The sequence below is a fragment of the Lotus japonicus genome, chromosome 2 (genome assembly GCF_012489685.1).
Source record: "Lotus japonicus ecotype B-129 chromosome 2, LjGifu_v1.2".
Classification (NCBI taxonomy): domain Eukaryota; kingdom Viridiplantae; phylum Streptophyta; class Magnoliopsida; order Fabales; family Fabaceae; genus Lotus; species Lotus japonicus.
This window is the reverse complement of record NC_080042.1, coordinates 42,258,392-42,402,570: the sequence shown is the minus strand read 5'-3', so window position 1 is coordinate 42,402,570 and position 144,179 is coordinate 42,258,392. Positions and strand designations below refer to the sequence as shown.

Below are 144,179 nucleotides of genomic sequence, written 5' to 3'. Positions count from 1 at the left end.
CTCTTACGCGGAAATCCGGGTCTTATGACCATTTGGGAATCCACCGAGGTCCGAAGTCCGTCTCGTGCTAATACCTCATTAATGGTGCATGAATGCAAAGTGATTAGTCAAACAACGTCTCCGACCTCACTCGACACGTCGCCACGTGTTCTAGCTAAATTAATGTCTCTAAAAGCTTACCCTAAGGTAACAGTCGATTCTGCGACAAAAGACAACACTTCACAACAACACATTATCTCATGATGATCTCCAAATCATCTGACTCATCTCCATCCGATGGTCGAAACTGCTCAACGAGCAAAGAGTATCAACATACTCGGAAACTACCTGTTTCCTGGCTTATCCCTCGGATAGCCCAACAACACAACTTGCTCCACGAGCAAAGGAGTATCAACATACTCAAATTATTAACTTTCTCAACACTTGGATCCGACGACACTTCTCGTTTTCCCAAAACTAGGATTTGAATCCTAAGCTTCCTTTCAAGTTTGTTATCATTATTTGAAGATTTAGAGGTTGTTTAATGTCTTATGAGTTTTCTTTACAAAATAATATCCTTTTAGTCTTATCGCAATTCTTATGAGTTTTCAACATCCCACAATCCCAATAAACTCCCCGAGAATGTCTCGATCCATCATAACCATAACAAGGCCCGAATCTCATTCGTCCTATCAAACTTTCCCCAAAATCTCAAAATAAAAACGGCATGACCTGCCCGCTATCCTCACTACTCAGAATCACAGATATCATTGAAAAGACATAAGTAAATCAGCACAGTCAACAAACATGTCATATATCAACACATTCTAGAATAATCACGTAGCACTTAGCATATAAAGCATGCATCACACATCCTAGATTACCCACTTAGCACGTACCATGTAATTCAATCTCAAAAGCAATTAGTAGATGAATCATCTACATTGTCAGCCGAAGCCTCAGAAAACATTTTTTCCAGTCAACCACACACAAGTGCATAAACAGTAAATCAATGTCGAAAGCATCGACCCTAAGCATTAACTAAGGATTCAGTGAGTAGCCCTCACCTGAAGATTCTCCAGGGTTCCCGTCTAGCGTTCCTTCACAATCAATGCCTTGCTCTTCAGGAAATTCCTCAAAAGCACCTTTAGAGCAAAACCACAGAAATCAATCACAATGAATCAGAAACTCAGCAAACAGTACTCACTAAGGTTACACGAAGTAGTATATACTCCGAGGTACGATAATCTAGCGCGAAAGGACAAGTTTTTGAAAAAGGAATTTTCCTCCCTCCCCCCTAGGGTGCTCGGCCACTATTGGTAATTAGGTGGGTCGATTTTTCTTCGATCAAACTTGGTTCCTAGGTTATTATTAGTCGTAACTAAGGGTATTCTAAACTCGGAAAAATTATCGGATCGAAAACTGTCGTAGGGGTATTTTGGTCAATATTTTAGCTCAGAATTTCAAAACTGAAATTTCGAAAAGCAAATTGGATGGGGACGTCACCAACGACGTTTATGACAACTAATCCTACTAGCACTAAGCTAAGGCGATAGTTTTCAGCCCAAAGGACGAAGCTTTGCCCCAAAATGGGTATTTTAAGCAGAATTGAAACTCGACGGTAGTTTTTCGAGAATCGGCGCAGTATTATTAGCTAAACATGCTCTTGGGCACGTAGGGAAGATGTTTAGAATCAAAAATGAAGTTATCAGGATAGTTTTGCAAAAACCTCAAAACTATGAGCACAGAAAGACATAGAGAAAAGTTACGGAAAAGACGATCAAAGGTAAGGATTAGCGACTATACCTCGATACCTTCAAGCAGCAACTGTTGAATCAACGACCAAGCAAGAAATGAAGAAAATCTCTTCTCCTCCTCCTCTTGTGAAGCTCGCGGGTTTAAGAGAGAAAATGGGTAAGATTTTTGTGTTTTTTTCTCATTTCTTGGCTATATATAGAGGTTGGAAAAACGCGGGAAAATGAAAGTTTCGCGATTCCGATTTTTCCGGCTTCATTCTCCGTGAATTCTAAGATAGGTTTTGGCGATATAAATCCAAAACTCAAAAGAGGTTTCCTTGTATTTTAGGTGACTAATGCAAAGTCGGTGTAAAACTATTTTACCCGATAAGTTACTTTTTGCATCGAATGCCGGAATAGAAAGCTTCCTTCTGAAGAAAGATTGAAATCATCAAGAGAAATGGATGTGCGCGTGTAGAATCTTCATTTGAAGCTCCGAATAGAAAAAGTCTTCATCGTCGGTTGATTCTAGGGTTTTGAACTATCAGGGTTTTAGTTTCGGCAAACTTCCGAGGATTGGAATCGGACGTTCGTAGATTCTAGGGTTTCGCCTTGAAACGATTGTCGTATAAGGAATAAGAGAAGTTCTAACATTTCTCTGAAGATTTTTGGAATTAATTTCCATCGTGACTTTAAGTGAAAACTAGCTATTTACTAGGGTTTCTGACCTAGGTTTAAGTGTATATCGATCGTGCTATACCTTTTACCGATTTTGATACAATCCTTAGACTTTTCCTGAACTTTCTCCTTCATAAATTTATTTCATTTGGTAAACTCTTATTCAGGTTTCCCTTCACGATACATCAACCCTAATCGCGAATAAGAGTTTTATTCACTTGGCATAAGTTTAAAAACTTGGGTCTTACAATTTCGGGCGGGCATAGGCATGTGAGGAGCCCGCCCGGTCCATAAGGCTTGACAGAAACAACACTGAGAAAATTGCTCAGGGCCGTGTCAGCAGGGGTTATACGATTCCCAGATGGTGAAGCACAAATGTAGAACGTCAAAATCTTCCTATGCCTCTTCTGCTTTTTTACCTTTATCTGCAAAAACTCCAAGAGTGCTATCAATGCATATGAAATTACATAAAATTTGCATATTTCCATGTTCAATTACATAAAGGAAGCATCCTATTTCTTCCATAAACTGGAAATTCGAAAACTAACATGTGATTCTTGTAATTTGCTTAATTTTTCCATCGATGTCATTTAATTGCATGCAGAAGGTCGGGAGTTGCGCCTCATAATGACAGAAGGGAATGATTTCCTTTGGAAAACAAACGACGCAACCTTGGAAGGCGTTGGAAGCGTGGGGTTGGTTCAAATTATACTCTCCATGACGCGAAGTGACGCTTCGAAGGTGGCAGTTGGAATTTCAAAGATACGCTGACCTTTTCACTTCGCTGACGTGTCGGCACACTAAGGAAACCAAATTCACCACGACTGCCCCTCAAGCACAGCGACCAAATGCTCCGCGATCGCCGCTCATCCGCTCACGTGCTCGTGGACTTGTGAAATTTTATTGTTTTTAACGCCATGTCGGCGATCTAAATATTTTTGCACACATAGCGCTTTAAGTTAATTATTTTGATCTTTAAAGACACACTTAGCCCTCATGCTTCGTGCTCGGTGTCTTGTGGACTGGGCGAGCCCCTAGGGGGCCTACGCCTAGGGGTTACCCGCCATGTGGCGGTCGCCCAGCCCAACAGAGGCAGTTACGTGCATTAGGCCCAGCTCCCCTACTATAAATAGGGAGCGGTTACAATTTGTAAGGGACTTTTGGCTCATTTGATCAATACACACTTGAGATTCAGTTATTTTCTCTCTCTAAGCAGTTACACACTCTCTCTAGATACTTTCTCTCTTAGTGCAATCTCTCTACTATAGGTAGTACACCCTATCTCAATGTTCATGGCAGGAACATATTTTTCACCTTACCTGTGATAGAAAGCCAAACCAAACCTAAGTCTCAAGAAATTAGAAAGCGCGCTAGTGAGCTTGAACATGTTCTTAACCAAGTTCCCTTCTTCACACGGTTTTCACCGATCGTGCAATGATCGTACAACGAGCTTTGCGGACTTACATTAACGAACTTGTCAAACACATATAACAATCACTTCTGAGTGGCTAAAAATATCTAGTACTTTTCAACAACAATTATCTTTTTAATTTAGAACTCATGAGGTCTGTCTAAAAATATCTAGTACTCTTCGCACTTTGACCTCTCTCTTTTGTGTTGTCAAAGATCTTTTCCATTTTGACATGATGTTTTCTTTCTCTGAACACAGCTTCTTCCTGGTTGGTCAGCTTGAGTTGGACGAATGATTCTCCTTTGCAAGTTGTCCTCAGTTTCTTCTACAGATGATCATTCTTTCTCCATAAGTCAATCTTGCTTTTCTGCTCGAAGGTCTTCTGATCTTCTGCTGACAACGCTTCTTTCAACAGGTTTCTGATGTCTTCTGTCTTGTCTTCTTTTCTGCTTTGCTCAAAATCATCTCGTTGAAGAATCGTATCTCTTTGTTGTAGCTGTTTTCTTCTCTTGATACGATCTTCTGCTTTCTTCTTGATTTTCCTTGTCATCATAGAGTCAGACGATGGAGTGTGCTTTGTTGAACTTCGTATTTCCCTTGTGTAGACGGTCCTTGCAGAGACGACTTTTCCTCTTTGTAATTGGATCGTCTAACTATAGAAGAACACTAATTACTTAGACTATCATCGTTTGTCCCGAATTCCAATTCATATGAAATCCTAGATGAAACAAGTAGATCGTAAGTTCTTAGTCCTTTGACTATGCTTGTTTATCCTGAAATTCAATACATATGAAATTCCAAGATGTAACAAGTAAGTTACATTTAAGTAGCTCATGAAAAGTAAACAACAAGGGTTCTTTAGATACCATCGATAGACTCTTCAAAATTTTTATCATTCAAAACAAGATAGACGATGAAGGCATTTGAACTTAGCAAAGATGTCCATTGAACATGTAGGGATGGATTCTAAAGTAGAAGATCTACTAAGAAAAGGATTATCATTCTTGGTCTTTCATAAGTATACTACTCTTACAGATGTTATTATGTTTGAGATATCTCAGTTCAGTGGGAGTATGTATTGTGTTCAATATATGAAACTTGTGTATAAGGTATTTTTCTGATCAGAAATAAAGTTATTGAGCATTAGGTTTTTTGTGGTTCACTCTGATTCAGAATACTAAAGTAACAATCTCACAAAGGTAAAGTAGGACTAGTTGGAAATAGGCATGTATAGATCACATCACATGTAATTTCAATGCTACACATCCATACTTGGTCTATGCCGTTAGTTATATTGATGTATGTGACCATTGATGTCTAGTTATGATAAATGTAATGAAGATTTCTTTGATCCTATGCTGATATGACTGATGGACTAGATTGTTAGAGATGTTATTTAGAAAAGATAACAATTTTGAGCTCATAAGGTTATTTTATAATACATGATAATATAATGAGTAATGACATATGTGGCCCAAGTGAGAGATTGTTGTATGTTTTTCTAATATGTGGGTCTACATCTATAATTAATCATGTATTATAAGTTATCTTAAGACTGATTTACTGTAGATTGATTTTGGGGTTTATAGCATCTTGTAATATCCTGACTTGGCGACTGACCCCACTGTAACAACACGAGTCTTTTCAGCGCTCCCGGGGCCGACGAGGGCGGGGAGTGATCGCCGGTGCAGTGAGGCACGGACAAGGAGTGGCTCCTGGCAGGCTTTTAGGTGGAGGGGCACATGAATGAACCGATCTCGCACCCGAAAAAGAGGTATTCCGAGACTATATAAGTATGACAGTATACTGTTGAGGAGGGCATAAATGATTTGATTGGTACTACTCATAATAACAAGATGCATCTTCTTTTCGGGAGCCCAACTCATAAGAACTCCATGGTTAAGTGTGTTAGCCTTGGAGTAATATTGGGATGGGTGACCTCCTAGGAAGTTTTCTCGGGAAGTGCGCAAGTGAGGACAAAGCGTGCTGAAAAGACTCGTGTTGTTACAGTGGGGTCAGTCGCCAAGTCAGGATGTTACACATCTCACCTAGTATGGACTTTATAATGTGTAGATACCATAATTGTTATTCCTATTTTGATGATATGCTAAAATAGAAATAACAAACATTAGGAGTACCAGGGAGATTGATCAGTAGGTAGGAAACAAAGAAGATTACCATCATAGGAACCCAAGCATATTTCCAGAACAAGGTAGCAAAACCTTAAGAGCCTTCGGGGACCTTGCTCTATAACTTGTCAGATTTGGCAAATTCCTTTCCAGGTTGAGGAATCTTGGGCCTTAAAGGAGGGGGCTGATCTCAGGTATGAACTAAGTTTTTATTTGGAGATAACTTTATCAATGAATGATACTGGGATTTTGATTAAGGAAAAAAGTTAATTCTCTCTTAACATGTAAATTTACAAGGTTTTTTTTATATTCTTGAAATGAATCTAAATTATATATGTGAGTGTCCCCGAATGATAACTCAAGTGGTAAGACTTATAAGTAGCGTTTGGTGACGGAACGGAACATGACAGAACAAAACGGAACAGGGCCGAACATGAAGGAACATGAACAGGACAATAATGTCCTGTGTGTTGTGTTTGGTAATTCCAAGTCAATAAAACAGAACCATGATTTTAATTACATATATAACCCTGTATGTTTAATATTTATTTTTAATTACACATGGATTAATAAACGAAAATTAAATATTTCCTAATATTTTACAAGAAACCAAGATCTTTCGTCCATGAAAATCCAAAAAGGTGTCTCCTTTTGCTGAGAACCCAAAAGGATCTGACCAGCTTCTTCACTTGCAGCAATAACCAGTGAAGCTTAAAGCTTGAAATCTGGTTTCATATCTGATTGTGGGAGAAACGAACAGGAATCAGAGATGCATTCTCTCATCTCTCTCACGTTCTCGTTCTGATCTGAAGGTTGTTCAATTGTTCTTGGAGTTTTGGGTCTGTGGTGGTTGCCAGATCTGGAATGTTACAGGTATTGGTGAGATGCAAAAACTCCTTCTCCGCGAGAACCGCATCCCAAAAATCTGCGAACATTTAGGTTTCTGGGTTAGTAGATCTCGTCCGACTCTTTGATTTGATGGGTTGTGGTGGTGGTGGTGGTTAATATTGAAGTTTAGGAGGTGGTGGTGGTGGTTTATGTATGTAGGATAGGAAAGAAAAGAGGATTTGAAGGTGGAACAAGTTTCTTCTCAGATCTTCCATTTTTTTTCTCAATTTCTTTCTCACCTTCTTCCCCTGGAACAGAGTTCCTGGTTGCGTTTTGGGTTGAAACCTGTTCGTGTGATGTAATTTCCATGGAACACTCATTGAGCTTATTAATCCACCAGTTTTGGGTTGTGGCTTGGGCGGTGGGGTGTGGGCAGTAGTGGTTGGGTGGATGATGAGAGAGTGCGATTGTGAAAGGTTGGGGATGATGATCTACTTAGATGATCAGCATTCTCTCATTGCGTGAATTAGGGAGGATGAATATTGGGTTATGAAGTTGGTTGGTATAGTGGTGTGGGTTTGGGTAAGAAAAGAGGAAAGTGGGTGTTGATTTTTGTATTAGTGAGAGAGAGTGAAGGTAGCAGGTCATGAGGGGAAAATGGTTTAGTGGAGTAAAAATTATAAAATGATGGAATGTTTGTCAGGTTTTTGTCCCAGAAAATAATTAGAGACGAAGAAGATGGAGAGGGTGAAGGTGAATGTGTGTTGTGTTTTGTGGCTTTGAAGTTAAGGATTGATTTTTTATTTTTTGGATTTTTCTTGATTTTATGTTGAAGATGATAATGAAGATGTTTGAAGATGATGAAGATGTTTGAAGATGATGAAGAATGTTCTGGATTTTTTATTTTTGGATTTTAATTTTTGAGTATTTAATAAGTTGTGGAATTAAAAAAATGACTAGGATATATAAAAAGCCACGTGGACATGATGACTGCAAAAATAGAGCCACATAGGCTGGTAACACGGGTAGGGATTTATTTCGATTAAAAACAATTCCAGGGATCCAAAATAAGAAATTTCTTTTTCAGGGACTTATTTTTGTACAGGGTATAATTCCAGGGACCTCCAGAGTATTTAAGCCTAAAAAATATTGATTTTTGACTATAATTTTTTTTGTTTAGAGATTTTGAGAAAAACATAAGTTGATTCGTGTTTGACTACTCTAATTAAAATCACTTTTTTTTCATCTCCTCTCAAAATTGTGCTGTTACTGGTTACTCTTTCAATACTCAAGATATGTTTCTGACTTCAAATTTTAATTGGCAGCCATGGAACCCACGTCTTATTCATCCACAGAATCGTGTAGGGATGTGTTTGGCTTCCCCAATAGCTTATCAAAAATCTTTTTTCATTAATCAGGGGATGCCTTGCTTGGATAAACCTATTTTTGCAATTAAGGAGTTTGGAAACACAGAAACAACTTCACGCCAACAACAACAGGTGTTTGTTCGTACTTCTCCTCACCAAATAATTAGGCATGAGACGCATACGGCAAGCTTTTCCTCCACTGCGTGTGCTGTGAAGAGAGAAACGACTGTTCAGCAACAAGGTGCGTCTCATGATTACGACGAAACAGTTACTCCTATGTTGCCAGTACTGATTTCTACCCCAGATACAAATTCTTCACGAAAAAGCAGCTCTCAACGGGGTCGCCCAAAAGGTAGTAAGAACAAGCCTCAGCCGATGCCAGTTGATTTCTTGGAACCAGTTCCGGGAGAAGACGGCGTCATGACACGTGCACAACGAACGTGGTTGATTGGAAAACAGCTGGGTTTGAAGCCAAGAGGTTCGGAAGCTTTGATGCTTAGAGGTTTAGAAGCTCAGATACGACAAAACCATCCTCATCTCCGTTGAGATGCCAGGGCTGTGAATTACTTGGAACGTCTGTGGTTTATGAGGTTTGACAAAGAGGGAGGCTGTAAAGAAGGCTATCTTGCATTGAGAAAAAAAACCAAGTTTGTGCAGTTTTGATTTTTTGGTTTTTATGCAGGTATGTGGGGGATTAACGTTCGTGGTGCTGCTAAATGTTCTGTTTATTTGTAAGGGGGGCAAAACTGGCTATCCTAGGGTTGTGGTACTCTTTTTCTTTGCTAGGTTTTTTCCCACTGGGTTTTTCTTAGCAAAGTTTTAACGAGGCTCACACTTAGGATTATGTTCTTAGCCGTTTTGTGGGAAATTGCCAGAGGATGGTTTAATAGCTTCGTATGCTAGTAAGGTTTTATTGAGGCTAATGCTTAGGATTCTGTTCTTAGCCGTTTTGCGGGGAAGCTGCCAGGGGAGGGCTTAATAGCTTCGTTTGTTTAGCTATCCATGTCCTGAGTAGCAGTGTGCTTGTATTTTGTCTCAGCCTTGAGGATCTTTACTCATGGTTGCCTTATTATTAATAATATCATTTCCATTTTCAAAAAAAAGTTAAAGTAACTGTTTCAAATAATCTGTTTTCAGCTTCAGCTGAAACAAACACACAAAGTGAGTTTTTGATTTTAAAAGTGATTTTTTGATTAAAAAGTGATTTTTCCAAAATAAGTTGAATCAAACACACTCTAATTGGCTCGTTTATCATTGCTTACAAAAACTGATTTTACTTTTGAAAAAATAATTGATTTTATTTTAATTAAGTTGATTCGTGTTTGACTACTCTAATTAAAAAAAATCACTTTTTTTTTATCTCCTCTCATCTATCATCATAGACTTTAAGGATAAACTAAAGTAGTTGTTTCAAATAATCTATTTTCAGCTTCAGCTGAAACAAACACAAAAAGTGATATTTTAATTAAAAAAGTGATTTTTTGATTTTAAAAGTGATTTTTTTGATTAAAAAGTGATTTTTTTCCAAAATAAGTTGAATCAAACGCACTCTAATTGACTTGTTTATCATTGTTTACAAAAACTGATTTTACTTTTGAAAAAATAATTGATTTTATTTTAACTAAGTTGATTCATGTTTGACTACTCTAATTAAAATCATTTTTTTTTATCTCCTCTCATCTATCATCATAGATTTTTATGATAAGTTAAAGTAACTGTTTCAAATAATCTGTTTTCAGCTTCAGCTGAAATAAACACTAAAAGTGATATTTTGATTAAAAAAGTGATTTTTTTATTTTAAAAGTGATTTTTTCCAAAATAAGTTGAATCAAACGCACTCTAATTGGCTCGTTTATCATTGCTTACAAAAAGTGATTTTACTTTTGAAAAAATAATTAATTTTATTTTAAGTGATTTTTTGAAAAATATATTTTCATTTATCTTTTTCTACAAATATAATAAGTGCTTTCAATTTTAGAAGTGATTTTAAACTGTTTAGATACATAAAATTTCAAATATAAATTAGGGGTATTTTTTGAACTTGCAAAAGTTTTAAGAGAGTGTTCTGTTCCGTTCCCTTCCGTTCCACCTTTTTCCAGGGAAACAAAGTGTCCAATTCCTGAAACCTTTTGTCATGTTTCGTTCTATCTTAAAAACATGACAAACACAGAACGAAATCCATGTATCCCGTTCCGTTCCCTTCCCACCTGTCTAACAAACGCTACCATAGGTTGGGTGGGAGAGGTCCAGACATCAAATCATGGAGGGTGTAATTTATCTCTTCGATGTATGAAAAAAAAAATGAGTTTTGAGTTTAGGTTTCTAAACTCATATAGTCTTATGGTATAAAAAGTGCACCAAACTAAAATTGACGGTAAAGCACTCTTAAGTAGGAAGAATCACTTACAACCCAATTTTACAGAATCAAACAATTTCCGAAGGCGCTGAGCCCTTCCACAACCAATCTTAGGTAAATACTCTGCTAGGATGTTGAATTTTCTATAGCTATGCACTTCCCCTACACAATCAACCTCTACCATGCAAACATCAATCAAGTTCAAGTCGTTTAACAATTTTCACCCCACCCGCCCAACTGCTAAAGATGAGTCACTCTCGATCATAATGTGCTTTAACGAGAATTGTTTACAGAAACGTAATTTGTTCAATATAGCCAATGCTTCCACTTCCTATAGCCAACGCTTCCACTTGGATCTCACAACAGACCCTCACATATATGTGTTTATTTTATTTGTAAGGGTTAATCATCATATTAGTCCCTGTCTTTGTGTTGCCGTCTGAACTAGGTCTCTCGCCGGAAAAATTATTGAAAAAGCTCATCTTCTTTGTAAATCGTTTGAAGCAGGTCCTCACCGGAGTCTGGAGCTCCGGTGAATGATGAAATGACACGCTGACTAGATTAAGTGTGTTGACATAGATTTAAAAAAAAATTAAAAATTAAAATAAATAACATGTCATATTAATTAACCTATGAACCAAAATAAAATCTATTAACATATCTAACCCCAATCTAATTAACAAAATCAATTCCCCAAAATTAACTTCAATTCCCCCCAAATTAACCTAAATCCTAAATTACCATCAAACACTTCAAAAGAAAGAAAGAAATCATCATCTTCGTTCTTCTTCTTCAGAAAAAGAAACAAATCATCACCTTTTCACTAAACCTCGTCATTAAGCTTCCACACACTTTTTTGTCTCACGAAACAAAACTCTGAAACAAATCCACCACCTACCATTGCAGTTGCAGCTACCAACTCACTTTCAATCCAATCAACCCCACAAGTTCAAAGCTTTCATCGATTTCTTGACACCCATTACCCCACAACCTCCAAAAACCATGTCAGTCTCATGTGGGGTGGAGTGCGTGTTCGTGCTCGGCTGCGCGCGGTGGCTCTGGAAGCGCTGCGCCTACATCGGCTCCTACGACAGCACCACCTGGCCCTCGGCTACCGCCGTTGAATTCGACCCGGTGTCGCGCGGCTGTTGTTTGGCCCTTCTTCTTTCCCTTTTTTTTTTTCTTTTTTGTTTCTGCTGTTTGTTTTACTGGTAGTCTGGGATGTCTTCCCCACTATCCTATTGAGGTTCCAGATCTAATTGCAGGTGGGGGTGGGGTTGGGGTTCACAAATCTTGTTGCAGGTGGGGGTTCGATCTGGACGAAGGTAAACCCTAGAAATTTCCCTAATTGTTCTTTCCTTTTGTTTTGCCTCTTTTTCTTCTTTCTCTGTCAATCTCTCTTTCTCCCCTTTTTCATTCTAGCTCGAATTGCAAGTTTGTTCATGGTGGTTTGACATCTAACATTGTGTTCATGGTGACAGAAACTTAGTGGATTTGATGCTGTTGTGGTGGTTGGTATAAAGGGAAGAAAATGGTTGCTGGGTTGTTGTGCTTGTTGGAGGTGGGGGTGGGTTTCTGGGTGGTGGTTGTTGGGTGGCTGGGTTTGTTGAAGGTGAAGATGAAAGACTGATTAATTTGGTTTGAGTTTTAAATGGATGATGAAGATGAATATTTTAATTAAGTTTTCATTAATTAAACTTTTTTTTTGTTAATTTTAATTGGAAAAAAATAAAAATCTAAATCAGCTTCATTAATTAATTTATTTTCCTATTGTGTAATTTTTTATTTTCCACATAAGCAAATTTAATCTACTCAGCGATCCAAATCAGCGCTCGCCGGAGCTCCGGGCTCTGGCGAGGATCCGCTTCAAATAATTTTTAAAGATGAGGACCATTTACAATAATTTTTCCGGTGAGAGACCTAGATCAGACGGCGACACAAAGACAGAGACCAATATGATGCTTAATCCTATTTGTAATTCAATTTTGGTTGTATGCTCAACAGTTTCATATGGGTTAAGTGAAAATATATTATTTTAATCATATGTGTGAAAATGTTATTTTAAACCTTATTTCGATGCTATTTGAAGTGTCTCCTAAACTTCCTTGAATGAATAATACAATAGGGCCTTATTGGTTAGTGATAACAAACTAGTGAGATAGCCTTAAACATGTTCTTAAAGTAAAATTGAGTATTAAAAGGGAGTGATATAGTTTTGTAATAATTTTGAATGTCATATAAAGTGGAAAAAGTCAGCTGCAACTGCATCTGAGGCTCTCTGAGAGTCAGTCTTCAGTGCTTCTTCTTACCCAAGGAATTCAACTATGGCAGACACTACAGCACAGAAGAAACACTTTCGGATAGCCAAGCTGAAACTTCCAACCTTGGCCGCAGAGAATATCAAAAGCCAGTTGCAGCAGCTAACCCATGGAGATAGTAGGCCAATTCATTTTGATCTAGGTATCTTCTCTTTAGATCATGACTTTGTTCTTGACTGCACAATTATTGTTGATTTCATATTAAACTTGTTCATGTCTTACTAAAGTACATAACAATTATTGGAGAATATTCTTTCTTCTATGTATTAATGTTTGAAGTATTGGATTAAAAGATGTTCATATCAAGGGTGATAAACTTCTGAGAATCAACATATATATAGTATTTTGAAATTGAAAGTTTTGACATCACACTTTCCAAATTTTTCTTGGGCTTATGGAAGCTTTAGTGCATGTTTGAAAAAGAATGGTGAGAACAAAATAATGGTGGACAGTGCCAAAAGTAGTTGTTTCTATCCACTTTGATTTTGGTCTTCACTGTGGTTTTTCAACGGGTGTAGAATTAGAGAGGTTAATATGATAAAATTAAGGGTGCTTTGAATATTAGTTATACTTTATTTTAATCGTTTGAGGTATTTTCTTGTAGGATTTGAAATACGCAAGGCTCCAACATTGCGGGCGGCTTTGCTTTCAAATGAATTTTTCAGAAACCTTGGATCTTCTGGTACTCAACAGTTTAGCATGCAACTTAAGAGACTTGGTTTCATACCAGACAACCCTCTTAACATGTTCACTGAAGTGTTTTCTGAAATTAAACAAGGTATTGTCAAAATCAGTTACCATATATAGTCAAATGTATTTTATGGCATGGTCTAATTTAGGAACAACTTCAAAACTCAAACTTTAAAATCAGTTTATAATTTTATTAACATTTAAATTCACCCTTCTTATATGAAGATATTGAATACTTCATAGATCAGAATCAATCGATCTTAACTTCATAATATTGGAGCTCAATCCTACATGACCAAATTTGGCAAGAGTATGCCATATAGCAATGAGCAAGTACCTGCTTCAGTATGTTATGTAACAGAATTGTTAGAATATATCTTAATGTTCAACAAAATTTTATTGACAGCATTATGCAAAATTATTCCTCAATTTCTCTCTTTTGTTCTCAAGAGCCTCTTATGTTATAAATTGAGGTTATGGTTACAATAATTTGTGATTTTAAGTACAGAGAAGTGAATAAAGGTAGAAATGAATGTAGTATCTAGTTGGAAAGACCCTATGGCAGATACAACTATTGGAAGGTTGGGTCGAAGAAGTTTCAAATTTGGGAATGGAAGCATGTGGTATCTATGTTTACTAAATGGACTTCAAATCCAGATACTAATTGTAAATGAGTTAAGGTGGACTCTTGGAAGTTGAATCTGATGTCACTTGATGACTTGAGTTCTGCTGTGAATTTCTTGCTTTATTGTGCCTAGTATGGCTACCTTGCAGCTTGCAAGACTTATCCCTGCTGTGGCCAATAATGCACCGATGGGCGTATATTTGCTTGTTGACTTGATTTGTAATTTCCAGCAGTTTGAACAACATATTCTATAGAGCTCTTAGTAGAATAGGGCTTGCTACCTATTTCTCATTGCTTCTCTTCTTAGGCCACAAAGGAAAAGACATGATTAATGGGTTGGATGTGATAAATCAAGAGGATTTCTCCTCTCATTTTGGAATATGACTCATCGATTCCCATGAGACAAATAATAATACAGTTCATTTCAAAATGATGAAATTTGGGCTGAATACCTCCCCAATTGCAATTGTGAATGAGCATGTACTCTCCAAGATTGTTACGATATATTAGGGGTGCCTATATAAATAGGCTTAGGCCTTGTAGAATAGTTATGTTGTTGATAGTTGTGATAATGAAACACTTCTCTATCCCCCTATTCTCTCTGATATTCTTCCTCTTTCTCCCTCTCTGATTCTTGGTCGTAACATTGGTATCAGAGCACCGATCCGGTGCACCTGAACCAGAAAATCAAAAAAGAAAAAATGGATGCAGATTGGTGGAAAGCCCTCGACAGGCTTGATGAATCCCTGAAGCGTTCCCATGAAGCAGCTCGCCGACGTGAAGAAGTTCGCCTGCGAGAAGAAGCGGCAGCGGCGTATGAGCGGCACATGGTCGAATACGAGCAGTACATGGCGGCGTACGAGCGGTACGAAGCCAAAGCGGCAGCGGCGGCGGAGCGACTCGCGGCGGAGGCAGAACGTGACGCAGAGGCGCTCTCAGAGGCGGAATGTGTGATGATGGTGAAGGAGGAGGACGAGCCGGCGATGGTTATCGACGGCGAACTTCCCGAAATCATTCCGGCGACGGTTCTTGACGGCAGTCTTTCCCCAACTGACACCGTTCTTCCTCAAATTGACGATGTTCTGCTTCAAACTCGTGAATCAAGATTCTTTCTTCCCCAAATTCACAAGTTCGTGCATTCCCAAATTGGAAAATTAGGGTTCGCAATTGAGTCACAGATTGGGAATTCAGAGCTTCACAGCGGCGTTCTGGGCAATTACGACGGCGATTCCATGTCCTTCGGCATCGTTTGGTCTCGTGTTGAGGATTCTGAATCCGACGGTGTGAGAAGACCGCCGCGGAAACCACCAGATTCGCTCCTTGCTACGGTGATCCTTGTTCCATGCGTCTTGACCGGAGACATTCCGCCAGTCTTGGCCACACGGCCACCAGCGAAGCCGCCAAACGTGTTCGTCCACGGTGGAGTTCCAAGCTTCTTGACCGGCGGCTCTTGCAAGATGGTGATGGCGAGGAGGCCACCGGCGAAGCCACCAGATGTGGCGGTGGGTCTGATTCCGTGGTGGGGGCAACTTGATATTGCGGCATGGTGCAAGTCGTGCAAGCGTTGGAAGAGGACTTCGCATAGGGACATGGAACAAGTGAGAGGGAAAACGTTGGACAACCTTTTTCCCATTGGAATGGGCCAAGCCCAAACTGCTCAAAGGAGTTGGGCCTTGCTGCTGCTGGTGGCTCTTGCAGGAAACACAAAAACAAAGGCCTAGAGATGCATGTCTTTATGGGTTTAGATTTAGAAGGCTATTAGGCTACAAGGGAAATTGTTGCTACTTTTGCTTTCTCTTCCTTGTTTTGGAGCCCGTGTCAATTTTTTTTTTTAGTCTTGTATCATTTAGTTTAGTTGTTCATTTTGTTGATTGGATTTTTCGAGTTTCCTTGAGGACAAGGAAAATTTTAAGGGGAGGGATATGTTACGATATATTAGGGGTGCCTATATAAATAGGCTTAGGCCTTGTAGAATAGTTATGTTGTTGATAGTTGTGATAATGAAACACTTCTCTATCCCCCTATTCTCTCTGATATTCTTCCTCTTTCTCCCTCTCTGATTCTTGGTCGTAACAAAGATCTTCCGGTAAAGTCGGAAGAGACTTTTTATAAAGGTTTAACTACATGTTTGTTGTATCCAACATCTACAGGGCCTGATATTTTGCAGGCTGTTAGTGTTCTTTCCATATTATTGCCTTGTTCTAGTGAAGAACATCTTGGGGCAGCAAAAGAGTGCTAAGATATGGGGGATTGTTAACTATAGAATCATGTTTCAGAAAGACCAGGATTTTAATTTCCATGGTTTTTAAGATAGAGTTGGGTTGGATCTGTTGAAGACATGAAAAGCACCTCAGGGTATTGTTTTCACTTCGTTCCAGAGTATTTTGCTGGAACTAAAAAAGCAAGAAATTATAGCTCAAACTACTGCAGAAGCGGAGTTCATTGCAGCAACTGAAGTATTTAATAAAGCCATATGGATTAGGAAGTTATATCTGATTTACAGCTTGAACAGAAGGAAAGCATGAAGGTTTATGTGGATAACCAAGCCGCAATCTCAATTTCTTGCAATCTAGTTTTCCAAGGAAAGACTAAGCACATCAATGTAAATTTTTATTTTCTCTGCGAAGTCCAACAAAAGGGAGAAGTCTTGCTGTAGTATTGTAGGATGGAAAACCAATTGGCAAACCTTCTCACAAAGCGATTGCCTAAGACAGATTTGAAATCTTAAGAGAGAAACTTGGAGTTTGTTGCTACTAATGCAAAGAGGAGTGCTGAGAATATGCATTATTTGCTACTAGTTAGAGTTTATCAGTCACAGTTGTTTCTTTTCTCAAGTACAAGTAAAATAAAGTAGGAAGTAATGAGTTGTTATTACTTCTGATTAGTTTTTATTTAGAGAATTTTTATCATTTTTCTTTTTTCAGTGTTATTGCATTTAAAGAAAGTTCGTATCAATGAAATGATGTGATTCAGTGTTATTGCATTAAGTTCTTCTTTATAGAACAGAAGTTTAATTGTGTTTTCCTTGCATGTTTATCCAAATTCATCCTTAAAGTATATGTTTGGTCCTTGGTCGTGTATGAAAAAGCTTTATTGGGAGTGATAAAACCTATTTCAATGATCTTTAGGTGTCAATTACGATTTCCTACAATAAAAAATCTATGCATGAAGTCACTCTGGTAGTCATTTGAAGCAGTTGGTTGAAGATTAGACAACTTGAAATCCGAGTCATTTGATTTTCATCCAACAACTCGAAACGATGGACTACAATGACGACAAGTGCGAGTTAGCCGGAGATATCCTTAGAGCGTGCGCAAAAAAATATTCTTAAATTCAAAATTACAGCAACACATCCTTTAGTTTAGCGCAATTTGGCAAATTTTGTCCATGCATGACCTGTTACTCATTAGTTACTAACTTTCAGGACCCAATAATATTAAATTCAAAGCTGCATGTGAAATACCATCTCTTCCGGACATATATTCAACTAAAGAATCCAAAGCTGCCTGTGATATGCCATTGCTTCCAAACAACAATGTGAAGATGCTCACGGATGCTGCCTCCTACAAAAATGGCCCTACAAGTGGGTTCAACAGCCTGTTCAATAATATCAAGAGGTATAGTTTAATTTGTCTATGCGGGAACAAAATTGTTCAATTTCTTATAATTTTAAGGTGAAACCATGACTAGATCAATATTTTGCAGGAAATAAGCAAGGAAGTGTCAATACCGGATCCTGAAGTTATCAATTATGCTTGAAAATGGGTGACTCCATGGTCTTTAATTGTTATTTGTGCCATGATGAGACAGATCTTCTCAATTGCAAGAAAACTTGATGTCAACTTGGATCCTCTCATGTGTAAAAAAACTTGAGAGTGTCAAGTTTCATCATCTCACCATTAATTTTATTTTATTTTATTTTTCATTTATTATCTACACAACACAAAAGTTAATGGTGAGATGGTAAAACTTGACACTCTCAAGTTTTTTTACACTTGAGAGGATCCCGGCTCCAAGTTTCATCATCTCACTATTTAGTTTTGTGTGTTTAATAATTAAATAAATAAAAGATAATTAAATCAATAGTTAGATGGTGAAAATGGCATGATCAAGTCTTTTAACAATTGAGGGAATCCTCATTATTAATTTCTCTTATTTCATAAAGGAAATAGTCAGTTAAGGATAATTCTAAGGGATTCCTCTGGAAAAAATAGAGATGTCTCCTACGTTACCCGTACTAAGTGGAAGTAGCGACGTAATTTCATAGAGTCATTCGGTCTGAATGCTACATGAAGAACATAAGCCGGATGAAGTAACAGAAAGACCTAGGGTGTAGAACATCATAACATGATTGATTCAACAGATTTGGATTCATATATATGTCCGCCCATGCTTGAGGTGTTAATATTACTAGTGTTGGCTAAATCAAATATATATCATAATATATTTTATATACGTCTCTTTTGTACAAAACTGGTTGCTCCAATATAAATTGTACCTTTTTAGAATTTTGCACTTTTCCCCATATTATATTCTTAAACGAAAATTAGGGTTGTAGCCTTGTAGGCTTGTAGCTAGGCTCATAGTCTCTTTGGGTCCTTAAATGAATCACAACCAACCAAGAATCCCACAATCTGAATTTGTAACTGGAATAGACTCTGCACAGTGTATGAAGAGGAACAAGAAGACCCAATTATATTGCACAGATAGAAGAAAAAACAATGGGAAGCACAAGTGCTGCGTAATTATAAGGAAGCACTAGAATAGTCTGATTGGTTTGAAGAATCAAGAAACAATGTCAATTAGAACCCCACAAGAGCAAATCAGTGCAGCCAATTAACTAAGTTTCAAATTGATAAAGGAACAAGAAGACAAAAGAAAAGAGCTAATGACTGATACCAAGCCTCTATAATTTTTAATATCCAAAGAGAATTGATATGGCTGGAAATGTGAACTTCAAGAACCAGTCCTTTTTTTTCTTCGATCACCACAATTTTATCTATTGATTCAGATGTGGTTTTTATGATCAGCACAACAATTGACATAAATTATCATATTTCAGTCCAAACACATCAAAGTACGAACAGGTTAAGATCACCACATAAATATATGATACTATTAGGATAGGAAAAAATAAAAAATAAACCAGCTCACTTGAAAGTGCAACAAGGAAAGATTACGCACCGATTCATGAAGGAAACAGAAAGTGTCACAGAATTTTACCAGAATTTGCGCACACAATCACCCAAAAGGTTGAGATAAAATCTTCCAATTCCAACACTAGAACAAAGCTCTGAATACCACCTGATGAGGTTCTGAAATAAGCCTCTTTGAATTTTCAGATCGTATTAGGATTCGATGTAACTCGAGCCAGAGAACTCGGAATTGCGTGATTTCAAAAAGAGGCTAAAGAGGACTTTCCAAACTTCGATTTAGACCCAAGAATCACCTGAAAAAAGATATCTATAACTCGAGATATGAGAAAAAGAAAACAGACTCAAAGACTGGACAGAATTCAAAATCAAAAGATGGTGGCAGACCACATAGTATCAAGGGTCTTCCATTGGAATGATGCAATGAACCATTTTAGGCTTCATGTCCTCCAAACTAGGAGCACCTTCAAGAATTGTTGCTACAACTTGCTGCAAGGCCTCCTTAACTTTCTTTGCTCTTGCTCTAGTCATTGGTCCGACTAGAAAGTAGGAGAAATTGTATTATTATTTCTTGATCAGAATACAAAGGGTAATTACATTATATAGAAGAAAACTAATCCTAAATAAGGAAATAACTAATTATGTACACAATCTCCTAATAAGAGAATAAATCTCCTAATACTGAATATAATCTTCTAATAAATAATTCTTATATTAATTCCTTATTTACAACCCCCTTAAGCTGGTGAATGGATATCTATCATTCCCAGCTTGCAAGTAAGCTCTCGAAACTGCTCCAAGGGAAGTCCTTTGGTGAGCACATCAGCCAACTGAAGTCCTGAGGGGACGTACTGTGTAGATATAAGACCACTATCCAATTTCTCTTTGATGAAGTGTCGGTCTATCTCTATGTGCTTTGTTATGTCGTGTTGGACTGGATTGTGAGCAATACTAATGGAAGATTTATTATCACAGAAGAGTCTCATGAGAGCTTCATACTTTATTTTCAAATCATCCAGTATGATCTTCATCCACAAAAGTTCACAAACTCCTTGAGCCATGGCTCTGAACTCTGCCTCTGCGCTTGATCTGGCAACTAGATTCTGCTTCTTGCTCCTCCATGTAACTAAATTTACACCCAAGAACATACAATATCCTGTAGTGGATCTCTTGTCAACAATTGATCCTGCATAATCTGCATCAGTATAAACCTCCATAGATAACTGCTCACTCTTCTTTAATAGAACACCTCTCCCTAAACTTGCCTTCAGATACTGCAAGATTCTATCCACAGCCTGTAAGTGTTTCTCCTGTGGGTCATGCATGAATTGGTTGACAACACTAATAGGATAAGCTATGTCAGGCCTAGTGTGAGATAGATAAATGAGCTTCCCCACAAGTCTCTGATATTGAGCCTTACCAACCCTAAGGTCCTCCTCACTACTTCCAATCTTGTGGTTTTCCTCTATAGGCACTCCAATGGGCTTACAACCCAATTTGTCAGTCTCTTTGAGAAGATCAAGGACATACTTTCTTTGAGATATGAAAATCCCTTGCTTCGAGTATGCCACCTTCATACCTAGGAAATATTTCAACTTTCCAAGGTCCTTCATTTCAAATTGGGCTGCCAACTCTTTCCTTAGATTCTGCTTCTCAAGTTCATCATTACCTACAATGATCATATCGTCTACATAGACTAACAGAAGTGTGAGTTTACCATTTCGAGTATGTTTGATAAAGAGGGTATGATCATCTTGGTTTTGTTTACAACCCAGGGACACCATAACATTAGTGAATCTCCCAAACCAAGCTCGGGGTGACTGTTTGAGCCCATATAGGGCCTTCTTCAGTTTTCACACCCTATTTCTTCCTGAAGTAGGGTCATACCCCGGTGGAATCTCCATATACACCTCTTCCTCCAAATCTCCATGCAAGAAAGCATTTTTAACATCAAAATATTGCTACTCCCAGTCAAAGTGAGCTGCTAAGGAAAGAATGATCATTACGGTGTTCATTTTTGCTACTGGAGAAAATGTCTCTTCATAATCAATTCCATAAGTCTGGGTGTATCCCTTTAGAACTAGCCTTGCCTTATACCTGTCAAGTGTGAAATCAGATCGATACTTCACGGTATATATCCACCTGTAACCTACTGTCCTTTTGTCATTTGACTTCTCAACAATCTCCCAAGTGCCATTTTTGTCCAGTGCATGCATCTCTTTATTCATGGCTTGAATCCAGTTCTTATCTTTTAATGCTTCTTGTACTGATGTAGGGACTCTAATAGAATCAATAGCTGAAATAAAACTCTGATGCTGCACAGAAAGATTGCGAGTAGACACAAACTGGGATATAGGGTACTTGGCACAAGAACGTTTTCCTTTTCGTAAGACAATAGGTAAGTCATCAAGGTTATGCTCATAGGAATTACTAGGCTCAGGGTTCGGAACACTTACCTCAGGATCAGACAATTGGACTTGTTGTTGGATCAGGACGGGTTTTACTTTCCGTTGGTACTTTATCCTGAACCTGTCAACATTATTCTGATCTGGTACTACTTCGGGACCATTGTCATCATTCTGATCTGGTACTAGTTCAGGACCATTTTCGTCATCATCACTGTCCTCAGTGATAGGAATGGAGGAAGGCATCAAGGGATCCCGTAGAAGAGGAATAACAGACAATTCTGGAGACTCATCTTCCTGAGTATTCCCTCCTGAAGCTGAGGATTGAGATAAAAAGACTCTGATTCTAGAAAAGTAACATCCATGGATATATAGACATGACGACTAGGAGGATGATAACACTTGTATCCTTTTTTATCTGAGGCATATCCTATAAAGATACACTTAATAGCCCGAGAATCTAACTTACCCCGATGATGACCATGAACATGGACAAAGGCGAAACAACCAAATACACGACTCTGAAGACCTAACTTAATGGGCACAGACGGAAAGAAGCTAGTCATAGCATGCACAGGACTAACACTAGATAAAATTCTAGAAGGTAACCTATTAATTCAATAAGCAGCAGTCAAGACAACTTCCCCCCATTAAAACTTAGGAACATTCATTTGAAAGAGTAAAGCTCGAGTGACTTCAAGAAGATGACGATTGTTCCTTTCAGAAATCCTATTTTGTTGTGGGGTGTCAACACAAGTCAACTCATGAACAACACCATTTTTTTTGTAAGAAATTCAGAAAAATTCTTGTTAACATACTCTTTCTCATTTTCTGACCTTAACCTCTTAATAGGTTTCTCAAACTGTGTTCTAATCATGTGAAAAAAGTTAACAAATAATTGAAACACCTCAGACTTATCTTTCATAAGAAAAACCCATGTAATCCGTGTACAATCATCAATAAAAGTAACAAACCATTTTGCCCCAGAAACATTAGAAATGGACGAAGGTCCTCACATATCAGAGTGAATAAGATCAAAAGGTTGAGCACATTTATTATTACTAGGAAGAAAAGTTGAACGATGATGCTTAGAAAACTGACAAACATCATAATGAAAAGATTCGACTAACACTTTTGAAAATAAATGGGGAAACATGGTCCTAAGAATACAAAAAGGAGGATGCCCAAGATGCTTGTGCCGCAACCATATTTGACAAGTATTCTAGGACTCTGAACTCGTCTGATGATACTTGCTTTCCTTGTGCTGCAGACAGTATAACCCGTCCTGTTCCTTAGCAATCCCAATTATCTGTCCCATGGCAAGATCCTGAAAAACACCATGAGAGTGGAAAAAGGTTACATTACAGTTCAAGTCTCGAGTGAGTTTATGGATGGACAAAATATTGTTAGAAATCTTTGGGACATGAAGCACACGCTTTAAGGGAATAGATGGACTAAGGTGAATGTTACCACATCTCGTAATCTGGTTTTGGGACCATTAGCAACAGTGATATAATGTTTTTCAGGATAAGTGGAATAAGAAGATAAATGTGAGGGGTGAGGTGTCATATGATCTGTAGCACCAAAGTCAATAATTAATCTAGTCATTTTCAGGACTCAAAGCATTAAGAGATAAGAAGGTAGAACTCTTACCAGTCATTGTGAGAGAACAAGAACCAGAGAGCTTACTCAATGAGTCCATAAAAGCTCTTAAACGCTCCAATTATGCTTTGCTAAGGCTAGGGACATCTTCTGCTGGTAGTACAGGTGGGACTTCACCATCATTCTCCATGTCAAAAGTTGTGTGATTTGCGCGTTGTGCGGAGCACCTTTGGACCTGCTCATACGTCTAAGGACGTTTTCCCTTCTATAAAGTTTGAAACAGTACTCTTTGGTGTGACCAGACCTCTTACAGTAAGTGAAACGATCATCACGGTTGAAGCGATCATCACAGTTGGGGCGATCATCACGGTTAGGGCGTCCGGAAGACGTGGATCCTTTTATGGGACCCTTTCCAGAGGCTAAGGATGAACCATCAACTAATTTGTCTTCCACCATCACTGTCCTCCGAGTTACTTCACCATGAACTATAAAGAACACCTCTGAGAGAGAAGGGAGTTGCTCTTTACCCAAAATTTGGACCCGAATCGGATCAAATTCGGAGTTAAGCCTAGAGAGAAACTTAAAGATTCGCATCTTTTCAGTAAATTTATTCAATGTTGTGGAGTCAGCATCACACTTCATCTTCAGATTTTGATACTGATCTAATTCAATCTAGAGACCATTCAAGGTCCCATAGTAATCTGTCACGGAGAGAGTTCCTTGCTTAGAATTGAAAACTTTATTTTCCAAAGCTGAGAGATCTTGTTTCTTAGAATATGCTTGTGGCAGATTATTCCAAATCTCCTTAGCAGTATGGAAAAACATATTGTAAGACCCAAGTTTTTAAGCTTATGTTAAGCGAATAAACTTCTTATTCACGATTAGGGTCGATGTAATGTGAAGGGAAACCTGAACGAAAGTTATTAAATGAAATATATTTATGAAGGAGAAAGTTCAGGAAAAGTTCAAGGATTTCATTATGATCGATAAAAGTTATAGCACGAACGTTTTACGCTTAAACCTAGGTCAGAAACCCTAGTATATAGCTAATTTTCACTTTTAGGCACGATGGCAGTTAATTCCAAAAATCTTCAGAGAAATGTTAGAATTTCTCTTCTTCCATATATAACAATCGTTTCGAGGCGAAACTCTAGGATCTACGAACGTCCGATTCCAATCATCGGAAGTTTGCCGAAACCGAATCCCTGGTATTTCAAAACCCTAGAATTTCCCGACTTTGAGGACTTTATCTATTCAGAGCTTCAAATGAATATTCCACACGCGTACACCCATTTCTCTTGATGATTTCAATCTTTCTTCAGAAGGAAGTTTTCCATTCCGACATTCGAGGCAAAAAGCAACTTATCGGGTAAAATAGTTTTACACCGACTTTGCACCGACTTTGCATTAGTTGCCAAAAATACAAGGAGACATCTTCTTAGCTTGGGAATTCCTTTGCCAAAACCTATCTTAGAATTCATGGTGAATGACGCCGGAAAAAATCGGATTCGCGGAACTTTCATTTTCCCGCGAATTTCCACCTTCTATATATAGCAAACAAAGGAAGAAAAAACACAATTTTCCTCCATTTTCTCTCCTCTAAACCGCGGCCAAGAACAAGGAAGAAGGAAGAAGAGTTTTTCTTCATCGTTTGCTTGATCGTCGATCAATCAGTTGCTACTTCAAGGTTTCGAGGTATAGTCGCTAATCCTTACCTCCGATCGCTTTTTCCATAGCCTTTCTGTAGAGTTTTCTGAGTGGATAGTTTATGGGTTTTTGCAAAACTATCCTGAATCTTTCATTTCTGATTCTAAACCTCTTCTATATGTGCCCAAGATCACTTCTGCCGGATTAGATTTTCCGTTATGTCGCCGGAATTCCGCCGGAATCAATTCTAGCCTAAAATACCCATTTATGTAGTTTTTGAGTAAAGTTCCAACCTTTAGGCTGTAAACTATCGCCTTAGCTTAGTGTTAGTAGGATTAGTTGTCATAAACGTCGTTAGTAACGTCCCTGCAAAATTTTATTTTTGGGATTTCAGTTTTGAAAATCCTAAGTTAAAAATCATGACCAAAATACCCCTGCGACAGTTTTTGATCCGATAATTTTTCCGAGTTCAGAATACCCTTAGTTACGGCTTATGAAAGCATAGGAACCAAGTTTGATCGAAGAAAAATCGAACCCTACAATTACCTATAGTGGCCGAGAGCTATAAGGGGGGAGGAGGAAATTTCCTTTTCCGAAAACTTGTCTTTTCGCGCTAGATTATCGTACCTTAGAGTATAGATTACTTCGGGTAACCTTAGTACGTATCGATAACTTAGTTTTCGATAGATTCTGATAGTATTTCTGTGATTTTGTTTTAAAGGAACTTTTGAGGAATTTCCCGAGGACCAACAATTTGAGTGCGAGGAAGCACTAGTTGATCATTCTGGAGAACTTTCAGGTGAGGGCTTCTCACTGAATCTCTAGTTAATGCTTAGGGTCGATATTTCGACATTGTTTACTGTTTATGCACTGAGATTGTGTGTGATTGAAAATGTTTTCTGAGGCTTCGGCTGACAATGTAGATGATTCATCTACTGAATGTTTTTGAAGATTGACTTACATGCTATGTGCTATGTGGGTAATCTAGGATGTGTGGTGCATGCTTTATATGCTAAGTGCTAAGTGTTAATGTTGAGATTTCTTGATATATGACATGTTGTTGATTGTGATGATTTAAAAATGCTTTACATTGGAAATCTGAGATTCTGAATGGTGAGAATAGCGGGCAGGTCATGCCGATTTTATTTTGAGAGTTTTGAGAAAGTTTGATAGGACGAACGAGGTTCGGGCCTTGATTTTGTTTAGTGGATCGAGACATCCTCTGGAAGCGACTTGGGATTGGTAGATCCTGCAAATGTATAAGACTTGCGATAAGACAAAATGGAATCTATTTTATAAAGAAAACTCATAAGACCTTAAATAACCTCTAAATCTTTAAGTAGTGATAACAACCTCGAAGGAAGGCATTGGAAGTGAAATCTTAATTTTGGGAAAACGAGGAGTGTCGTCGGATCCAAGTGTTGAGTATGTTGTCATTGTGCTGTTGGAGCAGCGTTTGATGTTGTGCTGTTGGAGCAGCGTTTATTGTTGTGCTGTTGGAGCAGCGTGTGTTATTGTGCTGTTGGAGCAGCGTGTGTTGTGGTGCTGTTGGAGCAGCTATGTGTCGTTATGAAGTGTGTCTTTTGGTCGCAGAATCGACTTTACCTTAGGGTAAGCTTTTAGAGACTTTAACTTCCCTAGAACACGTGGCGACGTGTCGAGTGAGGTCGGAGACGTTGTTTGACTAATCATTTTGCATACATGCAACATTAATGAGGTATTAACACAGGACGTACTCTGGACCTCGTCGGTTTCCAAAATGGTCATAAGACCCGGAATGCCGTGAAAGAGCGTTTGTAGACGTCTCTTGTAGCAGACCGAAATGGCAGACCTACGGGTTTACTGCTGATCTGACTACCCAGTGGGAGTAAGAGACATCACGGGCCGAAATGGCACCACCGTGGCTGGTGAAGGGCTGATCCGATGATGTCCATCCGTTTCCGGATTGCATATTGGTTGACTGGGTTAACCTGCATACATATCACGCAACATGCATACTGACTTAGTTGATGAGTGTGGTTGCTATTTGATAAACTTACTTGGAACATGCTAAATGTTATTATTGTCATTATGATTTGGTGGAACATGCAACCCTAGGAATGATATCTCTAGTTATAAGCCTAAGTGGCTATATATTATTTGTACCTATTGGGCTTATTATCTACATAGTTCTTTAGAGTTGACCCTCGCGTCTTCTGTGTGTGTTTTGGCGGACAACGCCTTTTGTCAGATGAGTATTGCGGACTGGTTCACCATGGTTTACCCTTCGGGGGAAACTAGGTTGGGATGCTGGAACAGGAGCGCGTCGCGGTAGCGAGAGGATGACGGATGGTGTACATAGACTAGGTCGTTCTGGATTTCGAATTCGGACGACGATCATGCTAGCATGTAGGTTTTGGTGCTGGTGTGAGCTCCTCAAGATGGGATTAGTGTAGGAGTAGAGTCTTAGCTCTGAACATCATTTGTTTCTTTTGGGACAGGGTAGCTTCCCACCTATAGCTTTTGTGTGGTTTGTTAACAGGAATCACAGAGAGTTGGTTGGACTTAGGAGGTCTTGCTTCAGGCCGATGGGCCAGCTGATTTTCAGTTTTGAGGGATGGTGTTGCGGACACTTCACCTTTATTTTCAGTCTGTACATATTGCCTTCGGGCGCTACACTTTTCTTTCCGTCACTGGAGGTTTACTCGTGACGAGGTTAGTACTACAGCGGGGGCTGTTTATGTATTATATATTAGTTCTGATTTTGTTATTGTTGGGTTTTATTTAATTCAGTCTCGTCTTAGTTATTATCAAAAAAAAATATTCACGTTTTTCCGCATTAAGTTTACTTTTGGTTACTAAAGTGACGCCACCGAAATCGGGGTGTTACATTGTGGTATCAGAGCACGGTCGAGTCTTTCGGGAGTTGTTGGGGAATAGGTCTTCTGTGCTAGGTTGTGTGACTCTGCAAAGAGTGAAAATTGATTGTCTGCAAGCGATTTTTCGCTTAAAAATTGATTGAAGTTATTGCTTAATCATATTGTATAGTTATACTAGATGCTATCTTATGATGAGTACTAACTGTTTGTTTAACTTAACAGAACATGGTGAATACTAATCAGCTAGCTGAGATGATGGCCACTATGGCCCAAGCGGTAACAGCGCAGGCCCAAGCGGTAACCGCACAGGCAAATGATAATGCCATGAGGCGTGCTACTGAAGAAGCACGTGAACAACATCAGCGCCAGAGGGAAATAACTCTGGACCAGAACAAAGGCCTCAATGACTTCAGGAGGCAAAACCCACCCAAGTTCTCTGGTGGTACTGATCCAGACAAAGCAGATCTCTGGATTCAGGAGGTTGAAAAGATATTCGGCGTCCTACAGACTGTTGAGGGTGCCAAGGTGGGCATGGCGACTTATCTGTTGCTCGGTGATGCCGAGTACTGGTGGAAGGGCCACAAGGGGATCATGGAAGCCAACCATGAAGAGGTTAACTGGAACTCTTTCCGGGACGCATTCTTGGAGAAATACTTTCCAACTAGTGCTCGGGATGAGCGGGAGTCACAGTTTCTAACCCTCCGTCAGGGAGGTATGTCTGTACCGGAATTTGCTTCGAAGCTGGAGTCTCTGGCCAAGCATTTCCAATTCTTCCACGACCATGTGAACGAGCGCTACATGTGCAAGCGTTTCGTGAATGGGTTGAGGCCCGATATTGAGGACTCAGTGAGGCCACTGGGAATCATGCGATTCCAATCATTGGTGGAGAAAGCCACGGAAGTGGAGCTGATGAAGAACCGGAGGTTGAACCGGGCTGGAACTGAGGGCCGATGAGATCAGGTTCTCAAAATTTTCAAGACAAGGGGAAGTTTCAGAGCAGGAAACCATATCAGCGTCCTGCTGGAGGAGGGATTACTTCAGGATCTTACAGACCCATGACGGGTACTGCTGGTGGTCCTGGAGATCGGACTTTGAACAGGGAGGTGACCTGTTTCAGATGTGAGAAGCCGGGGCACTATGCTAATGCTTGTCCCGACAAGAGGCCCAAATGCTTTAATTGTAACAGAATGGGGCATAATGCCGATCAGTGTAGAGCACCCAAGACGGAGCCAACCGTGAACACTGCTCGTGGAAAACGTTCTGCTGCTAAAGCAAGAGTTTACACCATGGACGGTGAGAGAGCTGAAGGATTTGTCAGAGGAGAGCGCAAGAACGATGGTAACCTTCTAACCAATCTTTCTTATTTCAGTATAATATTGTTCCATTTCTCTCGTAACGTGTGCAAACACACCTATCTTGCTTACATCGTTTAAGCTTTGACCTTACAGTTAGTACGCCTATTAATACCTTACTTGACCGTAGCTCGTATTTTAACTATAGAAGTACACGAGGTTTAGGATAACATGCTAAGCCTAGGAAGTAGTCTTCCACCGGTGCGTTTAAACGGAAGTATATTGCGGATCTGACACATGCTATCGAGCTGGATGACAGTAAGTTGAAGGATGAGATGACGAGATGACTAGCTAAATTCCTTGAAGTATAGTTATGATTGGATTCCTAGGGGATAAATCTCATTTTATGCGAAGTGTTAGGGATTTCAGTAAGTCTGAGTTGGTTTGAGCGAGGAGGGTTTTGAGGACGAAGACGATAATAATGAATTGTAGATATTAAGATGAAGGTTAGCTTATAAGTTATTGATAAGTTAATGTTAAAGGGGATGAGTCTTGTGATGCACAAGGTATTAAGACTCAAGTTGAGCATTCACTCCGGAGCATAGAGATGTACCGAGTTTCTAATCAACATTTTGGACGAACAAAAGCAAAGGAACGAGTGGTTAATGTTGTGCAATTGCACGAATGCCAACAAGTATTACTTCAAACGGAGACTCAACGCAAGTGGTCGAACCGGACAACATAGAGTTGGAAGATGATATGTCTTTTGAGACGCCGTCGAATCAACATTGGGACTAGAAGAGTGAAACAATCGAAGGGAAAGTAGAGTGCTTTAGTAAGAGTTATTTGGAACAAAGACACGGACGGTGCTATATGGGTATTAGAAGAAAAGATCAAGGAATAATATCCAGAACTTTTACGGACCCTTAAGTTTCGAGGACGAAACTTTCTTTTTGGAGGGTAGTAATGTAAGACCCAAGTTTTTAAGCTTATGTTAAGCGAATAAACTTCTTATTCACGATTAGGGTCGATGTAATGTGAAGGGAAACCTGAACGAAAGTTATTAAATGAAATATATTTATGAAGGAGAAAGTTCAGGAAAAGTTCAAGGATTTCATTATGATCGATAAAAGTTATAGCACGAACGTTTTACGCTTAAACCTAGGTCAGAAACCCTAGTATATAGCTAATTTTCACTTTTAGGCACGATGGCAGTTAATTCCAAAAATCTTCAGAGAAATGTTAGAATTTCTCTTCTTCCATATATAACAATCGTTTCGAGGCGAAACTCTAGGATCTACGAACGTCCGATTCCAATCATCGGAAGTTTGCCGAAACCGAATCCCTGGTATTTCAAAACCCTAGAATTTCCCGACTTTGAGGACTTTATCTATTCAGAGCTTCAAATGAATATTCCACACGCGTACACCCATTTCTCTTGATGATTTCAATCTTTCTTCAGAAGGAAGTTTTCCATTCCGACATTCGAGGCAAAAAGCAACTTATCGGGTAAAATAGTTTTACACCGACTTTGCACCGACTTTGCATTAGTTGCCAAAAATACAAGGAGACATCTTCTTAGCTTGGGAATTCCTTTGCCAAAACCTATCTTAGAATTCATGGTGAATGACGCCGGAAAAAATCGGATTCGCGGAACTTTCATTTTCCCGCGAATTTCCACCTTCTATATATAGCAAACAAAGGAAGAAAAAACACAATTTTCCTCCATTTTCTCTCCTCTAAACCGCGGCCAAGAACAAGGAAGAAGGAAGAAGAGTTTTTCTTCATCGTTTGCTTGATCGTCGATCAATCAGTTGCTACTTCAAGGTTTCGAGGTATAGTCGCTAATCCTTACCTCCGATCGCTTTTTCCATAGCCTTTCTGTAGAGTTTTCTGAGTGGATAGTTTATGGGTTTTTGCAAAACTATCCTGAATCTTTCATTTCTGATTCTAAACCTCTTCTATATGTGCCCAAGATCACTTCTGCCGGATTAGATTTTCCGTTATGTCGCCGGAATTCCGCCGGAATCAATTCTAGCCTAAAATACCCATTTATGTAGTTTTTGAGTAAAGTTCCAACCTTTAGGCTGTAAACTATCGCCTTAGCTTAGTGTTAGTAGGATTAGTTGTCATAAACGTCGTTAGTAACGTCCCTGCAAAATTTTATTTTTGGGATTTCAGTTTTGAAAATCCTAAGTTAAAAATCATGACCAAAATACCCCTGCGACAGTTTTTGATCCGATAATTTTTCCGAGTTCAGAATACCCTTAGTTACGGCTTATGAAAGCATAGGAACCAAGTTTGATCGAAGAAAAATCGAACCCTACAATTACCTATAGTGGCCGAGAGCTATAAGGGGGGAGGAGGAAATTTCCTTTTCCGAAAACTTGTCTTTTCGCGCTAGATTATCGTACCTTAGAGTATAGATTACTTCGGGTAACCTTAGTACGTATCGATAACTTAGTTTTCGATAGATTCTGATAGTATTTCTGTGATTTTGTTTTAAAGGAACTTTTGAGGAATTTCCCGAGGACCAACACTTTGAGTGCGAGGAAGCACTAGTTGATCATTCTGGAGAACTTTCAGGTGAGGGCTTCTCACTGAATCTCTAGTTAATGCTTAGGGTCGATATTTCGACATTGTTTACTGTTTATGCACTGAGATTGTGTGTGATTGAAAATGTTTTCTGAGGCTTCGGCTGACAATGTAGATGATTCATCTACTGAATGTTTTTGAAGATTGACTTACATGCTATGTGCTATGTGGGTAATCTAGGATGTGTGGTGCATGCTTTATATGCTAAGTGCTAAGTGTTAATGTTGAGATTTCTTGATATATGACATGTTGTTGATTGTGATGATTTAAAAATGCTTTACATTGGAAATCTGAGATTCTGAATGGTGAGAATAGCGGGCAGGTCATGCCGATTTTATTTTGAGAGTTTTGAGAAAGTTTGATAGGACGAACGAGGTTCGGGCCTTGATTTTGTTTAGTGGATCGAGACATCCTCTGGAAGCGACTTGGGATTGGTAGATCCTGCAAATGTATAAGACTTGCGATAAGACAAAATGGAATCTATTTTATAAAGAAAACTCATAAGACCTTAAATAACCTCTAAATCTTTAAGTAATGATAACAACCTCGAAGGAAGGCATTGGAAGTGAAATCTTAATTTTAGGAAAACGAGGAGTGTCGTCGGATCCAAGTGTTGAGTATGTTGTCATTGTGCTGTTGGAGCAGCGTTTGATGTTGTGCTGTTGGAGCAGCGTTTATTGTTGTGCTGTTGGAGCAGCGTGTGTTATTGTGCTGTTGGAGCAGCGTGTGTTGTGGTGCTGTTGGAGCAGCTATGTGTCGTTATGAAGTGTGTCTTTTGGTCGCAGAATCGACTTTACCTTAGGGTAAGCTTTTAGAGACTTTAACTTCCCTAGAACACGTGGCGACGTGTCGAGTGAGGTCGGAGACGTTGTTTGACTAATCATTTTGCATACATGCAACATTAATGAGGTATTAACACAGGACGTACTCTGGACCTCGTCGGTTTCCAAAATGGTCATAAGACCCGGAATGCCGTGAAAGAGCGTTTGTAGACGTCTCTTGTAGCAGACCGAAATGGCAGACCTACGGGTTTACTGCTGATCTGACTACCCAGTGGGAGTAAGAGACATCACGGGCCGAAATGGCACCACCGTGGCTGGTGAAGGGCTGATCCGATGATGTCCATCCGTTTCCGGATTGCATATTGGTTGACTGGGTTAACCTGCATACATATCACGCAACATGCATACTGACTTAGTTGATGAGTGTGGTTGCTATTTGATAAACTTACTTGGAACATGCTAAATGTTATTATTGTCATTATGATTTGGTGGAACATGCAACCCTAGGAATGATATCTCTAGTTATAAGCCTAAGTGGCTATATATTATTTGTACCTATTGGGCTTATTATCTACATAGTTCTTTAGAGTTGACCCTCGCGTCTTCTGTGTGTGTTTTGGCGGACAACGCCTTTTGTCAGATGAGTATTGCGGACTGGTTCACCATGGTTTACCCTTCGGGGGAAACTAGGTTGGGATGCTGGAACAGGAGCGCGTCGCGGTAGCGAGAGGATGACGGATGGTGTACATAGACTAGGTCGTTCTGGATTTCGAATTCGGACGACGATCATGCTAGCATGTAGGTTTTGGTGCTGGTGTGAGCTCCTCAAGATGGGATTAGTGTAGGAGTAGAGTCTTAGCTCTGAACATCATTTGTTTCTTTTGGGACAGGGTAGCTTCCCACCTATAGCTTTTGTGTGGTTTGTTAACAGGAATCACAGAGAGTTGGTTGGACTTAGGAGGTCTTGCTTCAGGCCGATGGGCCAGCTGATTTTCAGTTTTGAGGGATGGTGTTGCGGACACTTCACCTTTATTTTCAGTCTGTACATATTGCCTTCGGGCGCTACACTTTTCTTTCCGTCACTGGAGGTTTACTCGTGACGAGGTTAGTACTACAGCGGGGGCTGTTTATGTATTATATATTAGTTCTGATTTTGTTATTGTTGGGTTTTATTTAATTCAGTCTCGTCTTAGTTATTATCAAAAAAAAATATTCACGTTTTTCCGCATTAAGTTTACTTTTGGTTACTAAAGTGACGCCACCGAAATCGGGGTGTTACACATATAATTCCGACTAATTTCTAAAATCATGGACTACCAAACCAGGCCATAATAAGAGAATTCTCTTAACGCCATGTGTCATATTGTGGATCAGTTTCAGCAGGGGCTTTTTCTTCAATATAATTGATTTTCTTGCGACTTATGAGAGTGTCACGGACAAGCTCAGACCATTGGAGGTAGTTGTGCCCATCCAAGTGAAAGGAACCTTGTAATACCGGGAGATCTTTGTGGGTCAAAGGTGGAAGAGAGACCACTTTCACTCCAGAAGCAGGTTTCTCCTTAGGCGTGGGAATCTCGTCTTCAGACATACTGAGAGATGTTACTGTAAAAGGGAAACAAGAGGAAAAATAACAGAAACAGAGAACATTGCACTCTCCTTGAATGGAAGAACCAAAGACTTCTCAAGAAAAAAACACCAACAAAGTGAGGAAGTGACCCTTAGAACAGGACCAGAAGGCACGGGGAACCCTCTCTGTGCAATCGCAGTCACGAACAGAGGTTGGCAGGCCGGTGATGAAGAGCACATGCCTCCAAACGGTATAAGCCAACAGTGGCAAAACATGGAACGTTACCAGATAAAAGGGTCGTAATAAGATGGCTAGGGTTTTTTTCCGCATAAGCAGAACTCCCAAGATCGGGAGTTCTGATACCATATTAGAAATTGAGAGACCTATACTCAACCACAAAAGCTAGCTCAAGAGTTGAGGTTTGCACTACCCTTATAAAGGCTATCTATGCTCTATCTCTAGCCAATGTGGGACCTCTAACACACCCTCTCACGTCCAGGACTGAACAACCTGGAGCATGGGATCAAAAATAACGGGTAGCCCAAATATGGGAGGTCTTCACAACAACAACAAATGGATATAGGATAGACTCTGATATACCAACTAGAAAGTAGGAGAAATTGTATTATTATTTCTTGATCAGAATACAAATGGTAATTACATTATATAGAAGAAGACTAATCCTAAATAAGGAAATAACTAATTATGTACACAATCTCCTAATAAGAGAATAAATCTCCTAATACTGAATATAATCTTCTAATAATAATTCTTATATTAATTCCTTATTTACAACAGTCCGCTTAGTCCCTTAAGCTCTTGGTGCAATACGCCCTTTTCCATGTCCTCGTCGGATGACTAGAACCATGTTGATAAATCTCTTATAAGTCTCGATACATTTTATTACATTCTGGGTGTATTGTGTAAGACTAATCATGAGCATCGTTCAAGATTCTCCTCCACAAACAACCTACATTAGGCACACACAACCGACCTCCAAGTCACAAAACACCATCAGAGCCAACTACAAACCGTGAAACTTTGCCACCTGCAACGTCCTCCACAATCTTCACCACCACCGAATCTTGACTTTGAGCCTGCTTAACATCATCAATCAAAGTAGAATTAAGTTGCAAGTGAGCCAACAATGAATTGGAATTAGCAACCTCAAACTGTACGTCGCTGTCAATAAGCTCCTGGAACTCTTTAACTATGGGTCTTTTCACTTCAGTTAAGTGACAAAGGCTACCCATGGATTTTCTGCTTAAGGCATCAACAACCACATTCGCCTTGCCTGGATGATATAAGATTATATTCCTGGTTCACCTTCGCGAAGTAACTTCTGGGCTACACACGTAAAGTCCACCAACACACAACTCTTTACAAGACCATTGCAGAATTAAAAAATTGCAAAGAGGTATGTATAAATATGAATTTTTTTTAAGTTTCCAGCAATGTTTACATTATAGATTAATTTTTTTAATAATATATATATTATATTGTTGTCAAATTAATATATAGATTTCTATTTTATCACATTAGTTTCGTTTGTATTTTCGTTTAAGAGCAAAGCATCATTTTTTCCTTCACCCTATCAATGAGTTTAGAGATAACACATGATGAATTCAAGCGTTGATCCTATATCTCCATAACCAAGATTACTAACGATGGAAAAAATTTGAAGATAGTCCCAAACCTAAAACATTCTGACCAACCAGACTTAATCGACATGCTCATCATGGCTGCTAATGTTAATTTATGAAAAAATTCATATCGTATGTTTTTTAGTAGAATTTCTTCTTTTTCCTTACTTGCGCGAATTTTTTTTTTTTGTTACAGGGAGGTCCTAGTCCCTAAATAAATAAAATTCTAAAATTATGCAATTATGTTAATCAGCCAGCAATTACGATCATATTGCATTATACCTATATATTTAATATATTTAGTGAATTTCAAATTTAAAATGAATGTTTTAAATATAAGTAAATCTTTATAATTATCAATATATAAGGTTTGTTTCTTTCATATGTCAGAAACGTTTCTCCTTAATGCATATCTCTCTTTTTCTTCTTCTTTTTTACTTTTCCCTTTAATCATTCATTTCTCTATTTCTCTCACTCATTATCAGATTAAGGTTTCCTCTCATTTATTAGATGTTTTACCCTAAGACTACAAACTATTTTAAATCTTCTAGGTTTTTCTTTTTCTCGCGATGAATATGAATCTTCACCCTGCAAGGATGAAACGTTGACTCTTTTATTTTATTTTTTAAAATTATCTTTAATATTGATTTTCCAGTGTTGTGTAGACTTGCATCTCACGGTTTCTTCTTTTCTCTAGGTTCATATTATCATCTTGAAGGTAACTCTATAGTTAATTTTTTCTGTTGTGTGTAATGTAGTCCCTTTTGTCTCTGTCTTATTTGATATCTCAAATTTATTTTATTGGCCAGTTGAAAATATAAATAGGAAAACAAAAAAGAGACCTCTTTTATGCTAAAATTTAATTTGATGGTTTTATATTTCTTCAATCTCTTAATCATATAGTAAGATGAGATGCTATTTTTTAAGATGCAAATTCAGGTGTTCCAAATTGGGTTGATGTATTGGTGGTGCGTATTGTTCCTGGAGACATTGAAAAGCAATCATCAAGATTGTCGAAGCTACAGTATACAAAAGTGTAGAATGCTGTCGAAAAAAAAACAAAACTGTAGAAGCCTAAAACATGATATGGAAAATTAGTTAACTTGTTCACACCATCGTTTCTTCATTAGTAGCTTTTTGTTATTATATTTTTATTAAGTGGCTAGGCTACCTAAGACAAGGGCTTTGCAAAAAATATATCAAACCTTGATCATTAGAACCATGTTAATAATTGAAAGCAGAATTAAAAAATTTAACTATTTAAAAAAAACATATTACTTTTAAGAAAGCTAATGAAAAAAATAAAATATATTTCTCAAAAATACTAAAATTAAAAAATAATAATTTTTATTCTCTTTTAAGAATAAATCACTAATCAATTATTTACTTCATATTTTGTATATATTTGATACTCTTAACCTTATAACTATTAATACCCTTAAAAACTAATAATAACAAAATATCAATCCTGACTTTAAAAAAGATCTAAATTTTTTTCAAAAAGAAAAGTATAAAATAATGTTTTTTTAATATTAACTATTAACTTAAATCAAAATAAGGTTCAACAACTTCAAACCAAAAATAAGCAATACTTAATTTGGAAATTTAATGCAATACATAAAAAAGAGAATTATTCTTCCTATATCCCATGTCATGTGACACAATCATGTTGATTCAGTTTCCTTCCATTAAAAAAAGAGTTCATCTACTGATTTGTTTATACATAATAAAATTTGAATTACAATAATAATAATAATAATAATAATAATAATAATAATTATTATTATTATTATTATTATTATTATTATTATTATGTTTAAAATTCAAAATTATGTAACTTATAATTTGAATGACATATTCCATGGTGAAAGGTGGTTAGGGAGTTGGTTGTGCTCATGGCAGTGGCAGTATAATATAAGCGGTAGTGGCAGCAATGGCGTGACAGTGCTGAAGGGAAGTTATGGTGATAATGGCGGCGACGATGTCGAAGGGTGGTGGTTGTGGCAGTGGTGGTGGTGGTGGGTAGAATGGTGGAGGTAGGGTGGTGGTTGTGGTGGTAGTGGCGATGGTGGGGGTGGTGGAGGCATTTTAAGAGGACGATTAATTTGGTTGTGGTGGTGGAGGTGGCGATAATGGTGGCAGTGATGGTAGTGTTGTAGGGCGGTAGTTGCGGCAATGACGGTGCCAATGACGACAACAACGATGGTAGTTGCGAAGGGTGGTGGCAGCGACAGTGGTGGGTGGTGGTAGTGGTAATGATGATGGTAGTAGTGGATCGTGGAGGAGGTGGAGAGTGTGGTGGTGGACTTGGTTGTGGTGGTGGCGGTGGCAGTGTTGTAGGGTGGTGGTGATGGCAATGGATGGTGGTTATTATGGGAGTGGAGTTGGCGGTGGTTCATGTGGTGGTGGAGGTGGTGGAGAAACAGCGATGGCGATGACAATGACATCGATACCGGTTGTAGTGGCAATGGTGGAGAGTGGTGGTGATGGCAAGTAGGTTATATGTCACAATATTATCGTTCATCTATATGGTGGATTAAATAATTCATCATTTTAATGTATACGAGTAAATTGTTGGATAAGTCTATACAATGCAATATTAGCACCAAACAATGGATAAACTCATAATGTATTGCATAAGTTTATACCATCATACTTAATACGACATACTAAACGATTCTTTATCAACAAGAATTTAAATGTAAATATCTTATGTAAAATAATCATCCAAATGATTTTTCTCGATTCACATTAACATTTTATTTTAGAGGAAATATTAATATATAAAATCCATAAAAAATTAACTTCAAATATATATTTCTAACAAGTTGTTTGAATAAATAAATACTTTCGGTTTGGTTCGGATCGATTTGATTTTGAACATGGGAACTGAAAACCAACCCGATCCATTACAAAATATCGGTTTTTGCGATTTTCGATTTTTTTGGTTATCAATTTTTGGTTTTTTGATCGGTTTGAGCAGTTTTAATTGGTTTGGTTCAATTATGAACACCCTTATTTCATGATCATATTATTTACTCATTCTTCCATTTTCGATTCACCATTATATATCGTTTCACCCTTTTTTAAATGATGAAGGGGAAAGGCAAAAATCCTTCAATTTATCTACTTGGATTGATAAAATGGATTTTCCTCCGTCGTCCCTTGTAGGCGGTGGTTACCAAAAGTATGATCAAAGAGCCAAAGATTAAAAAAGGGAACGAGTTCAAACTTAAAAGTAATAGTCACGTGAGACTTTATTCAAAAATAAGAGAAGCATTTGGATCTAAATAATTCTCGTAAGTTATCTATTATTTTGGTTTATTTAATCCGGTGATTTTTTCCTATGATTTGATTTGAATTTTATTAGAAGTGAGGTTTCATTTTGTTGTTACATATTAATTTCTCTTCGAAATTGACATTTTTAATCAAAATATATATTATTACTAGTACTTTTTACCCGTGCGATGCACGGGGGATATTCATTTTTGAGTTTTGTGTATGTTTTTTTTTGTTAAATCTCAACCAGTTGAAAATAATGCGGTTACTAATTTTTAATGCAATTAATAGGTCTTCCTTTAAATTCTCAATCAGTTGAAAATAATGCGGTTACTAATTTTTTTTTGAAACTGATTACTAATTAAATGCTTTAAATCCAATTTTGAAATTTTAAAAATGGGCAACGTGTTTTTTTTATTGAAATAGCAGCGTGTTTGTTGCAGTCATGTTTTTGAATCTCTTTTTTTTTATATTTAATGTTTTCATATAAAATCATTATTAATGGAATATTTTATAATCTTTTTTTGAACTCAAAATCTTTTATAATCTAAATCATTATTTAATTGCATTCATATAAAATATTTTAGAATCTTAATCATTATTTCAGCTACCCAAACAAAAGTTGAATATGCAAATTAGTATTTACTAACTGGCTTTCAATTTTAATCTTACTGTTTCATTCTTAATTCAAATTTCAACCATTAGCAATATTTAGTTGCATTTAATATAAGCTTCATAATTTCACAATGATATTGTCTGTTTTCTCTTAATTCTTTTTTGGAAACGAAATAGTTTATTAATGAAAAAGCGTGAGACCGTCCTTCTCAAGTAAGAAATACCAACACTCTTTATGCTAAGAGCTACCAAGCTAAGGTAAGAGACTCCACAAAGGGTAAGTCCTACCACACCCCTCCTTTTCTAAGTGATCAGCTCAGTTAGATCATTAGCTTCTCTAAAAATATGAGAGACACCTAAGCACGAAACCTCTCTTAAAAACAGATCAATCATCCTTAGCTCAGCTAGAAGCTTAATAGGCCGATTAGATTAACAATTTACCCAACCCACCGCTAATGAGAAATCACTCTCAATGTTTTCTCTTTATTCTTCTGTAGTCTTTTCTCCTTCCTTCAAATAATTAGCAAATTGATGATAAAAACAATATCACATTCATATTCATCCTCACAATGTCAATGAATAAAACCCCTCAGTAACCACCTCGATCAAAGTGGGGACATGATTGAAAATTATTTTGCATTTTTGAAATTTAAGTTGAGATAAAGTCTAACTTATGTTTGTAACTACTCAATTTCTTTTTAAAACATAAAAGATGTTTTGTAACCACCTCAATTGAAGTGTGCACATAATTGTTTATTAAGTGGGTATATGATTGACATTTATTTTACTGTTTTACAAATTTAAGTTAATACTTAATAGATCTAATTTATCAATTTCCTCATGTTAATTTATCATTATAGTTTATAACAATTTCAAAATGTTTTGTAGTGTTTTATTAAAAAATTATTGGTTACATAATAATAGTTTTTAATTCATATCAGTTTGAGAATTTCATAAGGCATGATTTATTAGTTACAATTATTGAATATATTAATATTAATCTTTAAAATTAACGTTACAGGTTTTACCATTAAATTTTATATCAATGCCAAAAACAACTTTGCACTAACCCTTTCTTCTACAACTATTTACCTTACATGTGGTGTGTATATAAATTGCTCTTTAAAACTTTTGCACTTCCATTATTTAATTTGATTTTTTATCAAACAAATTAATATGAGATTAATATATATGAGCTAATAAAAGACATTAAATATAGTTTTCCGATTGAGAAAAAAAGACACTGAGTAAGTTTGCATATTTTTAATTTTTTTTCAAGTGAAACATTTACATTAAGAATAAACTTAAGAACTATTATTGTCATAATAATTAGTATAGTGGGTTAATTTTTTATAGTTTTAATTTAGAATTTTAAAAGGCACAAAAAGAATGTTTCTAACACTAACCGGATGAGACCTAGTCACTATCACATAAAGTTCAATGCGTCACCCTTAGAGCAAAAGCCAATGCTATCTCTCTCTCCTAAATTCAGCAACTGGCCGAATTATCAACCGCTCCCCAAGTATCATTCCATTGTTGTTCTCTTACAATTCATTATAACTTTTTCATCCTCAGTGTTCCTTTGCTATTTCCATTAGCAAAGGAACATCTTCAATGCCAATTTAAACAACACATTTAAGTAAAATCCCTAGAAAGATACTTCTCAAATAACATTCCCTTCTTTAAAGAGATGTTTATAGACGCAAGAAAATATAACATTTTAACATAGTGAATTCCATTGTTAGAAAATGCGTGCTAAAGCTAAACTACAAAGGTGAATCATAATCTTAGGCCAATATACAATTAGAAAGGAGCAAAAAACAAAGAAATCTAAATTAACTTTTGGAGCCTAGTCCTCATGAGTCATGACTTCGGTAGCCTAACAACACTCAATGGTGTAATTACATTATGATTCTCTACCTACTGTCTTAGCCATCATCTTTGATCCAAATTCTTTGGTATGTTTTCCAAAGCACCAATTCTTGAAGACTTGATCACAGCTCCCTCAGTGGCTGGCTCATGAGGGCTGCAAGAGAATTGCACTCCTAAATCAAGTGACTTAGGCCTTTGGATAACCTTAATGGGCAGTGCCATGCCTTGACAATTTTTCCATAACCCTTCTCCCTCCACATATACCATTCTAGCCATCAGATTTTAACCAAAACCTGTAGTGTTGAACTCAACAAAGCTTATGCGCTTCAATTATCCGTACTATCATCCTCTTGAGAATCAACAACAATAACCTGTACAGTTTCTAAATGAATTTCACTTGATACAATTGATCAGAGGTTGATTAGCATATGAATCTTTCTGTCCACTACTTTCTTGTCCTTCACTTTGACGCTGCCTCTGCTGGCTGAGAACTTTACTTTCTTGTTCTGGAAAGATTGACGTTCTTGCAATCTAAAATAACTCATTTTAGCATTTTTCTGTCCCAGCCTTCTCTCTCTGCTCACATAATCCTAATTCATATAATCAGTAAGTAGAAAGACCAACATCCTTATAAGCATTGTACTTGTGAATAGTCTTGGGAATGCATAGGATGAAAAATAAAACTTCAAAGAAGGCAAAAAAAAAAACATAACATGGAATGGGAGTGAAAGAGGAAAGAAATAACAAAGGTGAAAAAAGTAAAAAGACGGATGATTCATACCTTGGTGGGAGACAACAATGCAACAACTTGTACATTCAGTAAGAATTCTCATATACATTCTCATTTATCTTCTTCGTTACTCCTACTTTTTTCGTTCCTGAGAACATCTGCCTTTAGTTCGGATAAGATGATACACTTGAATCACACTGTTGAAAAATATAGCTGGTTGTGATATCAATTTAAGACTCCAAGATAAGATTCACCACCTTAATTTCCTACTCATTCTACCAAGCATGCAGAATTAGAGAATCCAAAACCTTGCAACAGTTAGCATTTAGATTTGAGACTTGATTCTTGGAATTGCGAAAATAAAAATAAACAGAAACATATTCAATCAAAACCAAGGAGCTACTATCATGTGCTTTTTTAATCTTTCATTCATTAGCTTTATCACTATGTTAAAATTTAGATGCATCATGCATATGCTTAATATGAATGTCAAAACCAAAATAAAAATCCAACAGCATGGCTATGTGATTCCTATTTTCTTCCCTCTAACTTGAAAATAAATAACCATTCTTGATAGTGATACAACTCATAAATTCAGGGTAGCATATTCCTCCATTCCACTCTCTACTAAGACCTTATTGTATGCTGTATAGTAACATTTTCTGAAAGCAAATTAACGAATTTAGGAATCATAGCAAAAAGCAAGTCAAGAGCATGTGCAAGCATAATGAGGAAAAAGGGGATAAAGTATAGGAGTTTCATTTACTCTAATTACATCACTGTTGAAAAATATGGTATGGATTGAAGACACCAAGATAAGATTCAAACCTTAATTGGCTACTTGATCATCCAAGCATGTAGAATCAAAGAGAATCCAAAACAATGCAACCGGGAACATCCAGGAGAAGCATTTATAGAATATTGAAGCAACAAAGGGATGAGATCAATTGCAGACATAATATCTGCAAAAAGAAAAGTTGTGGTTGCAGAAACAATATCTGCAAAGAAGAAAAGCTAGTGAGAAAAGAACAAACTTTATGATGCGATACCACAATCTCTGTCTGGGAGGGAAATTGACAATGTGGATCAAGTTCTATAATTAGTAAATGATGCTTCAAACTGAAATAAGATTATAAAAGATTTTAAAATAAAGTTAGCAGTAGGACTCTTTTACTCTGATTCTTAGCTCTCGGGTGTAGTTCCTCAATCGATGTGCCAATCAATCCAATGGCAGAAGTCAGAGCACACTCACATCTGCTTCAGGAAGCAAAGTTGTCTGATCATATACTTCATCTGTTTTAGGTTCAGCCTACACAACCAATAACATAGGTAATTAAACTGTGCACAGAAAATAGGTATTAGGCCGTGCATTAGTTTCGCTAACTTGAATGATTATAAACACTAAGATGCCAAAATACTGGTGTAGGTCACACAAAATTTTCTAATAAACACTAAGATGCCAAAATACCCACAAAGTAACAACTTAATAAATAAATAAAATGCCAAAATAGCAATAAAAATGTTGATGCAAATACCTATTAATGTAAGATACTTAAAAGGAATGCCACTTATTGGCAATTATTATAAAAAGTAATGTCGTTTGAAACCGCCTAAGCTATCAAAGGCTTCTTTGCTATATTAACTATCATAAAAACAATTCAATGAAAATAACTTGTAATTTGGCAAGATTGAAATCAGCCGTTATGGAAGAAATGAAACTGTAGAGTAATAATTCATGAAATAACAATTACTTAATTATATAGTGATTGTCATTTTATATAGACAATTTTCTTGAATAAGCATCAAAGTGAAGCATATAATGAGAATGAACTAAAATAATTCTACACCAATGAAACCAAGATGGAAATAAAAATCTTAAAAGACACAATAATGCAGATTGGGAGGTTACCTTATAGAAGAGAATAATTTCCCCACGCTCACTAAGCCCCTGCCCCTTCACCAGTTCTCTCGAATGAACATCAAGATGCAATGTAACACAACTTAGCCACAGACCCTAACTTTCTCATGTCCAAAATTATAAAAAAAAGAAAAAAACTAAAAACTCAAATAAAAAACTCAACTGTAAAAACACAAAATCATTCCAAGAGTGTTGGCCTGATTGCTAACCACATGACACAGGGGTATGCATATGTAAATAACACCTTGTTATCATTTATCAAATTTATATGGAACATTTACATGAAATTAATAATTCTGTTAGGAGTAGTGCTTACCTGGATCCCATACGCCCAGAATTCTGCAATAGCAAAGGGGGAACACACACATGTATATAGGAAATGCTCACATCTCTGCGCCTTGATTCTTTGGATGTTTCTTTGATATTTGAAGGCAGCATCCCCTGCAAAATTGAAATCTAAAGAGTGAGTCTTTCAGTTGAGATAATAATAATTCAAAGCAGCAAATTCAGCAACAAATAATTATAATTTAAAAACCATGATTCAATCTAAATTGAATGAAAGAAATGGAGAATAGAGGCATAAATAGACAGAGAGAAGAGAAAGGAGACGAAGAGGAAGAGAAACGGAATGAAACCTAGGAAACATGACCAAAATTCAGTGCCCATAATGAATCACACACAAACAAAGAAGAAAGAAGACGAAAAATTTATGTCTTCTTAAGAACATATCTTGTCTAGGTATAAACTAAAATCAGCGAAGAATGGTTAAGGATTGAGATGCTAACTTGGGCAATCAAGACAATCAGTAGAAATACTGAATTCATTCTAAGACAATCAATTAAGGCATAGTTTTTCATGAAATAAGAAACGATGTAAAATTTGGAAGCAGGAAATACTCAGGGAAGAAACGAATAACGATTAATGAAGATTAAAACCATTACCTTCTACTCAAAGCACGAACAAAATGGACCTGAAACAGTTTCATACCAAAGAAGATTAGAAACAATAAAAGAAAGAGGCACAGGGAGGAAGTATACAATGAATAGAAATTGGATGGACAGTAATGAAAGCCCTTTTCGTCAATCCCTTTATCTTTATGTTCTAATAAAGAAAAACGTGAATGAAGTCTTGATGAAAATTCCAGAACTTCGAAAGGAAGGCATAGAAGAAAATGGGCCGGAAGGAGAAGGTGGGGAAAAGAAAGTAGGGAGAAGAGAGGAGAAGAGTGTTCTTACTGGATTGAAGATTGAGGATCGCAGCCTGCGCCCTGCTGCAAATCTGACATCAAAAATGAAAACGTTAGGAATTCTGGAATACAAAAGTCCAAATTTGTAACAAAAACGTGAAAATTTCAGAAGGACGTGAGGAAGGCATAGAAGAAAATGGGTTGAAAGGAGAAGGGATGAGAAGATTGTTCTTACAGGATTGAAGATCAGAGCTCCCAGCCTCTGTGTGTTCCTCTCACCATACCCTGCAACCTCCGTGGTTTGAATCGCTTTGCAGAAGGATCCATCTCAGGTTGTGAAGGAGCTTGGCCTCAGGTCACCACGGGGCACCACCCCAGATCGTAGAGTTCAAATCTCTCTCATGTGAGCAACGGCGCTGCTAGGTTAAGGGGGAAGTAAAAGGTAGCGGAAGATATGAACGGACTGAGAAACCTGAAGCGTTGAAGAATGAGAAACCCATAAGAGCAAAATAGTGGAAGAAAAATGAGCAGCAAATCTGAAGCGTTGCAACAAAGATATGAACGGCCAAGATTCAATCGTAGGAGAATAATGTGCATCTTTACTAAAATACCCATGTTAAAAGTCAATTGGATGTGTAATAAATTGTTGAATGACTTTTTCGCCCCTAAGGCTGCAAAACTTTGCTTTTATATATATTATAGATTATAGATTATTGTTACTGTTATAATAAATAGAAAACATTGATATGAAAAATAATCAATCAAATATTAATAATTAAACATGTATTAAAAAATTAAAAATACTGATTTAATGTATATACAAAGATTTGAGTGAATTTAAGTCTTATAATTTAAAATATTTAATTTTTTTCATATTTAAATAATTAAAAAATTATAAGTAAAAAATTATGATAGATAAATACACAATTATCACTATTAAGAACATATAATTGAAAAAAAATTTAAAATATATTTACTAAAAAGATACAAAACCTAACATTAAACGACATTTAAATTGTAAATAACAAAAGTCACCCGTGCAGGGCACGGGTAATTCCGCTAGTTATAGATGAAATCTAGTGCTTTAGGCTTCTCTTCCACTCACTGCAACATATCTACAACTTACTTATAACATCAAGGTGATGCTACCATACAATCTTCCAAAACTTGACGTATATCTTCAAGGATCCATAACCTGCTACTTTGCCAAGGTATTCTTGATGATTTTCGTTGAACTATTTCTTTACCCATATTCTGCATCAATTCATGTAATGTTAGCTCACCACTTGAACTGATGTTTATGAGAGATTTACTAACCAATGCACTGATGTAATCTGTCACGCACTCTCTGTAATGAGCACGAAGTATATATTGAACCTCAACCAGTGGACACCCTTTGAAGCAACAAGCAATGTCAAGAAAAATGTATTTCTCCATAGCCACCAAACCATTTTTGCTTACTTCTAGTGCTGCTTGGATTGTTTCATCAGGAATCTCTTGCCAACTTCGTAAGTAATATTTCCATTCTAACACACTTAACTCACACAAGTGGGAACCTATCACTATCAAAGACAAGGGAAGGCCCGAAGCTAAAGTTACTGCATAATTTAGGCCCTCCTTACACTCTGAAGGAGCTATTTTGTTCTTGAAAACAGTCCAGGTCATTAAATCAAGTGCTTCTTCGTCATTTAACTCTCTCACTTCATCTATTTTTTCAATTCCTTGACTTACTAGAAAATGTTTGTTTCGACTGGTAGTGATAATTCTACTACCAGGACCGAACTAATTAGGAATTTCTGCCAAAGCCTGCAACTGCTCCAGTTCGTCAACATCCGAAAAATGTGTAAACCGAACACCTTCCTCATCTTCTCCAGGTATAAAATAAATAAATCTATCATGACGGTGGTGGCTTAATTTATGTTGGTTTAACTCCTTACTCACATTACGAAGAAAACACACAACTTCAAATTGGTCAGCTATCAAATTTTGAACTTCCCGAGCAAGTGTTGTTTTTCCTATTCCCACAATTCCATACCTACCATGTGGACTCCATCACCAGATTGATGATCTAAAAGCTTGATTACTTTCGGCACTCGGGACACCATTCCAACAAGGCTGTCCTGAACTCGTAAAGGGTTGACGTCGTATATAATCTTGGCCAAAACCTTTTCAACTATCTCGCCACAAGAAAACTCAGGATCTTCATCCCTGCACAGACCGAGAAGAGCATTAATTGTGTGAAGTCAAGTAATATCCGAGTAAGTTAAAATTTGGTAAACTAGTGTTTTTTTACCCGCGCGTTGCACAGGGAATATGTCTATTGTATTTGATACATCAATCAATCCGTTAATTATTAAAAATATATTAAACAACACATGAAATAAAAGAGTCTGAAATGCTAAACAAAGTGAACAAAAAGACTTCTCTTCTAAGTCTGATCGAGATCAACAATAACTCGTTCCACATTCTTCATGAACATGAAGACAATAACACAAACCATAGATATAATGAATCACCAATAAAGCAGACAATAAACACATATTAAGCATTGAAAAAATAGAATGTGATAGTAGCACAAATTAGGATTGTGAAAGACAAATCATAAAGTATGACATCATAAAGATAGGCCACCTAGAAATCATTTTGTATTAATAAATTATAAAGATAAAGAACTAAACCAACCACTCATATGTTCTCAATAACTTAACATTGTGTGTGGAGTTTGATACTGCCTCTTGATCATCTACAATAAGTACCTTCAGCCCTTTTCTAGATTTCACCCTTGAGAGAGCGACAGACAGTTGTCTATGAGTAAACACAGGCCTCAGAAGGTACAAACCCACATGAGAAAAAGATTGACCTTGTCTCTTGTTTATAGTCGTTGTGAAGCAAAAAGTTACCGGAAATTGCCTTTGAGAGAATTTGAAGGTAAGACCAGAGTCAGAAGGTGTTAAGCTTATTGGACTGGGCGAGCCCCTAGAGGGGCAACGCCCAGCGTGTAGCCCGCCCCGAGGCGGGGCCCTAGCCTTAAGATGGGCCTTGACCTCGGAGGCCCAATTGGCCCAATAGGTAGTACCCAAGCTCTATAAATAGGAGGTAGTTACCAATTGTAAGGGACTTTTGCTCATTTGATGAAATAACACATGAAATTCAGCATTCTCTCTCTCATTCTCATTCTCTCTCTAGCACAATTCTCCACTCTCTAGGTACTATCCCTATCTTCAATGTTCATTCCCAGAACATTTGGCGCCGTCTGTGGGGACTGTAAACTTTCTACTCCCATTCACGTGGATTGATTGTGCAGGAAGTTAACTCTGATTGCGATTAGGCAATTCTCTGGTTTTCTGATTTTGATTCTGTGACCGGTGTTCGTTTTCCGATCGGGTTTGCGTCATTCCTAGTTTGGATGGAGACTCGACGCAGGAGGCAGCATCATTCACCAGTGCGACAACGAATTTCGCCGCCTCGGCGGCCTCATCGAGTTGTCCTGGATTCTCCGATACGAACGGCGGGGGTACAACCGCTTTCTCCTCCTCCATCACCACCACCTCCTCTGTCGCCTTCACAGGTCGGATCTCTGGAGCGCTCACCAGAGAATTCACCTGCTCCGGAGCAACAACCGGCGGTGACACAGGAGCAATGGCGCCATATGATGCGCAACATTGGCAACATCCAGCAGCGGAATGAGCATCTACAAGCTCAGTTAGATTTCTATCGCCGCGGGCAACAGGATGATGGAAGCAGGGAGGCGGATTCTGTAGCCGAGTTCCGTCCATTCTCGGAGGACGTTGAGAGTGTGGCAATTCCGGATAATATGAAAACGTTAGTTCTGGATTCCTACAGTGGAGATTCTGATCCGAAGGATCATCTACTGTATTTCAACACTAAGATGGTGATAATTGCGGCATCGGATGCGGTGAAGTGCAGGATGTTTCCATCGACGTTCAAGTCAACGGCGATGGCATGGTTCACGACTTTGCCGCGCGGATCGATTTTGAATTTCAGAGACTTTTCATCCAAGTTTCTGGTACAATTCTCGGCGAATAAGAATCAGCCGGTAACAATCAATGACCTGTACAACATTCGCCAACAAGATGGAGAGTCACTGAAGGAATACATGGCACGGTACAGCGCTGCATCGGTTAAGGTAGAAGACGAAGAACCTCGAGCTTGTGCTCTAGCTTTCAAGAATGGTTTGTTACCGGGAGGGTTGAACAGCAAGTTGACGCGCAAGCCGGCACGTTCGATGGAAGAGATGCGTGCTCGAGCCAGCACTTATATCCTAGACGAAGAGGACGATGCTTTCAAAAGAAAGCGCGCGAAACTGGAAAAAGGCGACACGTCACCCAAGCGCGCGAAAAAAGATAAGAACGGCGAAGATAAGGGGGATGGCAAGCAGCAGAGACCAGATAAGGGGAAGGCGGTATTCAAACCGACCAAGGAACAGTTGTATCCACGGCGCGATGATTATGAACAACGCCGGCCTTGGCAATCTAAGTCTCATCGCCAGCGGGAGGAGACTGATATGGTGATGAACACAGATTTATCGGATATGCTCCGAGGGGTGAGGGACGCAAATCTAGTGGATGAGCCGGAGGCCCCAAAATATCAGCCATGGGACGCCAATCCCAAGAAGTGGTGTGAGTTCCATCGGTCCGCCGGGCACGATACGGACGACTGTTAGACTCTGCAGCGGGAGATTGATTAGTTGATTCGGGCGGGATATCAAGGAAATCGCCAAGGTCCGTGGCGCAACGATGGCGATCAAAACAAAGCGCATAAGCGAGAGGAGGAACGAACGGACAATAAGGGCAAGAAGAAGCAAGAATCAGCGGCTATCGCCACAAAAGGTGCCGATGACACGTTCGCTCAACTCTCAAGACCGCCTGTAGGGACCATAAACACCATCGCCGGAGGATTTGGCGGCGGTGGCGACACCCATGCGGCGCGAAAGCGTCATGTTCGTGCAGTTAATTCGGTTCATGAAGTGACTTTCGGATTCGTGCACCCTGACATCACAATCTCGATGGCAGACTTTGAGGGGATAAAACCCCACAAGGACGACCCGATAGTGGTGCAATTAAGGTTGAATAGTTTCAACGTCAGAAGGGTACTTCTGGATCAGGGTAGTTCGGCTGATATTATCTACGGTGACGCATTCGACAAGTTGGGACTAACTGACAATGATCTAACTCCGTATGCGGGAACCCTGGTGGGTTTTGCAGGTGAGCAAGTGATGGTGCGAGGATACATTGATCTAGACACAATATTCGGGGAAGATGAGTGTGCCAGGGTTTTGAAGGTAAGATATCTGGTTCTCCAGGTGGTGGCATCTTACAATGTCATCATCGGGCGAAATACATTGAATCGCCTTTGTGCTGTAATCTCAACAACCCACTTGGCGGTCAAGTATCCGCTAAGCAGTGGAAAGGTTGGAAAGCTGAAGGTGGACCAGAAGATGGCGAGGGAATGTTATAATAATTGCCTTAACTTGTACGGCAAGAAAAGTGCGTTGGTCGGTCATAGATGTTATGAAATTGAAGCTTCGGATGAAAATCTTGACCCACGTGGAGAGGGGCGGGTAAACAGGCCCACGCCAATCGAGGAAACAAAGGCGCTAAAGTTTGGCGATCGCACTTTGAAGATTGGGACCAGACTGACGGACGAACAGGAGACGCGCCTGACAAAGCTCCTTGGGGAGAACCTAGATTTGTTTGCTTGGAGCTGCAAAGACATGCCCGGAATTGATCCAAACTTCATCTGCCATCGGTTAGCATTGAATCCAAGTGTCAAGCCAGTTTCACAACTCAGGAGGCGCTTGGGTGGCGACAAGGGGAAGGCAGTGCAACATGAAGTTGACAAGCTGCTGACGGCAGAATTCATCAGGGAAGTGAAATATCCGACGTGGTTGGCGAACGTCGTAATGGTAAAGAAGGCGAACGGGAAATGGCGGATGTGCGTGGATTACAGAGACTTAAACAAAGCATGTCCAAAGGATTCGTATCCCCTTCCCAGCATTGATAGTCTCGTTGATGGTGCCTCGGGCAACGAACTGCTTAGCTTGATGGATGCTTATTCTGGCTATCATCAAATCCGCATGCACCCGGCAGACGAGGACAAAACAGCTTTCATGACTGCCAGAGTCAATTATTGCTATCGCACCATGCCGTTTGGACTAAAGAATGCTGGGGCGACCTACCAAAGATTTATGGATAGGGTGTTTGCTGGGCAGGTGGGAAGAAACATGGAGGTTTACGTTGATGATATGATTGTTAAATCAATACATGGTTTGGACCATCATCAAGATCTGGAGGAAGCATTTGGCGAGATAAGAAAGCACAATATGCGCCTCAACCCGGAGAAATGCTCTTTTGGTGTTTAGGGTGGCAAGTTTTTAGGATTCATGCTCACATCCAGAGGAATAGAGATAAACCCAGATAAATGCAAGGCGATTCAGCAGATGAAAAGCCCTTCTAATGTGAAAGAGGTCCAACGTTTAACAGGGCGAATAGCAGCTTTATCTCGGTTTCTTCCTAAATCTGGTGACAGATCTTTCCCTTTTTTCAAGTGTCTTCGCAAGAATGTTGCATTTGAGTGGACGGTGGAGTGTGAGGAAGCTTTTGTTCGCCTCAAGGAGCTCCTGTCATCACCGCCAATTTTGTCAAAACCAATACAGGGACACCCGCTGCACTTGTATCTTGCTGTGAGTGATAGCGCTCTGAGTTCGGTGATACTACAGGAGATAGATGGCGAGCATCGAATTGTTTATTTTGTTAGTCATACACTCCAGGGCGCAGAGGTCAGATACCAGAAGATTGAGAAGGCGGCGTTGGCGGTCCTCGTCACCGCCCGGCGGTTGAGACCTTATTTTCAGAGTTTCCCAGTGAAGGTGCGGACGGATTTGCCCTTGAGACAAGTGTTACAAAAACCGGATTTGTCAGGTAGATTGGTCGCCTGGTCGGTTGAATTGTCGGAGTATGGGTTACAATATGATAAGCGGGGCGCGGTTGGTGCGCAGTCACTAGCTGATTTTGTGGTCGAGTTGACTCCAGATCGGTTTGAAAGAGTGGACACTCGGTGGACTCTCTTCGTGGATGGATCCTCCAATAGTAGTGGCAGTGGCGCGAGGGTAACGTTAGAAGGGCCGGGGGAACTAGTATTGGAGCAATCGTTGAAGTTCGAGTTCAAAGCAACGAACAACCAGGCTGAATATGAAGCTCTCATCGCCGGATTGAAGTTGGCGCGGGAAGTGAAGATCGGGAGTTTGTTGATAAGAACGGACTCGCAATTGGTGGAAAATCAAGTGACGGGAACTTTCCAGGTCAAAGATCCCAATCTGATTAAGTACCTCGAGCGGGTGCGATATTTGATGACACTTTTTCAAGAGGTCGTGGTAGAGTATGTTCCTCGGGCAGAAAATCAGCGGGCGGACGCGCTGGCCAAATTGGCAAGCACACGGAAGCCCGGCAACAACAAAAGTGTGATTCAGGAAACGCTGGCGTATCCAAGCATTGAAGGCGAGCTCATGGCATGTGTAAACAGAGGGGCGACATGGATGGGTCCCATAATATCTATCTTGGCGGGGGACCCGGCGGAAGTGGAGCAATGCACGAAGGAACAACGGCGGGAGGCGAGCCACTATACTCTCATTGACGGACACTTGTATCGCCGTGGTTTTTCAACGCCGTTGTTAAAATGCGTACCGCCAGAGAAGTACGAGGCGATAATGTCTGAGGTACATGAAGGAGTGTGTGCGAGCCACATCGGGGGAAGGTCTTTGGCTTGCAAGGTGTTGAGGGCGGGTTTCTACTGGCCCACCCTCGGGAAAGATTGTATGGACTTCGTGAAGCGATGCAAGAAATGTCAACTGTTTGCGGATTTGTCTAAGGCACCGCCAAAAGAGTTGGAAACGATGAGCGCCCCATGGCCTTTCGCCATGTGGGGTGTGGACTTAGTTGGACCTTTTCCGACCGCCAGGGCGCAAATGAAGTTTATATTAGTAGCGGTGGACTACTTCACTAAGTGGATTGAGGTCGAGCCCCTGGCCAAGATTACTTCTGCGAAGATAGTCAATTTCTACTGGAAGCTTATTGTTTGCAGGTTCGGGATCCCAAGGGCGATCGTATCCGACAACGAGACCCAGTTTTCAAGCAGCCAAACAAGGGAATTTTGCAAGGAAATGGGCATACAGATGAGGTTCGCCTCTGTAGAGCATCCGCAGACGAACGGGCAAGTGGAATCTGCAAACAGGGTAATCCTACGTGGACTAAGGCGACGGCTTGAGGAGGCTAAGGGAGCTTGGCTGGATGAACTTCCGGTGGTGCTGTGGTCGTACAACACCACTGTGCAATCTACTACAAGGGAAACCCCCTTTAGAATGACCTATGGGGTAGATGCCATGTTGCCGGTGGAGATTGACAATTTTACATGGCGGACTCAACCAGATTTTGAAGGGGAAAATCAGGCCAACATGGCGATGGAGCTGATCCTTTTGGCAGAAACGCGTGACGAGGCGCACATTCGGGAAACGACGATGAAGCAACGCGTGGCAGCCAAGTACAACAGGAGGGTTCGCGTCCGAGATATGCAGGTCGGCGACCTGGTCCTCAAGTGGCGATCAGGAGCCCCGGGAAACAAGCTGACTCCCAACTGGGAAGGGCCCTATCGCATTGTCAAAGTTCTCGGTACCGGGGCCTATCACTTGGAAGAGCTTGATGGAAGGCGGTTACCCAGATCGTTCAATGGTCTGAGCTTTCGCTACTATTATAGTTTATCGCAGGCGAGAAAGTGAACAAGGCGGAGTCGCCGAAGCTGGATATCCTTTAAATTTTTCTGAAAAGTGTCTTCAAATTCTCCAATGTATTGCTATAACAAAGCGTGCTCTTTTTCTCCGAAAGGAGTTTTTTAATGAGGCGCTCCATCAATAAAATAAAACGAAAATTCATGAAATTCGTGTCCAAAAATTCCAGGGATTCCCTGACGATCGGAATTGCCGATCGACATAAAGAATTACGATGATCACTAAGTGGGATAAGCTTGATCCCCAAAGGGGCCTGCTGGAACCCTGATGGTGGCGGCGATTCCACAAATGTCCTTTGACGCCTGGGAATCACCCCCCGGAAAGTCTGATGTGATCGTCGGTCCCGTAAACGATGTGCTGGGTAAGTCTCGCCAGAATACGACGAGCACCGTTAACTAGGCAAAAGTCTCGGGACCCCCAAATGGCCATTGGGACCCAAGCATTGTAAGCCCCGAGCGGGCAAAGCCCCGGGCGAAGCCCTCAAGAATGGAGGCCATTTATCCCTTTGTGGAAAATGTTAAAGTCTTGGTTGGGAAATACCAAGCAACAAGTCCTAGTTAAAATTAACGCACAGAATCGTTAGGCGTAATTCAATCACATGATGCGTGAAAAAATAGCGCAAGATATAAGGTCGGCGAATGAATATTTGGCGAAAGCATTCCAACATGATTTACAAAATATCCAACGGCGATATAAAAGCTATGGCGAAAGGTTGCTTATATATATGAATGGCGGAAAAGTGCATTACAAGAGGGCGGAAAAGGCTAAGTTACATTAAAATTACATTATTCATTGTTTGTCTTTTCCTCCTATTTCTTCTTCTTCCTCTTCTTCTTCTTCTTCAGTCGCCATCCAGAGGTGTTGGTCAATCAGGGGAGGATCGTCAGGACCAACCAATCCTTTAGCGGTTATCTCTTTCATCACTCCCATAGCGCTGAAATCAAAGTTCGGGTACAAATGTTGGGCCTGATCTTTGGCAAGGTAGAAGCCGCGCTCGCGATTGTCAAGGGCAATGTCAGCGGCTTGTTCCCTCGCCTCAGTGGCTTTGGCTTCCTCCGTCGCCAGCTCGTCCTCTAGCCCTTTGATCTTTACCAGTTGGGAGGCAATCTCAGCATTTTTTGTGGCGAGGGCCTCAGCATGAGCTTCGGTCGCTTTCTTGATCTCCTCGGACGTAGCCTGCGTCACCGCCTCCATATCAGACTTCGCCAAGGCCAAGGACTCAGCAGACTTTTTCTCTTGCTCCGCCAGCGCTTTCCTCACTAACTCCAGCTCAGCGCGCAATGTGGCGAGCTCTGACTCCTTCGCAACCAGCACCTCGCCTCTGGCGATCAGGTCCTTCTCAGCTTGCTCTTTTTCCTTCTTGCAAGCTTGGAGACTTGCGCCAAGATCATCCGCTTCTTCCTTCATCAGCGCCAACTGATCCTCCAGTTCGCCGATTTTAATCCCCGCCGTGCCAATCATCTTGTCGGCATAGACTTTTTCTTTTCCTGCCTGCGTCGCCAGTTTGTCGAAGCGTTTTTCCCAAGCAGCGGCGGCTTCCTGATGCTGAGCACTCTCGGCCTTCAACCGCTCAGCTTCAACGGTGGCGGCGTTGAACTTCTCAAACGCATGGGCAAAAATACACCCAGCACGTAGAAGACAAGCAAGGGTTTCCTCCTTGGCTTCATCAATATCGCGGCTCAAAACTTCTTTCTCTATGACTTCACGGTTGAGGCCGGTAAGCAAGAATTCTGAGGGTTCAATGGCGTTGGGAAGCATGTTGTAGTAGCTGGAGGAACCGCCCTCTTTACCAGGAGCTTGCTCGATCTGGGTAGTGGCGGCATCAGGAGAAGGCCCCTCTTCGCGGCGAGCTGGAGAAGACGCGGAGCGCCCATCATCTGTTGGGGGCGGGCTAGAAGGTGCGTCCTGGCGAGGAGGAGACTGGGGGGTTTCATTTTCTTTTCTTTTCTCCCCGGCAGGAGCATCAGACGACGCGGCAGCTGTTGTGGCATCAACGGTGACGGGTTTCTCAACAGCTGAGGGTTGAGAGATGTTGGCGGTTGTGTCAGCGGTTGGTGATTGATCAGCAGAGGTAGTGGCAGCACCGGTGAGGGCGGCTATGGCACCTACAGTAGTGGACTTGGCGGCGGCTGCGGAGGCCACGTCCGCGGTAGCGGATTTGGGGGCCGGGGCGGTGGTTGTCTCGGTAGCTGCGGCGACGGAGGCTTCAGTGACATTTTTGCCTTTGGACGCAGCGGCAGTGTTGGGCTGAGCGCCGGGGTTGGAAGAGCTGGTGACGGAGGAGACTTTGGCCAATTTTCTTCTCTTGGGGGCTTTGCCGCCCTCAGCTTGGTTCTCGGCACCGCCTCACTTCTTCACGTCGCCCTCAGCGTTGAACTTTGGGGAAAAGCGAGCCATTCTCCTCTCGCGGGCCTTCAGGAGCTCGGCGTTCGTGAAGTTCATATCTTCTGCAACAATAAAAAAAAGGATCAGTGACAACATAGGAGACGAGAAAGAAAATGTCGATAAGAAAACCAAGCTATGGACAACCTAGATATTTGGGAGTCCTTGAGTGGTCAGCGCCCTCAAGGACTGTTGTGCAGTCAAGGATAGGAAGCGGGGCAAGGAGATTTAGAAAGGCTTTGTCGTTGGCGGACAAAGATTCCTCTGAAGGATCGGTAATCCCATTGGGCTTCTCCGTCTAGTAAAGAGGGAAAAGGGCGGTCCCATCCCTAAGGGTGAAGGCCTCTGGGTAGGCGGGGTGAACCGCCACACGAAAGTACTTCCGCGCGAAGGAGGACTTCGCGTTACTTTTGTGGGGATGCAAGCACTTCCGGCCGGCCCGGGCTTTTAGGGAAATCCATCCTCTGTTTTTGATGGACTTGGGGTCAACATCGTAGAGGTAGAAGAAACTGGTGGGAGATGGGGCGATGCCAACCGCGGCGCATAAGATTTCAAAGCACCGAATGAAGGCCCAGGCGTTGGGATGGAGTTGGCAGGGAGCCGCGTTGATGTCGCGAAGGACGGTTTGGACAAAGGGCGAGAAAGGAAGCCTGATTCCAAGCTCGCTAAACATGTATTCATACGCAAAGAAAAAGTGGGATCTCTTTACGTCGCTGTTTGGCTTATGAAGCCAAGGGCGATCCCCAGGACTGCAGATCCAGATCCTGAGTTTGGCGTTAAACTCATCGTCATTAGACAAACCACCCAGGGACCTCACGAATTGCACAATGAGATCGCTATCCTGGAAAATGGAAGGTTGGTCTATAGCCTCGTGAGTGGGGGCTCTTTGGACTGGAAGGGGCAGAGTGGCGTAGGTTTTTAGTCGGTAAGGAGGGATCTCCGGGACCTCTAAACGGAGGCCGCCGGCGGCGGTGGAGTCAGGGTCGCTTCCGGAGGAGGAAGAGGAATGATTAGGGGAGGTAGGGTTTGAAGCCATATTTAGAAGACAGCGAAGTGAAAGAAAGGAAAAGATGAGTATGTGTATGATGCAAAGATAAGGACAGTAGGACTCACCGGAGTAGGATGTGAAGAGTGGGTAGCGGAAAGGGTGATAAGCGACGGCTCCAGAACGGAAGTGGGCAGAGGGAGTTTGGTAAGCGATTAGGAAGGTGAAGAGAGGTTTCGGAAAGGGATGATCGTAGGGAAGAAGGGTTTTTATAGGAAAAGGAGGGAGGCTGGAAGTGTGACGCGTGTTGGACGCGTGTGGAAGGTCGAGAGTCATGATGGTTTTTTGGGGAAGCGGGTTGCGTGTAATGGGGAGTTACTGCGCATGATGAGACAGTTATGAAAAGTGAAATGACGGTTCCGGAGAAGGAGGGAAATTGATGTAACTGACGCATCACGTGGGGCAGTCACGTGGGGCAGTTAGGAATTTGAAAAGTTTTTAAAATAGGGGAAAGCGCGAAAGGCCTCGCCACTGTAAAAACCAAACACCATCGCCTGACAGGAGATACCAGTGACAAAGTTTAGTCGCTCGCCGGGAATACTGCCAGTCAGTAATTGGATGATCAGCACGTGGCCAATGCGCGCTACCTTTCCCGCCGGCGAACGATCATACAACTGCTCCAGCTGATCGCCAGTACGGGGCGATCGCTCTCGCCGCTTGTGGACTTGTGGACTTGCCGGCTCGGGTTGCTCGCCAAGCCAGTGGACTAGGTGACTAAAGGCGCTAGTCTCCTTTTGCTCATGCCATGTTGGCAACGTAGTTCGCTTTTCTTTTCTCAAGCCATGTTGGAAGCTTAGATCTCAGTATACAATAGGACACATGTAAAGGCATTTAAAAGACACACTTAGCTCTCATACTTCGAGCTCGGTGTCTTGTGGACTAGTGGACTGGGCGAGCCTCTAGAGGGGCAACGCCCAGCGTGTAGCCCGCCCCGAGGCGGGGCCCTAGCCTTAAGATGGGCCTTGACCTCGGAGGCCCAATTGGCCCAATAGGTAGTACCCAAGCTCTATAAATAGGAGGTAGTTACCAATTGTAAGGGACTTTTGCTCATTTGATGAAATAACACATGAAATTCAGCATTCTCTCTCTCATTCTCATTCTCTCTCTAGCACAATTCTCCACTCTCTAGGTACTATCCCTATCTTCAATGTTCATTCCCAGAACACTTATCCTTGAAATATACATTGTTTTTTACCCATGCGTTGCACGACGAAATTTGCTATTTTATTTGAGACATCAATCAATATGATTATGAAAAAGTTATGATATTAAGAATGAAAACAATCATAATAAGAATAAAAATATTTTAAAAATATAAATTGTGAAATTCAATTATAGCGTTTTTCACTCATACACCCCATTTAATTGTGAAGATATTGTTGGTTTTGGTTTTAATAATCTTTCTTTTTCATTAAAGAATTCTTAATCAATCTATTTCATCTTTGTTACTCTCCTTATTTCCTTATAAATTTCACCAGCACAAATTTGCAGTACAATTAGCTATGCAAGCAATGGAAGAAAAATTTGAAATTACCTTCATCTGCAACATTCTCAATCAGTCCAAGGCAGCAAGATGAAAGCCAACCAAAAAACAAAAACACAAAAAATTACTATTGGTGAAAAAGATAAAAAACCAACACAATCTGTATCTTAGGAGAAATAAACCAAGAAAAGAGAGTATCTAAGTCATTACATAAAACACATAACAATCACAATAAGAGTTAGGAAAGCATAGCCTTTATGAACGTTAATATGGTGGCTATCACAAAAGTATATACGTAATGCTTATCCATACATAAACTACTCAAAATCAAATAGTTGTCAATTCATTACAAATATGAAATGGAAATCCACAATTGGTTTTTTAGTCTGGATATTCAACAAACATGTTTTACGGATCATATTGGTAATGAGTACTCACATAAAATAAAAGGGGTTCATTAAAAATATGAATTGCAGATCCACATTTCTACACCAACTGTAATCAACCTTGAAAGCTCTGGTCAATTCTACCCCAATTGTAACAGAACATAACATACATTTGAATTGCCATTATTTCACAGTCCCAAAGTGAAGTAAAAAATGTGATATTGAAGCAGGTAGTGAAGAATTGGTAAATTTAGGAGTTCATTGAGATAAGAATATAAGCATAACTTGCAATGAACATATTTTCGTTTGGTAACTGAAGAGTTAAAGCAAGATGGAGAAAACCAAACAACCATACATCAGTTTTTTCATCATAGATCATAGCACCAACCTGAGCAATATAGTGAGTCTCAAAGGTAATCACTCCACTCTACCATGGGATTAACTCCGTCTTTGCGAATACTTTCTTCATCCTACAAATGAAGGAGAAAAAATCACATATGTTATTTAATCCAAAATTCCTAAAAATGCAGAGAAGCCAAAGACATAGAATGACTCAAAAGTCTTAAAACCCGTTGCAAAAGAAAATCAAAACACAGCAAGGAAGAACTCAAATTGGGGAAACAAACAAAAAAATAAACAGATCATGAGGAGATTGCGTCAATTAATAATCATTGCAGGATCAATGTAAGATGAATCCAATTAATTAGGGGACAAAAGAAAATAAAAATGCATGATGAAAAATTCACTGGAGTAATTCAAACTTGATAAGTAAAGAAGTCAAACAGAAGTGTATCATTTAAATCAAATTCAGTTCCTTGTCTCTTCTGAGAATCACCCATGGATGTAGATTTGCTCTGTCTAAGCCCTTTTCTCCATCTCTCTCTGTAGAAGAAAGTGCGCTAGGTGGACGCGTGATCCTTTGTCTTCCCCTACTTGCATCCATTATTTCATGCAGAACCTTCCCTTCATCACGGTCGTTCAAATCGATAATGGGCACCTTCAATTTCACCCCACGAACGATGAAGTAAAATCATTCTAACAAATATATCAAAAGACGATGAGGAAAATAATCTAATTACTCAACAACATTTATGTCAAACACTTACACAATTATCAGCACCACATAAAGCAAGTTGCATACTGGAGTGATCTTTCTCATTTTTTCTCCATGCCAACCGGTTCACAGTAGAGGCATGTAGGGGAGCAGATGACTGATGCAGTATTAGTAAGGAGTAATTTAGGTAAATGTCAGATAATTAAGACAAATCTTTAAGATTTTAATATTTTATGGTTTTAATCTAGGTAAATCTTTTTAGATAAAAACTACCAAAATATAACAAATAACAATAAAAACAAAATAAAATCTTTAAAAAATATTTTTTTAATTTTTTTTTTTTGTTATTTTTATTGAATTTTCAGATTTTTATTTAATTAAAGATTTTATGAGTTTTTATTGTGATTTGGTAGTTTTTATTAATTAATTTTTAATGTATTTTTCTTGAATTTTTAGATAAAAATTACCAAAATCTAACAAATAACAATAAAAACAAAACAAAATCTTTAAAAAATATTTTTTTATATATATGTTTTTTTTTCAAGGATTTGTTTTTTTTTTTAATGTACATATATGCTTTTTTATAATATTTTTAATATCAAATGAGAATTAATCTGTGAGTGACACCTCATCAAATTGGTCTGGGAATTAATCTGGGAGTGACACCTCATCAAATTGGCCTGAGAATTAATCTGGGAGTGACACCTCATCAAATTGGCCTGATGGAAGTTCTATTTTCTAATATATATTGATTGATATTGATTCTGTGGTACCCTCAATTTTTTTTGGGTATGGTACCCCATTAAGTAATTCTATAGATTATTATCATATTATTTAAGGTAAATACTACACCTTTAGATTTTACTTTACTTGTCAATTTACTTTATCTCATAAAATTCATTTTTTGATGAAAAATGTACGAGTGGTGGAAACGAATAATGGTGGTGGAGATGCGCGTAAAATGATTATAGTTGATGGATGCACAAAACTCAGAAAACACAACTTTCAAATCTCACGTCCCTAAGAATGGAACGCTGCATTTCTACAATAGAACACAATTAAAATTTTAACCGGTACATGAATCTTTATTGTTGAACCGACTCATTTTGGATACCACACCTTAGTCTGGCTTAAGGTACCACATCAAGCACCTTAAAATTGTAGTCAAGTTGTAAATATAAATTTGTGTGAAGTGAACTAATTAGCATTTACATAGCATCAAAATAGAATTGAATTGTTAGCTAGCTAAATTTAGTCCTCAAATGATAGCTCAAGTGGTAAGAGCTAGAGGGCATAAGGGTTTGGGAGGGTAAAAGGCGAAGGGTCCAGGGTTCGAACCTTAAGGAGGACTAATTTACGAACATTAATAACAACTAACATTTGCCTATAAAAAAAAGCTAGCTAAATCGAAAAAATAAGAAAAGATGAGACTTTTTTACCAAACTAGTGTACTTTTGAAATTTATTTACCATTATAGTATAACTTTTGATTTAATTACCTATATAGTGTAAATTGCCACTCTAAATGGCGATACCAATTTTTTTAATTTATTTTAAAGAAATCGCCACTGCTAGTGGCGACACCTTAAATTTTTTTTTTGACTTTCTATTTTAGTGACGGATATCTGTCCGTCACAAAACCCTGGTATATAATTTAAATTAATTAGTGACAGAATATAAAGAGAGAAACTATCCGTCACAAAAAGAAATATTCCATCGCTAATTCCTTTGCGACAGAAATTCTCCTCTCAACTGACCGTCGCTAATTGAATTTATATTATTCACTAGGATTTTGTGACGGAATATTTTCGTTGCAAATAAATTCTGTCACTGAGAACTTTGCGACGAAAAACTTCTTTCTTCGTATTCTGTCACTGTTTCCTTTTAATAGTAAACAAGGATTTTGTGACGGATGTGTTTCCGTCACTAAAGTAGAAAGTCAAAAAAAAAATAAGGTGTCGCCACTGTTAGTGGCGATTTCTCTAAAAAAAATATTTAAGAAAATAGGTATCGCCACTCTTAGTGGCGATTTACACTAGTTAGGTAATTAAATAAAAAGTTACACTAGAATGGTAAATACATTTTAAAATTATACTACTTTAGTAAAAAAGTCAAAAGATGGGTACTACTACTCCTACTCGAGTCCGAAATGACGGTGAGCAGGCAAGTTAGCAAGTAGCCATGATGGCATCTCCTCTGAGCATTCGCACATGATCGGGATCCACTTGATGAAAAACTGGAAGAATCAGTCTGAGTCTACCCTTGGCCTTGAAGTAGTCAAGGATCTTGGAAAGCTTATCTAACCAATACGAAGATGATGCATAGTTGTTAGAGATCACAATGATAGCAATCCTAGAAACTTGAATGACCTCCTCCTCAAGTATTGTTGCTTCGTCATCAGTGAATGTCTCGTGTGGAGTCCGTCGTGACAAAGGAATCTGTAGAGAAGGCCAGTGAATTCACGGGCATCTTCATCTGCAGTCCCCCCACCCCCGCAGATGAGGAGCACATCGTATTTGAATTTTTCACTGGTAGAGGAGGAAGATAATGGTAGCAGAGCCATATATATATGCAACAGAAATGAAGACCTGGAAGGAATTTATCCCTGGACCTCCCCTACCCAACTCATGTCCCAAGCTCCTACCACTTAAGCTATACTACGGGGCGGGATCAATACTATAATGGTAAAAATTAAATTAAATTTTCATAGCAAATATTTTGGGATCGAAAACCGCTCTATACATATCGTTGCTGTTTCTTTTTTACACTGATATTTTGTGACGAATGAAGCTTCTGTCACAAAGTAGAAAGTCAAAAAATTAATCAGTATAGCCACCGGCAGTGGCGACTTTGCAGATGAAAATTAAAAAAAATAAAAAGACTATTCTTCATTTTTCACACACCGTTTATTGTATTTTATTTGTGATTTATGAACTTCATCCTAAGATGTTTTTTCCCTTTTTTTATTCCAAACCAACACAGGAATCATTTTGGGATGGACAGAAAGATACCCTTCATTTGCACGCGAACAAACGACATGGAGAAAGTGACTAATGAGTATAGATAGCAAGGTTTAGGGAAACAGTGGCTGTTAGAGGAAGCTATGATTGTAATTGAAGATTAATGCTCAGTATTGGATTTTGTTCTTAAATTAACTTTCACCATCAGGTTCCTTTTTCCTTCTTTGTCTGTTCTATATTATATTTCTGATTTACAATTATTTTTGTTCCCTTCTTGTACTTGTTCACTGTGCAAGTTGCTCAACAAATCTCATAATGGATTTCAAATAATAGGTTTGTTAGAACGCTAAATATTTAGTACTGAGCTTTTAGTCCAAAGAGTGTGCTTGAGATCTAAGTTTAAACATGAAAAAAATGAAACAAGCAATGAGATCCTGCTCAAACTATAGGTATACTTTTATCACTAAAGGCGTAGATCAACTAGTTTGAGGTTATTAAAGGTATAGCTTGAAAAGGGATCTTGAGCTCAAGTCCCTGTGAGTTTTGCCGCCTAAAGTCATCTTACTCGGCTCAAATAGGAGATACTTGTTGTTTAAGAAAAGAAGACTGTAGGTATACTTTGTTTGAGACTCATGCTGAGCCTACATCATTAGAGTTTAGTTATGCTTGTTGCATCTTTCAGGTTGCTTCTTTACAAGTTACAAGACTCAGTAAACACTTAAGCAGGGAGTGATTACAGAAATGGAGGTGCACTCAAATAGTTCATTTGAAAACATAAGTGAAGGAAAGGATTTGGTGAGATTCCTGAGCGAGATGCTAGAAGGAGTGGAGCTTCCTGAAGAGTCTTTAGTCTATGAACAATGTATCTACAGAGTTCCCCACAAAATTCGTCAAGCAAATGATGAAGCATATAATCCTCGTGTTGTTTCCATTGGCCCCATTCACCACCCATTTCGACCCAGTGGCAACAATAGACTGAAACCAATGGAGGAGCTCAAACTGCAGTATCTCAAGAGCTTTCTCAATGGGGCTCAGCTAAGTGTTGGGGAATGTGTTTCCAAACTGAAGGACTTGGAAATAAGCATTAGGCGGTGTTATGCGGAGCCAATTCAACATAGCAGCGATGATTTCTTAAAGATGGTGCTAATTGATGCTTGTTTCATAATTGAGCATTTTCTTAGATATTATAGTTTCCAAGATTGGATCAAAAGGGACCCTTTATTCCTAAAACCATGGCTGGCAAACGATGTTGCGCTTGACTTGATCCTACTTGAAAATCAGCTCCCTTTCTTTGTTCTTGAAGGATTGTACAACCTAGCAATTGCTCCTCATGCAACTGCTGGTTTGCCCTCTTTTGTTGATGTTACTTTCAACTATTTTAAACCACACAACCAACAAAACATAGAACCTTCAAATGTACGTGTGCAACATTTCACTGATCTTCTAAGGATTTTCATGTTACCCTCATCGGTTGATGGTGGACTACCAGAAAGAAGAGTGGATGTGGCTCATCATCTATATAATGCAAGCCAACTATTAGAGGCAGGTTTAGTTTTCAAGGTTAGTCCAAATAAATGCTTACTTGATTTGAAATTTCACAAGGGTGTGCTGATGATGCCGTGCTTTAAGGTACATAGCTCAACTGAGGTATTTATCAGGAATATAGTTGCATTTGAGCAATGTCACCATCCTACTTCACCCTACATCACTGAGTACATAAAGATTCTAGATTTTTTGATCGACAAAGAGAAAGATGTGAACATACTAGTTGACAAGAAAATTATTGTTAGCTTGCTGGGTGATGATGATGCAGTAGCTACAATGGTCAATAATCTATGCTCAAATGTCACCTTGCCACACATCAACTCTGAATATCGCTCTCTGTGTGATCAATTGAACGGTTTCTATGAAAACCCTCGCAACAAATATAAGGCAATCTTCATACACGAGTACTTCAATACTCCTTGGAAAATAGCATCTACAATTGCTGCAATTTCGCTACTTTTGCTTACCTTGATTCAGACCGTATGTTCCATCATATCATTATTTCAAGGCTGAAATATTATGCAATATCAATTCTTAAGTCTTAACTACTGTTTTGTAATATCACTTGTAAGATTCTTAACTTTCCTTATACAGTGTAAGAAAATCTGCATGACTTTCTCTCTGTTAACTTGCATTGATTTTCATGCCATCGAAATTGCAAATGTTAAGATGGGAAATTTGATTCCATTAATTAGAGTGGAGAGGAGAACATAACTCTCATAGTTGTTGATAAGACCCTTTTACTTGTTCAGTGAATAGCTGAACAACCATACAATTAACATTATCACTTTATCAGTATTGCCATCTTGAAAATAACTTTTTTGTAACATTAGTATTCTAAACTTGTTCTGCCTTGATAGAACGACTTGAGAATAATTAAACAAATGCACAAACTTTCAATAACGCTGTTAATCATTTATCTATATTCAATGTCAGTTTTTCCTCCACAACTGAAACATGGAATTTTCCTGAAATTCTTTGTTTTATATTCTTTCTATGGACTGCTTCGTTTATTTATACATTATTTTAACATTTTATTTCTCTCACTTTTATTGCACTTTAATCAACAACTTAGATTTACGACTGGCTGCTGGTATAAGTGAAATGATGAAATTTCAGTTGTGACCCTGTGAAATTGTTTGTATCTCATTTGGTTTCCTCATTGTTCTGATTAACCTCTAAGAAAGTTAGGAATGGGGAAGAATTTAGAGGTGGCATCAGAATAGAGTAAATTTTTTAGAATTTAAGCAATTCACTGTTCACTTGTTAGAGATATAAAATATTGTTGTCATTGTCAATGGAATTGGTGGGTTGCGCATCAGCTGTATGATAAAATGCTTGAAACAGATGATGGTACAGGTGTGGTTGTGGATAGCACCTTCACAATGGTAAAAGACCAATGAAATTGGGGAAGTTTGAGGTTGCTTGAATGTGGTTGATTAAATCTTAGCTGGGGAAATGGCGGGGTGCCACCTGCGCTGTGTTAATTGTGGATGGCAGAAAGCCAAAATCCTGTCATACATGACAAATAATGGCAGAATATAGCGGAGTATGGCGAAAATGGCAGCTGGCAGGATATCGGTCATGGCGGAAAGCTACAAAACCACCATGAGAAACCGCCATGGCGTTGCTATGATGGATATTTGATAACACTACACCTGCTGTACTGTTTTTACTATCAAATGCACAAGATCATGGAGCTTTTAACTGTCTTTCTTTGAGGAAGGGAATGCTATGCAACATCAGTCCATGATCCAATTCTTGGATTTTGGTGGTTTGTGATGATGAGTCTCTTGGTGGACAATTTTAGTGATCAGGGATGGAAGCACTGATTGAGTTGGAGAGTATTCTGATAGTATGCATGTTTATGATGAGCATCCTCTCTTGTGTTAAATGAAGTTGGTTTATTTACTCATATTTGTGTTGTATATAAGTCAATCTACTTTTTGACATAACAGTTGAATCCTGTCGGTTAATTGTTTACAAAGGTACAAGAATTGTCTTCTACATTTCATGGCATAAGACATGGATTCAGTTTGTTGGAGAAATAGGATTTGTGATCCATACGGGTTGTATTTGAGGATTGGAATGTTGTTTTTTCAATGACCATTTTGTAATTGTGGGTGTCAAATTAGAATTATGTACCATACTTGTTTCATTATGCTAAACACTTTGAAAAGTGACTATTTTTTATTTCTGTTATTCCGTTTGAATGAGTTAGCAAATAAATGTATATGAAAATTGCTGCATATTCAACAAGTGTTGATAACGGTTGAATATATATGGCTTAATAGCTCTATAGGGCCCTGAAATTATATCACATATGAAAATAAGTCCCTGAATTTTTTTTTTCCGATTCCAGGTCCCTAGAAATTTTTTTTGATCAAAATAAGTCCTTGAGCGTGTTTTAAGCTGAGGTGGCTATATTTAATCCTACTCACTTTTTCCACGTATGCATTAATAATTTTTTTAATTAGTTAATGAAAAATTAAAATTAAAAAACACTAAAATTAATCCCTAATCCTAATTCCCCTTTAACCCTAATCTTAAATCAAAATCAAAACTAAACCTAAGATAGAATAAAGGGGGATTGTGGAAGAAAGGGAAGGAGATGGAGAACCAGAGGTAGAAGGAGATGGAGAATAAAGGGGGATTGTCGGCTGCGGATGATGAATGATGGTGGTGTGAGTAGTAGTAAGGAGGAGGGAGATGTGGAGGTGAGTGAGGGTAACTGTTTCTTCTTCTGTTGCTGATGTTGTTGCTCCATGAAAAACCCATCTTCTTCTGCTTCTTGTTTTGGTTCTGGTTCAATCTCAGTTGCCAAATTAAGAAGAAGAAGAACCAGAAACTTCAACTCAAGGTTCCAGATCCAGTTGATTCTTAGAAAATGCTATTGAAAGACATTGAGGTTTTCCTTTTTCTTCAACAAATTGGCAATTTTTAATGCTTACTTTTCCCTTTCTTCTTCTTTTCTTGTCTAAGATAATTCCACGAACAATGAACCAGATCTGAGGGATTCAAGCTTTTTTGTTCCAAATAAAGCATCGGTCATGAATAAAAATTGAACCTTTTTCCATTTTGTTCCAATGTTGAATTTGTAAAAAGTGGAAATAAGAACGAAGATGAGACTGAAGAAGAAGAATAACCAATTAACGGCGGTCGGAGTAGGTGACGGCGACCGGGGCAGGTGGCGGTGGTGGTGTTGTTATACCATGGTGATGATGGAAGGAGAGGGTGATGATGGAAGGAGAAGGAGAAAGATGGAAAAACAATTTAATAAAGGGATATTTTTGTAATTTACATGTATAATAGTAGTTGGACCACCATGATTTTGACGTGGAAAAAGTGAGTAGGATTAAATATAGCCACCTCAGCTTAAAACACGTTCAGGGACTTATTTTGATCAAAAAAAAATTCTACGGACCCGGAATCGGAAAAAAAAATTCAGGGACTTATTTTCGTACGACGGACAATTTCAGGGACCTCCAGAGTATTTAAACCAATATATATTTGTCATTAAAATTAAGGTCATTATTTATACTAGTGAGTTTGTTATATAATTTCTCTATTTTGTTGTATCTATACATTGTAGAAGTCCTCCCATTTCAAAAGAAAAAAAAAATTGTAGAAGTCACAATAATGACATACAATAAATATTTTCTTATTTTCTTGGTTAAGAACTGTTAATCTTTAATTTTATTATTAACGAAAGAGTTACAGGTGGCCTAACTTTTATGTAGCTTCCTAAATGAACAAAAAGGAATACCACCTATTGAATTTGATTTAAGAACTGTTAATCCTTAAATTTTATCCATATAGTAAATCTAACGCCACATTCACACAAGCTTATTTTCTTTATTTCTTGGGACACTTAAAAGCTTCTACACTCCTATCATAAATATACTCAGCCCATTTTGAGTATTCCTTAAATTGAGAAAGTGTAGATGACAATTTCTTGTTGCACTCTCCACCCATTTTATGCAAGCGATGACAGCACTTTTTGCTCAAATCCGATCTCAAATATATTATGAACTCAAGCATCTGTTCACCACATTTATCTGTCAGCACTTCGATACAATGTTGCGCTTCAGCATAAAATCCTTCATAAGGTTCTGGTGGTAGCTCAAAGCCGTGCCAATAGTGCTTTTGGCCATTGCCTTCTGTGGAGTGAATTTCAAGAGACATGGCATCTTGGATCAATGTGTACATCAACAACGTGATCATGAATGACACAGTAATGTGTTTCGCCATGCTAGACTGAAGAGAAGGATGAAAATATATTAGTTTTATGGTTATAGAATTTTGATCTTAAAGGAGCATAGGGTAAAGATTATATATATATATTGAGATATAAGAAGGGAAGAATAAGTTACCGTTTAATTTAATAGGGACCCTTTATTGTGCAGTTACTAGTTCTGTCTTGGAGTTACTGAAAACTTTAACAAGTTGTGTATGCACAGTTAATTGTCTTTGCAGTTTAGGTTGAGATAAATATTGCTGAACGTTTTCATTTAGAATAAAGTTAAGAGTAATTAATGAAATATAGGCATTTGATTTTTACTCGATGTCTAACAGTTTTTGATAGGCCCCAAACATTAGCTGATAAACTTGTATGTTGAAAGGTGATCGGTGAAATCCGTATGTCCACTTATATCATTTCCATAAAGTTATTTAACTTATTATTTAGTCACACAAATGAAGAACTTTTGTCATATAAGTTTTTTTTAAACCTGTCTAAATAGAATTAGACACACGAATTTATTTTGGGCAGGGACTAGGGTGTCTCCGTATAAATGGAGCAGACCCAAGTCCACCCATGGAAAACTTTTGAAATAAATTGTTGTCTAACTTCTACTTGCACTACTAAGTGGTAGCCAGAACTCGTGTTGGATATTGGAAAGAGGTTGACCTCCTTACTTCTCTCATGTTACAATTCTCTTGTCGTTGAGCTTCCTTTTTTCTCTCATAATTTGTGCCAATTAGGATTTGAACCAGAGTCAAACATTTTTTCTTTGACAAATGGTCAGAACTTCATCTAAGTTCGAATCCTACTTCTGTCTACTAGTGATCGAAAATGATCAAAAATTGTTGAAGAAAGAACAACATTTTGTTCTTTCCATACATTTTAAGAACCATTAGATATATAAATTTTTAAAATGAGTGGTTTATGGAATTTTAAGAAATACTAGCAACACTTTCTTTGACACTCTTTTAAACACTCTCTTATTAATTGGTCAAATTTCATGTAAAGTAAACTAAATTATATGGACCTCACTCCCAATTTTGTGGGACCTACATAAATTTTAAGCGACTAAATAGAGAGTATTGAAAATTAAGTGTGAAAGAGAGTGTTGTTAGCACTCCTCTTTCATTTTTTTATGCTAACTCATTGGGAAATGATTTTACAACTTTGGAGAAAATGATTAAAATTTGAAAACTAGTCCCCAGCGCACACAAACTCAAGTTGTTTCCCATGGGTCAGACAGAATTGGATGACAGCTTCCCTGTTAATTTTTTTTTTGTAGGAGATCGAAGTCAAGGTATTAATATCGTCCATTAGGAGGAAAAAGAAAAAAAATATATTGCCACAACTTGTTACAAATTGGATTCTTTAACTTCAACCACAAACAAAAATTAATATGCCTATGGTAGAACCTAACCATAACAGGAGGAGAAATACAACAAAATCCCCCTTATCAATGAGATTCAGAGGTAGTATATGAGACACAGACAGTTCCACTAACTCCTTTCCATTGTTTTCCTACTCCCTTCCCTGCCCCTTCTCTCCCTATTTAACACAATAAGTAACTAACAGATTCACGTTGTTACACATTTACATACAATGGTCTGGGGAATGATCCCCCTTCCTTTCCTATTCTTCCTAATTTATACCCTATAACTTTACAAAAATAATTTGTTCACATCCCAATTTCATCCGCACCCAGAGACATATAGGAATAGAGTAAGAGTAAGAAGAGAAAATGGGCGGAAATGGGACAGAAGATGAATATGTGTGAATATATCAAAACCCATTCTTTAGGCCCACTATCAGCCTCTTTTGTTGTCATCTCCTTTTAGCTATCTGGAATGTCCTCTTCAAAAAATGATTTGCAACTCTATCATTTCTATAGCACAATACCCTCAATATTGTGTTGGGGTCTGTTGTCTTCCACTTCCCAGTAGTAGGAGGCATTGGCAACTTCTGCCCATTCCCAACAATTCCTATTCCACTTGATTCACTTGACAAGCTACTCAAATTCTCCATCAAGTCTTCAGTGCTCATCCCCATCAATGCAATGACTCCCTCCACTTTCTCAGCCTCTTTCTCCACCACATTTTCTGCCACAAATCCTTCTCCACAAGTGCGGAATTCCTGCTTCAGACCTTCAAAGTCCTCTAGGATACTCTGATGATCGGACTCATTAAACGCCCTTGACGTTCCCCCCGCAAGCAAAACCATGAGAAATGCATCAAAAGAGGCCTTCATGACTTCCTTCACTGCAGGTCCTTGAGCTCTCTCTGTCAGAATTGCAGTCATTAGTTTGATATTGTGCTTGAGGGTTGTCAAGGCATGGACATGGTTTATCCGGGCATTCGCTACATCGCCAACATAGAGGCTGTCATAGAAGAAGGAGTTTGAGTCGAGGAATATGAGGCGGTAGGAAGCGACTTCAGAGACGTGCTGGCAGGCTGCAAGGACGGAGCTGCTTGCTGATTCAAAGTATGAAGTGCTTCGAGTCTTGTGGCGGTCTGAAGGAACCACTCGTGGGGTCAGGGAGAGTGATTTGTCAAGAGAGGGGATTTGAGAAAGGAGGTAGTATAAGGTGTTGAGGCGAATGTACAGGCGCTGTGTTCCGCGGCTCGTGCATGAATGGGGGTGATTAGCTTCTAATATTCCATATATGTGTGGATCTTCACAACTAACGTTGCAGGGCCTAGCTATCTTCCACAGCTTGTGGAACTTTGAGTTCCTGTTGCACCTGGTCAGTGGGGGAAGTGAGGGAATGTAGTTCTCTTTCAAACCTGAGAGAAATTATACCAAAAGATAGTTAATCAGAATGCTACACAATATGCTGTTTCTAAATTGTTTTGCCTAGTAGCATAGTTGGAAGTCTTTGTACATCATGGTAGTAATTGAGGTCATATCTATAGCATTTTCTTGCAATTTTCTACAGTTTAAATAAATGTAATAGAACTGTATGTGCAACTATAACCATAATTCAAAAGTCAAAACCATGGTAACTAGCAAGTACTAGCAGGTAGCAATTTAGTTATCTGCATTTGTTGTTTTGCTATAATAGAGGTAGATTGGTTAGGATATGGGAGGAAAATAAGCTAAAGCACAAACAGAATATCCTGAATTAAATTAGGAACCGATTCCCAAATTAACCAAGTGCAACTTGAGCTATAGTTTCTAGACACTTTTCTTATTTTGATTTCAATTTTCAACATCCAAACAACTGTTTGAAGCTTTCTAGAGAAAACATGTTTAGCTTATATAGATTGTGAGTACTCACCACATGCTGCAACAAACATCATGTACTCTCGGATGATTTTTGTTAATCCATCTGCAAGTTCTTCAACTAAATCCTCAGTTATTGATATTGGGATTTGGAAGAATTCGTACACAATTTTCTTGGCCAAATTCATCAGCTCTACCACTGATTTTGCATACGGCTCTGATTTAGACTTTGGATTCCATGACTGAAATTGAAGAGAAAGAACATTCATATACCATTTTCAAAAACAAAATTCATGTGATATAATTTTCTAAATGCATAACATATACAGTGTCCTCCTTCTGGATATCGTCATAGGAAAGAGGATCATAATAATGCTAAAACTTACTTCAGTTTCTTTTGCTCTTTGCAGACACTCTTTCTCTTCATGCAGTGACTCCTCTATCCATTTTCTTGTAAGGTCCATTATGGTTGAATCAACTTCAAAGGGAACCATCTCTCTCACTATTGTTTTGCCACCATCCTCACAATCAGCAGTTTCTTCAACTACCATTTGAACTAAAACATCTTCTAGCTTTTTAGCCCTATGCAGTACTAGAACTATCTCAACTGTTATTGAGGTCATCACTTCACTTAAATACTGCTTTAGCACATGTCCATAGCAATTATTCAGCGTCAACGCCCCAACTGCTGCTGCTATTGTGTGCCATTTCTTTAATATTGGACTGTAATATTTTCTCTCCTTCATTGCCAAATCTTCAGTCTCCTGGGCTAATTGAAGCATAAGTTCACTTATTTCTTTCTCTGTTTCAGATTCAGCAGATTTGACATTTGCTGCTTCCCCTATCTACAGGCATCAGAAAAAAAAGACATTGTGTTATTGTTTTATGACAATGCAGAAGGTTCATTATGTTAAGCAATGCTAAGTATATAAATTCAATAAATAATTAAATTAATTCCTGAAAGATATACTGTCGGTCTTGGTAATATCTGTTAGAACTGGTAATCTGAATGCAAGAGATTCAAGAACAGGAAGAGAAATCTCCAGAAATGGAGAAGAATCTTATTCAGAAGAACAGAACAGTTACAGGTTTCTAGAGAGAGCGAGATAACTGAATTCCACAATTCAGTTCCAACCAACTCAACTAACCACAAAACTCCGAACAAACTCTAACTGACAGCTATTTATAAGCTGTATTACAATTATTTCCTAATTCACTTCCAGTCCCTACAGACTGGAGTTATTACAAAAGTAGCCCAAATGACTAATTCACTTAACATCCCTTCCCTCAGCTGACCTTCTAACATATACATTGACTATAGGTTTTCCCCTGATCTTATCAATATCTGAATTCGAAATCCCAGAATGTATATTTGAACTGTTAAATTAGTCCTCAAATCAAATACTTTAAGAACTAATTTAATAGATCTAATACAAATTTAAGGATTAATTTGACAGACAAAATGTTGTTGTACTAAATTGCTTTAGCAATTCTGACCCAGGTATGATGAAGTTCGAAGATAAAGTGCGGCTTCAAAGGATCGAACTTTCAACCAAAGGGTTCAAACAGCCACTCTTACCCACTGTGACCAGCACCCATTGGGTCAGACAAAATGTTAGTTGAGGACCTTTAGCTGATTTTCATTATTCAGGGACTAATGTAAATGTTTTAACTTACTTTTCTTCCAATAAAAGTTAATTATATGCATTCTTTTAACAGATCAACCTGGAGGAATGGTTCCTGAATGTTACCTACCTTTTCAAATGCATTTTTCAAGGAAGAGCGAATATAATCATCAACCAGATCTCGAGAGAAATCCACTGGAGTTTTATCTCCTTTATGTTGCTCTTCCCCATCAGAGTTCGCAACATCTCTTAAAATCTTGGATGCTAACAAGGCCAAAGGAAGAAGGTTCTCAATTTGTCCAATAGCCCCTCCCTGGAAATATTCATGGTAGTTAAGCAATCTCTTATCTCCCCACCCCTGCATTGAACTGAGCACACATGTCAATATCTTAACATACAAAGAGTCCCTTTCTTTCTTAGCATCATTTGCCACCTCATTCAACATAGCATGTGAGGCACAAAGAAGATCAGGTTCTATCTGCTCAGTTGTCACATACTGCTGAAACAGCACCCATGTGAAGCACACATTGTGAATCTGCCTATTGATCCCCAATGTTGACCACGTTTTCTTCATCAGCTCAAGAAGCTCATCTACCTCATCAAGGACCAGTGTCTCGTCAGCGAGATCGAAAATCGATTGAAGAAGAGAAATGTAGAGGTGAATATTGACAGGGTATCCATTAGCCCAATGGCAAACGTTAGTGGGAATGCCATTAGGGCTTCTCATCGACAACGAAACCACGGCGTTGCTGAAGGTTCTCATGGTTTCTGAGGTTTTGCTAGTGTCTAGAGGTTGAAGTTCAGCACTGTTAATAATGTCCCTGAGGTTCATGGCAAATGTGTTGTTTTTCTCTACAGGAATTGAAGGGTGCAACAGGAGCCCGGCTTCAAGGATCTTAAGCTGCCTCTTTTGCCATAAATGGTACTCATGGGGATTGCTGAATTCTGAAGGTTTTAGGTGGCGAAGGAGTTCCAAGGGGAGGATTATCGTTTCTGCTTGCCGGCCAAGCTGCAATTCAGATGGTTTGAGATAATTAGATCCAAAAGATTATGCAACTAAAAGATTATATGTGTTTATAGATTCATTCTATGCCTAATCTATTTTAGCTATATCCACACTAATTACTCCAATTTCCATTTATACACCAAGAAATAAGTTGTAAGAATCTGCAGCACATAAGTAAATACTTAATTAAATCACAAAGATATCAGTTGTAAGAATCTGCAAAATCATAAACACAAGAGGCAAGGTGCTTTGTTTCCAGAACCGGATTTTTTCTCAGGAACAATGTGATTTGCTCCACATTGAGCCAATGGTACTCTTGTGGATTGAGACAACATGTTATTCAACAGTTTCATTCACATTGTAAGTATCAAATTAGAATGAGGTCCTTTTCATTGGCACAGCAGGAAAATTTAAATATTAGTAAAAAATCCATTCAACTAACTGAAAATCTGAAATTATGAGATGAAATTCACTCCGATTTCAACCCAAGTTTTTGTCATCGCACTAGGAATTGACGAATATGCCAAAGACCACTCTGCAAGAACTAAAAGCCAAAAAAGTCCTGAAACAACTTTGAAGACTTCACCCAAAAGAGACAGAAAAAACTTTAATGAAGTGTAAACTATACATCAAACATACATTTTTAAGCACACTGGTTCCAATAATTATTATATCAGAGCACAAATTAACCAAAGTTCTAATACAATGTGAAAGAACCTCAACATAAAATTTGATGTCATTTTATTATTAATATTATGCATGCTAAGCTTTTACAACAATTATTAAAAATTGAATTTAATTATTATCTATCTATCAATCTATCTATCTATCTATCTATCTATCTTAACTTACTTGGCCAACAAGGGTCCTCATGAGGGTTTTCCTCAGCCGGCTATCACTCTGCTCCGACACCCCCATCTGCAGCCTCATGACCTCCGCCATAGTCATCGTCCTCCGCGGCGCGACCCGGGACCGCGGGCTTCCGTCAGCCACCGGCGATGACGGCATGGACGACCAGCCACTGCCTCTCCCGAAGGAAACCATTCTCTGATACATGGAGCTTCTCAACATCTTCAACCCGAGGGCTTGCTTCACCCTGCTCGTCTGCGTTCCGCCGCCGTGGTCATTCTCGTGCTTGGAATGAAACGTAAGCGCGCTCCGGCCACCGAATCCGGGGCAGGACCGGCACGCCGTGAAGAAGATTTCGTAGGCGGTTTCCCTCTTGTCATCATCGTCAACGCCTTCAAGCTCGCCGAAGGGCCACGCGAGGTCGAGGTCGAGCCGGCGTTTGAAACGGTGGCGGGGGTGGTTGAGAAAGGGTGATGAGGTGGAAGGGAGGAGGGTCGGGTCGGATTCGTGGCGGCGCGGCGAGGGGAAGGGGCCGGGGCAGGATTCACGGCGGGCGTGGAAGAGGAGAGGAGGAGGGTCGGCGGTTGAGGAGGGCGGTGAGGGGAGCGAAGGGAAGGGGCCGGGGTAGGAATCGCGCCGGGAATGGAGAGATGAGGACGGCGGGGAGGTGGGAGGGAAAGAAGGGGCAGCGCCGGGTAGGGATTCGCGGCGGTTGTGGCGGGGGAAATCGTGGGAATGTGGTGGTGGTGGTGGTTGTGGTGAGGTGTTGGGGAAGGGGAAAGGAGAGGAGTCATGGCGGAGGTGGTGGGGGAGGAGTGGGGAGGGGACGGAGATGGTCGGCGGTGAGAGCGGAGGGAAGGGGCCGGGAGAGGAGTCGTGGCGGCGGCGGGTGTAGAGACCCATGTGGTGGCTGGGGCTTCATGCAAAAGGTGTGTTGTTGCGTCAAATTAATGAAGAAGAAGAAGAAGTTGCGTTTTTCTACTATAAACGGAAGACACATACAAATAAAGAAGATGACTGAAAAAAGAAATAAAGAAACAAAATGAAGAGGAAGAGGAAGAGGAATATGAATATGATGGATATGGCAATGTTGCCTTGCATGGTTTAGTTTAGATATCAGAAGAGAGAGACTGGGAATTTAAAAACAACTTATTAATTACATCATATAATATACTCTATTTTAGTATTGATCTCGCGTCATACATGAATGAAATAAGATTATTTTGTCGGCATACATCATACTTTTCATATTTCTTCTCTCGTTATTCTTTTATTAAATATGTATATACTTAATTTCAAAAAAAATATGTATATACTTATTTAAGTTTATTTTCTATTAGTTATATTCTAATTCCTTTTTTTCTAATTTGTTATGTTTTGAATCAAAATATCAAAACAATTTTAATGTTTCAGATGTATATCGAAAACATAAAATATAAAAGTTTTAGTTAATTTCCGAATAATCCTTTATAATTATTTTATATCATTTTTAATGGAATATTTGATATCGTGTTGAACGTAAGATATTATATTCAATTTTTTATTTTGTTATATAAAAAATAATCATAACCATTACAAAAAAAGACTTTTCCGGCATACAATATAATGATAGAAAACTCACAATTAACTTTTATTAATTATTCTAATGTCATTGTTATGTACTAGAGCTTACTTAGGTATAAAGAGTACACTGACTAAACCCTAGCAGAGCATAAATGGAAAGATGATGTCAAATCAGGTAAGATTCTCATTAATTATCAAAAAGGTACCTCGTACAAGGTGATAACCCCATTTTATAGTGGGTGTGGTCCTTATCTAGAATGTTTTTACATTTGGGCCTCAAAACCGAGGCCCAAGTCCTAATGCAAATAAGACAAAAGAGGAAGAATCTAATAGCTGGCATGGGGGCCACTGATAAGGCAAGTGTCCATTCATTCTCATGATGGTCGCCGGGTATTTCAGGCAACCATGTCCCGCCATGTTTCTTGAGTGTCCCGGGCGGGCAATAGGTTGAGGTAGGCTCACCCAGTCCACAAGCCCACAAGACACGAAACTCGATGTCAATGAGTTGAAGTGCCTTACTACGTATTCTAGTTCTTTGAAGTAGGCTATTAATGTCGCCAAGCCCACAAAGTGTTCAGAATAGTCGAATTCCGTCGTTCTTCTTGAGTATACAGGGCGGTCCATAAGTTGAAGTAGGGACGCCTAAGTCACGGGCCCACAAGACACGAAACTCGACGCCAATGAGTTATGGTGTCTTAGTCTTCAAGCCTCTTTGGTCCGCCTCTTACGACAATCGCCACAATCACCGTTTTTCAACTTGTCTTTTCACTTCCTGATTTCAAGGGTTAAGCGGCGGTCTTTCCGCCGCTTGTCAATCAAACATCAATCACTTTTTGCTTACTAACACACGCTTCCACACTTTCCCAAAAATTTTCCATCATTAGCAATAAATACAATTGTCATCTATGCGCGTTTTAAGGGGGGTGCCCAATTGGTGTAAACCTCAAACCATGTCGTTTCAGTTTTCAAAATTCTCTCCTCTTTAGTACACGACGGTTCACTCTTTTTTCCACTCATTCTCTCTCCTTTTGTTTTGTCTATAGAAACACATTTCACCGTCATTCTTCTTATTTCTGTTACTAAATTTTAAGCTTTTGTAGTTTCTGGTTTTCTCAAGCTCTTCCAGTTTTCGATTTGACCTTGCTCCGACCGTCGTCATTGCATGGTGCTTCTCCTTAGCCCATGTCCTTGCCACCTATTCGTACGATTCTCTTCCCGGTTAGTTTCTTACCTTATTCTTCCCTGACTGTAGTTTCAGTGCCTTTTCTTCTTCTTTCTACATTGCCTGTTCATCTTCTTTCTTCATCTTTTGTTTCTTTGTATGAAATTTCCTAGAATGTCTTTTAATAGCAATAGCATTTCATCTCTGGAAGTATCTTCATTTTCAAACGGACGAGGAAGTTTCCTCGCCGTCTATTGTCGTGATCCCTGATTCCCCCACCGTTCAAGATGAGTTCGACCCCGCCGGCTCTATTGATTCCGTCATTTCTTCCAATGATGGCTTAACGTCGCCAGAATGGCGATCAAATGTACATTTGGTTGAGGACAAGTGTTTGTATCGCTCCGTTTGGGGCAGTATTGGGAGTATCAACTGTCACCGATTAACCGCCCAGGGTTTCACGAAGGTGAACCCCGCCCGCCACCACCTGTAATGATGATTTACAACTGAACATCTCGCCTTGTGGCGATGATGATTTTGTTACTCTCCGAAAGGAGACGTCAGATGAATCGCCCGATTTCTTTTACGTGTATCGCTATCTTTTTTCCGATCTCAACATAAAGCTTCCTTTTTCTCCCTTTATTTGCTACGTTCTCACTTTTTTGAATGTGGCGCCCTGTCAACTTCTTCCCAATGCATGGGGTTTTATCCGATGCTTTGAAATTTTGTGCGATCATCTGAGCTCCACCCCGACATACCCCATATTCATTTTCTTTTATAAATTTGTTACCAAGAAACCTACCTTCATTAAATGGATCCCTCTCCTCGCCCGAAAGAAAATGAGCTTATTCTCCCCTCTCAAGAGTCACTACAAAGTTTGGCAACGAAAATTTTCAAGGTTTGTTGAATCGCCTGAGATAAGCAACCTTTTCCGAGATTCAAATAACTGCCCTCTCTTCCCTTTTTATTGGACCAAAAATCCTCGCCGGATAATTTATGTTGCCTTTGATGCCTTAGAGATTTCCGAGCGAGGGGTCGCCACCTACCTCCAATCATTGCCCACATTTTCTGGCCATGACTTGATTGAGGCCTCCAAGAATGGAACCGTAGCCCAATTTTTTAGTAAGTTGATTATTTCTTTGTATGCCTGTTCCCGTAGCTCGCCACTCATAATTTTCTTGTGTTTTAACGTCGTATATTTCTGTGCAGCTAAAATGGGCAAAGGCAAGGCTGATACTAGTGCTTTGAGCATGAAGGTTTATCTAGCTCAAGCCGCTGCTGAAATTGAGAAGAAGAAGGCTGCTGAAAAGGAGAAGAAGAGAAATCAAGAGTCCCGCCTTGAGGGCAATTCTGATGCTGGCAATGAGAAGGATCCCAAGCGTCAAAGAACTTCTGGCGCCTCTAAGAAGACCACTAATGATAGGGTTCTCAAACAAAAAAAAATTGAGCCAACCTGGCCCAACTCCCAAATCCAAACCGGTTGTTGAGAAAAAGAAGGGGGATGCTAATCCACCGCCGGCCCGCCAGGATCCAAATGTTGTTGTTGCCAATGACCGCCCGACAACACCTTTTGTTCATGCTGGCTCTAGTTCAGCTGTTGGGGGCGATCTTCCTCTCGTGCTTGGAATGAATCGTGAGCGCGCTCCGGCCACCGAATCCGGGGCAGGACCCAGGGCCGGCCCTGAGCCTGTGCAAGCAGGCCCACAGCCCAGGAAAAGGCAGCCCAAGGCCTCCAAAAAAGAAGGGGCCTCAAAAAAAAATTCTCAAATGCTACGGTTTCTAAAGTGTGGCCTAAAGTGTTTATGCAACAGTTTAGAAGCCGTTGCCTTTTCCTCTGCTGATCATACCCGAGAAAGATGCACCTTATAGCCTGATTCTCCAGCTTTGTCTTGAATTGCTTCCTAAAGTGTGGCCTAAAGTATTTATGCAACAGCAGAGAAACCGTTGCCTTTATAGACTTTTGGCCACGGTTTTTTGACTGGGGCACACGTCCGTTGCCTTTTCTCCAAAAACTACCCTACTTTGCTAAATAATTTAAATAGATAATGTTTCTTAAAAAAATTTATTAAGGGTCCATTTTCATTATTTGCCCAGGGCCTCCAAAATGTCAGGACTGGCCCTGGCAGGACCGGCACGCCGTGAAGAAGATTTCGTAGGCGGTTTCCCTCTTGTCATCATCGTTAACGCCTTCAAGCTCACCGAAGGGCCACGCGAGGTCGAGGTCGAGCCGGCGTTTGAAACGGTGGCGGGGGTAGTTGAGAAAGGGTGATGAGGTGGAAGGGAGGAGGGTCGGGTAGGATTTGTGGCGGCGCGGCGAGGGGAAGGGGTCGGGGCAGGATTCACGGCGGGCGTGGAAGAGGAGAGGAGGAGGGTCGACGGTTGAGGAGGGCGGTGAGGGGAGCGAAGGGAAGGGGCCGGGGTAGGAATCGCGCCGGGAATGGAGAGATGAGGACGGCGGGGAGGTGGGAGGGAAAGAAGGGGCAGCGCCGGGTAGGGATTTGTGGCGGTTGTGGCAGGGGAAATCGTGGGAATATGGTGGTGGTGGTGGTGGTGGGTGTTGGGGAAGGGGAAATGAGAGGAGTCATGGTGGAGGTGGTGGGGGAGGAGCAGGGAGGGGAAGGAGATGGTCGCTGGTGAGAGCGGAGGGAAGGGGCCGGGGGAGGAGTCGTGGCGGCGGCGGGTGTAGAGACCCATGTGGTGGCTGGGGCTTCATGCAAAAGGTGTGTTGTTGCGTCAAATTAATGAAGAAGAAGATGTTGCGTTTTCTACTATAAACGGAAGATACAGACAAATAAAGAAGATGACTGAAAAAAGAAATAAAGAAACAAAATGAAGAGGAAGAGGAATATGAATATGAATATGAATATGAATATGAATATGAATATGAATATGATGGATATGGCAAATTTGGCAATGTTGCCTTGCATGGTTTAGTTTAGAATTTAGATATCTGAAGAGAGACTAGGAATTTTACAAACAACTTATTAATAACATCATATCCTATACTCTATTTTAGTATTGATCTCGCGTCATACATAGATGAAATAAGATTATTTTGTCGGCATACATCATACTTTTCATTTTTTTTTCTCTCGTTTTTCTTTTATTAAATACGTATGTACTTAATTTAGAAAAAAAATACGTATATACTTATTTAAGTTTTTTTTCTAATAGTTATATTCTTATTCCTTTTTTTTTTCTAATTTGTTATGCTTTGAATCAATATATCAAAATTGTTTTTATTTTTATTGCTTTTATTGTTATTTGTTAAGAAAATAAATTTTAGGTGAAGAAAAAGTTTGTTTTTAGAGTATTAATTAAATTTTATATTATTTTTCTTGAATTTTTGGTTTTTATTTAATTTAGGTAAATCTTAGATAATTAGGAAAATCTTTTAAAATTTTATGAAAAAAAAAATTCAGTTTTAAAATTATCTCTAAAATATCTGTTTCAAGATTTGTGGGACTAAATTAAAGATAGATAAAAACTACCAAAATCTAGCAAATCACAATAAAAACTCATAAAATCCTGAATTAAATAAAAATCGGAAAATTTAATAAAAATACGATAAAAATTCGGTACTAATTAAAGATAGATAAAAACTACCAAAATCTAACAAAGAACAATAAAAACAAAACAAAACAAAATCTTTAAAAAATATTTTTTTTAATATGATTTTTTTTCACAGATTTGTTTTTCCTTTTTTTTTTAAAAATGTACATATATGCTTTTTTTTAATATTTTTAATATCAAATGAGAATCAATCTGTGAGTGACACCTCATCAAATTGGCCTGAGAATTAATCTGGGAGTGACACCTCATTAAATTGGCCTGAGAATTGATCTGGGAGCGACACGTCATCAAATTGACCTGATGGAAGTTCTTTTTTTATAATATATATTGATTGATATTGATTTCTCCTCGCTTCCATTCTCCATTCATCAACCTCTCTCCCTTCCTTCCAAAGTAAATCCCTTTCTTTGCTCATTACAACACATGAGCTGAAAACCAGAGAAAAAGAGGAAGACAAGAACCTGATATGTAAAGGGCAAGACACCCTCCAACCTGAAATCTGCAAGATGGGTGTGGGTTGGGGGAGCACTGCTGAAGCAGCCACCACCAGAGCCTCCTAGACCTCCAAACCCGTCACCGTCGCACACCACCACCAGACCCATACTGTACCCGCTTCCGGACTTGGATCCAAATCCAAATCCCCAACCCCTACCAGTCTCCCAGATCCTGAAACAAGATGATGTCTTCTCAGGCGGCGCCGGAGGAGGAGAAGGCGAAGGAAGGAGAAGGAGGGTTCGCGAACAGAGGCTAAGAAGAGTGACGGAAGCGTGGTGGTTTGCATTTGTCCATCTGTGGATCTTGATGCAGAGGAGGTGTTCATTCAGAGTTGTCCATAGATCTGACGAGCATCATGTGCCCAAAAATTTTCTGGATAAAGTTGCTTACAGGACAATGAAGCTCCTCAGAATTCCCACATATGTGTCTTTTCATCTTAGGTTTAGGTTTCTTCTTGATTAATTTGTTAGGGATTAAGGATTATGGATTATTAGATTTAGAGATTAATTTTAAGATTAAATTGTTTAATTATTATTTATTAATACATGTGTAATAAAAGAAAAAGAAAAAAGTCATGTGGAATTGATGACTGTGCAAAAATAGAGCCTCATAAGCACATAACACGGGTTTGAACTTATTTAGATTAAAAAAAATCCAGGGATCTAGAATCGGAAAAAACAAATTCAGGGACTTATTTTCGTACGCCATACAATTTCAGGAACCTCCAGATTATTTAAGCCGAAATAAAATTATATCTAAAAACTATCCGACTTATTTGATTTTGAAAATCAAACTCAAAATCTAATAAATTTATTTGGTATTCCAAATTTGGAATCCGCTCATAAATTAGATTTCATTTATCAAATTTTAATTTTTATTGGATCAAATTTTTAGATTTTTGGCTCTCTCTCTAACTCCTGGGTTCTTTGCTGCTGCGAGTTTTGAGGATTGGCTGGGCTCGGCTCCGCAGGATGCCACTGCGTCGATGCTGGTTCACGCGTGGTTCATTTGGAGGCGTCGTTGCAGTGTAGTTTTTTGTAACACCCAGATTTTCACGAGGGTCACTTTAGTAACCTTTCCCAAAACGTGGGTCAATTTTGCCGAATTAAAAAAAAACTGACAACTGAAGGCGTAAATGGACTGGATAATTCCATTTTATTGATAAAATCTTGATTACAAATGATTCCTTCAATTTGAAAGACATAGGGTAAACTAATGCTTGACCACTCCTGAGCCAAAACAAAAAGAAGGTCTCTAGGTTAGGTTCGAATGCTACAAGAAAACTCGGCTCACCCCCAAGTATTAACCCAAAACCATAATAAAACTAAGACGCATACATAGTTCTATGCCTGACATCCGCCTGTCCCTTGAACACATCCTCAATCATATAGTATTTTCTTGACGTGGTCTATCATTCTCTGGCGTTAGGCGCCCATGCAGCACACAGTCAAATAAGCAAGGGTCAACTCCCAAACAACACATATAACATGTAACAAGATTGACATAGCATCACAATAATAAGGGCATCAATTCTAATACATCATTTGCAATCTCAGGCTCATGTTATATAGGTAAACAAATATAGAGCAATATACCAAAAAACATAAACAAGTCCACCTAGAGTCCAGTTAGACTACATGCTCATGCATATGCTAATTTTAACGCCAGCAACGACTTATAGGAAGGCAAGACAAAATACGACTCCACAATTGGGGTTAGTCTACACTAACGCACCGTTGTCGAATCCCTCGCACGACTCCACAATTGGGGTTAATCTTAATAATGCACTGTCGCTTTCATTTTGCCACTTCTTCTGATATGTCGTTATGCCCTGACAGAATTTCATATCATGGTTCAACCTAACCGGTTCCGAACCACAACAAAACATGCATAATGCCATGCGGTTAGTCAACACAACATCAGAACTGTCTCCTCACAGTCCGATCTTAAAAAAATAACTCCTTATTGAGTATCTGATTGCCCACTGGCAAAGGCATCTCTTGTCAACGCTCGCATCTCAAACTTATCGTAAATCACAATTATCAATTCATATGCCAAAACATAATACATGATTTCAAGTTCAACACATCATATAGCAATACTAGCATCATCAAGTTTTAACCAACAAACATCATATAAACAAGAATCATATAGCACAATCACATGCAGACAAGTCTAGACCGAGTGCCCTTACCTTAGAAAATTAATTGCTTCCGAAAATGCTAAGCTTCAAGATCCTAGCTTCTGCTCCCCAAAATTCAAGAATCTCTTCACACTTAATGCAAACACTCAAAAATTTTCACCAAAAACCACTAACTCAAATAACTAATGCTATTGTGGGCATTATTTGAGTATATAACTTTGTGTGTTGCAATGTTACTGCCATTCACGTAGCACCATATTTATAGCCTCCATTTCAAAGCTTAATTGTGAAGGAAGGTAGGCAGCAAGTGACACGTACACCATGCATCAAGGAGGAGCTGGAATATGATGAGGAATTGAAGCATGCAATCAAGTAGGAGGTGTAGATCATGCAGCAAGTTACCATAACGTGGAAAAATTCAAGGATAAAGAAGAATGAGAAAGAGAGTCGATGAAGTGATTACTCATCCTTAGAAGAATGAGAGATAGGCACGTAGGATACTTGGCAAATGTGGGTCTGCCACATTACTCAAGGAGGTGAAAGTTGGTACAAATTAATTTGGATAGTGTAGGATTTAACTCATAGAGCTGTAGAAAAAATATTAGGAAGATGAATCATTATCCTAAAAATTATTAGGGACTCTATGGTATAATTTAAGATTACTATGAGCAAGTTTAAGTGATCAAGTGTAGAAGTATTAACAAACTATATATATATATATCTGTTCTGAAACTTCCTTCTAACATATCTTTTCTATTCTTCTCACAAAAACAGATTTGGTTTACGTGACTCTTTTTTTTTTTCTTCTTATCTTTTCTATTTTTCTTTTTAATTTTCTTTTCTTTTCTTTCAAGTAAGAAAATAATAATCCTAATAGAATTATATAAATATACAAGGCATAATAAACACATCAACTTAAACTTAATAGCGCTTATCGCCTTTAGGCCGATAGATAACTAGTAATTAAACGCTTAATCTACCTGGGTCTTACATTAAGCCACGAGAAGGCTCCTTGGCAGCTCGTGTGGTAGAATGCAGCGGCGGTGCTTTTGGTGCTTCGTAAGTTTCCTTCTGGTGCTGCAGTGCTGCGGTGCGTTGTGTGGCTACCTCCTCCCGATGGTTGGCTTGCGCTCAATGTCAATGGCTCCTTGCTGGGAAACCCAGGGAGAGGGGGTGCTTGTGGTGTGGTGCGGGATGGTGTTGGTAAATGGTGTTATGGGTTTTCAGCTCACGTGAGTGTCTCTGAAATTCTTAAGGCGGAGCTTCTGGCTATCTTCTACGGCTTGCGTCTTTGCTGGGCCAGGGGAGCAAGGAAAGTTTCTATTTTCTATGACAATAAACATGTGATGTCTCTTGTGCATAATGGTTGTGGCCGGTTTCATGTGCATGCGGCTGTTGTTAGGATGATTAGAGACCTTATCAATGCTGATTGGGAGTTGAAGTTTCATCATATTCTTCGGGAGGGCAATGTCGTTGCTGATCTCTTAGCTAAGGAGGGAGCTTGTGACTCTTGTCAGTTCAAGCTCCTTGAGGATCCTCCGCAGGCCGCCATCCCTCTGTTGGCGGATGATTACCGCAACACTTTATTTATAAGGCGTTGGCGTTGTAATCTTGTTTTTCCTTTTTCAAGCTGTATCTTACAAAAAAAAAATCGATTATAGAAACCTACATGTATAAGTGGTTTTGCACTAAAACGAAGTAGAGAGAATACTATACTATTTTCCTCAAAGTGCGTTCAAAAATAAAGTAAGGACTAAGGATTTAATTCGTATCCACGCCCACATTGAAAGACGAGGTCCCACAGCCATCACGCGCTTTTTTACGTCACTATCCCTGTCCCTCCTTTAAAATAATTCCAACCTGAATAAAACAAATTAAAAAGGAGTAAAACCAATTTTTCCTCTCTTATTTTATTTTTGTTCCTCTTTCACTTCACTCCTTCAATTTCCCGCAGAGCTTTTCTTTTGCCGACGTGGCCATCGTAATGTTCCAGCCGCCGTTTCAACGCGCCGCCGTTACTCTCCGTCGCTTCTGACTCGCCGATAATATTCTGGTATTGAGAATTTTCTTCGTCTTTGTATTCATGAATTTCTGTTTTCCGTTTGTTTCCCGAGAATGTGAAGGAAACCGATGACACTGTTGAATCTCGCTTTTATATAGTTTTCACGTTTGTTAGGACTTTGGTTCACTGAGTGCGGAAGAACTCAGTGAAGTAACCAAAACACCGTTTCAAATTAATTTCTCTAAGTTCTTAAAGACTTTGACTGATGATTTATTGTTGTGAAATTGGGACTGTTTGTGCATGTATGAGAATTGTATTTTCAATTTTATTTTTTTGGTTTGAAGCAGAGATTTTATTTTGCAATCTCTATACCCAGAATTTGTATATTGCATTTGTTGTTATTTTAATTTTGTAATTAATAAGAATTTTTTGAGATATCAATTTGCATTGGGCATGTTAGAATATGTATTTGACGTGTCCCCGTATGATAGTTCAAGTGAAAGGAGCTGTGGGCTGGGTAGGGGGTGGTCCAGGGATAGATTCCTAGCGTGTGCAATTTATCTTTCTGATGTACCGAAAAAAAAAAATTATGTATTTGACATTTTACATTAAAGTGGTTAATTATGGTGATTAAGTGAGTTAATTTTGTTTTTATCTAGAGCTTGTTCTGAATAGTGATTTCAAACAGTTCTGATATTTTTCGCAAAAATACAAAGAAGCTTGATTCCTTTTGGCCTGTTTTGCTACTTTTGCGCTTGCACAACAGTTTCAACACATTATTGGAGCATCAAGAAACATGGGGAAGTGTAGAGTGGTTTTGGTACTGTGTTTGTCTGTCTTAATGTCTTCCAAATATGCATCTTCACCGTGATGTGTCCTTGTTTTCATGCAAACATTGAATTTGTTAAACTGAGCATATTCTGTCTTTTAAGGAATGGAAATTATTTTTAAACGATGTTATAGAAGTTAACTAGATTAATTTTTTAGTCTACTGAACGTCATGCTTATGCTAATAATATTAATTTTTGGTGTAAAACCAAAATAGGAATTGTTTTGTGATGCCCTGATGAGCAGAACTAATGTTATTGGCAGTAGGAGGAGGATTCTTCTCTTCTTCAGCTTCAGGGTATAGTAAGGGCTTGAGCCTTCTCCTCTTGGGTCAGAGGAGTATTGCCGTGGAATTAGTACCAGTTGGTAGTCCAAGAATCCGACTACTACGAGCTCCAACTGGCTTCTACAAAGAAGCACCTCTCCCGCAGGTGCACTTCCTTTGTTTGCTTTGGTCGCGCCTCTGCAGGGCTTGACACTCAATCTCATCTTAAAGTGGGCCCTGCCCAACATCATGATGTCTCACCAGGGCCTCCAGTTTCCAACGAATGCAAAAAGCCTTCTACTCATGTAAATGGTGATAATAAAAAGGTTGCACTTAAAAGTAGCTTAAAAAGGCAACACAGCAATAAACTTGCTCCTGTACAGACTCGTAATGAACATGGGGCATCAGGTGGAAAGGGGAGGGATGCTCCTGGTCAAAAAGAGAGAAGAAAAGTGCACTGGACAGATGCTTGTGGTAGTGAGCTTGTTGAAATAAGAGAATTTGAGCCCAGGTATTTGAATATTTAATGCTTCTTATCGGTTTTATTTCTCTCTAGTCAATTGTGAAAATGAAATTAAATGGTGTGGTGTCTTGTGTGTAAGCTTTAGTCATTAGGAACTCCTGGTGGTTTATCTTGTGTAATTGATAATAAATTAGATATGCTTGGACAACCTTCTCTTTTAATGTTCTCTTTATTTTAACTGATCTGAATGACTTGTATTTTTATTTACAAACGATCTATGTTTCTCAGATATGAAGTAAGGTATTGATACCAGTAGGATATAGGTATGGGTTATGGCATCTTCCAGAATTCTAAGATGAAAATTGGATAATATAGCATACCACAAATTTTAAATATCTTGGACCATTATCAAAATGATGAGGAGATAGAAGGAGATGTTAACCACAATACCTTGGGAGGAATGCTCCTAGGATAATTCATGATAGAAAAGTACCACTCGTGTTTAAGGAAAAATATTTTCGGATTGTAAGACCGCCAGTGTTGTATGGAACTGAATGTTGGGTGTAAAGAGCCGATAAGGAAGTAAGTTTAGTGTCTCAGGATAAGAACTTCATGATGGATGAGTGTTCAGTGTTAATAATCTGAGGATAAGAACTTCATGATGGATAAGAACTTCATGAATGTTGGGTTAGCACCCGCTGTAGAAACAATAGTCTCATTTTAGTTTTTTTGGGCATGTTTGGAGAACAATCGTAGAAGAAATGTTAAGGAGGGTGGACCAGATGGTTGATAGTCCAATAATTTGAGCTAGGTGAGACCATGGAAAATTGTAAACCAAATCATCACTAGACATAATTCATGATATGACATTATGACGTTTTCTGATTCATATAGTCCATCCACTTTGTGGGAAAATACTTAAATTGGCTGTATTGGGGATAGGTTTATTCACTGGATTGTACAATCGGATGGTTGATAGTCCAATAATTTTTCTCTTCTCATCTACTTTATTTTATGTGTCATGTGTCATGGGATTATATCTCTTTTTCATCCACTAGAAGTATTTATATCTATTTTGACATGACAAATTAGGCGCAACTATAGTTAGTGTGGTTTTCAATTTCCCATCCTCTACCGGCTATGTTCACAACTACTAATTTTATTTATTCTGTTGTGAAACTAATTATTAGACTCATAAATTGAGCCGGATTTAATTGAAGTTTTTACCCTTTTTTTCTTGTCCTAATTCTATGTCTTTCTTTTTCTTGTTTTCACCTACTTGTAATTGATTCTTTGAGATGTGAATTTGTCATTCAACTGCAGTGAAGCAGATGGATCAATTGATGACTTTGATAGTAGGAGTTTCAGAGCCTGTTCCTGTGCTATTATGTAAATTAGCATTTTCTAGGATTTGACAAACCCATCTTTGAGTTGTCAAGTAGATGATTATTAAAACAACTATCATTCAGCTTAAAGAAAAGGAGCCAAGAATTTTCAGTCTAGTTGACATTTATACATAATCCCTTGCCCGAGCAACCATTTGTATCTATAATTGCTTGCTGTAGACATCAATTTTGTTCCCCAGCTTTTCATCAACTTGTTGTATAATCTTTGTTGCGTGAATTCTTTCCTTTTGAACAAAATTCTAGTTCTGTGATCTGGCATTATGATACTAGATAATACAGATGTAAGATTTTGTGAAGAGCATGGTATAACATAAATTTATCGATTTCCTCTATTGCTGTTCCTAATTTTGGAGCAGTATTACATTGAGGTCTGCATGTTGCTAGTATATGGAAGTTCATGGACCTGCAACTAGGCAAATAGCTGTGATGAGATTGTCTGGTTTAAGAGGAAAAAATTGCACTCTGCCTTGAACCACTGCTTCACTGGAGGTAATCTATGGCGGTTATGAGGAAGCAGTGGTTCAAGGCTTTGCAGCTAAAATTGCTGCTCAGGAATTAAGATAATTGCTGAGCTCTGCTTCCCTTCTTCATAGGTTTTTTTAGAGGGCAACTGATGCTGGGTGTTTTCTCCTTTGAGTTTGCTTTTGGCTGGCTGTTCTCTGTCTTTTTGGTTTTTCTGGTTAGTTGTGCTCTTCTAGCTCTTGGTTTGGTTTTCGTTGTGTTTGAGTTCCTTTTAATATTCCGGATAGGCTGGCCTTTTGGGTTTTCTTTCTTGGGTTCTTTGGGGACTGTTTTCTACTGATAGGTGGCTTGGGACTGTTTTCTACTGATAGGTGGCTAGCTGTTTGCTCTACTAATCACCTATTTTTGTCTGTCTTCTAGCTTTGTTCTCAACTTTTGATTAATGCATTCTTTTGTTTTCTAGAAAAAAAATCTACTTTTTATCCCTGTCTTTGACGGGATTTTCAACAAATGATTTCTTCAGAGTTCGAACTTATATGAATTTTTACTGGATCTAGCTTTCCATACTATTAGACCAACACCTTTGGTATATTATTTCTCTCTTTTAATTTGTTGGCTATAAAAACTCTCACAAATCTATCCTCTACTATACAGTCTTATATCTCTTGAAGCTACGTCGTATGATCTTTCATATAAAAAATAAAATAAATATTAATTAATTCTTTAAATAGATACTCAATCAACGGATATTAGGCTATGTTTGACACGCCTAACTGATAAATTAGTTAAAAGTTGAAAGCTTATAAGCTACTTGAAAGTTGAAAAGTTATCTCTTTAAAAAAAGTGATAATAAGACTAACTTATTCTTGTGAAATGACATAAAATGACAAACTTGTATACTTCTTTTTATATTTACTATTATCTTATCTACTCATCAATACCTTATAATATTAATATTAAAATGATTACCACTTTAAATATTTTAATATAGTTCAATTTACTTATCATCTAAAAAGTAAAACATTAATTATTTTTGTTTTCATATTTTTATTCAATTAAATAGAATAAAAAATGAATTTTTATTTTAAATTAATAAAGTAACCTTATATTTGTCTAAATAAACAAAATATTTTTTAGTTTTACATTAAAAATTGAATGATAATAATTGCAAAGGAAAAAATAATTAGGGTTTAGTGTTATTATAAATATAAAAGGGTAATGGTGGAATTTTGTCAAGATAAATGAGAATCAATTTTATAAACTTTAAAGTTTAAGTTAGAGCATCTCCAATGCAAGGTTCTTAGTTCTTATTTTTGAGTTAAGAATTAAGAACTTTACCATTGAAGGTGCCGACATGGAGCTCTTAGTTCTTAAAAATAAGAACTCAGATCTTATATAAGGAGTTTTACTTTTTGAGTTCTTAGCTTAAAATATTAATTATTTCTCTCTCATTCAAATTACTTTATTACTTTATGAGTTTTGTTTTTTACTTTATGAAAATAAAAAGTATAAATAATGTGGTTGGTGGGACCAAATGAATAGTGGTAAGAACTAAGAACTAAGAACTCATGGTTGTAGCAAAATTGCTTGAGAGTTGCTTAAGCGCATGTGGCAATACGGGCCCACATGAATAGTGTTAAGAACTAAGAAATAAGAACTATCATTGGAGATGCTCTTATAAGCTCTTATTAAAAAAACTTTAAACTACTGAAATAAGCTCATTTTATCAAACACTTAAAATTTTACATTTTTACCTTAGAAATTACATTGTCGTGACTTTTTTTAGTAATTGTTATTCCCACACCCTAACATCTAGTTCCACCTCCTTTGAACACGTAAAATCCGAAATCATCCATGAAGATAAATTCGCTCACACTTTAAATTGTGTTCACTACGCACTAAAATGTGCGTTAACTACGCTCTTTAAAGTGCGTTAACTATGCCCTTTAAAGTGTGTTAACTACGCTCTTTCAAGGTTAGCTACGCGCTTTAAAGTGCGAAAAAACCTAAACAAAAATAGAAACAGAAATAGATGCAGTAGAAACAGAAGCATCATTAGAAACAGAAACAAAAACATAGGCAGAAAAAGTTAAAGTTAAAACAAAAATAGCTATATTGTTTAAAATCATGATTGTTTAACATATCATATTACAACACATTACCAGGATTGACATTCTTCCGTGCGAGCAACATGTTCCTTCACTTAACATTATTGTCAACCATTTTTCGAAGGATGGCCTTTTCTTCCCTAGAAAGGCGACCGACATATGGATGACCAAGCAAGGTCTCCGATCTCTCATGATTGTGGTATCCATTCATCACACTCACCCCCCCCCCCCCCCAACATGGATGACCAAGCAAGGTCTCCGATCTCTCATGATTGTTTAACATATCAAATTACAACACATTACCAGGATTGACATTCTTCCGTGCGAGCAACATGTTCCTTCACTTAACATTATTGTCAACCATTTTTCGAAGGATGGCCTTTTCTTCCCTAGAAAGGCGACCGACATATGGATGACAAAGCAAGGTCTCCGATCTCTCATGATTGTGGTATCCATTCATCACACTCACCCCCCCCCCCCAACTCTTCCTTGGTTGTTCTCGCTCGAAGCCTAAAAGGACAATTACACTTCTAATTACCGGTGCCTTGACGCTTTAAGACTTTCTTTTACGGAATATATTTGCCGCCCCGCTCACAGCCTAATATCATAAAGATCTCTCTGTTAACACCACAATTATCAGACATCGTAGTAACAATAACAAAGCTCAATTGCTTCCCAAGATTACGGGCCCATTCCAATACTTCATCTCGAGAAGCAAACACCTACAAGCACATACAACTGGCCATTATAAGGTCACTTATGATTAAATTTGTTTTTGTCATAGGCATAAACAGTAAGTTACCTTATCTGTGGTGAATGGCTGTGTATAGTCCACATAAAGTGGTTCGTCTTGCACATCTTCTGTGTTTACTAACTTCCCAGATAATGACTTATCTTTCGTCTTGTCAACTTCATAAAACTTAACTGGACTCATGGTAATACCTTTTACATTGGCAAAAGAAAAAGGTAAAAACAACCATACAATTTTTCAAAATTTTTCTGCATTCTTATATGTTTCGCATTTTAAAGTGCGTATCTTGCGCACTTTAAAGTGCGTAGTTAACGCACTTCAAACTAAATTTAAGATTTAAACTAAATGCATTTTAAAGTGCGTAGTACACACACTTTAAAGTGCAAACGATAGCAGAAACGAACACGAGCAGTACCTTGACAAGAGGCGACATCGACGAAGGTGATGGTGGCGGCGACGGCGACGACAGACCAATAGGCGGATGGCGGCGGCGACCGAATCAAGGAGGCGGAGGAAATGGAGGATGAGGAGGAGGATGAGTTTGGAGAGAGAAATTAAGGATAAAGGGAGGTGTTGGTGAAGGAAGAAGAAAGAAGAAACATGAGAGAAGGTACGAGGAAGAAAGGGGCTGGTGGGAGGAAGGGGATGGAAAGACAAAGTTTTTTACAAAGGGGTATTTATGTCTTTTCACCATTCTAAGAGGGGTGAAATTAGATGACGGGGGTGGAATAACGATTACCATTTTTTTTACTTCGCATCTATATATTTTATAAAAGAGAATCATTATCCAGAACAAAGGCTGAGGTGGCGTTCCAAGATTGTCTCTCACCCACCCCCCTCATTTCATGACAAGTGTCTCCCTCTTATTAATTTGGACCAGAATTTTCGAAGCCCATTTTTAATAGCATGTGGTAATGAGGCCCATTCGAAATCGGTTTTAATGCAATAATTTTGATTGGAAGTTATTGCAATATTAATACGGTGACTTTTAGTAGCCATGATTGCAATAATAAATTGACTCACCTTGATTCGAATATATATGCTTGACTTTAGGAATTCATGACTATTAGTTATTGCAATTTAAAACGGTCATGATTGCTTTAACTTCGAGATCATTCCACTCTTGGCAAGGTTTATTGTCACTCAAAATCTGAATTAACAAGCATTAAAAATTATAATTTGACTTTTTTAAATTCAGAAAACAAAATCACATGTAAGCTGGTGTTAATAATTTATGGGCTATATTCAATTTCCGTTTTATTCTTTTTATTTTCTATTCAGACAAAATTTAATATGGACATTAATTATGAGTTATTGATTTTATTTATTTGATTTTATTCATTAAAAATGAAAATACATAAATTGATTCGTAAATGAATATTCATTTGTGGATGAATATTTTGAATAAAAACTTACAATTGTGTTACACTGATTCTGCCATTAAGAGTTGAAATAATAAAACGGAAATTGTGGATGAATTTTGAAATAATAAAAATTCAAATTTGAATGAAAAAATTAAATTAAAATTGATTATATTTAATGCTTGACTTTTATTTATACCGATTTTAATTGCGAGGGATTTGATTTTATTTATTTGATTAAATATTTTTTAATTCTCTAAAATAAAAATTCAAATTTGAATGAAAAGGTCAAATTAGCATTGATTCTATTTAATGATGTCGAATTTGAGCATGTTTGAATGGGAAAAAAAAAACGGGCCTTGATATTTATGTAAAACGGGCATTCTATGTAAAAATATGGCATTGATGAAAAAAACGGGCCTTTAGATTTATTTTGAAAAATTCAAATAAATTCGGTTTAGAAATTGGAATAAAAAAAATATCCGAATCAAATTTGAATGAAAAAGTCAAATTAACATTGATTCTAATTAAGGCTGTTGAATTAAAGCATTTTCAAATGTAAAAAAAAATTAAATTTGAATGGAATATTCTTTTCATCTTTTCTCATCATTAACCCTAATTCCAACTCAACTAAATATACTCCCTTAAGTTGCACCTCTCCTCCATCATTCCAGATATGATGGAATATTGTTGTGCTTCCCTCGACTGAGAAATGCTATTCAGTTTGATACATCTTTTATTTTAATTTATAAATATTGCAATCTTTTAACCTACATGAACTTTAGAACTCTAAACTGCAATCTGTTCACACTTATCTATCTTTTTTATGAATTGAATTTAAGTTCAATGTATAATGATGATAGCATTGTACTGTTTTGCTTTACATTTATCTGTGACTCATGATACTCTTATTGCAGATTGTAATTGGAGCTGCGAGTTTATATGGAAGATTCTTCAAGTGTGAAAACAACATGTGAGGTTTTCCCCCATTACTTTCTCATAGATTTTGCTGTAAATTTTTTTGTTTTGATGGTTATCACGACCATTACATTTTTATTTTTTCTTGCTGTATTTTTCTGACTTGAAAACATTTGGATTATGTTCTGCAGTTCAAGAAGTCATGGTCAAGGAGAATGTTCACATTAACATTTTCGACATTCAAGGTGCCCCTTTATTTTATCAATGAGTATGTTACTTTCATTAAGCTTCAAATTTGATTGGATAAAAAAGTAATGTTCATGGACTGTTGTGCTTGAGTAGGGAGTTTTTGATTCAGGTTCGATGTGAAAATTTCTTATGATTTTTATTCTCTTTAGATTGTTATTACTTCAGTTGCATTGAGCATTATTGATTATGATATCAGTTTGGAATATATGAGTTTCTATGTTGTCATCATGTTAAATCCAGACATAAAAAAATTAATCGGGTTACGTTTACTTTTTTAAAATATGAATTAAAAAAAGTCATGATCCCATAGATTAAGGAGTAGATATTCAATTTTAGTCAACATTTTTATTATTTTTAAAAATGTCAAAATAATATAGAGATTTGATTTTGAAATTTAAAATTTAAATTTGGCATTAAATATTAGTAATTAATGTAAACTTTCAGTAAGAATTATGATGTTTTTTTTTTGTTTAAAGAAACTCATGACATTGACCTGAATAAATTATTAATTCAATTATGCTTTTGCATTTATTTAACATGCATTTAAAATTGAATTGTTTTCCCTAAATCATGTTTAAATTGTTTTCCATCATATTCAAATCAGTTTCAAATGTTTAAAACACATTTTTTTAGTAAAATTGAAATCATATTCAATCGAGAAAGAAACAAATTAGTGGGTTACGTTTATTTTTTTTTAAATAAATTAAAAAAAGTCATGATCTCATAAATTAATGAGTAGGTATTCAATTTTAGTTAATACTTTTATTATTTTGAAAATTGTAAAAGTACAATAGAGATTTGAGTTTTAAATTTAAAATTTAAATTTAGTATTAAATATTAGTAATTAAGGCCAACTTTCAGACATAATTTATGACGTTTTTTTTGTTGAAAGAAACTTATGACGTTAAACTTATTAAATTATTGATTAAATTATGCTTTTGTATTTATTTATATGCATTTAAAATTGGAAGTTTTTTCCTCCTAAATCACGTTTAAATTATTTATCATTATATTCAAATCAGTTTTAAATTTTAAAAACACGTTTCTTTAGAAAAAAAATGAAATCAATATTCAACCTATACATAAAAAAATTAATGGGGTTACGTTTACATTTTTTTTTGGTAATTTCAAAAAAAAACTTTTTGGAAAAATAAATTAAAAAAGTCATGATCTCATAGATTAATGAGTAGATATTCAATTTTAGTAAATGCTTTTATTATTTTAAAAAATGTAAAAATAATATAGAGATACTATAGTCAACTATATTATTGTTGATTTGCATGCCCTTAGAGTAAGTAATTTAATTTAAACTTTTTTTATTTTTCAAATTTAATAACTACCTATTTACTCTAGCGATTAAATTCCAGTGGAAGTGAAATCTTGCGGTATACACTATGGGAAGATTTCGCTCAACAATTTTTACAGTATGTTGCCGAAGGACACGACGGTCCAATGGTTTCTTATTATGCAGTTGGCTAAAATGAAAATATACAAAGGTATTATGTTGTAATTACAAAAAACTACGTATTTTTCAAATGAAAACTAATATAAAAATGATTTTTCATATTACTTAAGTATTTTTAAAAAATTTAAGAGTATGTATAAGTAATGGTCTGATAAATTAAAAGTGAAAATATGATTTGAAAACACAATTATATATATATATATATATATATATATATATATATATATATTAGTGCAAGTAGCTGCAAAACCCAATTTCCGACTAGGAATTAATTCCCCAATAATTGTCATGTTGAGAGACATGAGATTGTTAAAATCAAAAGATTCTTTAATTGCCGTTTTAGAATCAAACCTTCATGATGGTCCTGTTTTCTTTAATTGTTATCAAAACTATGCCATGAATCTACAAAATAGTTGGACTAAAAATGCTTTGCAACTAGATTTGTTGGCAAATGATGACATATTTGAAGAAGAAAGTGATCCCTTTTCAATAATATATAGAGTTTATTATAAAGTTTCAAAAATTAATTATAATTTTAAAGCCTTAAGATCATCACCAAAACAAGAAACTATCATGTTAGAAGCAAATCTAAAGAGATCTTCAGTACAAGTTCCAAAGAAGCTTACTCATGATGAAATTATGAGTAAGGTTCCTGAAGAATGGGTATTCAAGAACTCTTTACCTCAACAAAAAGTTCATAATACACAAGTACGAGAACTAATTCAAGAAGGGACAAATCTAACTCTAAGGATGAATAGATCAAATTCATTTGTGGTTAGAACTCCTAAACAATTATATAAAGTAGACATCCCCAGAACTTCTGTATCTCTAACAGAATCAACAATAAGACTCAAAGGGTTAGATAATAGTTATCCAAACCTCTCTCAACCTGTTTACCAGACAAATACAGGTTCTCCTAAATATTCTCCAACCGCTTCTCAAGTTTTAAACACATTAACAAGAGAATACCCTTTCCAAATTGACAAGAAGTGGATTAAAGAAGATTTTTTAGCGGATTACAATAAGCCAAAAAGGGATTGGTATTTTGCAACCTTCCCTAAAGAAGAAACAGAAAACTATAGGACTCTATATTACCAGTCTATGGAAGATCAAAAACTTAACTATTATTTCTTTGACTGGTTTGAATCATTCTGTATCAAAACTAATATAGATTATGCTTTCTCAAAAGAAGTTAATCCTCTAGGAAAAATAAGTTCAAACTGGAAAACTATTCAAGATAAGGTAGTAACCACAGAATATCCACCCCAAGATGGAGTAAAAATCCAAGTAGGAGATCAAGAAGTCAAAGCCTCTCCGTACAAAAAGATAAATAAAGAAGGAATAGTTGATAAAGAAGACATTGGTAAAATTCATCAGCAAATGAATTATTCAAACCTTATGTTAACTACCATGACAAAACAGTTAACAAGGATAGAATCAAAGGAAGAAAAAAGTATTCCTAAAAATCATATTCTTTCCATGACAGGAAAAAGTTTACAAAGCCCTATTCTGAAGGTCCTTAGCTATACAAAAGAAGATCTAAGTTCTATCAAGATTTCTAAAACACAAGACTTAGAAGATATCAAAATTAAACTGCAAAAACTTACTATAAGGGATCCAATAGTAAATCATCTTGAAAAAGAAGATTTATCCATTAATAAAATAAAAGGAAACCAACCACATTATCCCAAGCTTAGGAATTATTACAATAGACCAACCTATCTAGATGTCCAATTTGAAGAACGAGGAGAACTTGTTCAAAATCATTTTTCAGGATCTGGAATTAATGAATGGAATCTAGATGGCATGAGTGAACAAGCTATTCTTGATTTAACAAATCAAATGGTTATGGCTGCTATGGCTTATAAGTCAAAAAACAATTCTGATCGAGCAGCTGCCTTGGTCATTACTCAAGGCTTCACTGGTCAGTTAAAAGGTTGGTGGGATAACTTAATAAATGAACAAGATAAAATGATAATCCTAACCAAGACAAAAGAAAATGGTGAGGAAGATGTCGTTTCTACATTAGTTTACACAATAATATTACACTTTGTAGGAGATCCCAATATGTTCAGAGAAAGAGCTAAAAACCAGCTCGCCAATCTCTACTGTCCAACCATGTCTGATTACCGTTGGTATAAAGACATGTTCCTTTCAAAAGTTGTTTTAAGAGAAGATGGGTCCAGTGCATTCTGGAAAGAGCGCTTCATAGCTGGGCTTCCCAGATTAATGCAGGAAAAAGTCTACCAAACCATCCAAACTTTCAGTGAAAGTTCCCCTGATTTTAACTTATTAACTTTTGGACAAATTCATAATGCAATAATTCATACGGGTTTGCAAGTTTGTACCGACTTCAAACTCCAAAATAAAATGCAAAAAGAAGTTTCAATAAGCAGGCGAGAAGTAGGGAACTTCTGCCAACAATATGGAGTAGAACCCATTAGAGCTCCTACCACACAACACAAAAGAACTATCAAAAGAAAAACAGCTCAGAGAGACTCCTCAACCAACAAGAGACCTTTTAGGAAAAGATCTAATTTTCAAAAACCAGAACAAACAAACAAAGGCTTTAATAAGAAGCCGACTAAAAGTTCTAACAATAATAAGAAAAATGTTTGTTGGAAGTGTGGAAGACCAGGTCATTATGCTAATAAATGCACAACTCAACAAAAGATTAATAATCTTAAACTTGAAGAAAATATCAAGCAAAGTTTATTAAGTGTTTTAATAAATACCGAAGAACCTGAAGACTTGTCTACTTCAGAATATGAAGAAGACGACGAGGTCAATCAAATTGAATACTCTAATGAAACAGACTCTAATTTTTCTGAAAATGAAGAAGAAGAGTGTATAGGTCAAGATGGAACAAGTCCTTGTGGCTGTTCAAGTTGTCTCAGGCAAGTCAACATGCTCTCTAAAGATCAAACTCTCAGTCTAATTTCCATAATTGACAAAATGGAAGATTCGCCTCTTAGGGATGAATTTATAAGCCAATTAAATGTTTTGGCCGAAAAAACTGAAAAATTTAAAATTGAAGAGGTAGACCCAATAAGTATGAATGAGATCCTTAAAAGGTTTAAAAACCCAAGTAAGACTGTCTCAATAAAAGATCTTCAAGGTGAGATCAAAATGATTAAAGAAGAGATAACCACTCTTAAACAAAATGACATTAATTTAGAGTATAGGTTAATGGAATTAGAGGGTAAAGAGATCCTAAAAACCCAGAATTACAAAGCTAGTTCTTCTAGGGGTGAAGACCTAGACAATTCAGATAGTAATCAACAAACATATATTAACATGCTAAATATAATTACCATACACAAGTGGCATTGTGAAATAACTTTAGTAATTCATGAAGAAAGATTTGATGTTGTGGCTCTAATAGATAGCAGAGCTGATGTAAATTGCATTCAAGAAGGATTGATTCCTACCCAATACTACGAAAAAACTACCGAAGGAGTTAGTAGTGCCACAGGATCAAAACTTAATATACGATATAAATTATCACAAGCAAAAATTTGTAAAAACAAAATCTGCTACACTACCTCATTTGTTCTAGCAAAAAATATATCAAACAAGGTAATATTAGGAACACCGTTCATAAGCTTATTATACCCATTTGGCGCTTCAAGAAAAGGATTAATTACAGAAGCTCTAGGACAAGAAGTTTTCTTTGAATTCTTACAGCCCCCATGGTTAAAAGAACTAAATCTTCTACAAGATGCGTCAATTTCAAGAGTTAATCTAATTCAGCGAAAAAGAGATACTCTAATTCAACAAAAGAGAAAACATATCAAGATGTTGAATAAGGAAATTCAATATAAAAGAATTGAAGAACAGATTCAGACTCCAAATCTTCAAAAAATAATCACAAAATTTCAAGATAAAATAGAAAGGGAAATTTGTGAAATAAATCCTATGGCTTTCCATCATCGCAAGACTCACACCATTACTTTACCATATGAAGAAGGATTTAACGAGAAAAACATACCTACAAAAGCACGTCCTATTCAAATGAATCAACAATATCTAGAATATTGTAAAAAAGAGATTCAAGAATATTTAGACAAAGGTCTTGTTAGACCCTCAAAATCACCATGGAGTTGTTTAGGGTTTTATGTGCTCAACGCTTCTGAACTAGAACGTGGTGCTCCAAGGCTAGTCATCAATTATAAACCTCTTAACAAGGTATTAAGATGGATCAGGTACCCAATACCTAATAAGAGTGATTTAATCAAAAGATTACATAACTCTACTATATTCTCAAAATTTGATATGAAATCAGGATATTATCAAATTTCAGTGGCAGAAGAAGATAGATACAAAACTGCATTTGTAGTTCCTTTTGGCCATTATGAGTGGAACGTAATGCCTCAAGGTCTCAAAAATGCTCCCAGTGAATTCCAAAATATCATGAATGAAATCTTTAACCCCTTTATGGAGTTTGCAATAGTTTATCTAGATGATGCCTTAATATTTTCAAAAAATATTAGTCAACACATCCAACACTTAAATAAATTCATTGAAGTTATCAAAGAAAATGGTTTAGTAGTCTCAGCAAAGAAAATGAAAATCTTTCAAACGAAAACAAGATTTCTTGGTTATGAAATTTATCAAAGCACAATAACCCCTATTCAAAGATCCTTAGAATTTGCTGAAAAATTTCCAGATGAAATCAAAGATAAAAACCAGTTACAAAGATTTTTAGGTTGTGTAAATTACATAGCCGATTTCATTCCAAACATTAGGGTCGTATGTGCTCCCTTGTTCAAAAGGCTTAGAAAGGACCCTCCACAATGGGATGAAGAAATGACCATAGCCATTCAAAAGATAAAGGAGTCAGTTAAATATCTTCCTTGCCTAGGAATACCAAACCCTGAAGCCTCTCTAATAGTAGAGACAGATGCCTCAGATCTAGGTTATGGAGGAATCCTTAAACAAAAATGTGTTGATTCTTCAAAAGAGCAAATTGTGAGATTTTATTCAGGAATTTGGCATCCACCCAACAAAAGTATTCAACTGTCGAAAAAGAGATTCTGGCAATAGTTTTATGCGTTACAAAATTTCAAGATGATCTTTTCAATAAAAAGTTTTTAATCAAAACCGATTGTAAAGCAGCCCCTTCTGTTTTACAAAAAGATGTTAAAAATCTAGTTTCAAAACATATTTTCGCCAGATGACAATCATTACTTTCCTGCTTTGAATTTGATATTATTCATGTTAAAGGAGATCAAAATTCTCTCCCAGATTTCCTAACAAGAGAATTCTTAGAGGGGAACCATAAGTGAGAAACCCACTTCGAGAGATCAATATGGTCCCCCACTGGGATCGTCCCGAAAACTACCAAGCTCAATAACTGGATCATCAGCCCCAGTGGCAGTAACCCCTCTCAAAACAATTAAGCCTCCTGGCCCATCAACACCAACAAAATCATCCCGAAGGCCCACTGCCTCTCAAATAGTGCAATCACCAGCAAAATCAAAAAAGCCCATTAGTCCCCTTATCCAATAAATATTCCATACTAGATTATCAAAACACCATTTCTTGAAAAACCCCAGGCAAAACAGAACAATATGAGTATCAAGAGAAACCAGAATGTCTTCCATCAATAATGATCGAAAAAGCTTGGTTTAACTGCAATCCAAGGGAAATCGCTAAACAAGTATTTCCCCCAAACTTTCATTACATGCCAGGACACCCTTCAAAAGGTAGACTCTTTTATGAGTTCATCCCAGTAGATACCGGTTCAATAGAAGTCACTCATAATAAAGACAAAAATGGAGAAATCATCTACTCCAAAGTAAAGATTCTCAAGGTTCTCAATATGCAAGATTGGAAGCACCCTCTGTTCCAATCAAAACAATTCTCAAGAGAATTTACTCCAATATGTCATAATTACTTTGATAACATGGATGCATGGTATTATTTCCTATTTCTCCGGCCATTCCAGCATTCATGGTTCTTTTGGTTCAAGAAGGGCATCCCTCTAAGATTCCCACAATGGTTCAAACTTTGGTTTCATCAGATAGGGCTAGATTTTAGCATTTTTCCTGAAGAAGTTCAACCTCTGTTCAATTACTTTGTTCAAAAGACTCATTTCCAACCTGAAGAAAGGCTTTTATACTTCACTGCCTCACAAGCCATTTCATGGATCACGACTTGGGATTGGTGTTCGGTTCAGCTCTATAATGACATTAATCTCTATCAGCTTCAAAAGTCTATCAGAATCAAATGGTGGGCTAAGTTCGACGTCAGGCTAATTCAAAAGGGAAAAATTGATGAATGGGTCAAAAGTTACTTTCTTACCCAGAAAAGTCAAGACCAGTTAACTGACACTCCCTTTACGTCTCAATTCAACCAAGAGGCCCTAATTTTACAAGAAAAATCAAAGATTATGGCTGAGCTAGCTTCAGCTACATCTCAAGAAGAGTTTAGATCAAGATTGGAGTTAGTCTCTAGAAGTCAAAAATCTGAGTCACTAGAGGACGAAGCTTCTTCCAATTTGCAAAATAATTATCTTCAAGACAATGAAGACGATTGCTTCAACATGGGATTCCACTCTTTTTACTAAAGTGGAAAATATTATTGCAGAAAAGACGAGACATATTGTTCAAGATCAAAGGAAAATCATCAAGCGTGGCCGACAAGGTCTATCAGCCATCCATCAAAAGAAAAAGACGACAAAAGAGTCATCAATAATTTTCAAAAAAGTAGAACTCAAGTTACCCTAAAAAGTAACCAGAGTTAATGTAACCCAAGGTACAGTAGTACTCTAGGTGTATAAAAGGAAGCTTACCCATGAGGGAAAGGCATCCGAAAACTCCATCCCCTTCTTTCTCCTTTGTAATATATCTCCTTGTAATCCTTATTCTGAAGTTTCAATCAAAAGCTCTGTTATTGTAAGTATTTTGATCTTGTATTTTGCAAATTTCAAGTTTCTGTTTTCAAGATTCATATTTTAACGACTCAATGTTAATATGGTATATAAGTATTTTAACTCTATAGGGAAAAACATTTTACATAAAAAACTTCATGTAAAATCCAATAATTTTTACTAACTCTTCATTTCCCTCTAACTCTTATGTCGTCTTTCTCTTACCAATTTTGCTAACTCTCGGGAACATATATTTATGATTAAATATATATGAGGTTGTTGTCAAATATAATTTTGTAAGTTTTGTGACACTTATTGTGATTTTGTTTGGTTGAATGCTCATTTTTTTATATTCTAATTTATTAATATATGCCTAAATAATGAGATTAATATTCACCGTGCAACGCACGGGGTAAAAACGCTAGTTGGTTTAAGAATTTCTAACATATTATACTACTTTTTTACCTAAAAACCCGGTCTTACAGTTACAAATCCTAAACCAAAACCTGCCAAAGTCTAAGGGTTGACGATGCGAGGCTTCTGACCCTGGTGAAGTAATAAACGACACTGTTAGTCAGCTTCCAGGATTGGTTAAGAACCAGCTTTTGGTGGAAAATTGGTCATACCTTATCCACACATCTATTCTCTGATTTTGATAAGCCACCACAAAGTACAAGCAGAATCCCATGGAAGAAAAATGGATAAAGTAGAATAAAAATAATAAATTAAACAAATATCTGAACATAGATAGTTAAAAAAAATGTCTCTGACGTCTTCAATCCCATGCATCAAAATCCCAACATTTTCCTCAACTCCATCCACATCATCCTATTCTTTTAGGTTCTCTTCGCACAAGACTATCACTATAAGAAATTCTCAAGCTGAAGGGCCACTGAGAAGACCAGTGACTCCCTCACTCAGGGAACCACCATCATCTAGTGCCCCTCCGCCATCCCCTACAGTAGTGCCTCCCCCACAGAAGCCAGGTGCTGTTGTTGTTGGGGATGACAAGAATGTTGTCTCATTAGAATTTCAGAGGAAGAAGGCTAAGGAGTTGCAGGAATACTTCAAGCAGAAGAAGCTTGAAGAAGCAAATCAAGGCCCTTTGTTTGGTTTCATTGGGAAAAATGAGACTGGCAATGGAAGGTATAGCATTTTCTAAGTTCTTATAGCACAATAAAATTTGAGGTATTCCGTGCATGTTTGACAATTTTTCAAAAATTAATTTTAAAGTCAAAATCAATTATGAAGAGAAGTTTCTCGGAGTAGCTTATAGGTATTTGATGAATCAATTCTGAGAAAAAAGAAGTTAATCCTATCTTATTATTTCTTTATGATGGTCATGGTACAACTTGTTAATTGTGACCAGCTAGTTGGTTAAACCATGGCTTGATGTGCTATATGTCAGAATATTGGCTGAACCTTAAAGCTATCTCAGCTGTGAGACTGTGACCAATATAGGCGAGGAAATTTCAAGTGATCGATGTTACTTCCAATTCATTACATTTTTTTTCTTTGTCCTTCAACATCAAGCGGTGTTACTCTTGTTAACATATATTTTACAATTATGTTGGTCAAACTAAATTGCAAGAGAAGAGAGCATTTGAAATTGGGCCCTTTAATGAAACTTTGAGAAACAACTAATCAATGTTCAGGAAACCCAAGATGTCCTGCAGAAGTTTCATTCTTGCTTGATAATTATTAAAATTGTAGATAGAAATGGTTCCGAAATAAACGTAAATCCAGCTATTAAGTGTGTGTTGAGTACAACATAGAGAGATTTCCGTTCTAAGAAGAGCTATGTCCACTTTCTTTTTTCTTAAAGTGTCGGTATGCTTTGGTGCCAACGAATATCCAAACATAACTTACAAGTTAGGGAGAAATAGGTGTGTTTGAAATTTATACAATTCTTTTTATTTCCCTCATGACCTCATCTGTATTTTACAAGTTGGTTATTATTAACTTTTCATTCAAAATCACTATGTGAAAAGTCCTAACTGATAATATGGAGTTTTGTTAATGATATTGTGAAAGTTTTCTGTCACAATCTCTTAGAAATATGAAGTTTAATACATTATAGCTTCTAAATTTCAATCTATGAAAATGAACAGAGTTGAACTTGAAACCTTGCCATTGAGTTGAAACAAAGCATCTTCTAAGCTTCATATGTTTAATAATTTCACTCTATTTGTTGAATATATGTTGGCTTATTAGCACTTTTGGTCCCCCAGATTTCAAAAATGTGTGAACGAAGTCCCCTACGTTTAAAAATAGCATTTTGCTACCTCGACGTTTGTCTCCGTTAACAGTTTTGGTCCCTCACCATAATTCCGTCCAAAAGTTAACGTTTTTGTTTGAGTTGGTTTTTTTTTAAATGACATGGCATGAGATTAGGAGAGAGAAGGGGTATTCGGAGAGAGGAACATCACGTGCCTCTATTTTATCCTTGTTTCTCCAACTCCATCGTGTTCTTCTTCTCCCTCTTCATTTCTTCTCCCCTAAATCACCAACCCTAACCAATCCTCTTCTTCTCCATAACAGAAATTTGCCACGACCATTTCACTAAGCTAGTCCCTCCAGCAAAAGCATCGAACTGAAAATCAAAAACCCAGATCTGGTTCGTATCAGGGGAGGAAGAGGGTGGGTGGGGTTCCAGACACCGTCGAGGAGGGTGGCAAAGGAGGTGGCGACGAGCGGCAGAGTCGGAGGCGGGACCAGCGGCAACATACGAGGGATAGGTTGTATGGGATTTTGATTTTGTTTCTGAAATTGGGACTAAGGAATTTGGGCAAGTGGTGGCAGTGGTATTTGGGTTTGGGTTTCGAATTTAGAACCCAGATCTTCAATCCTTCTTGTTTCTTCTTTTTCTCAGATCTGGGTTGTATGGGTTTAGGCAGTGGTGTTTGGTGTTTGTATGGTGATTATTGTGATTCTCGTTGCTTGAGTTGAGATTTAAGTGTGGGATTAGGTTGTTAACAGATTGGTTAATCAAGCATTCAATGTAACTGCTAGAGACAGATAGAGGGAGAAGAAAGAAAATGCGTTTTGCTTTGTTATTGGAGGTTGCAGTTGTGGCCCATTGAATTCAATGTAACACAATACCCATTCAGTATACATGATTTGATTCTCCTTTGTTTTTTATCTGGGTGGGTTAGATGAAAGAAATCTGGGTTGGGTTATGAAGATGTAAAGATGAAGATGAAGAAATATGAATTGTAGTGTTTATTTTTAGTTAATAACTTTATTTTATTTTAATTATTAATTGCAGATGTGAAATTTTATCATCTCTCTTAATCCGATGCCAGCTCAATTAAAAAAATTTCATGTCAGCTAAAATTGTTAGTTTTTGGACGGAATTATGGTGAGGGACCAAATCTGTTAACGGAGATAAACGTCGGGGTAGCAGAATGCTATTTTTAAACTTAGGGGACTCCGTTTGCACATTTTTGAAACCTGGGGGACCAAAAATGCTAATAAGCCATATATGTTACACTTAAAATTGAATCTGCATTGTTATACAAGTTTTCTGTGTAAGACCTTTTAATATGTAATTTTGTTTCTACAGATGGGCAATGTTCGGTTTTGCTGTTGGGTTGCTGACAGAGTATGCAACAGGCTCAGACTTTGTTGATCAAGTAAAGATCCTTCTCTCAAATTTTGGGATAATAGATTTGGAATGAGTACCTCAGTATGAAATATTGTCATTATCTTTTTGGTTCCCATCCATGGTGGTGTAAGCAATGATGTGTTTACCTGTGCGTTGCACGATGAATATTGATATCATTATTTATACACGTGTTAATGAATTAATATATATATATAAAATAAGCATTCAACCAAACAAAATCACAATGAGTATCACACAACTTGCCAAATTTGACAAAAATTTCAAATACATTTAATCCTAAATATTTTTAAAATTATGAAAAATATTCTTAGATAATATGAAAAATTGTTCCCGAGAGTTAGCAAAAGTAGTAAAAGTTAGGAGACATAAGGGTTGGAGGGGAATGCAGAGTTAGCAAAAATTATTAGTTTTTACATGAATTATTTTTTGTGTAAAATATTTTTCCCCGTGGAAGTATTTTACTATGTGATCTAAACATACGTATATAGTACTCATTTAAGAAAAAGTTTTAAAATCCGACTGAAAATTTGGCCCCAAATACTATTATTTAATACTCATTTTAAATTTTAAACTCAAATCTCAATTTTTTTTTACAAATTTTTAAAAAGGAAATGCATTAACTTAAATTGAATATTGACTCCTTAATCTAAGTGATGATTCTATAAATTATATGATTCTATAAATTATATTTATTTCTTAAAAAAGTAAAAGAAACCCAATTAATATTATGAATGAATTGACAAATGATTTAGGGTGAAAAAAAATGTATTATGTTTCTAGGCAAAATAATTTAAAATCCGAGTGAAAAATTGGATCAAATTACTATTATTCCTTAAATTCCATAGGTTTTATTTCAATGAGGATGGATGACTTTTGTTACAACATTAATTGAGAGTTTTTAAAAAATTAATTAACTAAATTTAAGGAATAATGGACGGAAAAATAAAATAAAACCAGCTATTAATGAGATTTATAATGAGCATTCAATAGGTTGTCAATTATGGGCCTTAGTACCAAAATTAAGGAAAAATTGACTTGCAATAAATTGGTCAGAATGAAGCAGGGATTGACACTTGTCAACTATTGAGTGGGGGGTGAGTGAGACTGAACCATAAAATGTCAATTCATCTAGGTTGGTCTCACAGTAATTTTCTTTTCTAAAGTATATAGATTTTTATAGCAAACAAGCTTTCTGTTCATTTTGATGACATAATAAGAAATTAAGAATATAATTTTCCCTTTCTATTATGCTGAACTCGCTAGATAGACTGAATTCTTTTAAGTGCATCATAGTGTTAGTTTTTTGTGTTGGGCGTACATTAATATCCGTGAATGAAATTGCAAAAATATTCGTAGACCACTCTTTGGTGTAGCATTTAGAGAATTAAAGAAAGGCTTAATTGCACTTTTGGTTCCCAACTTTGCCCTTTATGCGAAAATCGTCCCCAAACTTCAAAATTAGCAAAAAAACGTTCTTGAAGTTTACACCCGGTTCCAAAATTGGTTTTCCGTTAAATTCTGTCTAAAAACTAACAGAATATTCCGTTAAGAATGAATTAAAAAATAAAGAAAAAATAAAATTGAAAAAAATAGTATTATTCATTTATCTTTTCTTCCTCGGATCTAACATCAGAAAGAAAATTTTACTCACTATCATCTTCATCATTCTTTTATCATTCAACATCAACAAAAGCAAACCAGAAAAAAAAAATATATCCAAACCAAACTCAAGCTGTGCAGACAGAAGAGCAAAGAAACAGAGGTCCATTCATAGCAAACCATGAGAAACAACAGAGCAAGAAAGATTTCCAAAAATCAACCTGTGTATATCCCAAATAATAACATCAGAGCAATAAATTGATGGACGTAAGGTAACATGGAAATCCCTTCTTTTTCTCATAGCCCAAAAGCTTGGTGCTTCAATGGTGTTGTTACTTTGTGTTCTTGCATTTTGTCAAAAACAACCGGATGTCGAAGCCGATGCCGTGGCATCTGACTTTGTGTTGCTAGGACATCAGTCCTCTGTTTGGAATGTTACTTGTGGGCCCTTGTAGATTTTATGAAGATATATTTTTGTAGTTACTTGAGGAACAAGTAGTTGTACCAGAAGGGTTTGATTTGTGGGTTGTTATTTGTTGAAACAATCTTTTATAAAAGATTGGTTTTCTATCTTCACGTTTGAATTTTACAACAATATCTTGGAGATTCAGTTTTGATTTGTTGCTGCAATTTGTTACTTCAGCCCAAGCAAACCCTATTGCCCAAGCCACCGCTGCTGAAGTCTATAAAAGGACAAAGACCTAAAGCTTGAAGGCCACCGAAGCTAATAGAGAGATTAAGTGTTTTAGGATTGTTATTTTTCTTTATTCTTTGTTTCTTGTGATCATACTTTGCTCATTGATTCTATAAAGCAAGGTCATGATCTGTGTTGTTTGCATCTGCAAACTCTGATTGTTGATTGTCAGTTACCAGTCACTGAGGCTGTGATTGAGAGAAAGTGAGAGGGGCTCTCATACTTAGGTTGAGATACTAAGTATAAATACACTGGGTAGATTAGGAAATGAACTATGAACTGTGGTGTTCATGAGTGTCTGTAATTCCTGAATCTTGAGATAGTGGATTTCCTTTCTTTGGGTGAAAACTCTCCAGACGTAGGTGGAGTTTTTCACTGAACTGGGTTAACAATTCTTGTGTCTTGTTTACTTGTGTTTTTAATTACTGTTGTTACTGTTAGTCGATTGTTGAACATGTTGTCCCAGCATCGTGTAGGACATATGGTCCAAGGGAACCTGAATTTCAATTGGCATCAGAGCAGGCACCTTGTTCTGATTGGGTGAGCTCCAGGGAATCTAATTCAGTTCTCATGGATAACAAGGAGGGAGGATCAGTCAATAGGCCACCTATTCTGGATGGTACTAACTATGACTACTGGAAGGTTCGCATGACAGCCTTTCTCAAGTCAATTGACAACAAGACTTGAAAAGCTATTGTTAAGGGTTGGAAGCACCCCACTAAGGCACAAGCTGAAGGTACTTCAACTGTTATTGCTGAGAAACCTGAGGACGAATGGACTAAGGAAGAAGATGAAGCTGCTCTTGGGAATTCTAAAGAACTGAATGCTATTTTCAATGGAGTTGACAAGAATATGTTCAGGCTAATTAACACTTGTACTGTGGCCAAGGTGTAAGATCAAGTTTTGATCTAGTAGTACAACTCTATGTTTTGATGATTACAAGTTAACCTTTTGATATGAACAATTATGGTACTCTAACGTGTTTTTCTGAGTGTGCTATTTACAGGCTCTGATCTCTATTTTATCTCACACAAATCAGAAGCACTATGCTTAAAGAGTGACCCAAGCAACGCTTTCGCATTCTCCATGTTCAGTCTGAACAGTGGAAAAGCTTCAGAAGATCTAAAGTAAATCAAGCTCTGATAAGGACTTAGCTCACTTGAACCTCTGATGATCCAGAAGATCTGACAACCCAGAGACTCTGAAGGCTCAGAAGACTCTGATGATCCAGAAGCTGAAGAGTGAAGACTCTAAAGTCCAGAAGAAACCGGCTCTGAAGACCATGTACTGATCCTCTGAAGTAAAGATCAGAAGGTACAACGGTCAGAGGATCCAAGCTTCCCTCTGACTCTGATCAATCAGCTTCACAAGTTCCAACACGAAGCGCTCCTCTGATCAGAAGTCTACAAGGTTAAGGTCAAGTCACTATCCAAAGTACAAAAGCAAAGTGTACTATCCTGACGACCTACCTAACATCCTCAGCCACGGCAGAAGCTGGAATTTCCAGAACTGCCCTCCAACGGTAGCATTTCCATGCAACGTTCAACCCTAATCTTTGGAGTATAAATAGAGGGTGAAAATTGAAAGAAGCGGTTAGAAGAACTTACACACGCGCAAGAAATATTCAAATCCTTCTAAGCTTTCTTTCATCTTGAATTTCATTGTGTTTACTATAAGCTTTTTAGAAGCACCTTCTTTGTAAACAAGAACTTCATATACAGTTGTATAGTTTGCCTTTAGGAGATCAAGGTTGATCGGATCCTAGAGAAGACTAAGAGAGTGAATCTTAGTGTGAGCTAAGTCAGTGTATTGTTAGTCACTTGTAGGTTTCAAGTGCAGTTGTAACACATACCTGATTAGTGGATTGCCTTCATTCTAAGAAGGAAGAAATCACCTTAACGGGTGGACTGGATTAGCTTGAGGGATTTATCAAGTGAACCAGGATAAAATCCTTGTGTGCTTTTCTATCTCTTATCTTAAGCACTTCTTGAGTCACGAAAAGATTTAATAAAAATCTTAAGGTGGAAGTTTTTATTTGAAAACGTTATTCAAACCCCCCCTTTCTACCGTTTTTCATACCTTCAATTGGTATCAGAGCGCAAGTTCTGATTACCACACCTAACAGTGTTCAGTGATCCAGGCCGGTGTGAAAAACAATGGCTACCACCAGTGAAACACAGAAAGATGGATACAATGCAAAGCCTCCCATGTTCGACGGTCAAAGGTTCGAATATTGGAAAGATAGACTCGAAAGTTTCTTTCTGGGTTTTGATGCAGATCTCTGGGATATTATTGTGGATGGCTATGAGCGTCCAGTTGATGCAGAAGGCAAGAAGATCCCAAGGTTAGAGATGACTGCAGATCAAAAGAAGCTGTACTCACAACATCACAAAGCAAGAGCAATTCTTCTAAGTGCTATTTCTTATGAAGAGTACCAGAAGATTACAGATCGTCAGTTTGCAAAAGGCATCTTTGAATCCCTGAAGATGTCTCATGAAGGAAACAAGAAAGTCAAAGAATCAAAGGCATTGTCTTTGATCCAAAAGTATGAATCCTTCATCATGGAGCCAAATGAGTCCATTGAAGAAATGTTCTCCAGATTTCAGTTGCTTGTAGCTGGAATACGACCTCTCAACAAGAGCTACACAACAAAAGATCATGTCATAAGGGTCATCAGGTGTCTTCCTGAAAGCTGGATGCCTTTAGTGACATCAATAGAGCTCACAAGAGATGTCGAGCATATGAGTTTAGAAGAACTCATTAGCATTCTGAAATGCCATGAGCTGAAGCGCTCTGAGATGCAAGATCTGAGGAAAAAGTCTATAGCCTTGAAATCCAAATCTGAGAAGGCTAAATCTGAAAAGTCAAAGGCTCTCCAAGCTGAAGCAGAAGAATCTGAAGAAGCATCAGAAGATTCTGATGAAGATGAGCTGACTCTGATCTCCAAGAGACTCAACCGCATCTGGAAGCACAAGCAAAGCAAGTACAGAAGCTCTGGAAAGGCCAAAGGAAAGTCTGAATCTTCAGGCCAGAAGAAGTCATCAATCAAGGAAGTCACATGTTTTGAGTGCAAAGAATCAGGGCACTACAAAAGTGATTGTCCAAAGTTGAAGAAGGACAAGAAGCCAAAGAAGCACTTCAAGACGAAGAAGAGTCTGATGGTGACTTTTGACGAATCAGAGTCAGAGGATGTTGACTCTGATGGTGAAGTCCAAGGACTCATGGCTATTGTCAAAGACAAAGGAGATCCTAACTCAGACGATGAAAATGAGGTATTCGCTTCTTTCTCAACCTCTGAACTGAAACATGCTTTGTCTGATATCATGGATAAGTATAACTCTTTATTGTCTAAGCATAAAAAGTTGAAAAAAGACTTATCTACTGCTTCTAAGACTCCTTCTGAACATGAGAAAATTATTTCTGAGTTGAAAAATGATAATCATGCTTTGATGAATTCTAACTCTGTGCTTAAGAACCAGATTGCTAAGTTAGAAGAAATAGTTTCTTGTGATGCCTCTGATTGTAGAAATGAATCCAAGTATGAAAAGTCTTTTCAAAGATTCCTAGCTAAAAGCGTAGACAGAAGCTTAATGGCTTCAATGATCTATGGCGTAAGCAGAAATGGAATGCATGACATTGGCTATTCTAAACCAATTAGAAATGAGCCTACTATGCCTAAAGCTAAATCATTGTATGAATGCTTTGTTCCCTCTGGTACCATATTGCCTGATCCTTTACCTGCTGAAGTTACTAAACCCCCTCTCAAAAAGGGATCTTTCTCCATGTCTAAATATCATGCAAAAATTCCTTTACATTACCATGTTGAGAAACCCAAGGTGATCAGAACCTCTGGGGTAACTAACAAGAAAGGACCCAGAAAATGGGTACCTAAGGACAAGATTATCTATGTTGCAGATATCCTTGATAGCTCCACTGAAACACCAATCATGGTATCTGGACAGTTGATGCTCGCGTCACATGACGGGAGAAAGGCGTATGTTCCAAGAGCTAAAACTTAAGCCTGGAGGCGAAGTTGGCTTTGGTGGAAACGAAAAGGGTAAAATTGTTGGTACTAGTACTATTTGTGTAGATAGTAGTCCATGCATTGATAATGTTCTGTTGGTAGACGGCTTAACTCATAACTTATTGTCTATAAGTCAATTAGCTGACAAGGGTTATGATGTTATTTTCAATCAAAAGTCTTGCAGGGCTGTAAGTCAGATCGATGACTCTGTTCTGTTTAACAGCAAGAGGAAGAACAACATTTATAAGATCAAATTATTTGAGTTGGAGGCTCAGAATGTGAAGTGCCTTCTGTCTGTTAATGAAGAGCAATGGGTATGGCATAGACGGTTAGGGCATGCCAGCATGAGAAAGATTTCTCAGCTGAGCAAGCTAAACCTTGTCAGGGGCTTGCCCACTCTGAAGTTCGCTTCAGACGCTCTTTGTGAAGCATGTCAGAAAGGCAAATTCACAAAAGTCCCTTTCAAGGCAAAGAATGTTGTCTCAACCTCAAGGCCGTTGGAACTTCTGCATATCGACCTTTTTGGACCAGTGAAAACTGAGTCTATAGGTGGCAAGAGATATGGGATGGTCATTGTTGACGACTATAGCCGTTGGACATGGGTAAAATTTCTAACCCGCAAGGATGAGTCTCATGCTGTGTTCTCTACCTTCATAGCCCAAGTGCAAAACGAGAAGGCTTGTAGGATTGTGCGTGTCAGAAGTGACCATGGTGGAGAGTTTGAGAATGACAAGTTTGAGAGTCTGTTTGATTCCTATGGAATTGCACATGATTTCTCTTGTCCCATAACTCCTCAACAAAATGGTGTTGTTGAGAGGAAGAACAGAACTCTTCAGGAGATGGCTAGAACCATGCTCCAAGAAACTGGCATGGCTAAGCACTTTTGGGCAAAGGCAGTAAACACAGCGTGTTACATTCAGAATAGAATCTCTGTGAGACCAATTCTGAATAAGATTCCCTATGAATTGTGGAAGAGCATAAAACCCAACATTTCCTACTTTCATCCTTTTGGTTGTGTTTGTTATGTTCTTAATACTAAGGATAGATTGCATAAATTTGATGCTAAGTCTTCTAAATGTCTATTACTTGGTTACTCTGAGAGATCTAAAGGTTTTAGATTTTATAATACTGATGCTAAAACTATTGAAGAATCTATTCATGTTAGATTTGACGATAAGCTTGACTCTGACCAGTCAAAGCTAGTTGAGAAATTTGCAGATTTAAGTATAAATGTTTCTGACAAAGGCAAAGCTCCAGAGGAAGTTGAGCCAGAGGAAGATGAACCAGAAGAAGAAGCTGGTCCCTCTGATTCACAAACTCTGAAGAAGAGCAGAATCACTGCAGCTCATCCTAAGGAATTGATTCTGGGCAACAAAGACGAACCAGTCAGAACCAGATCAGCCTTCAGACCCTCTGAAGAGACCCTGCTTAGTCTGAAAGGACTGGTGTCCTTAATTGAACCCAAGTCAATTGATGAAGCTCTTCAGGACAAGGACTGGATTCTGGCTATGGAAGAAGAATTGAATCAATTTTCCAAGAATGATGTTTGGAGCTTAGTGAAGAAACCTCAAAGTGTTCATGTGATTGGAACCAAATGGGTCTTCAGAAACAAGCTGAATGAGAAAGGTGATGTAGTGAGAAACAAGGCAAGGCTAGTTGCTCAAGGCTACAGTCAGCAGGAAGGAATAGACTACACTGAAACATTTGCTCCAGTAGCATGATTAGAAGCAATCAGATTGTTGATCTCTTTCTCAGTAAATCACAACATAATTCTACATCAGATGGATGTTAAGAGTGCCTTCCTAAATGGATACATATCAGAGGAAGTCTACGTTCATCAACCCCCAGATTTTGAGGATGAGAAGAACCCAGACCATGTGTTCAAATTGAAGAAATCACTCTATGGTCTGAAGCAAGCTCCCAGAGCATGGTATGAGAGACTCAGCTCATTCCTTCTGGAGAATGAGTTTGTAAGGGGTAAAGTAGATACAACTCTCTTTTGCAAAACTTATAAAGATGATATCTTAATTGTGCAAATTTATGTTGATGATATTATATTTGGTTCTGCTAATCAATCTCTATGCAAAGAATTCTCTAAGATGATGCAGGCTGAATTTGAGATGAGTATGATGGGAGAACTCAAGTACTTTCTGGGAATACAAGTTGATCAAACACCAGAAGGAACATATATCCATCAGAACAAGTACACTAAAGAACTTCTGAAGAAGTTCAATATGCTGGAATCTACAGTTGCTAAGACTCCAATGCATCCTACATGCATTCTGGAGAAAGAAGATGCAAGTGGTAAAGTTTGTCAGAAGCTCTATCGTGGTATGATAGGATCACTTCTATACTTAACTGCATCTAGGCCAGATATATTGTTTAGTGTTCATTTATGTGCTCGTTTCCAATCAGATCCAAGGGAAACCCACTTAACTGCTGTTAAGAGGATCCTAAGGTATCTGAAAGGTACCACTAACCTTGGCTTGATGTATAAGAAAACATCAGAGTATACGCTTTCAGGTTATTGTGATGCTGATTATGCTGGAGACAGAACAGAGAGAAAAAGCACTTCTGGAAATTGTCAATTTCTGGGAAGCAACTTAGTATCATGGGCAAGCAAGAGGCAATCAACCATTGCACTATCCACTGCAGAGGCAGAATATATCTCAGCAGCAATATGCAGCACTGAGATGCTCTGGATGAAACATCAGCTGGAGGATTATCAGATCCTTGAGAGCAATATCCCAGTCTATTGTGATAACACTGCTGCAATATCATTGAATAAGAATCCTATCTTACATTCAAGGGCAAAGCACATTGAGGTAAAGTATCACTTTATTAGAGATTATGTACAGAAGGGCGTACTTCTTCTGAAGTTTGTTGATACTGACCATCAATGGGCAGATATCTTTACAAAGCCCTTAGCAGAGGATAGATTTAATTTTATTCTGAATAATCTGAATATGGACTTTTGTCCAGCATGAAGATGGATCAGAACCTCTGACTATGATACTTCTTGATCAGAAGATGTCTAGTCCAGAAGGTAACTCTATCAGAGTGTATGTACCCATTGGTGCTGACTCTGAAGCTGAGACAGTAAACGTGTGTCAGTATCTCTGATGCATAGTTCCTTGTGCCCGTGTGACAGTTTGTCATAATGAGTGTTGATGTGCTTCTCTCCTGCGTGTGATATGTGTATTAACTGTTACTATGATGTCTTTAATTTTTATCCATTGATTTTAAATTGCCTTTTGATCAACAACGGTTATTTTTAAAAACCCACTATACACACACGTTCTCCTACACTTACGGTTTTATCTTCTCTCTCTTTAGTTTTCAAACCCTTATCTGCACGATCTTTCTCTCTCTCTCTCTCTATTCATCTTCTTCCTTTCTACCCAAAACCTTCAACCGCTCTCAAGATGGTGAGACAAACCAGAAACGAAGCTGCAGGTGAAACAACCCAAGGTTCTCAGTTTCCTCATATGGTAGTTGGTCAAGCTACAGGACAGGCAGGTCCTGAGGTTCAGACAACTCAAGCTCCGGTTCAAGGGCAGATGATTCCGATTGCAGAACAGGGCTGTGCCGTTCACTGCGTTTATGCTCCGGAAGAACTCCAGGTGCTTGCTGAATGGAGATTCGACCTGGATAATATAGCTGCAAATGGGTATGATCTTCGTCCTGAAGTCCATGTTCAAGGCTGGGAAAATTACTTCAACAGGCTTCGAGGACCGGTGTATGACAAATTGGTCAAGGAATTCTGGAAACACGCTGAGTGTGATGATACTCAGGTGGTTTCGTACATTGCTGGCAGAAGGATCATCATCACTGAGAAGTCGATTGTTGATCTTCTGGGTGAGCACACTGGCAGAGGTTTTAGATTTCAATTGACTGAATCCAAGTTGAAACCCAAAACAAAGGAAGAGACAAACAAAGCTCTTTACACCACCTACAAACCAGGAAAGAGTGACTACAAGGTCGTGGATCTTCATCCCAAACTTAGAATCTGGCACAAGATTCTGCTCCACTGCTTCAATCAGAGACCGAAGGGTAGCTCTCCTGACTACATCAATTTCAACCAGAAGGCAATGCTCTACTTTATTCTAGATCGTCAGAAGATCTGTCTTCCATTCTTCTTGTTCTCCTACCTCAAGGAATGTATCAAGAAATCAAGAACCACTGCCTCAAAGAAGTCTGCCATCAAGTACATTCCCTTTGGAAGACTGCTCTCAGATCTTTTCATTGAGAGTAAACTTGTAGAAGATCTGACCAAGGCTGGCTGCATAGAGGATCTGACCATGATTGTGAGTGATGTCTTCACTTCCAATTCCTTGAAGAAGATGGGGCTAGTTCAGAAGAAGATTGCTCCTGCTCATGAAGATACTTCAGATGAAGTCAGAAGAAGTCCCTCTGAATGATTATCCTCTGTGGTCTCAAGCTGACAACCGTGAAGCATTCCTGTGCTACATTGATGATCTGAGGCAGCAAGGCTATGAGATTGATGTGGATGAATTCTTCAGAAGATTGCCACCAGCTCCTGAGTTTGATTCTCCTCCCAAGAGGAAAACCAAGAGAAAGATCATCTTGGAGGAATCCTCTGAAGAGTCTGACTCTGATGCTGCTCTGAAGAAGAAGGCAAAGGCTGACAAGCCTAAGAGGCAGAATGAGGAGCCAAGCAAGCCTGATGATGATAATGATGGTGATAATGATGGTGGTCCCCCTCCACCAAAGAAGAAGAAGCAGGTCAGAATCATGGTGAAGCCTACCCGGGTGGAACCAGCTGCTCAAGTGATCAGAAGGATTGAAACTCCTTCCAGAGTGACTCGGTCATCAGTGCGATCATCAAGTAAGTCTGTTGTTGATTCTGATGATGATTCATTTGATGCACTCCCCATCTCTGCTATGCTCAAACGATCTTTCAACCCACTCACTCCTATCCCTGAGTCCCAATCAGCTGCACAAACCACTTCTCCACCAAATTCACCAAGATCTTCATTTTTCCAACCTTCCCCACATGAAGCACCTCTCTGGAACATGCTTCAGAACCAACCTTCTAGACAAACTGAACCAACCTCTCCCATTACCATCCAATACAACCCATTAACCTCTGAACCCATCATTCCTGAACAACCAGAACCTGAACCCAGAACGTCTGATCACTCTGTCCCTAGAGCATCAGAACGTCCGGTTGTTAGAACCACTGATACAGATTCCTCAACTGCTTATACTCTTGTATCATTCCCTATCAATGTTGTTGATTCCTCACCTTCCAACAACTCTGAGTCAGTTCGTAAATTTATGGAAGTTAGGAAAGAAAAAGTGTCTGCCATTCCAGAGTACTACCTTACAGTACCAAGCCCTAGGAGATACCCTGGACCTAAACCAGAACGTCTAGTAGACCCAGATGATCCTATCCCGGCTGATCCCTTACATGAAGCAGACCCTTTAATCTAACAAGTCCAACCTGACCAAGTTCAACCAGAGCCCATTCAACCAGAACCAGAAAACTCTGTGTCTAACCACTCTTCGGTTAGATCACCACATCCTCAGGTTGAAACCTCTGAACCCAACCTTGGAGCCTCTGAACCAAATTTTCAAACTTTTGACATTGGCTCTCCTCAAGGTGCCTCTGAGGCAAACAGCAGCAACCACCCAATCTCTCCTGACACCAACCTCTCCATTGTTCCCTACACACATCTTAGACCAACCTCTCTCTCTGAGTGCATCAGTGTTTTTAATCATGAAGCTTCACTGATGATTCGCAACGTCAAAGGTCATACTGATCTGAGTGAGAATCCTGACTCTGTTGCTGAAGAATGGAACAGTCTGAGTACTTGGCTAGTTGCTCAGGTTCCTGTTATGATGAGTCACCTCATTGCAGAAAGGGATCAACGGATTGAGGCTGCTAGGCAGCGGTTTACAAGAAGAGTGGCTCTGCGTGAACAACAGCAAAGAACTAAGCTACTTGAAGCTGTTGAAGAGGCCAGAAGGAAGAAATAGCAAGCAGAAGAAGCTGAACGTCAAGCAGTTGTACAAGCTGAAAATGCAAGATTAGAGGCTGAGAGACTTGAAGCTGCAGCTGAAGCTCTTAGATGCCAAGCTCTTGCACCAGTGGTTTTTACTCCTGCTGCTTCTGATTCCACTCCAGCTCATCAACCTACTCAGAATGTTCCCTCTAGCTCTGCACAGCCAAGTCCTTCCAGACTTGACATCATGGAACAACGTCTCAATACTCATGAGACTCTGCTGTTGGACATGAAGCAAATTCTTCAAGAACTTCTGCGTCGCTCTGACAAACCTTAGTCTTAGGATTTCTTTCGTTTTCCTTCTTAACTTATTTTATTTTTATTCTACTTTATTTTGTTTTATTTGCATTATTTGCTCTGCTTTGTTAGTTATCGTTTATCATTGCACATACATTTCCTTTTCCCTATAATCTAGAATGGAGGATCCTTCCTCATTCTTCTCCACTCTCGGCGTTGCTCTGCTCTTTCCTTCTCCAGCCGTTCAAGCGCATACTCTATGTTGCTAAGCTTGATGCTAAGCTCGATTCTCTCCAGACTATCTTCTATAGTCCTGAGTCTTCCTTCCACTGAATCTCTTTCTCCTAGCAAATTCAGTTCCAGCTGGCTGAGTTCCTCCACTTCCTTCACGAAGCCAAGGAATTCCTTCAGATCTTTCTCCAGCTCTGGATGAAGATCTTCCTCAAGCAGTGTCTTCGTCAGCTCTTGTATTGTTCGTGTACCATCTGGGTGCCGGATGTTCAGGAACATGTCTTCCTCGAAGGCTTTCCTTTTGAGCTCTTCCAGTGCAACCATGTATGAAGCCATATTCTCTTAATTGGTATTGATCTAGTGTGAAGCTTACTCTCTTCTAAATTCCTTTATATAAGCTTCACTCTCTCTCTGAAAGTTAATGCTCCTGCAGTTTCTCGAGGTTAAGTCCTTGGTAACTGACACTTCTCTTTACTCCCTTGGCCGGTGGTAAACGTTCCTCTCTTGCATTAACTCTCCTCTTTAATTTGCCTTATTCTTATTTTTGCATCGTTTTTCTTTTTATGCATCGTTTCTTTCTCCACTTTCTTTAAACTTAGACCTTCTCTAAGGGGGAGTACCTTGTACTTCAAACTAAGTTTTTCACACCCCAAGCTTTTTGCTTATGACAAAAAGGGGGAGTACAACCCAGTTTTTGATGTGTAAGCTGTGTTAGTGTGATTTATTTTTCTTTTGGAGAATTTAAGAGTTCCACCTTTATGACCATAGATGTGTCACTGGGCAAATACAAGGAATACATTTCACTTCTTCTGAAGTGATTCTATTTGACTCTGATACCACTTATCGTTGACTCTGAATACTTATGCGCTCTGATTATTCTATTTCATCTATGTCATAAGTTTTCCACTCTGAACTCTTATATTATTTAGCTCAGAATCTAGACTCTACTAACGTTTTCATTAAGTACTAGATTCAGGGGGAGCTAAGCTCAGAATCAAGCAGTGACTTGAATTCAGAATGAGCAAGATAAACTATTCACATCAGGATAAGTCTTATTTTATATCTCTAAACTCTGAGTGAATTCAGTTTATTGTTTAAGAATTGTTCATCAAAAATCTTAGTTTTGTCATCATCAAAAAGGGGGAGATTGTAAGATCAAGTTTTGATCTAGTAGTACAACTCTATGTTTTGATGATTACAAGTTAACCTTTTGATATGAACAATTATGGTACTCTAACGTGTTTTTCTGAGTGTGCTATTTACAGGCTCTGATCTCTATTTTATCTCACACAAATCAGAAGCACTATGCTTAAAGAGTGACCTAAGCAACGCTTTCGCATTCTCCATGTTCAGTCTAAACAGTGGAAAAGCTTCAGAAGATCTGAAGTAAATCAAGCTCTGATAAGGACCCAGCTCACTTGAAGCTCTGATGATCCAGAAGATCTGACAACCCAGAGACTCTGAAGGCTCAGAAGACTCTGATGATCCAGAAGCTGAAGAGTGAAGACTCTGAAGTCCAGAAGCAACCGGCTCTGAAGACCATGTACTGATCCTCTGAAGTAAAGATCAGAAGGTACAACGGTCAGAGGATCCAAGCTTCCCTCTGACTCTGATCAATCAGCTTCACAAGTTCCAACACGAAGCGCTCCTCTGATCAGAAGTCTACAAGGTTAAGGTCAAGTCACTATCCAAAGTACAAAAGCAAAGTGTACTATCCTGACGACCTACCTAACATCCTCAGCCACAGCAGAAGCTGGAATTTCCAGAACTGCCCTCCAACGGTAGCATTTCCATGCAACGTTCAACCCTAATCTTTGGAGTATAAATAGAGGCTGAAAATTGAAAGAAGCGGTTAGAAGAACTTACACACGCGCAAGATTGTGTTTACTATAAGCTTTTTAGAAGCACCTTCTTTGTAAACAAGAACTTCATATACAGTTGTATAGTTTGCCTTTAGGAGAGCAAGGTTGATCGGATCCTAGAGAAGACTAAGAGAGTGAATCTTAGTGTGAGCTAAGTCAGTGTATTGTTAGTCACTTGTAGGTTTCAAGTGCAGTTGTAACACATACCTGATTAGTGGATTGCCTTCATTCTAAGAAGGAAGAAATCACCTTAACGGGTGGACTGGATTAGCTTGAGGGATTTATCAAGTGAACCAGGATAAAATCCTTGTGTGCTTTTCTATCTCTTATCTTAAGCACTTCTTGAGTCACGAAAAGATTTGATAAAAATCTTAAGGTGGAAGTTTTTATTTGAAAACGTTATTCAAACCCCCCCCCCTTTCTACCGTTTTTCATACCTTCACAAGGATGCCTGGAGATACTGAAGACAGCTCATGAAGGAACTACTAGAGTGAGAATGTCAAGACTTCAGATGCTTACTACTCAGTTTGAAAATCTGATGATGACTGAAGAAGAAACCATCTCTGAATTCCACATGCGTGTTCGTGATTTGTCCAGTGCTTCTTTTGCTCTGGGAGAACCTATGTCAGATGAAAAGCTTGTAAGGAAAATCTTGAGGTCTCTACCAAAGAAATTTTCTATGAAAGTTACTGCGATTAAGGAGGCTCAAGACATTGATAGCATGAAGGTTGATGAGCTAATTGGATCTTTGCAGACTTTTGAGTTGAAACTTGGTGACAAGTCTGAAAAGAAACACAAGAGTATTGCTTTCGTATCTAACACAGATGAGGGTGATGATGAAGACTGTGAGGGTGAAAACCTTTCTGAGGCTCTGGCTATGCTAGCAAAAAAATTCAACAGAGCATTGAGAAAGATTGACAAAAGAATCAGGCCTAATGTCCAGGACATGAAGTTCGACAACAAACCCAAGTTTTCTAATTCACAGAGGAAGACCAAGGAAGAAGAAAGATCTGGTCAGAGTAAAGGAGTGCAGTGTCATGAGTGTGAAGGTTATGGTCATATTAGATCTGAATGTGCTACCTATCTGAAAAAGCAGAAGAAAGGGATGATGGTCACTTGGTCAGATGAAGACACTGAAGATGAGGAGGAGATTTCTGCCAACAAGGTAAATGCCTTCTCTGGAACAGTTTGTGATACATATACAAGTGATGAAGATATTTCAGATGAGGAACTGTTAGAAAACTGATTGTGATAATCCTGGATAAAGTCAAGAATCGTGAGCGTCCACTTTCCGAACAAATTATTTCGACCCTATAATTGTCTGGGTTCACGAAATCTTTGTTGGGATAATACTTGACAATCAATCTGTTTCTTGGCACAAGAGAACAGATAAAGAAAGTAGAGATATTCTGTTTCTGGTTTTCTGTGTAGAATACCCTAGTTATCGCAAGTAACCTTATATAAGAGGTTGTGTTTGCACGAATGATCACAACCGTTCGAAAATAAGTCACGATTTTTCAAACAATTTCAAACTAGGGTCACAACCGTTCAGGAAAAATTTCGAACGGGGCGCCAGCCAGGGGCTCCGCCCCTTGGATCCCGGTTCGTATTCGCGGTCAATTATGCGTTGGCTCACCGAGCGTGCACTCCGCACTAACCTGACTCGATTCCGAGCCTAACGCGTAATTGCATCAGCCTATAGTAGATCACATTACTACTAAAATACATTGATGATTCTAAAATCACCAACAGGAACTTGCTGAGACTTATAAACCGTTGCATATCAAATGGGAGGAAGCCTGTAAACTTGTAAGAGAACAGGAAAGTGAGATAGAACAACTCTCCTCTCAGAATGAAAGATTGAAAGAGCTCAGTGCTAAACTGTAAGAAGATTCTGATAAGTGGAAATCCAAGCTTGAAAATGTTGACATTGTGGAAAAGGCAAAACTGATGTTAGTCAATACATAATTACAAGAGGAAATAGCAATTCTGAAAAGCAAGCTTGAAGCCACTCACAAATAACTCCGAATGTTGAATAGTGGTTCTGACATGTTAGATGAGATTCTGAAAGAAACAAGTAAGCAGGGAAGGAGCTTGAAGGGAATTGAATTTGACTATGGGATTGCAAACAAGAAAGATCAGAAGGGGTCAAAGAATTTTGTTGCTGCAACAGAACAATCTGAATTCAAGAAACCTACTAATTATCAGAGGTCAAGACCGATGCCGCGACATGTGCCTCGACATTTGAGTTCTCAAGTGAAGAGTATCAAAACAGCACCTTGAAAGTGTCACTACTGTGGAAGGAATGGACATATAAAACCTTACTGTTTCAAATTGTATGGCTACCCTTAAGCTTATGATAGGTCAAATAACTCAAAGGTCACACAAATGAGGAAGGAATGGAAGCCCAAGTGTGAAGTTACTTGTCTTGTTGCCTACACATCTTTCAGAGCCTCTGCAAGAGAAGACTGGTACTTTGATAGTGGTTTCTCAAAGCATATGACAGGAAATAAAGGATATCTGAAGGATCTCAGAAGTCATTCTAGCAACTATGTCACATTTGGAGATGGAGCTAAAGGAAAAATTAAAGGGGTAGGAAAACTGGTTAATGCTGGATCCCTAGATTTGAATAATGTGCTTCTGGTTAATGGCCTAACTGCTAATCTAATTAGCATAAGCCAACTATGTGATCAAGGGCTTGAAGTGAAGTTCAACAGAGTAGGTTGTATTGTAACTACAGAAGATGACAAAGTCTTTATGAGAGGAATCAGATCGAAAGATAATTGCTATATGTGGACACCTCAAGAGATAGCTCAAGTCTCTAGATGCTTGTTAACATAGGAAGATGAGTTAAATGTATGGCACCAAAAGCTAGGACATCTCAATTTGAAGAGTATGCAAAAGATAGTTGCTGAAGAAGCCATAAGAGATTTGCCTAGGCTGAGGATATGAGAAGGAAATCTGTGTGGAGAATGTAAGATTGGAAAACAAACCAAGGTATCTCATACAAAACTTCAGCATCAGACCACAACAAAGGTACTGGAACTGCTGCACATGGACCTCATGGGACCAATGCAGGTTGAAAGCTTGGGAGGTAAAAGATATGTGTTTGTTTGTGTTGATGATTTTTCCAGGTACACTTGGATAGAGTTCTTGAGAGAAAAGTCAGAAACTTTTGATATCTTCATGAACCTGTGTCTGAGGCTTCAGAATGAGAAGAGTTCTGTGATTGTAAGGATCAGAAGTGACCATGGAAGGGAGTTTGAGAATTCAAAATTCTCTGAGTTTTGTGAATCAGAAGGAATCAATCATGAATTTTCAGCACCAATCACACCACAATAAAATGGAATTGTTGAGAGAAAGAATAGAACACTTCAGGAGTCAGCCAGGGTCATGTTACATGCAAAGAAGATTCCACTTAAGTTCTGGGCTGAGGCTATGAATACAACATGCTACATCCACAACAGAGTCACCATTAGAGCTGGAACTACCTCTACTCAGTATGAAATATGGAAAGGTAGGAAACCTACAGTAAAGCACTTTCATATATTTGGAAGCAAATGCTATATTCTTGCTGATCGTGAACCAAGAAGAAAGTTGAATCCAAAGAGTGATGAAGGGATATTCATGGGATACTCAACAAATAGCAAAGCCTACAGAGTATTCAATTCTCGCACAAAAACCATGATGGAGTCAGTAAATGTGAGTGTTGATGATGAGCCTAGTGCAATCAAGGAATCCAATCTCAGTCAAGAAGAAGATAGTACAGATGGTCTAGCCGATGCTCCAGCAACCAACCTCGACAATGAGTCTGATACAAGTGCAGATGAACATGAAGACAAGATGTCTACATAGAATAAAGCCCCATCCATCAGGATTCAAAAGATCCATCCTCAAGAAAATATTATTGGTGAGCTTCAGGAGGGAGTAACAACCAGGTCCAAAATTCTTATTGCTCATGGATGCTACATCTCAAAGATAGAACCCAGCAATGTCAAAGAAGCTCTTACTGATGAACACTGGATAAATGCAATGCAAGAAGAGCTTGATCAGTTCACAAGGAATGAAGTTTGGAATTTGGTACCAAGACTTGAAAGAGTAAACATCATTGGCACAAAATGGATTTTCAGAAACAAGTCTGATGAAAATGGAATTGTCACCAGAAACAAAGCAAGACTGGTTGCTCAGGGGTATACATAGATAGAGGGAATTGACTTTGATGAAACCTTTGCACCAGTAGCAAGACTGGAGTCTATAAGATTGTTGTTAGGAGTTGCATGTCTTCTAAAGTTCAGACTCTACCAGATGGATGTCAAAAGTGCATTTCTGAATGGTTACTTAAATGAAGGAGTATATGTAGAACAACCTACAGGGTTCATAGACCCTCATCATCCAGATTATGTATACAAATTAAGGAAAGCACTGTATGGATTGAAGCAAGCTCCCAGAGCTTGGTATGAGAGGCTTACTGAATTTATTGTTAGTAATGGCTATTGCAAGAGAGGAATTGACAAGACCTTATTTGTTAAGAATGACAAAGGAAAGCTCATGATAGCACAAATCTATGTGGATGATATAGTCTTTGGAGGAATGTCAAACACGATGGTGGAGCATTTTGTTCAACAAATGAAATCTGAGTTTGAAATGAGCTTAGTTGGTGAGTTGAGTTATTTCCTAGGTCTATAAGTTAAGCAAATGGAGGATTCCATGTTTATCTCACAGAGCAAATATGCCAAGGGCTTGGTCAAGAAGTTTGGTTTAGAGAAGTCAGGTCACAAAAGAACTGCAGCTGCAACTCATGTTAAATTAACCAAGGATGAGCAGGGAGAAGATGTTGATCAAAGTCTCTACAGAAGCATGATAGGAAGCTTGTTGTATCTTACTGCTAGTAGACCTGATATCACTTTTGCTGTTGGTGTGTGTGCTAGATACCAATCTGCTCCTAAAACAAGTCATCTACTGCAAGTAAAGAGAATCATCAAGTACATCAATGCCACAAGTGATTATGGTATTCTTTATACTCATGATACAAACTCTTCATTAGTTGGATATTGTGATGCAGATTGGGCAGGTAGTGCAGATGCCAGAAAAAGCACATCAGGAGGTTGTTTCTTTTTAGGAAAACATTTAATCTCGTGGTTTAGTAAGAAGCAGAACTGTGTATCTTTATCAACTGCAGAAGCTGAGTATATTGCTGCTGGAAGTAGTTGCACACAACTCATGTGGATGAAGCAAATGCTCAAAGAGTATGATGTTGAACAAGATGTCATGACATTGTATTGTGACAATCTCAGTGCAATCAATATTTCCAAGAATCCAATTCAGCATAGCAGGACCAAGCACATTGACATAAGACATCATTTTATCAGGGAATTAGTGGAGGATAAAATTGTCACTTTGGAGCATGTTACAACTGAGAAACAATTGGCTGGCATATTTACAAAGCCCCTTGATGCGAGTACTTTTGATAAATTAAGAGGAAATCTTGGGATTTGCCTCTTTGAAGGAGCATAGCAATCAACGTTCCTAAAGGTGTTAACGACTAGTTTTACCTTTCTCATCATTAACTGCCATTGTGACGTCAGCAGAGAGAAGGTTGCTTCTTTGCCCAATGTTGGTCAATTCGCAAGTGTACGAATACCTCCGGGTTTTAAATTATCGAACCACAGGGAATTGGTGTGGCAATTCAGTTTAAGATTCAAGTTTAAGGTTGAAAAGCAAGAAAAATTCAGTTTTAATAATTGGTTGTTTCTTGAGTTTGTAAAAAGACAAGTGATCAAGTAATAAAGCGATTGAAATTCAGAGATGAGATTGCCTTGGGTTCTTGCTCAACAAATTCAGTTTTAGCAAACCTTCCTATTCAATTAATCCTGAGTCTCTCCTTGATGTTCTAGCCTAGATAGTTATCTATCGATGCCTCGTAAAGAAAACCCTTTCTAATCAAAAGATAGATTCAATTCCTTGATAACCTAAACATTTGCTAGAAGCACTAAGCATACAAATCAGGCCAACAAACCCCAACCCTTCCTCTATTCCTAGTAGCAAGTATAGAAGGAGTAATCTCACAACAAGTCCCAATTCTATAACAAACTATCGTTATGATTATAGAAAAGTAAGAAGCTAGCATGCATTCAAGCTTGAAAGATAAAGCATAGAAGTGAGATTCAAGGGCTTACTCAGAACATCATGAATAGAAAAAGATTGATAGCTAAAACATTCAAAGTCTTACAAAGAACCCAAAGCAAAAGGGGTTTTAGCCAAGCATGGCTATAGAATCTATACAAGAAAAGAAGGATAAAACCTGGAACATGGACTTGGAGAATGCTTCTCCTCAAGCTCCAGAGCCTAACCCTACTTCTAACTTATTTAGGAATGTATATAAATGACAAAAGTTACAAAAGAAATGACAAAAAGCCTATTTATAGGCAAACAGGTCGAGTCTGGGCGCTCAGGCGCAGAGCGCCTGAGCGCCAATTGCATGTAAAAAACATGCTCTCTGGACCAATTGGCGCCTAGGCGCCCATCCCCCAGCGCCTAGGCGCTTAAACTCGCTTGGAAAGGGCTTTTTGGCTTCTGAAACTCCTTTTTTCAATCCCCTTTAAGTTTCCATCAATTCCATGCTTATTGCCCTTCTTTCTTCTTCAGTTCCTGATCTGAAACTTAACCAACAAGCCAAGGAAAATTCTAGAAGCTCAAAGAGCTTATTAGCACATGAGATCCCTCAATTAACACAATAAAACAATGCAAGTCCTAAACTCTACTCAGAATGCAAGAAAACTCCCTAAAAAGCTACTAAATTACCAAAGCCAAATAAAGACTACAGAAAAGATAAAAATGCATGAGAATGCATGAAACACTACATGAGACTCAACAAAAGGACTCAAAACACACAAAGAAATGACCCTAAAAACACTACTAAAATAGGGTCATCACACCACTATACTCAACGACAGCTCGTCCTCGAGCGTAAATAACACTTGCTTGCCCTCAAGCGCAAGAAATGCTCCCAACACAAGTGCTCAACAGGGAATACTTATCACAAAACCGGGGGATTTAGCAACTACAGCTGGTTCCAAAAGAAAGACACAACAATCCACTTCATGCAACTTTTAGACAAAGGAAAGTGTAGAGTCCATCATGAGAAGCATATAGATCTAAAATTCCTAGGATGAGATATATATTTAGTGCACTGAGCACACAAGCAGTTCATAGGTTCTGGATATCATTCACTCAAGAGCAACAAATATCAAACATGCACAAATTCAAAGAGACTTTCAAGGGGTTGAAATGTTGGCTTGGTGAAGTAGAAGGTGGTTGGTCCCTAAGGAAGGCTAAAGCTTCAAGCATCTTGAGTGTGGTCCTATTAGTAACCCCGGAGCTTTAACAACAAACTTTTTAAGCACAAGTCTCTTGACCCCTTTTTCAACTTTCTTTTCTTCTATTTTTTCTTTTTTTCAACTCCAACTTGATTAGGAGTCTTTTTTCTCTTTTTCTCTTTCTTCTTTTTTTACATTTGGGGCAAGAGACATTCCCGACTTTAATTGCTAGCTCCAACACAATGCAAGGACCAACACTCCCCAAAATCCAACCTATCATCCATCCCAATCATATAGCTAACAAAGAAATCTTCAATAGGCTCAAAAGGGACAACAAGGGACAAATGTTCAAGCCAACAAACTCTGAAGCTCAAAAACCTACAGGTCTCAAGAATTGTGCAAATTTCACATAGCATGCAAAGAGTGAAATCAATACAGAACCAAGAAGTACGAGTGAGTCAGGATCCTCCAGAGAAAATTTATGGTGAAGGGCCTAAGATGGGCCCTTGTGGACTCACACCCACTCTATCCTTAAGAAACACTCGGAAGACCGAAGTCTCCTCCTCTCTTCCCCAAAGCATGCAATCACTCATCCCCAAAAGAAAACACAAGTATTCACAAAAACATTTTCAAAACCAGCACAAGTAAGAGAGCATAACTACGGGCAAAAACATGTGAGTATAGGGAAGTAAAGACCCAAAAACAACTCTAACTTACAATGCATGATCAACCAGAAAAAAAAGTTCTACAAAGGAAAAATATGCAAAAATGCATGAGCTTAACTAAGGGAAAGAGTCGACCTTCTTTTACCAATTACCATGGAGGCCTTAGACACACCTCTGACTCCAAAATCCATGCTCTCATTCCCTGCAAAATGCAACAAACAAACAAGCAAAAGAAAACAAGACTTGGGTTGTCTCCCAAGCAGCCCTAAGTTATAGTCCTAGGTGGACTCTCCTTCCTTTGGTGTTAGGAAGGAAATTCCTTACCATCAATCTTCTTACCACATGTACAAGGTAGGAACCTTGCACAAAACTTTTGGAAAAACTCCTCCCAATAGAGGGTATCATCTAAACCATCATACCAAATCCTTGCTCCCCCTTTCAAGGAGTGAGGGAAGAGCTTAATCTTGAGCTCATCACTAGTCACACCTTCCATCTTTACAAGTTGACTAGCTTGAGTGAATCGGGCCGTGTGGGCTTGGAAATTCTCATCTTTAGACCCCCCATACTTGTTTTCACTAACAAGCTTGATGAGAGCTTTTTTAAGCTCAACATCTTTTTCACTTACCTTGGGGGTCTCCTTTGAAGACCTGGATAAGCTTTTGATCATGTCACAAACAAAACCATCATTAATGTTAGTTTGCAAATTAGGATTGAAAACCGAAAATCTTACCTTGTCCTCACCAACTCTGAGAATGAGCTGACCCTTATCAACATCGATCTTCGCCCTGCCAGTGGCTAAGAAGGGTCGGCCAAGAATGAGAGGAATCTTAGCATCCTCTTCCATGTCCAGCACCACAAAGTCCACAGGGAACACATACTTATCCACCTTCACCATAACATCTTCAATGATCCCATAAGGTGTTTTTAGGGATCGGTCCGCCATTTGTAAGGAGAGCATGGTCGGGGTGACCTCTCCTAAGTTCAGCCTTCTAAACATGCTAAGCGGCATCAAATTGATGCTTGCTCCCAAATCACACAAGGCTTCAACAACAGTCAACCCCTCAATCTCCACTGGGATAGTAAAACTCCCAGGATCCCTTCTCTTCTTAGGCATTTTCCTTTGCAAAATGACACTACACTCCTCGGTCATCATAATAGTTTCATCAACCTCACTCAACTTCCTCCTCTTATTTAAAATGTCCTTCATGAACTTAGCATAGATAGGCATTTGCTCTAAAGCATCGGAAAAAGGGATATCAATATGGAGTTTCTTAAAAACATCCATAAATTTTGAAAACTTTTTATCCAAATTCTTTTTAGCCAATGCTTTAGGAAATGGAACTTTGCTAAGTTCAGGAATAGGATCATTCATCACTCTAGTTTTAATAGGAATACTCACTTCCTCCTCAACTATCTTCTCACTTTTTTCTCCCTCTACTTTCTTTTTTAACTCATGTAACACTCTCCCACTCCTAGTGGTAACAACAGCAGAATTTTCTTGTTCGGGTTTGGGGATAGTATCGGAAGGAAATTTACCTTGAGGCCTTTCGGCAATTTGCTTGGCTAGCTGGCCAAGTTGGTTCTCCAAGTTCTTGATAGCCGCCTCTTGGTTCTTATGGTTGTTGTTCATGCGGTTGATGCAACTCTCCAATAGCTCCTCTAAGCTCCTCTTGCAATTCACCTTTCCAACAACTTGTGTTTGGACAAGAGGTTCATGATTTGAGGAAGGAACTATGCTTCCTTGAGCTATAGCTTTGGCTTCATTGCTCTCAGCATTGACAGTACACAAGTTACTAACATGAGGTCCACCACAAGACTTGTACTCCACACAAGTCATTCTTGCACCAATAGCCTTGGTCTCCTTAATATGCATTCGAATCTCCGCCACTTGTTCGGTGAGTTGCTTGTTGGAGGCCAAGAGCTTGTCATAAGCTTCCACTTCAAACTTACTCCTTCGGGTTTGGCGATCATTTTCAGAGTTCATGGCTCTCGCTGCCATCTTTTCTATTAAGTCATAACCCGCTTGTGGGGGAAGAGCATCGAACTCGCCATTTGAAGCCGCATCTAGGACAAATCTCCAAGAGTATTGTAGACCATCATAAAATGTTGCAACCAATTCGCAAGTGTACGAATACCTCCGGGTTTTAAATTATCGAACCACAGGGAATTGGTGTGGCAATTCAGTTTAAGATTCAAGTTTAAGGTTGAAAAGCAAGTAAAATTCAGTTTTAATAATTGGTTGTTTCTTGAGTTTGTAAAAAGACAAGTGATCAAGTAATAAAGCGATTGAAATTCAGAGATGAGATTGCCTTGGGTTCTTGCTCAACAAATTCAGTTTTAGCAAACCTTCCTATTCAATTAATCCTGAGTCTCTCCTTGATGTTCTAGCCTAGATAGTCATCTATCGATGCCTCGTAAAGAAAACCCTTTCTAATCAAAAGATAGATTCAATTCCTTGATAACCTAAACATTTGCTAGAAGCACTAAGCATACAAATCAGGCCAACAAACCCCAACCCTTCCTCTATTCCTAGTAGAAAGTATAGAAGGAGTAATCTCACAACAAGTCCCAATTCTATAACAAACTATCGTTATGATTATAGAAAAGTAAGAAGCTAGCATGCATTCAAGCTTGAAAGATAAAGCATAGAAGTGAGATTCAAGGGTTTACTCAGAACATCATGAATAGCAAAGGATTGATAGCTAAAACATTCAAAGTCTTACAAAGAACCCAAAGCAAAAGGGGTTTTAGCCAAGCATGGCTATAGAATCCATACAAGAAAAGAAGGATAAAACCTGGAACATGGACTTGGAGAATGCTTCTCCTCAAGCTCCAGAGCCTAACCCTACTTCTAACTTATTTAGGAATGTATATAAATGACAAAAGTTACAAAAGGAATGACAAAAATCCTATTTATAGGCAAACAGGTCGAGTCTGGGCGCTCAGGCGCCAATTCAGAGCGCCTGAGCGCCAATTGCATGTAAAAAACATGCTCTCTGGACCAATTGGCGCCTAGGCGCCCATCCCCCAGCGCCTAGGCGCTTAAACTCGCTTGGAAAGGGCTTTTTGGCTTCTGAAACTCCTTTTTTCAATCCCCTTTAAGTTTCCATCAATTCCATGCTTATTGCCCTTCTTTCTTCTTCAGTTCCTGATCTGAAACTTAACCAACAAGCCAAGGAAAATTCTAGAAGCTCAAAGAGCTTATTAGCACATGAGATCCCTCAATTAACACAATAAAACCATGCAAGTCCTAAACTCTACTCAGAATGCAAGAAAACTCCCTAAAATGCTACTAAATTACCAAAGCCAAATAAAGACTACAGAAAAGATAAAAATGCATGAGAATGCATGAAACACTACATGAGACTCAACAAAAGGACTCAAAACACACAAAGAAATGACCCTAAAAACACTACTAAAATAGGGTCATCACCCAACTGCTATATAACCTCCTTCAACCGGCAAATTGTCTCTATTCAACCGCTTATACTTCTTATTTTTGCAAGTTTTAACTTCTTTCATTCTCAATTTCTCATCAAATTTCTGTGTTCAAAGTGTTGTTTCACTCAAATCATCATGTTTGAAGCATCAGGGAAGCACGATTCTGTCAAGGCCAAAGTTGAAAGAACTCCACTTGGTGTGAAATGCATGGGCCTCAAGAACGGTTCATCAGATTCAAAGAAGAAGTCTGTGAAGAAGACGACCAAGACCCCAGCAAAAAAGGTGTATCAGTCTCAGGCTCGTGAAAAGACTCCCTCAAATGCTCCTATTATTGAGGATGTCACAGATGAAGAAGATCTTTCTGCTGAAAACTCTCCCATTAGTTCCGACCAAGATGTTGTGCCCGATGTTAGGGCTTCTGTACCTGAAGATATCCCTGATCAAGAAACTTCTGGGAAGGAATCCACTGCTCGTGAAGATTCAAGTGTACCCACTCATTCTCATGGTTCTTCTTCTCCTTCGAAAGAGGATGAACCAGTGCATGTGTCCATTGATGATTCTCAGTCTAAGGAATCAAGCCAGGCTCCTGCTTCTGTTCAGAACATCTCTGGTGATGACTCTGATGATGTTCCTTTAACTGCTTCTCTGCCTGATAGTGTTGCTGCCAGGATCAAGAGAAAAAGAAGAGTTCTTGATCCAAAGAAGAAGACCAAGTCCACTCCAACAACTTCCAAGTCTAAGAAAAAAGATGTGAAGGGAAAAGGTAAGCAACAGGGAGTTAAATCCAAGAGTGTCAAGAAGAAGAAGGTTCCAATTGCTGCTGAGGAATCTGGGTCAGATGTTGAGGAGGATGTCGAGGACATCTTGCCTTCTGAGAAGAAGAAGAAGTATGCAGGAAAACGCATTCCTCAGAATGTCCCTGCTGCTCCTATTGATAATGTGTCCTTTCATGCTGAATGTAATGTCCAGAAGTGGAAGTATGTGTATCAACGCAGAATTGCCAAGGAAAGGGAAGTTGGCTCTGATGTACTTGAGTGCAAGGAAGTGGTTGCACTTATTGAAAAGACTGGACTGATGAAGACCATTCTCAAGGTAGGAAGGTGTTATGAAAAACTGGTGAGGGAATTTCTGGTGAATCTGTCTGTGGAAGTGGGACTTCCTGAAAGTGTTGAGTTTAGAAAAGTGTTTGTCAGGGCAAAATGTGTTGAATTCTCCCCTGCTGTGATCAACAAAGCACTTGGTAGAAGTGTTGTTGAGTTTGTTGATGAGGAACTGTCCTTGGATGTGGTTGCCAAGGAGATCACTGCTGGTCAAGTCAAGAAGTGGTGCATCAAGAAGTTGCTGTCTACAGGAACACTGAGTGTGAAGTACGCCATCCTTAACAGGATTGGGGCTGTGAATTGGGTTCCTACCCAACATACTTCTGGAGTTTCTACTGCTCTTGCCAGACTGATCTACAAAGTTGGCACTTCTACTGATTTTGATTTTGGTTCTTTTGTGTTTGAACAGACTCTGAAACATGCTGATACTTGTGCTGTGAAGCTGCCCATCTCATTTCCATCTCTTCTTACAGAGATCATTCTTCAACAGCATCCTCAGATTATCAGGGCTGATGAGGTTCCTTTGCCCAAGGGTGTTCACATTACCCTGGATCAGCGATTGTTTATGGAGCCACATGTCATAGACATTGCTGTGCCATTTAGCAGGACTTCTGCCCCTGCTTCTATGAGTGACTCTAGCACTAAGGCCATTATTGCTGAATTAATGGATGTTTCTAAGGCTCTGCAGGAGACTATTAGGATCAGCACTGCAGGGAAGCTAAAGGTTGATGCTTTGCTTCTCAAGCTTCAAGAGGAAGAAGGTCAAGAGGGTGAGCCAAGTGGTGCTGCTACTACTCCTCAGGATGCCAGCGCTGAAGAAGAGGGAGAATCTGAAGAGAGTATAGAAGAAACTGAAGGAGACTCCAGTTCTGAAGATTAGTTTGTGTTTCTCGTTCTTTTCTTTTGGCTGTAGTTTGTGCACCCTTTGCCAAATTTGTGTTAAAAAGGGGGAGTAGATCTGTGTAGCTGTGAAAACTCTGTGTTTTGTTTCTTGGTAGCTTTGGTCTGTAATAGTTGGAAGACAAGTTCAAGACAGAGGCATGTAATCTCGTGGTTTTGTTTCTTGGTAGCTTTGGTCTGTAATAGTTTGAAGACAAGTTCAAGACATAGGCATGTAATTGACTGGTTGTTTAGCTACTGTATGTCTCTTGATGCATTTGGTGATTAGCTTTTGTTTAAGTTACTTCAAGTTTGCTTGTTTGCACTTGTTGGATAGTTAGTACGTTTCTGCTGCCATGTTCCTTCCAACTGCGCTTTATGGAGTGTGTTGGTTGTTACTCGGATGCATCATTTGAGGGGGAGTCTGCTACTAAGGGGGAGCTTTGGTTCTCTTTGTTTACCCTCTCTGTTCATTAAGTTGTTTTAGACAAAATTTGACAAAAGGGGAGATTGTTGTTACTTTGTTGTCTTACATTTTGTCAAAAACAACCGGATGTCGAAGCCGATGACGTGGCATCTGACTTTGTGTTGCTAGGATATCAGTCCTCTTTTTGGAACGTTACTTGTGGGCCCTTGTAGATTTTATGAAGATATATTTTTGTAGTGACTTGAGGAACAAGTAGCTGTACCAGAAGGGTTTGATTTGTGGGTTGTTATTTGTTGAAACAATCTTTTATAAAAGATTGGTTTTCTATCTTCACGTTTGAATTTTGCAACAATATCTTGGAGATTCAGTTTTGATTTGTTGCTGCAATTTGTTACTTCAGCCCAAGCAAACCCTATTGCCCAAGCCACCGCTGCTGAAGTCTATAAAAGGACAAAGACCTAAAGCTTGAAGGCCACCGAAGCTAATAGAGAGATTAAGTTTTTAGGATTGTTATTGTTCTTTGTTCTTTGTTTCTTGTGATCATACTTTGCTCATTGATTCTATAAAGCAAGGTCATGATCTGTGTTGTTTGCATCTGCAAACTCTGATTGTTGATTGTCTATAAGGCAGTGATTGAGAGAAAGTGATAGGGGCTCTCATACTTAGATTGAGATACTAAGTAGAAATACACTGGGTAGATTAGAAAGTGAACTATGAACTGTGGTGTTCATGAGTGTCTATAATTCCTGAATCTTGAGATAGTGGATTTCCTTTCTTTTGGTGAAAACCCTCCAGACGTAGGTGAAGTTTTTCACTGAACTGGGTTAACAATTCTTGTGTCTTGTTTACTTGTGTTTTTAATTACTGTTGTTACTGTTAGTCGATTGTTGAACATGTTGTCCTAGCATCGTGTAGGACATCTGGTCCAAGGGAACCTGAATTTCAAATGGTGAACAAAAAGGAACCACCTTTGCACTTTTTTTAGGGAGAATCTCAATTGGGGTTTTCAGTTTTTGTGGTTTTGATCATTTGGGTTTTTGAATTTTCTGAGTTTCTGGGCCAAAACGATTCAGTGATTCACAACTCTAGCACTCGAATTGAGTTTGGATTCAATCAAATCCATCACCGTTTACGAGTGAAACCGGATCTGGTTCTTCCTCAAACCTTCTCTTTCCGATCCCGGCCAAACCACGAGCCATCTTAAGGAACCACCACCACCAGCATACTCCCCTCGTCGTCCGTAACAAAACCCCCAAGTCAGATAGTCGTTCCGCCGCCGCCGGCTGCGCCACCTGTAAATGGATTTTCCGGCTGATTCCTTCGGCCTTTGAAGAAACGAACACCACCATGATGATCCCCACCACGAGGAGAAGAGGTTTCAACCCTCAGTTCTTCTCCGATGACTTCGCCGCCGTTCGCCGGTGGTGGTGATGGTGGTGGGTGGGTTTTGGGTGATGGTGGTGGAGTGAAGAGAGGTTGGTGATGGTGGGTTCATTGTTGAAACCCAGATCCAATTAATCTAATGGTTTTGATTAAGAAATATGTTTTTCTTTTATTTTTTCTTAACCAGAAAACGTTAGTTTTAAGACAGAATTTAACGGAAAACCAATTTTGCAATTGGGTGTAAACTTCAGGGATGTTTTTTTTGCTAATTTTAAAGTTTGGGGACGTTTTTTGCAGGAAGGCAAAGTTGGGGGACCAAAAGTGCAATTAAGCCTTAAAGAAAAGATATAGAAGTAAGAATGTGATATATGACACATTGAAATGTAAAAGCTATTTTGACACATGAAAAGTAAAGAAGAATTAGAGAAAGATTAAGTGTGTGTTTGGATCAGCGTTAGCAGAATTGGTTCTGACCAGAATTGGATATGGTAAATGTGAGTTTATGTTTGGATACATTTATCAGCAATTGATTTCTAGAATAGAATTTCATTTGGATAACTTTGGTTAGAATTGATTTTAATTATGTAGTAACCAAAATGAGTATGAATATTTTAATCATTATTTAACGTTTCCATCATATTTTTAACTTTATATTAGTATGAAATAATTTATAATTTAATTTGACTAAATTTAATTTTAATATATATATATATATATATATGTATATATATATGAATAATATTTAGATTTCATCAAATCAACAAATAATTGTAATAACAATTTTGTTGCCAATGTTAATGGCAACTTCCACACTAGCACAAGATACCACTTCTTCTCACGACCTATATCTACCTCGATACCTGCTTGATTTCCCAATTCATGGCTCAATCAGTCACTAACTACAATAAACGCCACAACAAAATGAAGAGAAAAAAGGGTATTAAAGGAAGATGAGGAAAAGAGAAAACCTTGTGATGACTGATGAGAGAACAATATCTCTCAAACGGAGAAGCTAGCCTCCAACGCTTCAGCCAAAATCAGATCTCGAAGGTGAAATCGCTTATGCAGGAGAGTAACCAAACATCTCGTTCTTGATTGGATCCGCGTTTGATCTCTCTAATGTCGGAAAAATTAACATAAGAAATAAGAAAGGGGGTTTGAATTATGCACAAATAAAACTAGAGTTTTTCAAACGATTATAAGTTTATAAAATATTTTTGCAATCGTTTGGTGCAGCGGATATAAAAAGTAAGAGAGTAGACGATAACACACAACAATATATCATGGTTCAACCACAAACGATGGGGTTACGTCCAATCCTTGGCTTAACCAATTTTTTTACTAAACAAGTATCAAGTGCTTCTCCTACAACAAGTATTAAACATGATTCTCTCAACCAAGTATACGACAAGACTCTTCCCAACAAGTATTCTACAGGACTTCTCCTAATAAGAATTTAGACAGGACTTCGCCCATGCTCAAGTATTGTTTAGGACTTCTCCTAAGATCTTTTTCAAGATCGTTTGGCTCTATAGAATTCTCTTCTCACAAGAAGGATAGTAGAAATTACAAAGTACGGGAACTACAAAATGCTTGAAAGTTTGACTTTGGGGTGTACTTTGTGTTCTTGATCTAGAGAGATTTGAAAGTTAGGATTTGACTCTTTGGTATTTCTCTCTTTGAAGCTGACGATGTCTAAAGGGTTTGACTTTTAAGCTTATCTTGAACTTTTTTCTTCTAGGTGACTCTTGATCGTTGAGAAGACTTCCATGGATATTCGATCGTTGGCTTCCGAGTTCTTCAACTCTTCCTTTTGTACTCCTTGATCTTCTGTGAAAAAAATGTAGTTGTTGAGGCTTGTCCTTCACAGAGATGGTAGCTGTTGGATCAAACGATACTTTTAGTGTCCTTGCGTCAGGTGAATTAAATGCATGTCACTGTTTGATGAAGGCTTTTTGCCCAAAAGAGTAGGATGTTAGTTGGTAGGAGTATGTGCTTCTATTTGTTGAGGAGCAAATATGGTAGCTTGTTGGTGACAACGTTGTACTTTGAGCTTTGGCCATTGAGCTTTGTCAGATCACATGCTCTTCTTCTCTTGAAACTTGTTCTCCAAGTTTGGCTGAGATCTTTTTGTGTTCCATAGCTGGCGCTTGACCTTCAGACGATCTTCTTCTGTTAGACGATCTTGATCTGTCGTTTTGTGTAGATTGTTTGGGCTTGGACAGTACAATGTTGGTATAAACGATGGATATAAGTGTTACTCAAATATGAAAAATATAGTGTACGGTCACTTATGCCTTTGAATTTGTTATCGTACAAAACATGATAAACGATAAGGAACATTTGAACTTAACACTCTCAAACATTCTAGAAGCTCTACACGTTGATTTAAACACACCCATCTAGAAGTAGATAGGAAGAGAAAAAAGGAAAATGAGTAAGGAATTCTTATTCTCACAACCCCACATCTATTCAGACCACCTTGAAAAATACAAAAATAATAAAATGCCCTTAATGAAAAAAAAAAACATAACTCTCCACCACCTCATTCTCACATCCTTTCTCCTCTCTTCTCTTTCTTCCCCCACCAACACCACCATCTTCGTACTAATCATTATACCCATCTCCAAACTCAACCTACATCTTCTCCTCTCTCATGTTTCTGCTGTCGTCGTCGTCACCCACTCTCATTTCTCCATCGTCGTCGCCCTGTCCGTCGTTGTTCATCGCCGTTACAGTCGTCGTTTTTAGATTTTTGTTTTTTTGCAACTAAAAGCACTTTAAAGTGCGTGACCTACGCACTTTAAATTGTGTTTAGTTGCAGATTTCGACAGAACTGATACCAAATGAATTTTAAAAATTATGAGACCACCACAATAAATCAAGAAAGAATGTTTGAAGATTTATGGTGGAATAAAAAAATTTCAAAAATTGAAATAAAATAGTAGATAAAGGAATTTGGGTCCGGGACACAGGTCTTATGGCAAAACGATAAGCGTGCAATTACTTTATTTTTCTCTTTAACTTTGTAGTTGACCTCGTCTTGATCCGAGACTGCAGAAAAATCAGTTATTGGGATCGAAACATCCTGCACTGCAGATATCCTTACCAGACGCTGAAATATGAAATTTTTGACTATAGAATTGAGCTCATAAATGTACTGTTGTCTTAGCCAAGAAGTACCGGTCTCAGATTCTTTCAGAAACAGAAAAATAAATAAAGAAATAGTGCATTTTTATCGCTCTTTAATCACTTTAATGTGCAACCCTAACCCATTTTGAATTATGTTCCAATATATATGATGTTTTACAAACCTAAATAATCTTTTGTCACTTTCCACCATTTATACCCACATTTAATTTTATATCTCTTATCTACCACCTTCAATTTTTATCTATCACAATTTCCACTATGCACTTAACTAATAGTCGCGTTTTTCTCTCCTTAATATAACTCAACTTTAAATAGGGGTATTTCAATCAAAATATTTATCAAATGATGAGTTCTTAATACCTGTGCATAACCTTAAATTACTTATATCTTGGAACAGAGGGAGTATTATTTTGGAGTCATCATATTTGCATCGCGGTCACAATTTTAGCTACATCGATATGCAATTATCCGCAGTTCCACAATCTGATGCCCATAAGCGCGACCACATTTCAAAATTTAGTAAAATTTGGTAGTAATACATATGACACCTCTTAAGAATCGATTATCTTTAAAAGTTGAATCATGGGGTAAAGAGCTCTGAATGGTTTTATATCTAAGACTCACCTACCATGTGTTCAATACAACTTTTTATTAGATGAATTGGGGACGGCAATGATCGAACTCTACCATATAATTATAGAGGTTATGATAACATGTTAAGAACAAATTATCCTAAAATATTAACTTTTGAGTAAATGCTGAGTAAATGCTTTAACAAGACATTTTGATTGCGAAATATACATCTCTTACACCAATTGGTTTTTTCTCTCGTGTGAAATATCATATCTAAGAGCATTTCCAATGCTAGTTCTTAGAAGTGAGTTCTTAAGTTAAGAACTAAGAACCAGGTTCTTAAGCATTGGAGATGACTGACGTGAAATTTCTTAATTCTTAAAAATAAGAACTAGTTTTTATATAAGCAACTTTAGTATAAAAAAATATTTTTTTCTCTCATCCAAATTGTTTTATTACTTTATAAATTTTATGTTATTGCTTTATGAAAATAAAAAGTAAATAGTGTGGTGTGCTGAGATTAAATGAATAGTGCTCGTAAATAAGAATCAAGAACTCATGATTTGAGTGAAATCGATAAAAGTTACTTTTGAAAGACAAAAAACACCACTGGAGACAAAACCGTATACCGAAAGAAAAGTTATCATTTCATTTTCATTCAAAAGAAATAATTTATTTTCGATTTTATTTCATACCTGCTGAGTTAACAAAGCAAGAAAGGGTTTTAATGGTTGTTCAGAGTTGAAATACTTATACTACTCTGAGTAGTATCACCAAACTTGTGCTTGATCCACTTTAAGCCGTTCCTCACACTTGTTTTAAGCTTCCCCTGCACTGTAAACACGTTGTATTCCTTGATTCTCTTCTTCCTCTTAAGCTCTGGATCGCTTGATGCACAAAACCCACTTCCCTTTTGGTCTGGCCCGTTAAAATTATATGAGCATGGTCGTTCTTCTTTGGACCCAAATTCAGAGTAATTGCAATAGTATTCAGTTAAAGACTTGCTTTTCTCCATGACAGAACCACCCTCTCTTTGGTTAGTCAGTGCATGAAGCAGGAATTGTTTGTATTACAAGATAAAAAATGGGACAAGCTGGTTTTGGGTATTTGAAGAAGGGTAACAATCCACTTGGTTACATCCATGTGTTATGTTGGATGGTGTTGTGTGAATCATGAGGATCGTTGGTAGTGATGGAAAAGTAGGACCTACTTGTAGGGAAAAAGATGACACCGAGTGGTGACACATTGTGGATTTACATGGAGTGCAGGACCCACCCTTTTTAGTGGGGATGCTGAGAGTTGGTTGCTTTGTGTAGTTTTTAAGAAAGACTAATGTTTCATCCACACGTCTCTTTTGAGGTGGAGAGGTGGAATGGTGAAAGAGATAGGAAGAAAAGAAAAAGTAAAAGAGATAAAATATGAGATGTGATAGATGATAAGATGAGAGAAATAGAAATAAAAAGAGGTGGAAATGAAGTGTTTAAAAAATGAGGTGTGTATATATCATTACTCTTTTAAGTTATGATATGTTCATACTTCATTTTCTCTCTCGTCTCCATCTCATTTTTAATTACTTTCACTTCTTGTTCTTTCTTCTTTTCTTATTGCATCATTCCCTACATATCTCACTTAGAGATGTCACCGATATTTGTAGATAAAAACTCATTATGTGTAAAATTACTCGCACTCACTAGCATATATAGATTTTTTAAATGAATATTTCCACTATGACTACATGACTCATTCATTTACACCTCACCAATTCTTTTTATTTGATTTTTAATTATATATTTTTTCTATTTGTTCATGTCGATCGAAATGACTACATGACTCATCATCGTCCTAATTAACGCAATAGACTACACTATTAAGTGCCCGTCAAATTGGTCGGGCAAGACGACCAACTATCTTCTTACCAACTAGCTTGACATGATACAAAGTTGATAGAACTTATGATAAAGTTCAAGTAAGTAAGGTTGATGCATCAAATGCCAACTACTAAACAGTTTGACAAGAGTAAACGCTTTTAGTACCACTCACCACAACTACTAAATATACATATTTGATCATAATATAAAGTAAATATTACTTATTTTACTCTTTTATTGTTCTTCTAGATTTAAAAAGAGTTTCTTCTGATATATATTGTCAATTGAGCGTTAGAGTGTCTTTTATCAATACTTTCGCTACGGTGGATTTTCACTGTACCATCGTTCTTTCAGCTGCACTCACCACTATAAATGATCACAGTCATATTGAGAATTGCTACTCAAGTTCTGGCGGAGGAACACTACCTTTTTATTGTTACATCGTGTATCATATTTTTAAAAGTTAAAAACTATAACCGTCCTGAACTTTGAGCGAGTTTTGAAAACCGTCCCTCGCCGGATAATTATCTGAAAACCATCCTCAGACTTTCAAAAACAAATTTGACCCGTCCCTCCGGCAGCCTCAGGTCCGGTAATCGCTGACTTGGCCGTCCACGTCAATTAATGAGACCCGACGTAGAATTTTTTTATTTTAAATAATTAATATTTCCTAATTATTTTTCCTAATTAACCAACCTCTTCTCTAAACCTAAATCTGATATGATCCCCTTTTCCCCAATTGTTAGGGTTCAACATTCATCTTCTTCCTCTTGTTCTCAGTTCTTCTTCCTCTTCTTCACCAGTCTCCCCCCTGCCATCTGATTCTTTTCCTTTGAATTATTGTTACATTAACTAAACTAAAATCATCTTCATCTTCATTTTCATCCAATGAATCAAAAACAACAACAACAACAACAACCACCAATGAACCAATCCAGAAACAAACCCAAAACCTTCGAACTTCTAACCCATAATCTTCAAACTTTTAAACACAAAAATCTCAGAACCTTCAAACTTCAAATTTATGAACCCACAAATTACCACATTTAATCTGTACTGCTGTGGGAGTGGGGTTGTAGAACACATTCCTTTCTAACAAAATAAACAATTTTATTACCATTTACAATT

General features: G+C 38.2%; 4 protein-coding genes, 3 long non-coding RNA genes and 1 pseudogene across 17 annotated transcripts; 5 read left to right on the top strand and 3 right to left on the bottom strand.

Moving 5' to 3' along the window:
• The first annotated feature begins 11,099 nt into the window (after positions 1–11,099).
• LOC130738023 (uncharacterized) lies at positions 11,100–18,495 on the top strand. 2 transcript variants are annotated; one of them, XM_057589907.1, is made up of 5 exons: positions 11,100–11,809; positions 11,966–12,944; positions 13,407–13,580; positions 17,542–17,734; positions 17,823–18,495. In XM_057589907.1, the coding sequence occupies exons 2-5, from the start codon at positions 12,809–12,811 to the stop codon at positions 17,827–17,829; spliced, it is 510 nt and encodes a 169-aa protein (XP_057445890.1). In that variant the 5' UTR covers positions 11,100–11,809; positions 11,966–12,808; the 3' UTR covers positions 17,830–18,495. The 2 variants fall into 2 exon arrangements, with proteins under 2 accessions (XP_057445890.1, XP_057445889.1); XM_057589906.1 differs by having other exon boundaries at positions 11,797–12,944.
• LOC130738024 (uncharacterized) lies at positions 17,618–19,821 on the bottom strand. Its single transcript, XR_009019111.1, has 3 exons — positions 19,658–19,821; positions 19,341–19,580; positions 17,618–17,714 (listed from the first exon to the last, which is right to left on the bottom strand). It is a non-coding gene; the product is annotated as an uncharacterized LOC130738024 (long non-coding RNA).
• A 21,447-nt stretch (positions 19,822–41,268) lies between these two features.
• On the bottom strand, positions 41,269–45,784 carry LOC130738021 (uncharacterized). 9 transcript variants are annotated; one of them, XR_009019103.1, is made up of 9 exons: positions 45,497–45,782; positions 45,311–45,353; positions 45,017–45,045; positions 44,392–44,516; positions 44,067–44,279; positions 43,332–43,466; positions 42,986–43,155; positions 42,209–42,354; positions 41,269–42,017 (listed from the first exon to the last, which is right to left on the bottom strand). It is a non-coding gene; the product is annotated as an uncharacterized LOC130738021 (long non-coding RNA). The 9 variants fall into 9 exon arrangements; XR_009019106.1 differs by having other exon boundaries at positions 44,067–44,175; positions 45,497–45,781; XR_009019105.1 differs by having other exon boundaries at positions 43,324–43,466; positions 44,067–44,516; positions 45,497–45,784.
• Positions 45,785–63,371: 17,587 nt separating this feature from the next.
• LOC130738020 (putative UPF0481 protein At3g02645) lies at positions 63,372–65,543 on the top strand. Its single transcript, XM_057589905.1, has 2 exons — positions 63,372–63,578; positions 64,053–65,543. The coding sequence occupies exon 2, from the start codon at positions 64,112–64,114 to the stop codon at positions 65,426–65,428; it is 1,317 nt and encodes a 438-aa protein (XP_057445888.1). The 5' UTR covers positions 63,372–63,578; positions 64,053–64,111; the 3' UTR covers positions 65,429–65,543.
• Positions 65,544–70,471: 4,928 nt separating this feature from the next.
• Positions 70,472–76,935, bottom strand: LOC130738018 (protein unc-13 homolog). Its single transcript, XM_057589904.1, has 5 exons — positions 75,861–76,935; positions 74,133–75,011; positions 72,764–73,222; positions 72,433–72,619; positions 70,472–71,938 (listed from the first exon to the last, which is right to left on the bottom strand). Exons 1-5 carry the CDS (start codon positions 76,758–76,760, stop codon positions 70,980–70,982), a joined length of 3,384 nt encoding a protein of 1,127 aa, XP_057445887.1. The 5' UTR covers positions 76,761–76,935; the 3' UTR covers positions 70,472–70,979.
• Positions 73,193–74,232, top strand: LOC130738019 (uncharacterized). The gene is made up of 3 exons (XR_009019101.1): positions 73,193–73,277; positions 73,879–73,991; positions 74,097–74,232. It is a non-coding gene; the product is annotated as an uncharacterized LOC130738019 (long non-coding RNA).
• A 10,903-nt stretch (positions 76,936–87,838) lies between the features above and the next one.
• LOC130738017 (uncharacterized) lies at positions 87,839–90,050 on the top strand (annotated as a pseudogene).
• Positions 90,051–103,914: 13,864 nt separating this feature from the next.
• On the top strand, positions 103,915–107,736 carry LOC130738016 (light-harvesting complex-like protein OHP2, chloroplastic). 2 transcript variants are annotated; one of them, XM_057589902.1, is made up of 2 exons: positions 103,915–105,088; positions 106,484–107,500. In XM_057589902.1, exons 1-2 carry the CDS (start codon positions 104,703–104,705, stop codon positions 106,506–106,508), a joined length of 411 nt encoding a protein of 136 aa, XP_057445885.1. In that variant the 5' UTR covers positions 103,915–104,702; the 3' UTR covers positions 106,509–107,500. The 2 variants fall into 2 exon arrangements, with proteins under 2 accessions (XP_057445885.1, XP_057445884.1); XM_057589901.1 differs by lacking the exon at positions 106,484–107,500 and adding an exon at positions 107,508–107,736 and having other exon boundaries at positions 104,226–105,088.
• Positions 107,737–144,179: the final 36,443 nt, after the last annotated feature.

Excerpts from the sequence above, each read along its gene's own strand:
- LOC130738020 (XM_057589905.1), top strand. The coding sequence starts at position 64,112 with ATGGAGGTGCACTCAAATAGTTCATTTGAAAACATAAGTGAAGGAAAG.
- LOC130738016 (XM_057589901.1), top strand. The coding sequence starts at position 104,703 with ATGTCTCTGACGTCTTCAATCCCATGCATCAAAATCCCAACATTTTCC. Across the intron at positions 105,089-107,507 it reads AATGAGACTGGCAATGGAAG|ATGGGCAATGTTCGGTTTTG; the intron begins GTATAGCATTTT and ends TTGTTTCTACAG.
- LOC130738023 (XM_057589907.1), top strand. The coding sequence starts at position 12,809 with ATGGCAGACACTACAGCACAGAAGAAACACTTTCGGATAGCCAAGCTG. Across the intron at positions 12,945-13,406 it reads GCCAATTCATTTTGATCTAG|GATTTGAAATACGCAAGGCT; the intron begins GTATCTTCTCTT and ends ATTTTCTTGTAG. Across the intron at positions 13,581-17,541 it reads GTTTTCTGAAATTAAACAAG|GACCCAATAATATTAAATTC; the intron begins GTATTGTCAAAA and ends ACTAACTTTCAG.
- LOC130738018 (XM_057589904.1), bottom strand. The coding sequence starts at position 76,760 with ATGGGTCTCTACACCCGCCGCCGCCACGACTCCTCTCCCGGCCCCTTC. Across the intron at positions 75,012-75,860 it reads TGAGGACCCTTGTTGGCCAA|CTTGGCCGGCAAGCAGAAAC; the intron begins GTAAGTTAAGAT and ends TCTGAATTGCAG. Across the intron at positions 71,939-72,432 it reads GATGTTTGTTGCAGCATGTG|GTTTGAAAGAGAACTACATT; the intron begins GTGAGTACTCAC and ends AATTTCTCTCAG.